Source organism: Myxine glutinosa, chromosome 11, assembly GCF_964187855.1.
Source record: "Myxine glutinosa chromosome 11, kmMyxGlut1.1, whole genome shotgun sequence".
Lineage (NCBI taxonomy): Eukaryota > Metazoa > Chordata > Myxini > Myxiniformes > Myxinidae > Myxine > Myxine glutinosa.
This window is the reverse complement of record NC_136271.1, coordinates 3,389,501-3,533,679: the sequence shown is the minus strand read 5'-3', so window position 1 is coordinate 3,533,679 and position 144,179 is coordinate 3,389,501. Positions and strand designations below refer to the sequence as shown.

The 144,179-nt window shown below is 45.1% G+C and overlaps 2 protein-coding genes across 4 annotated transcripts; one reads left to right on the top strand and one right to left on the bottom strand.

The window, feature by feature from the left end:
• Positions 1-14,052: 14,052 nt before the first annotated feature.
• Positions 14,053-15,354, bottom strand: LOC137412345 (antiviral innate immune response effector IFIT1-like). The gene has a single exon (XM_068097608.2). The coding sequence runs from the start codon at positions 15,352-15,354 to the stop codon at positions 14,053-14,055; it is 1,302 nt and encodes a 433-aa protein (XP_067953709.2).
• Positions 15,355-64,760: 49,406 nt separating this feature from the next.
• Positions 64,761-123,048, top strand: LOC137412346 (serine/threonine-protein phosphatase PP1-beta catalytic subunit). 3 transcript variants are annotated; one of them, XM_068097609.2, is made up of 9 exons: positions 64,769-64,853; positions 76,704-76,835; positions 79,908-80,138; positions 86,952-87,056; positions 94,590-94,661; positions 103,635-103,786; positions 103,900-104,034; positions 110,500-110,541; positions 121,591-121,816. In XM_068097609.2, the coding sequence occupies exons 1-9, from the start codon at positions 64,802-64,804 to the stop codon at positions 121,696-121,698; spliced, it is 1,029 nt and encodes a 342-aa protein (XP_067953710.1). In that variant the 5' UTR covers positions 64,769-64,801; the 3' UTR covers positions 121,699-121,816. The 3 variants fall into 3 exon arrangements, with proteins under 3 accessions (XP_067953711.1, XP_067953710.1, XP_067953712.1); XM_068097611.2 differs by lacking the exon at positions 64,769-64,853 and adding an exon at positions 76,150-76,270; XM_068097610.2 differs by lacking the exon at positions 110,500-110,541 and having other exon boundaries at positions 64,761-64,853; positions 121,591-123,048.
• The last annotated feature ends 21,131 nt before the right edge of the window (positions 123,049-144,179 follow it).

Below are 144,179 nucleotides of genomic sequence, written 5' to 3'. Positions count from 1 at the left end.
ACTCACTTCGAAGGCTCAAAGCACCCTCCATTCGTTCTTCTTCCATACCGCTCACCTCCTCCTCCGTCGAGAGAAGGTCGCTTTCCCGCGTGGATTTTACAACAGGAATAAAATTTAGATTTTAACTGACGCGCTGTTCGCTTCCCGCGCACCGATCGACTATTCAAATTTATCGCTTCCGACTACGAAAAAATTTCGTCCAAATTCTCCACACTCTTTACACCAGTTTTTAATAGGGTTCAAATCCCACTCCTTGACAACAGTTGTCGCGCGATCCCTTAAGGTTAACACCAGGGCTCGCGGATGACCAAACGGCTTTAATGGAAGCGACAACCAAATACGGATTTGACTATAAGAGCACGGGCGGGGGAAGTGAAGAAGAAGAAGAAGCGGAAGCGCTTACCTATAGCGAACCGACGGCAGCTCTCAATCCTGCAGGGGGATTAACTCAAAATGAACACAGGATTTTGGAATGGCAAAGAAAATAATACAAGGGTTTATTTTACAAGAGATAGCGGGACAGGAAAATACACGCCGGTAATAAAATGTTCTAAATCGGGATCCCGCACACCGACTTCCAAATACGAGACAAAGGAATGATTTAATAAAAGAACACGTTCGTCGTGGATTTGTGTAATTTGGTGCGACCTTATCTGTCTGTAGTCTGTGTGTCCGTTGTCCAACGCGGCTCCCTCAGTCCGCCTCGCTCGTGTGCGCCGCCAGGCCCCGAGCGACCCGCCCTGCTCCAATCTCCTCGTCGATTGCACACGAGGTCCATTCGCTCACCACACCAAGCCCCGCTTCCTGCACCAAAAGCACCGCGAAGGGCCGAGCACCGCTCCAAGCACCACAAAGATGATGAACCAACGACCACCAGTCAGGAACGCAGGGAAGAGCGTGAATCAACCCAAGAGTCCAACACAGAGCAGAGAGCTAGCTTCAAGCACGAGGGGGATCTCCAACACGAAGGGGTCCAGTGCGAAGAGACAAAATGTCGTCCAGCGAGCCCTTTTGTCACCTTGCGTGTGACGTCAATCCCTTCTCTCCCCCAACCAGAGCCTCGTCTCTCGACCTCTCAAATGTTCTGCCTGCACTGGTGCCCTCCCATTGGCCAAGTGCTTGCCGTCCCGTGGTGTTGCTCGCCCCTCCACCTGGCCAATCAACAGTCCTCCTGGGCATAGCTCCCAGCCTGCCACGAGGCTCGTTGCTAGCCCAGCTGGTTGTGTGGCTGGCTATGGCCCATGCGGCGGTGCCCCGATCTGGCTTCCTGCCTGTTTCCCAAAGTCGTTGTTGTAAGGGAGGGGAATTATTTAATGAATGCACTAAGGACCTATCTAAGTGTTTAAATGAGTGCGTTGCCATAAGGGACACGGGTTTGGCGACAGAGGGGACGACGAACAAAGGAATCTTATCCATAATCCCTGTACTACTTAGCACGCCCCGCTCCCTCGTGGCGGGGAAACCAATACAGCTTATACAGCTTATACACCAATACATCCCGGGCTAAACATAGAACTTATTACAAGGTAGATTCCCTATCGCGACAGACGAAGCATGATACCTATTCAGATCTACCTGTCTCTATATATCACTCTACCCCCCAGACATAACAATATGTATGTCCCTCATAGGTGTACACCAATCAGAGCTGAGGATCTGTTCACATGACAGGGGTGATGTGATTACGTCTGTGATGTCCTTTCGGCGTACATCGGCTGACTCCACACTCCGACATTTTGATTCCGATGCCGTTCAGGCCATATTGTCGAACCTGTCATATATGACAATCGCCATGCTCTACCTTTATGTTTTTAATTCAGTGTAAAACACAAACAAACCAAAATGACCATCAAATATATATATCGAAAGCATAGGTGTTACGGGTCTTCCAACGACACAGTCGTATAGGCCTTAGGCTTCATGCCTCACCTTCAGTCCACTTTCGACAATTATCCCAGTTTCTTAATACAGTAGTATCGTTTCAGTAGTATCGTTTTCATAACAATAATAATAATATAGTAAATATGACCATTGTGGCCAAAATATAGTTATGTGGGGGGGGGGGGGGGGGGGAGGTGGAGGAATATCTAGATCCAGGTAGATCTGCATAGGTAGGTACTCGACTGTCTTGATAGGGAATCTACCTGTAATATGTTCTATCTTTAGCCGTATGTCGGAATAAGTTGCATCTGTGTCCCCGCCACGAGGGGGCGGGGCATGCTAATTAGTACAGGGATTATGGGTAAAATTCCCTCATGTGTCGTTTTCTCTGTGAGCAACCCAGTGTCCCTTATGGCAACGCACTCCCGTAGACACTTAGATAGGCCCTTAGTGCACCACCTTAATTAAATCCCCTCGCAATAAAACAAACCGGAAAGACAAGCAGGAAGCGGCCGCGTACAATGCCGGCATGGGCGTCAAACCATCGTGCTAACAAGCAAGAGCCACGCCCAGGGAACATGTGATTGGTTGGAGTAAGAAGCTGTCCACCGATTGGTGAAAGGAAGTTGGAAGGAAGCGGCGCACTGATGGGCCACCGACCGTTAACACCTCGCCCAATCAGTGCGGAAGACGTGAACACTCGGCCAATCAGTGCGTAAACACTACTTAGAAGCAGGTCGCTGATTAGAGAAAAAGCACCGGTGACGTCGGAAGGCGTGAAAAGACCACCAAGAAGTGAGGGACTGATTGGGAGAGAAAGGGCTGACGTCACACCGCGGGTGACAAAACGACTCGCTATCGGGAATTTTGCTCTCTCTTCGCTCTGGGTTCTGCGCGTGCTATTGGTGCTTTCTTCCCTGAGTTCTTCGTGGTGCTCTTGGTGCTTTGTGCTTGGAGCGAGGCTTGGTGCTACGAGCGGACAGGACCTCACGTGCGACCTGCGGGCGGGCGAGCGAGGCGTGCCACCGAGTGGGTGGCTCGGGGCCTAGCAGAGCGTGAGCGAGGCGGACAGAGGCCTGCTTCGCGCGAGCGCCGGAGCCTGGGCGATTCCTGACGGACACATCCAACCAGACTGAGATAAGCTCACACCCACAAACGCACACACAACAATTTCTTTGATTTAATTCATTCCCATTTGTATTTGAAGTGAAGTGTGGGAGCGCTCCATTAGAGGGGTTTAGTGATTACCGGCACGTTATTTTCCTGTCCCACTATTTATTGTAAATAAATCCTTGTATTATTTTCTTTTCTATTCAAAATCCTGTGTTCGTGTGAGTTCATTCCCTGCAGGATCGGAGCTGCCGGTGAGATCGCGTCAGGTAAGAGCTTGCCGCTTCTTCCTCTTCCTTCTTCCTCACGTGCTAGCATAATCAAATCCGTCATTGATCGTTGCCTCCTTTAAATCCCGTTTGGTCATCCGCGAGCCCACAGTATTAACCGAGGGATTCGCACGACAATATGTAAAGTAGATATCGATGTAACCAGACCTTAGTCGTTCATTACCGTTCTGTGAATTATCGATGATTCGCGGTTATTGTGTGGGTCGGCGACTTACGTGAATTATCGGTGCACGGAGCTGATTGGTTGAACAAATGTTTTCCGGGTTTGTTTTTTTTCCTTTTGAGATGACCGTGATAAGTAAAATACTTATAATGTAGTTATAGCAAAAACTGTTATAAACTCCCACTCAGTTCCAGAAACTTATTGCATGCACATCTGACTCGAGCAACCATCACCGAGTCTGATCCACCTTCTCCATTCAGCATGTCTCCTCGGTAGCAAAATGTTTTCACACCTTCCAGCTTCACGCTGTCTCCAAGATCCAACTCAACATTTCCTCCATCTGCAGCTCCCGCTGTGCACACCTTACACTTGAATGTCGGTGCCACACTGGTTAATGACCCTCTCAGACCACTACATTTTTGATGAACCCACTCAGCGTGCATTGTACATTGAATGGAATTCACTCCGACACCCTTCCTGCACACAGCACACGGCCACTTCCCAGTTCTTTCCACCTCACCACATGCTTTACTACTTGCCATCACCTTCGTCTTTCCGATATTCACCTTCAGACCTTTTTCCTCCATACATTCCTTCCACTTGTTCATCTTCTCCTTCAGTCCATCCATTCTCTCCACAATCAACACCAGATCATCTGCATACTCCATACATCTGCATTTGGGTCACTTCCGTTTCCGGTCCCTGGAGCAAGGAAGCGTCTTCGACCTCTGGAAAAAATACTATAACTTTTGCTGCCGTGCATTTGTGTCTTCGTCAATTTCTACTCGTTTTTTATTGTGCATGTGTTGCAGTGTGTTTTGCAGTTGGTGTTGATTTGCAATTCTTGCAAACCTTTGTATAATTTAATCGTTTTCTGTTCCCACCGCATGTGCGGCCTGGTTTCTCTCGGCTTCCCTACCCCCATAGGTGTTCTGTGAATTTAAGTTATTTCCTTCGCTGTATTGCTTATTTCTTAGATTTTCTCTTCTCCCCCTAACTTCCCCGAACATCAACTACTTGTCTAACATTTTAAATACCGTCTGGCAAATACCGAAATTAATCGTGTTCTGCTCCTCGTGTGCGGCCTTGTACCCCCGTCGTAGTTTGCTAACTTAAGTCCCCTACTTCGTGTTTTTCTCGGCTCTTAGATTTTTCCCTTCTACCCCGAACATAATACTCTTTTTCTGACGTTTTAAATCCCCACCCCCAACCCCCCCCCCCCTAAAAATAACCAAAAAGATTTATTTTTCCTTTCTCCACGTGTGCTGTTGTCTCATCCTGTACTTCTGTCCAGGTGTGCTGTTCGCCCCGCCCCCATTATCTCCTTGCCATCCACCTTTTGCTCTGTTCACGTGACTCGTGGTGGTCCCTCTCGGCCCTCCCACCGTCGGAATTTTGTGCATTTAAGATTGTTCACGGTTCTGTTTAAATATTATTTAAATATGTTTAAACTTTCCCCTTCAGTGTTTTATTCAGTGGTATATTACAACACGCTGTTTTTCTTCATATTTAAAAGGCTTCTTTCAATTTCCTCTCCAACTCATTCCACTTCAAAAAAAATAAATTCAATCCCTTATAACTCTAAATCACTGCATGCTCTAATTCACATTCTTTCCATCCTTCCTCCATCGTTCTTAATCGGATTGCTAACTTGAAAATCACAAAAAACCCAATTTGTTATCAATGTTCGTCTTTCATTAATCATCCACTTTCTAAACTCCCCTCTTGCCCCTCCCCTCCAAATCCCCCCCTTGCCCCTACACTCCTAAACTCCCCCCTTCCCCCTCCACTCCCCCCTTAAACTCCCCCCTTGCCCCTCCCCTCATAAACTCCCCCCTCACTCCTCCCCTTCAAAACTCCCCCCCATTCAAATCTCCTCCCATACCATTCCTCTCCAATTCTCCCTCCCCCCTCCTCCTCCTCAAAGCTGCCTCCTCCCCACTTTGTCTCCCATCTATCTCATACCTCCACCTCCCCCAACCTTCTACTTTCCTCTGCCCCCCCCTCAAACAACCCCTCACTGTGCCTCATCCCTTCACAATCAAACCTTTCGTTCTCCTCATCCTTCCTTTTCTTGTAACTCTTCTGTAATCTCTGACACACTATCAACTGCTCTCCCTACCTCCCCCTCTCATCCTTCATCTTACCCGACATATCCCCTCCCCTGTCCTGTACCCAATGGTCCCCCTCTCTATTCATTAACGGTATGGACCTCAAACATCCGGGGCCTTCGCTCAAACCTGACTGATCTCTCCATACAGGTTGCTTCTGACAATCCAGACTTGATCTGCTCAACAGAAACTTTCCTCCTTCAAGATGTCTCTGATTTCTTAATATATCTTCCTGGTTACTCCCTCCTACGGTATGATAGGCCTGAGCCTCGTCCTGGTGGTGGGGTGGCTATCTTTATCAAAAACTCTCTTCCTCACTCTCCTTGCACTGCCCTCTCTCCACCTCACCCCCAGGAGTACCTCTGGCTACGGCTTCCTCTCCGCTCCCACCTTTTGTTCATATGTGTTCTGTACCGCAAGACCTCACCACAAGGGTGAGGCAGTTGCCCTGAAACAACTTGCCTTTGCCTCTTGGAAGGCTAATCCAACTGAAGGCAATCTCAGTTCCTTCCACCAAGCTCGGAACAAGTGTGTGTCTACCCTCAGGAGTGCCAGGAAGCACTATCTCTCCACACTCAAGAATAAACTCTCAAACCTGTCTCCTTCCTCCAAATCCTGGTGGCATCTGGTCAAATCCGTTTCTGGTGTTTGTTCCCCCTCCATCCCCTCCCTTACCTCAAATGGCTACACAGTTGACACCGCACGTGACAAAGCCGAATGCCTCAACTCTGTGTTTGTCTCAAAATCTTGTGTCCCAAACCCATCTCTCTCTGTTCCCACCTTACCCAGTCGAACCCAACTGCTCCTGCACTCTGTGTCCTTCTCTCCTGACAAGGTGGAGGAGTTTTTGTCAAACCTCGACTCTGATTCTGCAACTGGACCAGATGGCATCAGCCCATGGGTCCTAAAATCCTGCTCTGCCACTCTATCTCACCCTCTCTCTGTTCTTTTCACCCTCTCTTTTGCTCAAGGTCATCTGCCAGCATCCTGGAAATCAGCAAACATTACCGCTTTACAGAAAAAAGGTGCAAAACAGATCCTTGCAACTACAGACCAATCAGCCTGCTCCCAATTATCAGCAAAGTCATGGAAGCCATCATTGCTTCGGATATCAAATCCTTCCTCTTCTCCAATGGCTTGATCTCTGATCATCAATTTGGATTCAGACCACGTCATTCTACTCTGGACATGCTGCTTCTGCTGTCTCAACAATGGATGGAGGTCCTCAATGCAAAACAGGAAATCAGAGCCGTCTCCCTTGACATATCACGTGCCTTCGATACGGTCTGGCACCCAGCTCTGCTCACCAAACTCTCCTCCTATGGTATCCATGGAAATCTCCATGCATGGCTTGCGGACTTCCTCTCTGGTCGTAGACAATGTGTGGCCCTGAATGGATTTCTCTCATCTCTCCTTCCTGTTCAGGCTGGAGTTCCCCAAGGCAGTGTTCTGGGCCCTGTGCTTTTTCTGGTCTTCAACAATGATCTTTCCAACTCTCTGGAAAATTCTCTCTATCTTTTCCTTTGCTGATGGAAAAGTTTCCTTTCCTTTCCTCTCCTGGACACAAAGTCCAGTTTCCTTTCCTCTCTATCCTTTGCTGATGACTCCACTCTCTGCCACTCCATTCCTCTTCCCTCAGATCGGCAGTCTGCAGCCTCCTCACTCTCTGAAGACCTGGACAAAAATCACAGACTGGTCAAACAAGTGGAACATGTCTTTCAATCCTGACAAATCTCACACTCTTACTATGTCTCTCCGAAAAGATCGACTGGACAACCCTCCCATCTACTTTCTCAACAATCCTCTCCAAGAAGTTGTCGCTCAAGCTTTTGGGTCTCACTATCTGCCATGATCTTTCTTGGGAAAACCACATTCCCAAGCTGGCCTCCAAAGCCAGTCGCCGACTGGGCATCCTCCGTCGTGCGAAGTCCTTCCTCGGCACACCTGAGCTCCTCACCACATACAAGGCTTTCATCCGCAGCTCAATGGAATACTGTTCTCCCCTATGGGCCGGTGCTCCTGCCTCACACCGAGCTCGGCTTCACGCTGTTGAAACCAAAGCTTTCAGAATCATTGGAATCTCCCGTGATGAAGCTATCTCCGAGGGCCTTTCACTCACTCACCGCAGACAGGTAGGTGGTCTTTCTGTCTTCTACCGACTCCTCTCCGGCCTTGCTCCCCCAGCTCTCTCTGTGCTTTGTCCCCCAAATATTCCTACAGATCGCACAAGATCTGCCTGCAACCCTCTGATGGTTAAACTGCCAAAATATTGGCTCTCTGTTCACCTTCACTCTTTCATTCCTCTTTTCTCCCGCCTCTGGAACAAACTCCCACACTCCGTTCAATCCCACTCCTCCCTCCAGGTCTTTAAAACAGCTGTTCACCACCATCTCTCATCTTTCCCCATCCAAAACCTTGATCTGTTCTACCCCCACTAATTCACCCCAGATCCACCTTGTTTGAAATTCCAACTTCTTTCCTGGAAGTCCCGGCAGTGTCCATATGTTTTATACCTCTCCCACCCCCCATTCCCGTGCCTCCCCCCCCCCCCCCCTCCAAAGCCCTCTCCCTCCCACAGATCTCTTGATGTCCCTGCTCTCAGATGTTGTGTTTGTGTTCCTCCCCCTCTCACCCCATCTTGTCTACCGCTCCCCATGTTATATGTTTTATGTGTCGGTTTGTCTTTCTGTGTGATTAATGTTAGCTCTTTCACGAGCCTCAATCTTGTATACAAAAAATATATATATATATATACAGCTCCCACGGTAAACACTCCTTTACATTCCGAGCCAGCACCTCCATCACAGCTACAAATAGTCGTGGACTTAGTACCGACCCCTGATGCACTCCCACCTTCACCTCAAACTCACCACAGTTCCTGTCCTTCGTCTTTACAGCCGTGCATGCTCTCTCGTCCATTGTTTGATATATGATGTATTCAAATCGCCGTTTTTTGGGGGGTGGGGCCAATCGACCATAAGGGGATACCAAAAAACATAACTATCTACCTTCCAAGATAGTCATGTTCATGGGCTCTCGAGGCTCCACCCCCTTCCAGGGGACAATCATAGCTCCGCCCTTTCTCCTCCCTCTTTGCCTGGCAGAATCCCATAGCTTTCTGCTTTGTTATTTTGGGCTGGTGTAAACTCTTTAAGACAGAGATGTCACTGGCACACCCGGTGGATGTTTATATGCGGTTTAACACACATTTCCTTAACTCTAATCCCTCTCTATCTTATCACCAATACAACCTTCATATCGTGCACATGCAAACACAATCCTTAAGAAAACAGGTCCCTACATCCTTACATCGAGATTTGCTTCCCACTCTGTACACAGACCATACCATTCTATCTCTTCTCAGGTAATCTCTAATCCACTTCCCCATAAACGTAACAATTTATTCAAGAAAAGATCTACGATTAAGTGTTAAGTGAAGCCACATCTATTAATTTAACCAAACATGAGTTCCTGAGTCTGTGGACCTTTGAGGTATGGATCCAGATCCGGCCTATTACAAAACAAATTACAAAACGTAAACTGTTCCAGCTGGCGGAGGTGTGCTCTCTACAGAGTGCTGTTGTCGTTATCCCATCGCCACTCAGCGGAACGTGGAATTTTGCAACCACTTGTGTGTGTGTGTCTGTGCCGTAACTTTTTTTCCCCCCATTTGACCTTTTGTCATCAAATTTTCAACATTATTATTATTATGAGATTATGGAGAAAGCAAAGTAATAATTTGGTCAAAAGGTCAGCATCACATAAAATCATCAATTTTCATCCAATTGACATGAAACAAGCGTTATGCCTAGGTCCCCCATCGGTGAAGTGATGAGTTGACAAAGTGGAAGACGCAAGGCGGCCATCTTGGATTTTGACGTGGCGACCCAATTTCCAATCGCGTTCTCCCTTATGCGTAGATACACCCACATACCAGATTAGAAGTTAGTAGTTCGTTTATTTTTCAAGATATTTCGCTCACAAGGTTCAGACATATATATATGATGGTGGCCATCTTGGATTTTGATGTGGCGACCCAATTTTCAATAGCGTTCTTCCTTATGCCTAGATACACCCACACACCAAGTTGGTACTTTGCTTATTTTTCAAGATATTTCGCTCACAAGATTCAGACATATATATGGTTGTGGCCATCTTGGATTTTGACATGGGTTGCACCCACACACCAAATTAGAATTCGGTCCTTCGCTTACGCACGCACGGACGGACGCACACATGGACGGAGGGGAAAACAATAGTCCCCCTTTCGCTGTGACGGGGGACAATCGTGTGACGGGGGACAATAAAAAAATGCATATTGGGTGAAAGATCATATCCAATCAAATATTGATCAAAATGTCAAAGGTTGTATAAAATTGTCATTTTTAATGATTGACTTTAAATGAGTCCGCCTGCGATCACATCAACGAAGCCAGAGAGGGAAATGCTGGGACTCAGTCCTTTTGTTCCCAGGTCTCGAACGTCATCCGATGACGTACGCGCGTGCTCCAATCAAAGAGTTCGTCTCATCGCTCCATCGCCCGGACCAATCATCACCTTTCAGGGCAGGGCCTCACAGCCCTGCTATGCCCTTGTGATGACTCGGCTGGTGGGGTCAGTGGTATTTGAATGTCCTGGTTCCGGTTACTTCGTTTTGTGTTATTAATTACGTGCCGATCGCTTGGCTGGTAATGTGTGCAGTGTGGTGTCACAAGGAACAAGGGAAAAATCACAGCGGCAATTGCAGACAGGGAATGTACCTTTAACCCCTACCTAATTAGCATAGCCCCACCCCTTGCTATGGAGACAATTATACACTTATGCAACATCCGGTCTAACGGATTCCCTACTTAGTGACATGGGTGTTTCTTCTTCTTCATGAGTCAGAGCACACTACATATACAATCCTACCTGGCCGAAGGTATTCCATTACCTACCCCCCATAAATGTAACAGTACTTTAATCATTACAGTTCATTGCTTCTTGAAAATTCCTTCCCCCATGCTTGCTTCAAATACATGTATAAAAAGGACTTGGTCTCTGGGTGGATCCTGTTTGTCATGATGGTTTGAGTTGGTGGCTCCATACACCCTGTTAAAGGGAAACTGGTCAGAGACGCTCGAGTCACGTGGTCAGGGTTCGACCGGCAAATCCGAGTCCTTACATCAAGAATCCAATTTCAGGGGGGAAAGGAGTCTGCAAGCCAAGCAATTTTATTTCTTTAATCAATACATATCGTTTCATGATGTGACTATAAATCACAATCAGATGAAATGACGAACAAACGGAAATAACCACCACGAGAGGAAATAACGCGCACCACGAGTGGAAATAACGCTCAACACGAGCGGAAACAACAGGTAACACGAGCGGAAACAACAAGTAACATGAGCGGAAATAACGGGCACCACGAGCGGAAATAACGGGCACCACGAGCGGAAATAACGCGCACCACGAGCGGAAATATCGATCACTACGAGCGGAAACAACAGGTAACACAAGTGGAAATATCGCGCACCACAAGCGGAAATAACGCGCAACACGAGCGGAAATACCGGGCACCACGAGCGGAAAGCGGAAATAACGTGCACGAGTGGAAATAACGGGCAACACGAGCAGAAATACGGGCAACACGAGCGGGATTAACGGGCAACATGAGCGGAAATAACAGGCAACAAACGGAAATAACAGGTATCAAGAGTATAAATAACGGGCAACACGAGCGGGATTAATGGGCAACATGAGCGGGATTAACGGGCAACATGAGCGGAAATAACGGTCAACACGAGCGGAAATAACGCGCACCACGAGCGGAAATAACGGGCAACACGAGCGGAAATAACGTGCACTACGAGCGAAAATAACGCGCTCCACGAGCGGAAATAACAGGTAACACGAGCGGAAACGAGCACCACGAGCGGAAATAACGGGCACCACGAGCGGAAATAACGGGCACCATGAGCGGAAATAACGGGCACCACAAGTAGAAATAACGCGCAACACGAGCGGAAATAACGGGCACCACGAGCGGAAATAACAGGTAACACGGGTGGAAATAACGCGCACCACAAGCGGAAATAACGCGCACGAGTGGAAATAACGCGCACCACAAGCGGAAATAACGTGCACCACAAGTGGAAATAACGCGCAACACGAGCGGAAATAACGGGCACCACGAGCGGAAATAACGCGCACCACGAGGGGAAATAACGCGCACCACGAGCGGAAATAATGCTCACCACGAGCGGAAATAACGCACACCACGAGCGGAAACAACAGGTAACATGAGCGGAAACAACAAGTAACATGAGCGGCAATAACGGGCACCACGAGCGGAAATAACGGGCACCACGAGCGGAAATAACGTGCACCACGAGCGGAAAGCGGAAATAACGTGCACCACGAGCGGAAATAACGGGCAACACGAGCGCAAATAACGGGCAACATGAGCGGAAATGATGGGCAACACGAGCGGAAATAACGGTCAACACAAGCAGAAATAACGGGCAACACGAGCGGAAATAACGCGTACCACGAGCGGAAATAACGGGCACCACGAGCGGAAATAACGGGCACCACGAGCGGAAAGCGGAACTAACGTGCACGAGTGGAAATAACGGGCAACACGAGCAGAAATACGGGCAACACGAGCGGAAATAACAGGCAACAAACAGAAATAACAGGTATCAAGAGTATAAATAACGGGCAACACGAGCGGGATTAACGGGCAACATGAGCGGAAATAACAGGCAACAAACGGAAATAACAGGTATCAAGAGTATAAATAACGGGCAACACGAGCGAGATTAACGGACAACACGAGCAGAAATAACAGGCAACAAACGGAAATAACAGGTATCAAGAGTATAAATAACGGGCAACATGAGTGGGATTAACGGGCACCACGAGCGGAAATAACGCGCACCACGAGCGGAAATACCGATCACTACGAGCGGAAACAACAGGTAACACGAGTGGAAATATCGCGCACCACGAGCGGAAATAAAGCGCAACACGAGCGGAAATACCGGGCAACACGAGCTGAAATAACGTGCACCACGAGCGGAAAGCGGAAATAACGTGCACCACGAGCGGAAATAACAGGCAACACAAGCGCAAATAACGGGCAACATGAGCGGAAATGATGGGCACCACGAGCGGAAATAACGGTCAACACGAGCGGAAATAACGCGTACCACGAGCGGAAATAACGGGCACCACGAGCGGAAAGCGGAAATAAAGTGCACGAGTGGAAATAACGGGCAACACGAGCAGAAATACGGGCAACACGAGCGGAAATAACAGGCAACAAACGGAAATAACAGGTATCAAGAGTATAAATAACGGGCAACACGAGCGGGATTAACGGGCAACATGAGCGGAAATAACAGGCAACAAACGGAAATAACAGGTATCAAGAGTATAAATAACGGGCAACACGAGCGAGATTAACGGGCAACACGAGCAGAAATAACAGGCAACAAACGGAAATAACAGGTATCAAGAGTATAAATAACGGGCAGCACGAGCGGGATTAACGGGCAACATGAGCGGGATTAACGGGCAACATGAGCGGAAATAACGGTCAACACGAGCGGAAATAACGCGCACCACGAGCGGAAATAACGGGCAACACGAGCGGAAATAACGCGCACCACGAGCGAAAATAACGCGCTCCACGAGCGGAAATAACGGGCACCACGAGCGGAAATAATGCGCACCACGAGCGGAAACAAGGCGCACCACGAGCGGAAATAACAGGTAACACGAGCGGAAACAACGAGCACCACGAGCGGAAATAACGGGCACCACGAGCGGAAATAACAGGCACCACGAGCGGAAATAATGCGCACCACGAGCGGAAACAAGGCGCACCACGAGCGAAAATAACAGGTAACACGAGCGGAAATAACGCGCACCACGAGCGGAAGCAACAGGTAACACAAGCGGAAAACGCAAATAACGAGCACCATGAGCGGAAATAACGCGCACCACGAGTGGAAATAACAGGTAACACGAGTGGAAATAACAATTGGAAATAAAAAGAAGCAACAAGCAAAATGTAATACCCAAATAATGACGAAAGAAGCCAAATCAGAGCAGAAACTGCAATGTGTATGAAAGCAACTTGAAAAAGCCAATCAATAATGAACAGACACACACGCAGCTCGGGCAAGCAACGTGGAAACAATCAAACCTGGAAGGCTTTGTTTAACACCTAACCCCGAGGAAACCCCCACACCTCGCAGGCTTTGTTTGGTTTTCTGTAACAACAACAATTTGGTTGCTTGAAACTTGTATGGAGATCGACTTGTGGAAATAATGGAAGAAGTCGTGGAAGATCATTATGCTGACAGGGGAGAGGGTGAATTGTTGGACAGAGAACAGATCAGGACAAATATCCCTTGTATAAAGGTGTAGATGGCCAAAAGGGACAGAACAATAATAGAAATTATCATGGATGGCAGAGGAGACAACAGGAAATTCGAGATTTCCATCAACTGAGAAACAGCGGAAGCAACTTCTCTAGTGCATTTTTGCATATGTTTGCAGCATTTGGATTCTCATTCATATGAAGGCCCAAACTAAAATGCTTCTTTGCTTCTTCTACATTATTTTGTGACTCAAGGAACAATCCAAATTGAGCATGCAAAATCTGAACATTTTCTGAACACGTCAGACGTTCTTGGTCAGCGAAAAGATCATTGTAGAGACTACGTGCCCGATCTATCATCCCAACCTCAGCATAGGTTCTTGCAACATCACACATTGGTTTTACAAATGTCTTTTCAGACACAGCATATGATTTCTGGTTAAAGTAAATGGATTTGTTCAATAAACATTTAATTTGACCTTGTTTGGTCTTTGGTTCCATTCTCTCCCTTTTCAAAAGTTTCGCTTTCTGATAGTAAACCTTTCCTACAGTGTACAAAAGTGTTGGGTTGTTGGGGTTGGTATTCAAAGCATCTTGAATGATTCTTATTACTTCATCCAAACTTTCTGGAGAACCTTCACGTTCAAAAAATAGGTCACAGTACTTCTGGATGGTAGGATGGTTTGAGGCCTTGTGCAAGGCTTCCACCAAGTGTAAATGTGCCTCTTCCATTTGATGTTTAACTTGACAACGGATTGCCAGATGTATCGACGCCATACTGTTTTCTGGGTCAAGTTCAAGGGTCCGCCTGAGAAGATTCTCTCCTTCCAAAGGTTTTATCCTGCAACAATCATATCGATTATATTTCCACTCCCAACGCCACAATGCAATGGCACATGCCAAAGTCCACTGGACATGATCTGGTCGACTTTTCAATGCTTCTTTCAAACATATTGCAGCGTTGTTGTAATGATCACACCCACAATGAAACAAGGTCCAGCCTTTCTCAGCCAGCACTTCTGGATTCACCGGTGAGGTACAATCTCCAACCTTGGTTTCACCGCTTATCTTCTGCACTTTTTTGAGATAACAATTGGCTTCTTGCTGGTTGTTCATTTGGAAATGGACCCAGGCATAATTGCTGTACAAGACCAAATTGTGTTCGCTCATTTCTTGATGGGATGTCTTCCGGGAAGCTTCTTCAGCTGCAGCGAGGTGCTGCAGAGCACAAGGCCAACTATTCTTCATTGCAGCAATGAAAGCGAGGAAGTTGTGTGCTGCGGGATTCCAAACTTCAGAGTTATATTTCATCTGGAATTCAATTGCTTCTTCGAACCATGACACTTCTCGAACAGAAGCTTCCAGGTTCCAGGTGAAGTGGCATTCCAGTTGTTTCAGCTCTGCTTCAAGACTTTGATCAACCATATCTGCTCCTGAAAAACATTCAGTACAAATGGAACGATGTACGAAATGAAAGGTCATTGATTGCAAATGAAATATCGACAGTAAATGGTCTGGCTGTAAATATTGTTGCGGATATGGCATTTGGCCTCCATATCCGCTTGTAAATATTCCCCTATTTCCCCAATACTCCCCAACTATCCCCAATCCCCCATTCCCTAGTCCCATTGTCTGTAAATAACACTCTGTAGAACCGACCTTCCCCTTTTTCCCCCATTAAATGTCGTGCCCAGGTCCACCGCATCTCACGTAGACAACTTTCGGACATCTTGCTAGTTATTCTTAGTCTATGTCAGTTAAGGACTCGTTTCCATTAATTCTTACTCTTCGTTGCACCAGAATGTGATTGTATGGCACCAGTAGTGAGTTTAGGACCTCCCCTTACCTCCTCCCATCTTCCCCATGCAACAACAACTACAACAACAACAACAACAACTACAACAACAGAGGAAATGGGGGCGGCGCGGCGCGGGGAGTGTGCGTCCTCACTCCGGCTCGGTTAGCCGCCATTACCCATGTGCGCCGACGGGGTTACCACGAAGGGGCTGCCTGTTGGCCCCTCGTCAAGGGCGGAGCCGGTAACCCCCGCACCCAATGAGAAGCAACGGGCCGATTCCATCTGGGCCGGAGCTAACGAGCCGAGGGCATGTCACTCCCCGCCGGATATACGCAGCGACTTACCGGACGTGACGTCAGATGCGCCCCCAGCTTGGAGAAAGAAAGTCACCTTCGAGCGCTGAGTGAGACCTCCCGCATCTCTGGACAGGAGCGGGTCGATTCTGTCCTTGAGCCAAGAGTGCACCTTGAGCCATCAACTACCCGCTTTCCTTGCCATCAATCCCCGTGTGAGTCAGTTTTGTCCCGTTTATCTGTCGTCTGTCGGGGCTAATATAAGAGTGTGTCTAAGTGCCTGCCTTTCTATGCTGTCCCTCTCATTCCTGTAATCTGACCTTCCGCAATATTATAACCTCCTCCGGAGGTCTTGAGAACTGAACCCTTGGTGTCGTGTCATTTTAATCCCAGCCGTTGTGTCCTTTTCCTTCATTGATCTAGCGTAGTGCGACTCGGCCAAGGTTCGAGTATAATCGGGTAAACGTGCAGACGCGGTCATACCAAACCGCTCGGTGAACCAACATCCACAACCGCGTCTGTAACATTTGGTGTCAGGAGTGTCGGATTCGGACCTGGGACTAAATTTATTAGGCCCAAATTTTAGAACACCAATTGTACCACTAGGGTAACAATTGGTGTTGGGAGGTAGAATTCGATCCGGAGCGCGTTTTACGCGCTCGAAATTATAACGGCGAAATTTGATTTTGTTTTACGGAAATAAAAACCCGAATTTTGAAAGTCGCGCTATGGCGGATCAAGACAGCTGGGTTCCGGTAGAGAAGAGTGAGGCAGGGTCGGTCCAGGACCAAATTGAGGGACGTGAGGAGAGCGAAGCAGCGAGGGTAGCAGACGCACAAAATAGCGTCGTTGCGCCCGACGTTGCGGGGGCGCAAAATGGCGCCTCGCTGGTCACCGCGCCCGCGACCGTGGCAGCGCCCCTGGTGGATTCGAACCTTTTCCTCCTGCAAATGAAGGCCCTTATGGAACGAATGGGAGACCAAATTGTGGGAATAAGGGCTGATAGTGAGCGATTAGAAAACCAAATGGGGGTAATGAGGGACGAAGCGAGGGGTACCGGTGAGGGGTTAGACAATAATTTTAAGGGATTAGACAAGAAATTTGGGAAGTTGGACAATAATTTTGAGGAGTTAGACAAGAAAATTGGGAAGTTAGACAATAATTTTGAGGAGTTAGACAAGAAAATTGGGAAGTTAGACAATAATTTTGAGGGGTTAGACAACGGGATAAAAGAGGTGAGAAATGGGTTAATGGGGGTAGAAAACAGAATGGCCGCTCAAGAGAATCAAATGGTAGGGATGCAAAAGGGGTTAGAGGGGTTAGAAAACAGGATGGAAAGCAATTTGAGGGACATGAGGGACCAAGCGGAAAGGGAAGTTAACCAAATGGGGCAGCAGATAGAGGGGGTTAGAATGGGGGTAGAAACCAAACTGGATGCTCACAGGGAGGAAATGGAGCAGATGAGGGTGGCATCTGGGCAGGAGATGCAAGTGATGGGAGAGGAGATCAGAAGAGGGGTGAGTGAGGAGGTCGGAGGAGTGCGCGAGGAGGTGAGGCACTGTGAGGAGCACATGGAGAAGGAGGTGAGAAAGGGGACTGTAAAGTTACAAGGGGGCATAGAGGAGCTGACGCAGGAGGTGGAGCAGCTGACGGAGGGACAAAAAGGACTAACGGAGCAGGTTCAAAGGAACACTGCGGTATTAGGAGGGTTAAAAGCGACACAGAAAGAACTAAAAGATGACTTGGTAGCGACGAAGAGGGAATGTCAGATGGTACGTGAGGGACTGACAACGAGGTTGGACGAGGTGATAGAGGTAATGGAGACGACGGACCGGCAGGTGAGGACGCACATGGAAACGGTCAAGGTAGCCTTGGAGGACGAACTTGAAGAGACGTACCGGGGAATAAAAGAGGTGAAGCAGAAATTAGAAGAAGTGGAAGAAGGGGTGAGCGAAATTAAGAAGCGACGGAGAGGGGATAAGAAAGAGATAAAAGAGGAGATAAAATAATTGGTCCAAAGTCTGTGTTTGGATCGTGATGATGTGCTCATTAACCGGATGAGGGATTCGCAGGTGATGGAGGAGAAGCGAAGAGGAAGAGGACCCGGTGTAAGTGGTGACCAATATGGTCGTGCGTATGATGCGCCAGGGGATTTAATAAGCTTGGGGGTCGAGATGGACCCGGGTGTTCGTGAGAGGCCGTTGGTGAAGTGTGCGACAGGTCTGGTGTGCGAAAAAGGAGGTGTGCAAGAAAGTCCGACTCTGGGGTGTGTGAGGAAAAAGTGCGTGCCAAGGAGTGAGGGTGCTGGCGAGAGTGAGTCAGTCGTAGCGCGTGTGCGAGGGAGCACATGGAAGCGCGGTGTGGTAAGTGTTACAGAGGGTGTGACGGGAGAGTGTGCGCGAGAAAGGTGTGTGACGGACAGGTGCATGAGGAAAGAGTGCGCTGTCGGGAGTAAGGGTGAGTGCGTTGTCAAGAGTGGTGGTGAGAGGAGTGAGAGTGCCAAGGAGAGTGAGTTGGTTGTGACAGGTGAGCGAGGATGTACACCTGGGATGGAAGGATGCACACCTGGAATGGTAGAGCGTGAGTGGGAATGCACGCTGGAGTTGGTGGTGAGGCACGTGGTTGGGTGTGCGAATGAGAGCACACCTGTGATTGTCACAGAGGAGGTGACAGAGGAGGGGGCGCGAAGAGGTGTGTTGGTGAGGTGTGCGACCAACGAATGTGTGCCAAAGTGTTCAGTGGTCAGGTGTGTGACCAAGGCTGTGAGTGGAATGAGGGTACCTGGGTGTGTAAGGAAAGGTACGAGGAGCATGGGCACGGCTGGATGTGTGAGCAAGGAACGGGCTGCGGGGTGTAAGCGTCCAGGTGAAGCATCGACGGGTTTAGAGGTTAGAGCGACTGTTAGCTGAATCGGGCCCTCGGTGCGTGCTGGGCCTCGCTTTGAACGGCCACGTCCGTGCTCCACTAGGCGGAGCGGGCAGCCCGATAGAAAGGGTCGTCATGGCGACCACTTTTTGTTGAGGCGGTCCGGCAGGTCGAGATCGGGACATTGGATGGCTCCACGCCGAGATGGTGCGTGGGATCTCGGCCCGGGTAAGCCCCCGTCCCTGCACCGAGTGCCGGACGCATCCAGCCGCTGGCACAGAACAACCCGCATTCATGGCTTGGCTTTACGAAGCCGGGCTTTGGACAGGAATTGGCGCACCGAGAGGCATTAGTGAGCAGACTGGGTGATGAGGATAGTGTTTTGGCCCCAAAATTAGAGAAAAACAAAATTTGATGATTGGCAAAGGAGTGGCAGTAGTGATTGGCAGATGATGGGCAGTGATTGGCAAATTTTTGATTAGTTGAAATTTGATGTGCAAAATTGGTAGTGAGCGATGGGCCCGGTGGGTAAGGGTGGCATCCCTGCCACCCTTCCCATGGTGGGGCAAATGCGCAATAGTTTATGGGGAGTATGGCAGTGAAAACTAGCCCGGGTGGGTTAGGTTATATTGATAGGGCCCTAGAAGATGACATTAGGTGACGTTAAGTTTAGTTAAGTGACTGATACCTGTAGTGGGGACGCAGGTAGATTAGTGTGGATGATAATGACGTGGGAGCGCAATAGTTTAAAGGGACGACTGGGAAGCGCAAGTTTCAGAAGGGAGTAGTTAGCTGAGATGATGCCGTGTGTGTGAGAATTGAACAGGTGTGATTGAACAGGTGTGATTGAACAGGCATGATTGCACAGGTGTGCAACTGGACAGGTGTGTGGAGCAGTGTGTGAGTAATGAGTGTTGTGGATCAGCGCGAATGCGCTTGGGGAGAGAAGGGTGCAGGTGGCACCAAGTGTGACAGCACAGGTGTGCAGGTACAGGTGTGTGGAGAGAGTTGGAGTAAGTGGTACGGAGTGGTGTGCATGGTGCGAAGGTGTGGATGGGGGAAGAGTGGACCCCTTTCACGGATACCCGGGGCGGGTAGTGTAAGTGTTAGGTAGAGGGTATAGGTAAATTGTGGTTGGATATTGGCATTTGTGGTGCGGTTGCAGAATGGTATTGTGGATGGGTGCATTAGTGTTGTGGAAATGGCTGGGCGTGTAGCCTGTTAGTGTGTGTAGTTGGTTGGACACTCCACCACTGTGAGGATGTCGGCCAGGTGAGGCCACAGGTGGGCTCTGGGAGCCGGTAGTTGTGAGTGGGTGCCTGAGGATCCCGGGTGTGGATCGGGCAGCCCAGTGCCAGAGAGGGCACCGAGTGGGGAGAGCGCCAGAGGGCCTTCCCCAGGTAGTTAGGTTAGGGTAAGGAGCAGGTAAGCTCGGAGGCAACTGCAGTGGTGGAGGTGTGCAGGTGGGTAGACCCGCTGGGAGAGGTACACGCCACAGCCCAGAAATTGTGCGAGGGCACCGGGAGATGAATCGGGGGAGTGAGACCCCAAATTGAAAAGCACCACAGTTTGGTCAATGGGCATTGGTTTTTAGAACCCATAGTGTAAGAGGGCCAATGGTTTGGCAGGAGAAAGACCCCGGGTAGTGTAAAGTTGTTAAAGTCATTTAGGAAATAGTTAGGATTGATGAACCTGTCGCACCATACGCAGCCACTTACCTGTGGTGATGATGACTCCACACCTGTGTTTTCTTTGTTTTGTTGCAGGAAATGAGATTGCTGTGGATTGGTGAGACGCATCACGACGTGGATGAGACATTGGGGTGATTCCATCTCTCCCTCCTTAGGAGGGACTGATGATGAATTGGTAATGGCAAATTTTGATGTTCAGTTGGAGATGGCAAATTTTGATGAAAGTTGAAAATGGCAAATTTGATTGGTTAGGAGGGAGAGAAGACGAATTTGGTATATGGGAGGAACGGGGAAGACAGTAGGGATGTTTGTTGATTTGTAAAGTAGATGTTTATGGGTAGTGTTGTGTTTTGTGGATCCAGTAAGGGGTAAGGGAGGGGCCATGTAGGTTACCTGGTGGGGGGGGGGGCGTACGGTAGGAACGTACCTGTCTCACCTGGTTCCCATGTGCCCCCAGTGTGCATTACCTTGCAATGCATGCACTTTTGCGCCCTTACCACCTTACTCACTTGTCTGCTTCTTTTGTCTCCCACCTCCGAGGATCTGGCTTTGGGGCAGAGAGAGAGGAGAGAGAGAGGTGCTGGCTACGCAGTTGTGGGCCTGCACTTTCGCTGCTTGCTGCCTGGATCGATACACCATATGGACCGCAATTTTGGTGGCCACCCACAATGGACCGCAGTTCTTTTGCGGCCAAGCACCACCCGTGGATGGACCTATGGGTCAACGTGGCACCTATGCCATACAAGGTGAACCACTAACAGTTGGCCCCCTGACGGCCACAATAGAGAAATGGCCGCGGTTGGCGCCTTTCTTTATTTTTGAAAGAAGTAAGAAGGCCAAGTGCACCACATGAAGGCAAGACCAGCGGCAGAACATCGGCCGGCTGCGACACCACCGGTGATTTATAAACACTTTATTGGTGCACCGGATGGTGCTGACTGTGTGATGGGGTGGTGCTTTTGGTGCTGGGAAGGGGTGCTCTGCACATTATTAAAGGCCGTAAGGCCACAGAGCACTCGTGGGTTGGTGTATCGATGCTGGCATGCGTGCTCTCTCTATGCATAACATCTGCATGTGTTCCTCCAAAAACAGGTCCTGGATCGTAGTGTAAATATCAGCGTAGTCTTGTAAATAATGCTCCCTACCGGCTGTATGTTTAGTTTGCGAATTCTTTCCGCAATTCGGTTATCCTGTGGGCGTGTTTCTGTGAGGAGAAGGGTGCAGCGTCGCAGGGGGACATATTTACTCATTTGTGAATATCTGTAAAACTGTCGCACTCAGGGTAGAGTTAATAGTAGAGGGAACTACATCTGAGTGCCACACTAAAATAGGTAAAAATTTATCGGGTCGGGACGCCCCGAGGGTAGAGAAGGGTGCAATGTTGCGGATATGGCATTTGGCCTCCATATCCGCTTGTAAATATTCCCCTATTTCCCCAATACTCCCCAACTATCCCCAATCCCCCATTCCCTCGTCCCATTGTCTGTAAATAACACTCTGTAGAACCGACCTTCCCCTTTTTCCCCCATTAAATGTCGTGCCCAGGTCCACCGCATCTCACGTAGACAACTTTCGGACATCTTGCTAGTTATTCTTAGTCTATGTCAGTTAAGGACTCGTTTCCATTAATTCTGACTCTTCGTTGCACCACAATGTGATTGTATGGCACCAGTAGTGAGTTTAGGACCTCCCCTTACCTCCTCCCATCTTCCCCATGCAACAACAACTACAACAACAACAACAACAACAACAACAACTACAACTACAACAACAGAGGAAATGGGGGCGGCGCGGCGTGGGGAGTGTGCGTCCTCACTCCGGCTCGGTTAGCCGCCATTACCCATGTGCGCCGACGGGGTTACCACGAAGGGGCTGCCTGTCGGCCCCTCGTCAAGGGCGGAGCCGGTAACCCCCGCACCCAATGAGAAGCAACGGGCCGATTCCATCTGGGGCGGAGCTAACGAGCCGAGGGCGTGTCACTCCCCGCCGGATATACGCAGCGACTTACCGGACGTGACGTCAGATGCGCCCCCAGCTTGGAGAAAGAAAGTCACCTTCGAGCGCTGAGTGAGACCTCCCGCATCTCTGGACCGGAGCGGTTCGATTCTGTCCTTGAGCCAAGAGTGCACCTTGAGCCATCGACTACCCGCTTTCCTTGCCATCAATCCCCGTGTGAGTCAGTTTTGTCCCGTTTATCTGTCGTCTGTCGGGGCTAATATAAGAGTGTGTCTAAGTGCCTGCCTTTCTATGCTGTCCCTCTCATTCCTGTAATCTGACCTTCCGCAATATTATAACCTCCTCCGGAGGTCTTGAGAACTGAACCCTTGGTGTCGTGTCATTTTAATCCCAGCCGTTGTGTCCTTTTCCTTCATTGATCTAGCGTAGCGTGACTCGGCCAAGGTTCGAGTATAATCGGGTAAACGTGCAGACGCGGTCATACCAAACCGCTCGGTGAACCAACATCCACAACCGCGTCTGTAACAATATGAAAGCAGGTCAAAGTTCTGCAAAGGTAAAATGGTCTGAAGGTGTAATGGTCGAAATATTTAAAGGTCAAAAGGTATAACTTGGTCGAAAGGGTCTTAAAAGGTAGAAGGGATCTTAAGACTTCTAAAAAAGGTATAAAGGTCAAAGGGGTATAAATGGCATTAAAATGTCTGAAAGGTGTGAAGATCTAAAAGGGAAGACAGGAGTCTTCGGGATCCAAAGGATATATTGGGTTATAAAAGGGTCAAACAAGATCTAAAGGATCTTTGGGGTCCAATGTTTCTAAAGGGTGTGACGGTACTCCAGAGTCCGAAAGGGTTTTTGGGTTCCAAAGGGTTTTGGGGTCTTAAATGAGCTTGGGGTCTTATAGGGTATTAGGTCTTGAAGGTTCTTAGGCATCTTAAAAGGTTTTTGGGGTCTAAAGGTTTTTATAGTTATTACTGGGTTTTAGGGGTCAAGAGGGCCTTAGTGTTCAAAATGGTCTTAGGAGTCTTAAAATGTCGTTGGGATGTTGATGGTCTGGTGTGGCAGGCAAGGGAAGGTCTTTCACCAAATCCATTCACGAACAAGCTGGCCAGGCATACCGTTCCAACTTGAGCAGGAATTTGTCATTTATTCAGGATGCCGGCGATAACTCCCTTACTCATCATGAAACAGAACGATGGATCTTTAACCTCTATCAACTAATGTGAGGAGGCAGGACACCCAGCTTAGAATTCATCCAATGGATCGTGCACTTTGTAATACACCGAGCTGCCACTACTCACAGTTTATGGTTGAGTCGGGATTCGAACCCAGTCGGGATACCTGCAATCTATATCAACATTCATACCTTAGACAATCCTTTCTTTAAGCCACCATCCTACCAATGTACACATCATGTCTGTACCGACCCAAGTCCTGCCATATTTGTGTAAAAAGATAACCTTTACCTTAGGATGCTTGTTTATGGGTATGAACATCTACACAACTCGGCACTAACCTTGTTGGCACCAAAAGGTAGTTTTCACCGTTTGTCCTGAAAAAAAAGAAAAAAAAAGTTTTGACGACATTCTCATCAGACCTCACCAGCAATCATTGATTTTAATAAAGGTGTTTATCTGGGTGTTCAGATTATCCAGAAATAGATAACAGGCACAAAACATACTTTTTATTACATCCTGAACAAGCTAACGATGACGAATTTCACATTCACATGTAGCTCACTCACCTGCAATCCATTCACATGTAGCTCACTCACCTGCAATCCATTCACATGTAGCTCACTCATCTGCAATCCATTCACATGTAGCTCACTCAGCTGCAATCCATTCACATGTAGCTCACTCATCTGCAATCCATTCACATGTAGCTCAATCACCTGCAATCCATTCACATGTAGCTCACTCACCTGCAATCCATTCACATGTAGCTCACTCACCTGCAATCCATTCACATGTAGCTCACTCACCTGCAATCCATTCACATGTAGCTCACTCACCTGCAATCCATTCACATGTAGCTCACTCACCTGCAATCCATTCACATGTAGCTCACTCACCTGCAGTTTGATGGAGCTTGATGGAGTAATGCTTACCTCCTCTGTGTTGGATCTTCTGCCTCACACCTTGCTTAGGTTGCTTCCGTGGAAACAAAGACCCTCAAGATAAATGGAATCTCCCGTGTTAAAGCTGTGTCCGTGGGCCTATCACTTTTCCATCACAGACAGGTCGGTGGTCTCTCTATCTTCTACCCCTCCTCTCTGGTCTTGCACTCTCTGCTCATTCTGTGCTCAGTCCCAAGGTTTCTACAGGGCGCACGCAATCCACCATCCACCCGCGTCTGGGAAAACTTCCAAAATCCAGAATCACTGCTCACCTCCACTCTTTCGTTCCTCTTTTTTCCCACCTATGAATCAACTTCTTTCTCCATTCTCTTCAATCTCATTCCTCCCTCTGCGTCTTCAAGACAGCTGTTCACCATCTCAGATCATTCCCCATCTTTAGGGAGTAGGTTGTCGACAGCTAACTTCAACTTCGTCTCCGAGTTCGGCAATTAAACTCTGTTGTCATGCCAAAAACCAACTGGCCAGGATACATGAAACGCTACAATGAGAAATGTGAGCGCGAGTCCTTGCTTTTCCGTGTTCCTGGAGACGACACTAAAGCTGGCTGCTGTTACTGAAACTCAACCATTCGTGCTCATCATACTGATGTTGTGAAGCATACCACACGCGACACTCACAGGTCGTACACCGAAGGGAGATAGAGTAATGAAGCTCGATTTCTTGCTGAGCATGCAAAGCCTGTCCAACGTTCACCGAACGACCAGAAGGGGATGGACCTCAAGATCTCTCTTTATGTGGCCTGTCACACCTCCATCAATGCTGTGGATCATCTTGGGGAAGTTGCATCTAGCTGTGCTGAGAACTCTACATGCGGGAAGAACATTTTGGCTCATTTACAACTCCACCGTACGAAGTGCAAGAACCTCATCAAGGACGTCCTTGGCCCCGACTTCAACAAGCAGCTGATCGCCGATATAGGTAATTTTCACTTGAACAAGTTTGAGATATTTGTAACCTTATCATGCATTGTAGACTAATTCATAATAATTATGTATTCTATTTCGGTTATCAGTAATTTCACGATTTTCCCTATATTTTGTATTTACCTTTAAAACATAACTTGTCTTTGTGTTAATATGTATTTGTTTGTAACTTGTTTTTTCCCCCAAGTATTTGTTGAACTTCAATCTAAGTTCATCACCATATTCCCTGATGATCGAGTCAACAGACATCACCACATTCAAACAGCTATGCCTTGTCGTGAGATATTACAGCAAGGAGAAAAAGAAGATGATGCCCACATTCCTGGGGATGATCCTTATCGAAGAAGTGTCAGAAAATGCACAGGTGCTATATAGACATCATGTTTTTAAAAAATCTGTTTTACAAGTTTGAACTATTAATGAAACTAGTAAGGTACCCGTGCTACGCACGGGTGGAAGGCCAGAAGCAAACAGACAATGCAGAAACGGCGAATGCTAAAGCATGAAACCAATAAATTCCACATTCCTATAGCACCTTCAGTCGCACGTCAGACATGGACAGCAAGTTCGTGAAGGACTTCCATGAAAAACGTACCCGTTCGCAAACAAACAGGTACGTGTGTTCCATTCCCAGTCAATGGCGAATCTGCATATGGCGATCCGCGAATTTTACGTTTAGAACGTAAAACCATCATGGCATTTCGTCATTCACTTCAACTCGATATCTCTTTTTTCATTCCAAACAGCATAACTCCAATCAGAAATTAAATAACATTAATATAAGAAATAAACTTTTAACAACATTCGTGACATAAACAAATATTTAAATCCTGAAGTGAAGTTCCGTACGGTTGGGTGAATACAATTACGAATTCAAAATCGTAATTGTATTCACTCAATTCCAATCATCAATTGATACTTTAACAAAACGATTAACACGATTAACGTTTAACGATTAAACATTACGATTGAATGACGGTTGTATTGGGATATTATCAAACCTGCGCATTGCGTAATCTGTGCACTTCCACACTTCCACATGTGCAGGTTCATAATTCTCATCAAAATCTAAACAGTATTTGTAGAATTTCAATAAAAGCCACATCAATGTTCATATCGGTAAATATTATTCCATCGTGTTTGGAAAAACTGGAAAATTTGGGAAAAATTGGAAAAACAATATGGCCTATTTTACTCTAAGGGACTGGAAAATTTGGGAAAAATTGGAAAAACAATATGGCCTATTTTACTCGAAGGGGTCCCGTCCCAGGAATACCCACCCAAAATATCATTGCGATCAGTTCAGCCGTTTTTGCCGTACCTTCGAACCGACAGACGGACATTTGGTGAATTATAGAAAGATAACTATTGTCCTTGTGGAGATATTATATTTGCAAATACATATACAGTAATACCCCGGCCTACGTCATTAATTGGTTCCATAAGCCGTGACGTAACTCGGTTTTTGACGTAAACTGGGCGTAATGCCTTTTAGCTCTTTCACGAGCCTCGATGTTGTATACAAAAAAAAAAAAAAAGCCTTAAAATGAAGACAAACACCGTAAAACTAGAGTAAATAACTCGCGAAAGTATATAACTATCGCTAAACCTTAAAGAACACGAAAAACACATTTTAGTCATATTTTTTAATGAGTAGTGAACACAATTGGACGATCTCGCGAGATCACGGCGAGGTCACATCTTTTCGAAGCTGTTCCATGCGCTCACGCTTTCGAAGCTAAGTGATCTTTCACAATTGTGTTTTTGTCGAGACTGTATCTATCTTTCGGTGTATGTGTTTATAGCGTATCTTTTGGAAAATTTTCGGTGCTAATTTTTCGTACATGTATACACAATCGTCGGTGAATGCGTATCGAGTATTCTGAGGCCTAGTACTCGTAGGCTTAGGTTACCGTACCATCTCCGACCTTGTGGTTTTGTTTTTCTCTCAGCGATTCGTCGAATGCGCTGCAATTATTTTCGTTGTCTGTTTCGTCCCAGTCGTTCACCCCATACCTCCTTGTTTAATATCTCTCAAAAAAAAAACCCAAAAATATTTCCTTCTCAGGGTTTATTCGTTTATTTGTTCGTTCGTTCTTCGTTCACGTTGTTCGCGATCACGTGGTTAGAAATGTATAATCTCTCCCCTGAACAACTATTTTCTCTCATATATTATAACACCGTTTTCTTCTTCTCCTACAAAAGGATGCATTCGTCTCGCTCACCAAATCTATTCATTCCAAAAAATATATATAATACCATCTCTTACAGTTCCTCCTTTCTACATTCCCTAAACTATCCAGAACTCCACCCCTCCTTCAGCATCCTCAAACGTATTTTTGACTCGAAGGTCTCAAACCCATTTTGCAAAAAATGTTAGTTTCCCATGAATCGTACACTTTTCAAAATCCAATCTCACCCCTCCCCTCCAAATCTTCCCCACCCCCCCTTCCCTCCTAAACTCCCTCCACACCTCTCCCCTCCGAGACTCTCCCTCGCTCCTCCCCTCCTAGACTCCCCTCTCACCCCTCCTCCTCAAAGCATCCTCCCTGCTTCTTCCCCCTTCCAACTTTCACCTTCATCTCCCCCAACCTTCTGCCTCGCTCTTCCCCCTCCTCAAATAACATCTCACTGTGCCTCACCCAATCTCCATCAAACCTTTTGTCCGCCCCATTCTTCCCTTTCTCCAAGCTATTCTGAAATCTCTGAAATCTCTGACACACCTTCAACAGCTCTCCCTACCTCTTCCTCCTCTTCCACATCTTACCCTATCCCTCCCCCCCCTGTTCTGTACCCGAGGCTCCCCCTTCCTCTTCATTAACGGTATGGACCTCAAACATCCGGGGCCTTTGCTCAAACTTGACTGATCTCTCCATACAGGTTGCTTCTGACAAACCAGATGTGATCTGCTTAACAGAAACTTTCCTCCTTCATGATGTCTCTGATGCCTTGGTATCTCTCCCAGGTTCCTCCCTCCTCCGGTATGATAGACCTGAGCCTCGTCCTGGAGGTGGGGTTGCTATCTTTATAAAAAACTCTCTTCCTCACTCGCCCTCCACCTCACCCCCAGGAATACCTTTGGCTACGGCGTCCCCTTCGCTCCCACCTTTTGTTCATATGTGTGTTGTACCGTCCACCAAACAGTGATGATTCCATCTACATCTCGCTGTCTGATAATATGGACCAACTTCTATCTACCCATCCCAACTCTCTCTTCCTCATATGTGGTGATTTCAATTGTCACCATGCCAGTTGGCTGGGTGTGGGTACCTCTCTCACCAGCCATGGCTCTTCAGCAAAGGACTTCTGCGACTCACTGGGACTGACACAATCTGTCAATTTCCCGACCCGGATCTCAGTCAACGGAGCATCTTCTCTTCTGGATTTGGTTATGACTAACTTCCCTGAAAATGTCTGCTGCTCTTCTTCTGCTCCAATCGGCTCATCTGATCATGTGCTTGTAAAAGTGGACATCTCTCTGACCATTCTCAGAGAGCCTCCTCAGCGTCGACGAGTCTGGCATTTCACTCAGGCCAACTGGCACGGTCTTCAAGCAGCCATCAATCATCTGGACTGGTCTCCCATCTCTACCGCCTCTGACATCAACTAATCCTGGGAATTCTTTCAAAGTAAATTGCTCTCTCTCATGCACAGATTTATCCCATCTCGTCTTCAGTTGTCATACCCTTCCTCCCGTCCATGGTACACGGAATCTTGTGGTGAGGCTGTTGCCCTGAAACAACTTGCTTTCGTCTCCTGGAAAGGAAATCCAACGGAAGGAAATCTCATTTCCTTTCACAAAGCCCGAAACAAGTATGTGTTCACCCTCAGGAGAGCCAGGAAACAATATCTCACCGTTCTCAAGCCCGAACTCTCTTATCTGTCTCCCTCTTCCAAATCCTGGTGGCGTCTGGTCAAATCTGTTTCTGGTGTTTGTTCCCCCTCCATCCCCTCCCTCACCTCAAATGGCTTAATGGCTGACTCCGCACGTGAAAAAGCTGAATGCCTCAACTCTGTGTTTGCCTCTAAATCTTGTGTCCCAAACCCATCCCTCTCTGTACCCACCGTACCCAGTCGTACCCAGCTGCTCCTGGACTCTGTGTCCTTTCCTCCTGACAAGGTGGAAAAGTTTCTGTCAACCCTCGACTCTGATTCTGCAACTGGTCCTGACGGCATCAGCCCACGGGTCCTAAAATCATGTTCTTCCGCTCTTTCACTCCTTCTTTCTGTTCTCTTCACCCTCTCTTTTGCTCAAGGTCATCTGCCATCTGCTTGGAAATCAGCCAACATCACCGCTTTGCACAAAAAAGGTGCAAAAACAGATCCTAGCAACTACAGACCAATCAGCCTTCTCCCAATAATCAGCAAAGTCATGGAATCCATCATTGCTTCAGATATGAAATCTTTCCTCTTCTCCAATGGCTTGATCTCTGATCATCAATTTGGTTTCAGACCTGGTCACTCTACTCTGGACATGCTGCTTCTGCTTTCTCAACAATGGATGGAGGTCCTCAACGCCAAACAGGAAATTAGAGCTGTCTCCCTTGACATTTCACGTGCCTTCGATACGGTCTGGCACCCCGCTCTGCTCACCAAACTCTCCTCCTTTGGTGTCCATGGAAATCTCCACGCATGGCTGGCGGACTTCCTCTCTGGTCGTAGTCAACGTGTGGCCCTGAATGGGTTTCTCTCATCTCCTCCTCCTGTTCAGGCTGGAGTTCCCCAAGGTCGTGTTCTGGGCCCTGTGCTTTTTCTGGTCTTCATCAATGATCTCTCTGACTCTCTTGAAAATCCTCTCTATCTCTTTGCTGACGACTCTACTCTCTGTCGCTCCATTCCTCATCCCTCAGATCGGCAGTCTGCAGCCTCCTCACTCTCTGCAGACCTGGACAAAATCACAGACTGGGCAAACAAATGGAACATGTCTTTCAATCCTGATAAATCTCACACTCTTACGATGTCTCTCCGAAAAGACCGACTGGAAAACCCTCCCATCCACTTTCTGAATAATCCTCTCCAAGAAGTTCTGTCACTCAAGCTTTTGGGTCTCACTATTTGCCATGATCTTCCCTGGGAAAACCACATTTCAAATCTGGCCTCCAAAGCCAGTCGCCGACTGGGCATCCTCCGTCGTGCGAAGTCCTTCCTTGGCACACCTGAGCTCCTCACCACATACAAGGCTTTCATCGGCAGCTCTATGGAATACTGCTCTCCCCTCTGGTCTAGTGCTCCTGCCTCACACCTAGCTCGTCTTCACGCTGTTGAAACCAAAGCGTTCAGAATCATTGGAATCTCCCGCGATGAAGCTAACTCCAAGGGCCTTTCACTCACTCACCGCAGGCAGGTTGGTGGTCTTTCCGTCTTCTACCGACTCCTCTCTGGCCTTGCCCCCCCAGCTCTCTCTGGGCTCTGTTCCCCAAATATTCCTACAGGTCGCACAAGATCTGCCTGCAACCCTCTTATGGTTAAACTGCCAAAATCAAGACTTTCTGCTCACCTTCACTCCTTCATTCCTCTTTTCTCCCACCTCTGGAACAAACTCCCTCACTCTCTTCAATCCCACTCCACCCTCCAGGTCTTTAAAACAGCTGTTCACCACCATCTCTTATCCTCCCCCATCCAAAACCTTGATCTTTTCTACCCCCGCTAATTTCGGTCCCCTTGTGTTTTATACATCTTCCCCCCCCCCCCTTCCCACGCCTCCTGCCCCCAAGCCCTCTCCCTCCCACACTTCTCCCTGCTCTCAAATGTTGTGTTTGTGTGCTTCCCCTTCTCTCCCCATCTTGTCTTCCGCTCCCTCTTTTTGTATATTTTGTTTATCTGGTTGATTTGTTTGTGAAATCAATGTTAGCTCTTTCACGAGCCTCGATTCAGTATACAAAAAAAAAAAAAAAAAAAAAAAAATTAATAAATGAATTTGTAAAGAATAATAAATAAAATTAATAAGATTATGTTATTCACCTTAAACATGGCGTCTCTTCTGAACACAAACACACATTTTAGCAGTCTTAGCCGGCGGCGCTTTTTCAGTGACGTATGCGAGAATACGTTCCCTATCATGAATGATGGTCGATACCGTCGACCGTGGCAGCCCTAAGGCATAGACCTTATCGCGAATCGGTAAATATCAACATAGGGCGCTCCACCGCAAAGCATGATGGGATCGAAAAGGGGGCAATGGTAAACACGAACCCAGAAGAGGAAGCGTCTGTCTACGATCGACGCTGTGTTTACGGAAAGGAAGATGGCTAATGTGAAAGAAATTCTGCGTTTTTTGGCATTAAAATCCAGCGATTTAAATAAATATTTGAGGGAAAGGGGTGTTCCCATTGGAGAAGAGAAACAACCTGCTTATGCAGGAACAGTTCCTGAATGTTGAAACCTCGATCGGCCATACAAATATCACCGGGCTGGAACTTGTCTACAATGTTCGTCATCTTTACAATTTTTTTGACCGACGTGTTTCCTCCTGTAGGTTTGGAAATGTATGAAATTGTTCCGCTAGGTGTAATACCAACAAGGCACTTGAGAGTAGGTCTTGACTTATATTGGCTGTACACTTGCGAACAAAACTTGGGAGACGGTGCTTTGTCCTAATCCAAAGCGAAATACTATTGCCCCTTTCCGATCCCATGATGCATTGTGGTTCCGATTCGTGATAAGGTCTATGCGCTATCACCGACACTTTTTCACCTTTTTCATACCTTTTAATCAGATTTAACTTATCTTCCATCGTAACCACATTACGCTTGGAAACACTAGCATTATCCTTCTTAGGACCCATGGCTAACACACGTGTGGCTAACACACATTTATTTCACACACACAGTAAAGGAATACTGTATGTCGCCTCTGTTTTGAATGAGACCCAGCAGCTGCGCGTACGTACAGTATACTGTACGTACATTTATATATTTTTTAATGTGCTTTTTATTGTATTTTAAATTGTTTTTTTAGCTTCTTTTATTGTTAATTTATGTACTATTTTATTTATTTTAAATATATTTTTAAGGGAAATTTTTTTTTCCCACGTCCGTAGGAGTGACGTAAAGTCGCACATAATGACGTTCGCTGAACTGAAATTTACTCTCAAAGAGTGGCGTAAAGTCGGATTTGATGTAGGTCGAAATGGCGTAAAACGGGGTATGACTGTATTATTGTTATTGTATATATACAGACTTGGCATTTAATATGGAATCTTTTTTTTGTGGGGGTGAACTTACTTTTCAAGATGTCTTAGAACCAAAAGTTCATTGGAATTATGTTGAAATTACTCTAGATTTTGTTAATGTGACCTTTAAAAGAAACAAAAACCACATTTGACATTTCGAAACAAATAAATTGATCCTTGAAAGTGATGTAAACTGATATCGAACTCAATTCATGGACAGTACTGTGTTAAACTTCTGTACATTTTCCAGAAGTATCTCATTATTTTGCACATTAGCCAAATTTTTTTTTAACAAAAACAAAAATTAAATTACGACTGGGATTACGGACAGTAAAATTACAGTTCAGTACTTCGTGTAACCACCACGAACATTCAGGAGAGCACGTACACGTTGAGGCATGCTGTTCACGAGATGTGCCAAGGTTTGGACAGGAATCGCTTGCCATGCAGTGACAATAGCCTTATGCAATTCACGCACAGAGGTCGGCTGTTGGTCCAAGTGGTCGACTTTACGCGTTAATTCTGCCCACAAGTTCTCTATCGGATTCATATCCAGGAACATGGCAGGCCACTCCATATGCTCTACACCACGGTCAGCAGGGAAAGTGTTGGATCATGTGAGCACGATGAGGCCGTGCATTGTCATCTTGGAAGACAAAGTTTCCTCGAAAGGCTGCACGAGCAAATGGAAGCAATGTTTCTTCCAGAATGGCCCTGTACTTGAACTGGTTCAGGTTTACATTCAGAACAACCAGGTCAGTTTTGCACCCTCCATGAAAAGCAGCCCAAACGGTCACCCCACCACCTCCAGCTTGGACCCTTGGCACTATACAATCTTTGTTGTAGGCTTCATGCACTTGTCTGCGCACTCGGACGCGGCCATCTTGACGATAGACCAGAAATCTAGACTTGTCACTGAAGATCACGTGATTCCAGTGTCCTGGCTGCCATTGACGGTGCTCTCTGGCCCACTGCAATCGGTGCTGGCGGTGTTGTCTGGTCAGGCATGGCTTTCTCAGGGGACGCCTGGCACAATAGCCTGCTTGAACCAGTCGTTGGTTGACGCCTTCTGGATACAGGCACATTTGTCAGTTGCTGCCACTCAGCCCTAAGCCGATTAGCTGACTTGGTACGGCCATTGCGGACTAACCGGTGCAGCTGGCGATCATCCCTCCTTGTGGTTCTGCGGGGATGTCATGGCCTCGGTATTGGAGTAGGGACACCCCTCTGAGCATTTCGTTTCAGGATCTTTGACACCTGACCTTGAGTGATGCCATACTGCCGAGCAATGGCACGCTGTTTCATGCCGTAATTTCGTAAAGCCACCACTCCATGACAAACGGCATTGTCGAGTTGACGGACCATCTCCAGAGGAAGCGGCAATAACTTTTGGAGCCGTGCAGCAGTTGTTTTCCACTAATACAGAACGCAACAACCCTTGCATACCCGACTGTGAAGCCAATCATCAAATGCACCTGTCTGTACATTTTGCCACGCCACCTGTGATATAATCCTGTTGTTGACTTCTTGCTGAGACAGACAATCAGTGACATGGTTCTTTTAACAAATAAATCACCAAAGTGTAAAAGAAACTCACCAGATTGATATACTGAGTTAAGAAAGTAAACCCGTCAAGAAAAAATATATATTCCATATTAAATGCCAAGTCTGTATATTGTTACGGATTCGTCACTTCCGTCGTTGTGGTTTTCATCCACAGTAAGCATTTTTGGCTCCATGTACTATTATTGTTATCGTTTAAGTGAAATGGAGATAACTGTTTTCAAAAGGTAAAAAATTAGTGTTTCAAAAGAAACCGGAAACCGGATCAGGAGGAACCGGACGAAGAGGAAGAGGAAGCGAAAAAAAGCGGAGCAAGTGAGTCGGGAAGAAAAGCCGAGCTGCTTTGAGGTCTCGAGGAGACGCTGGCGAACGGGGGTCACGAGCTAACTTTGGGTTTCCTGGGAAATTGGTCTTTCCCTCGCGGTCCCCATGTACTGTCTTTCCCTCACGGTCCCCATGTACTGTCTTTGTCTTTCCCTCGCGGTCCCCATGTACTGTCTTTGTCTTTCCCTCGCTGTCCCTATGTGCTGTCTTTGTCTTTCCCTCGCGGTCCCCATGTGCTGTTTTTGTCTTTCCCTCGCGGTCCCCATGTGCTGTTTTTGTCTTTCCCTCGCGGTCCCCATGTACTGTCTTTCCCTCGCGGTCCCCATGTGCTGTTTTTGTCTTTCCCTCGCGGTCCCCATGTACTGTCTTTGTCTTTCCCTCGCGGTCCCCATGTGCTGTTTTTGTCTTTCCCTCGCGGTCCCCATGTGCTGTTTTTGTCTTTCCCTCGCGGTCCCCATGTACTGTCTTTGTCTTTCCCTCGCGGTTGTCAGCTCTTTCACGAGCCTCGATTCAGTATAGAAAAAAAAAAAAAAAAAAAAAAGGGATTCCTGTGACAGAGTGGTTATTGCTGTGACAGATAAACCTGCATGTCGGGTTTTGCGGTCGATTCCGAAGAGAATCGTTGGAGAGCAGGTACGCCTCCAGTACGGGCCCGTTGGCCATTTTACCTCGCTCCCGCCATTATTTTGCATCGCTCCAGCCTTTTCACCGCGCTCCAGCCATTTCACCGCACCCAGCCGTTAGCCTGGTTTGCGTGTGTAACGTGGATTTCGATTGGGAATTTGTGGTTCTCCGTTTGGGAGCCGTTGAACGTTCATGCCCGAAGGTGTGATTTCCCAGTCACCTTTTGGGTGCACCTTTGCGCCTCTTGGCAGCGTTGACTGTCAGCCGAACTGGATTCTGGTCTCGATACGACATTGTTCTTGTGATCACCGGAGCATGGATCGACTTTGGCTTGGTGCCAGGACAGAGACTTTGGGAATGTTATTTTCGCTCACTTGGAGCACAGTGAGTTATATTGTAAGAAACTGATGGTACCATCATAGGAATGATATAATATTTGTTGTACAATTGATTCATATTGTTATTGTGCTGTTATTCTTGTGTGACCTTAATACAATACTTGTTTTTTGGTAACAATTGGTGTGGTTTCACCATTGGTCATTGACACACAGAATAACACATCTTGCTTCAACACACAGACATCATGTGATACGCAACAGGGTGAGGTGCATCACGTGATATGAATCGGGGTGAGCTTCGCTCACTGTCCTGCACGCGTTTGTCTTTGCATTAGTTCAGTTCATTGTGAATTAGACACCCTAATATGACGGAGGATATCGTGAGACAGAAAATTCGTGCTGTACGCTTGTATTCTGTATCTGGAAATTCGGCTGAAGTTCACAGACAACTTGTCAAAGAATGTGGCGCCGATGCAATTGACAGAAGAACAGAAGAACCATCAGCAGAATAAACAAGCAGTTTGCTGAAACCGGCAGCATTCCTCCAAAACAGTCACCAGGTAGGCCTCGTACTGTTATAACTGAGGAAAGCAGAGCGGTCATTGAAGAACAACTTGACAGTAACACACCATTATCAACTCGTCGTTTATCAAACGTCACCAACATAAGCCGATCATCAATTCAAAGAATACTAAAAGACCTTAATGCAAAACCATACATACCCAGAATAATCCACCAACTATCTGAGGATGATTTTGACAGCCATGTTGAGCCATGTCAGACATTGCTTGGGTTAATGGATATGGACAATGATTTGCAGAACAGGATCTTGTGGTCAGATGAATCCAAGTTTACTTTATCTGGTTTTGCGACTCTTCATAACAGCGTGATATGGGCAGTAGTCAACCCACGATTTACTGTTGAGCACAACGTCCAGTATCAAGCTCGTGTGTCCGTCTGTACAGGCATTTCTTCTGGAGGCATTGTTGGACCAATATTTTTTGAAGAAAATGTGAATGCTGCCAATTACCTTCTAATGTTGGAGCAGCATGTATTTCCACTCAATGATGGCCAAATGTGGTTCATGCATGGTGCACCTGCTCATTATGCTGCCAGTGTACGCCAGGCCCTTGATTTGAACTTTATAGACAAATGGATTGGCCGTCGTGGTCCGGTTGAATGGCCGCCACGGTCCTGTGATTTAACAACACCCTGTGATTTCTTCCTTTGGGGTTTCCTCAAACACAAAGTGTATGTGAGGAATCCTACAACCCTTAGAGACTTGAAACAATTAATCCGTAATGAGACTGATGCCTTAACGACTGAAACATGCAGAACTGTGTGTCAGAGTGTTTCGTCACGGCTACAACTGTGCATAGACAATGAAGGAAAGCAGTTTGAACATTTGAACTGATCTGTTTCATGTACATTAGACCGATTAGACTGTTTAACGAGTAATCATGTTTTGTTTTGCACCAAAGAACAATAATAAACACATTTGTTTGTTGCAGGTGTCATTCTTCAAAATGTGCCCAGGGTTTCTGGCTGTGTGTGTGTGTGTGTGTGTGTGTGTGTGTGTGTGTGTGCGCGCGTAACCTATTTGTAGCAGCCATATTTAACGACAACTCAGCCTACTTAACTATTATGTGGGGTTTTTCCTGAACATTTTGCTTTCTCACATTGCAGGTAATCACCGATGCCATTATAAAGTTCATAGCTGACATTGGCCTAAACATCAAGAAGATGATGGGGTTGGGAACCGATGAAGCGAGTGTGTTGTATGGGTGTAATAACTCGGTGCTCACCAGGCTTAATCCATCCATGGTCGTTATGAGGTAAGATTGAATAATTATACGAATTATATATCCTTGAATGAACATGTTTGCCAGAGTTCTTTCTCTCTTTTCACCATTTAGATATTGCAACTTCGACATTTGTGATGTTATGTTTTCATTCACCTAACCTGACTTTGTTTTCCTCTCCTTCCCTCCCTTTTTGTACTTCCACATGCGTTTGTCACAGCATACAACTGGCCGCAAGCAAAGCTGTGGAGTGGAGATGATGCCCACGAATGTCGACTTCCTCCTGCACCAAACGTACAGCTGGTTTGCTTTTTCACCTACAAGACAGACGGTGTACAAGGTTTTTGCAACCATCAATGATGGCATGACCCCCGCTGGCTCTCGATGTACCAATGTGAGAGTCTTGAACCAGTGGGATGAACTCCGCCTGCACTTCCGGCTTGCCAGGAACCAGGCGTGGTGTTATACGGTGGAGATCCTTTTCTGGATGTATGACGTTGAACAAGTTATACCTGCAGTACCTCCACGCAATCCTTGCAGAGTTCAACAAGATTAACAAGTCGTTTCAACACGAGCCGATTTCCTGTCTGAAACTGTTTCACAATTTAGATTTTTATTTTTCAGCTATCTTGTCACTCGTATAGTCATGAAGGCCATCATACAGCAAATCGATGACATCACCGACATTAACTTCAAGTCAGACGCAGTTTTCCTCAAGCCAAAAGATGTGGACCTGGGGGGATGTCTTCAGGTTGAGAATGGGGCAAGTCAAAATCAGCAGCCAGGAGAAGGTGGAAGTCCGTCACCGATGTTCGGAGTTCCCGACAAGTGGTGAAGCGTGTACCAAACAACCTGAGAATGCTGAAAGTGATGTCAACCTTTTCACCTGCAGTTGCAACCTGTGCGGGCAAGCCACCATTGACAGAGCTACCATTCATCACGACCCATTTTGATGGAAATCCGGGACTTCTGGAAACGGAATGGTGACAGGTTTGTTTGACGTTTTGTTGAATGCACTTTTTAAAAATCTTTTTCTTTACCTGTGCTATCTTTTTCCCTCCTGATTGAAGCATTAATTTACTCGATTTGGAATTGAAATATGGCATTGTGGGTAAATGTGTCCGTCATGGTTATGATCAGTTAACGCCTACCCTTACAATATTTAACTAATACACCTTAATTAATAATTAATATATCATATTTGCCGTGGTAATCGCTTTGTTTATGAAATGTACTGTCTGTGTTGTTTTATTTCCTTCTCAAATATAGATCAATCTTGTTAACTGCGGTGATGCCGTGCATAAAGATCCCGTTGAATTTTGGGCTTCCGTGAGCGACCACATAGATGCAGACGGCAAACACACTTTCAGGAACCTGTTGTCCTTTGCCTTCCGCATCATGAGCCTACCACGCTGAGATTGTATTCCCAGGTGAACTTGATCAAGACCAATCTGCGTAACAAGAAGAGTCGGCCAGTATTAGTAGCCATTCTCTACATACGAAGGGCCATGCATTGCTAGGCCGGTGACGATGAGCAGAAGAAGCGCCACTGCCCAGACTCCAAACCAATCAAGCAGATGCTGCAGGGTCTCACGGATTTTCACTGATCGTTCTACGACCGCAAGTGAAGGCTGTGCTTCCAAGACCACCAAAACCCAACAGTACTTCAAGGGCTATATTTGACAATAATTTAAAAATTGATTGTTGTGTTAATAAAAACAAATATTGTGGTCCGGTCTGGGGAGGACGCTGGCGTTACTTGTTCGCCGCTTCTCCGACTGGGTCATTGTACATAGTCTGCTTTTCTGGTGGTCGTGGCAGCTTTTTGGCCATTGGGTCTGCCCTCTGCTCAGTCCCGGCTCTGCTCCTGGCTTCGCCTGCCCGGCTCTTCCACTGTTTCCTCAGGCCCGCTCCCGTTGTTTGTGGCCGTTGTTTGCGGCTGTGGCTGTTTGCCGCTGCGGTCTTGGTTTGCGGCTGCGGCTGTTTGCTGCTGCGGCCTTTGCTGTCTTGATTAGCGGCTGCGGTCGTTTGCCACTGCGGCAAGGCCTACTCGTCCTCCTCGACCTTGGCCTCTTACTCGTCCCTTCGCTCCTGCCTGGCATGGCTCTAAGGTACTCCGCTGCAAGGCTTCTTCTTAGTCTACTTGCCAAGCCTATAGAGCCCTCTTGTGAACCCGGTAATGTTGAGTACACCAACGTTTTAAGTTAGAAATGTACAGAATGGGTCCCCAGCACTTAGAAACTGCCGGATGCTAACTTGCATATGTTGGGCAATTAGCAAAATTAGCATTAATAGCATTAACCCTATCAAACATAGGCCTGGGACACTGAAATTTCTGTTTCGCTCTATTGCGCCGTTTGAATGCTACAGGAAAACTCCCATCCACTCACCATAGAGACCGCGACCCTCCACCATATCATAAATGGCCAGGTGGCAGATGAAAAGGTGAATGTGCAAGATGCATTGAAGATCGGACAGGACATGAGCACACTGTTCTCTTCATCACTTCCTGAGAGATTTCATGCGCCCATCTCAAATAAGGTGGTGACAATGACATTCACCAAAAAAAGAGTGAAGGTCAATGTGAAGATCATATGTGACCTTGAGGCGTTGTTTGCTCGGCTGCTGGTGGTGGGGAGCAAAAGAAGAATGGAGCTCTCTGCCCTCTTTGACTACGAGCTCGGCCCGGTCCCTGCATCCATCATCGATGAGTATGGATGCCTCAGGAAGGGTAACAAGTCTGTGATCGTCCAGCGTCTTGGAATCCTTGCCCCCAATCCCCACCCACCACATGTTGTACTCGTTGATGCATCGCAGCTCATCTACCACGTGGTGTGGCCATCGTCAGGCACTGTGGCTGACCTCGCAGCCAGCATGGGGCGCCGGCTTAATCGCTACATCACCGAAACATTTGTCATCTTTGACGGGTATGAGCAAGTCTCTGCCAAAGACCACGAGAGGCAGAGAAGAGCTGGGGAGAGCTCAACAGAGTACCGACTCTCACTGACAACCCCTCTACCTAGCCGCGACAAAGTGATGAAGAACAAGACAAACAAGCGGAGACTGGGTGAGCTCCTGTGCACACACAGCATAGGAGATCACATCAAGATGGTCAGCAAAGCAGACAGTATTGTCACTCATGACGAGGCTGATGTCTCCCTCATCTCATACATGTTGGATGCAGCCAGTGGCGGAGCTGAAACTGTCCGCATTCTCAGCGACGACACTGATGTTTTCGTACTCATGGTCTATTGGTGCTGGAAGGTGGGTATCACATGTAACCTGCAGATGGAGAGATGGGATGGCACTATTCTCAACATCAATTCGACAGTAGAGAATCTCGGTGAGCAGTGTCACTCAATCCTGGCTATGCATGCTCTCTCCGGATGTGACACCACCTCCTATCCCGCGGAGAAAGGGAAGGTGTCCGCACTCAAGGCCATGAGAGTAGTACCTGGTGACCTGCTTCACTTCATCGGAGAGGAGGGAGCTACTGATCTACAGAGGCAGTGAGTGGTTTCTTCCTGGCTCTGTACAATGAGAGGGAGTCGGCATCTCTGAACGTCGCCAGATATGACATCTACCGAAAGCGCAAAACCCCCCCCCCCAGCACTGAAGACACTGCCTCCTACAGAGCGCAACGCTCTCCTCCATTGACGGCGTGCCCATCTACAGGTGCTGCTTTGGAAAGCAGCAGACTGCCCTGACCCACCAGCTGTGGACAAAACAGAGTTTGGATGGAATAAGAAGGAAGGCGAGAAGGGAGAGGAAGTCATCATGCCCATCCTGGATGCAAGCCCCGTTGCTCCTCCTGCCATGTTGGAAATGATCAGCTGTAGCTGCAAAGCTGGGTTAAAGCCCTGTTTAACAGCAAAGTGCAGCTGCGTAGCTGTAGGCCTGGCCTGTACCAGCTACTGCTTCTGCAAAGGCTCTGATAGTACATGTTGCAACACACTCACAGCAAGAAGAGCAATATGACAGGAATGTAGAGTCAGGAGAAGAAGATGAAGACGATGAGGATGAGGATGAGTTTTATGATGAGGATATGCTTTATAACAGTGCAGAGTAGTAGAAGTGCAAGACGCTCTTTCTTGATGGAAGTTTTATGTTGTGTAACTAGTGCACATATTTTTCAGCTCTGATAATTTTGGGTATACTTGTGTTTTAATTTTGAGGATATTATTTACCCATAGTCATATTATTCTAGTTTGGTATGGTACTTGCCTTTGTTACCTCTAATACCTGTGAGTAAAAGTGGAGCAATAGAGCGAAACAGAAATTTCAGTGTCCCGGGCCTATGTTTGATAGGGTTAATGCTACTAATGCTAATTTTGCTAATTGCCCAACATATGCAAGTTAGCATCCGGCATTTTCTAAGTGCTGGGGACCCATACTGTACATTTCTAACTTAAAACTTTGGGGTACTCAACATTTCCGGGTTCACATTGCTGGCAAGTAGACTATCTGCTCAATACTCACTCCACCCCATCATGCATCTCTGCAATCAAATACCACGGACTCCTGCGACGACCCAGATACATTCATAGAGGGTCCGGTCGTAAGTTTGGTTACTTACAAACAGGTCACTCCATTCCCGTACTCTGGTCGGCTCAGCGCACTCCCACTCATCGTCCCAGCGCACCTGGTCACAGCAACGCACACGATCGCACCTCCTGTCTGCAAACCCTGGCTAAATCACCTGAGTTCATCCCCACCGTGCAAAGCAACATCAAGCTCACCCTGTTCAATACCCGGTCCCTCAACAACAAAAGACTCATCCTGAACGACTACATTCTGGAAAATAAACTGGAATTTATCTCTCACTGAAACCTGGCAACAACCACTGGACTACTTCTCACTCAACCTCACTACACCCAATGGATATTCATACATCAATAAACCACGCTCGGAGGGCCGAGGTGGTGGAATTGCCGTAATTCACCGACAGGACATCAAGACCAGCCTCATCTCCATCTCATCTGCTCCATCATTTGAACACCTGGCTTTTAAACTCTCTGGTCACACACAGTCAGTCATGGCTGTCGTCTACCGCCCTCCCAAACCACACCCATCATTCCTGTCTGACTTCTCTTACTTTTTGACCCAGCTCTGTTCCCTCTCCCCCTCAATCCTCCTCCTCGGTGATTTCAATATCCACATGGACTCCACTGACTCCACAATAACCACTGACTTCACTGATTTACTCACCTGCTTTAACCTCACTCAACATGTCAACTTTCCTACCCATAACCGTGGTCACATTCTGGACCTTGTCTGCTCTACTGGATTAATTTTGCACCATCTCTATGGCTCCGACCTCACCCTCTCTGACCACTTAGCCATCACTATGACCATCAACATCCCCACCCCAGCACCAATGCATTATCGCACTATCAACTTCCATAAGCTAAACGCTCTTTCACCTACCTCATTCTCATCCACCCTATCTGAAAAAATGTCCACTTCTCCCGTCGTTGACCTCCACACCCCTTCTGACCTCACTGCCTCGACCAGCTTGCGCCTATAAAAACCAAAACAGTTTCTTTCACCCATTCTGCTCCCTGGTTTACCCCTGAACTCCGCCTGATGAAAACTCGTGCTCGCCAACTTGAAAGACTTCGCAATAAAACAGGTCTCACACTTCACTCCCAAGCCTACAAGGACCACCTACAGCACTACAAAGATGCCCTCTCCCGCGCCCGCTCCGCCTACTACTCTCAAATTATCCACTATGGCTCTGGAAACCCAAAAGCACTCTTCTCTACAATAAACAAACTCCTCAACCCCCTGAACACCACCACCCAGTCATTCACAGTAGAAAACTGCATCTCCTTCCTTTCATTCTTCCAAAGCAAAATTGACAACATCTACAGCAGCTTAACCACCACCGCACCTGCTCCCCCTCAAACCACCTGCCCCCCCCTTATCCTGCCAACCCCTGTCTCAGTTCTCCCCAGTCTCCCCTACTGACCTCTCTGAACTCCTCATAGGAATGAAAACTGCCACCTGCACTCTTGACCCCATCCCCTCCAGCTTTGTCAAGGCCTCCCTTCCTGCTCCCTCTCCACTTATCACTGCAACAATAAACTCCTGCCTGTCTACAGGCATCGTCCCACCATCCCTCAAAATTGCTGCTGTTACCCCCATTCTGTAAAAACCTGGACTCAACCCTGACAGCCTAAACAACTTCAGACCCATCCCCAACCTACCCTTTCTGTCAAATGTTTTGGAACGCGCTGTAGCCACTCAACTCAAACATCACCTCTCTGCCAATAACCTGAATGAAACATTCCAATCCAGATTCCGCTCCAACCACAGAACTGAAACTGCTCTCCTCAAAATCACCAACGACCTTCTCCTCTCCTCTGACGCTGGCAACCTCAACATTCTCATCCTCCTCGACCTCAGTGCCACCTTTGACACCATTAATCACACCATCCTCCTCACCCGACTTGAAACCACCTTTAACATTACCGGCACTGCCCTCTCTTGGATCAAATCATACCTGTCTGACAGACGCCAGTTCATCTCCATCAATAACTGCAAATCCCCCACTGCTCCCCTCCCCCAAGGTGTCCCCCAAGGTTCAGTTCCTGGCCCCCTCCTCTTCATCCTGTACCTGTCCCCCCTTGGTCACTTAATCCGCCGTCATTGTCTCCAATTCCACTGCTTCGCCGATGACATCCAGCTTTTCATCTCCACCGCCACCCACTCTATCCTGACAAACTGCATCACTGAAATAAAATCCTGGCTTCAAATCAACTTCCTCAAACTTAACTATGATAAATCTGAAATAATCATCATTGGCCCAAAAACACTCACCAAATCCACCCATAACTTTGCCCTCAACATCGACGGTTTCCCAGTATCCACCTCCCCGCACATCCGGAATCTTGGCATCATCTTTGACCAAACCCCCTCCTTCGACAAATACACCAAACAGATCACAAAGACGGCCTTCTTTCACCTGAAAAACATCGCCCGTCTCCATCCATCCCTCTCCTCCACGGCTGCAGAAACCCTCATCCACGCCTTCATCACCTCCCGTCTGGACTACTGCAACAGCCTCCTCTTTGTTTCACCCTCAATAATCTATATATATAAAACACAGTTTGTGTGTGTGTGTAATGTTACCGATAGACTCCTAAACAGAGAGGCTCACGTACTTGATATTTGGCACAGACATGGCCATTGAGCCTGGGAAGAACATGGCCGCCATAAAAATTTATTTCATAATATTTTTTTACCATATTTTTACCTCAGCGCATTTCAGCGAGGAATATTATGCCCGGAATGGCAGAGCAGCACGCTGATTCGCTCAGAGCGATCACGTGATGTTCCTTGCCGCCATTAACTCAGTTACGCGTTCGCACGTATTTCAGAGCGAAAAGCGATTGCGTTTTTTCACATTTCAGCGAGGAACATTGCCATTCACACCACATCGGTTTTTTTTTTCTTTCATCTTTAGATCCATATTTTTTGCCATAACGTAGCGCATTATGGCTCTCTCGAGCTCGAGTTAGCCAATCACCTGGGAGCATGAGGCCACGTTGGCCTGAGCGTTAGCCAATCACCTGAGAGTTGCAATCGATCGCTCAGAGCGATCAAGTGATGTTCCTTGCCGCGCGATTGCGTTTTTTCACATTTCAGCGATGAACATTGCCATTCACACCACATAGGTTTTTTTTCCTTTCATCTTTAGATCCATATTTTTTTTCAGCGAGGAATATTATACACGGAATCTGAATTGAGCAGATTCAGCAGCGCGCAGATTCGACGATTCGCGTGCCCTCCCCTCTCCCCCCCTCCCCTCCTCTCCCATCCCTCCCCCTCCCCCCTCTCCTCTCCTCCCGGGAGGGTGGGGTTGGGGGATGGGAGGGTGGGGTTGGGGGACGGGAGTATGGGGTTGGGGGACGGGAGGGTGGTGTTGGGGGACGGGAGGGTGGTGTTGGCAGAGAGGAGGGTGGGGTTGGGGGACGGGAGGGTGGTGTTGGCGGAGAGGGTGGTGTTGGCGGAGAGGGTGGTGTTGGCGGAGAGGGTGGGGTGGGGTTGGGGGATGGGAGGGTGGTGTTGGGGGACGGGAGGGTGGGGTTGAGGGACGGGAGTATGGGGTTGGGGGACGGGAGTATGGGGTTGGGGGACAGGAGGGTGGTGTTGGCGGAGAGGAGGGTGGGGGTGGGGGGTGGGGTTGGGGGATGGGAGGGTGGGGTTGGGGGATGGGAGGGTGGGGTTGGCGGAGGGGAGGGTGGGGTTGGGGGATAGAGGATGCGGTTGGTGGAGGTGAGGTGGGATTGGGGGACGGGAGGGTGGGGTTGGGGGATAGGAGGGTGGGGTTGGGGGATAGGAGGGTGGGGTTGGTGGACGTGAGGTGGGATTGGGGGATAGGAGGGTGGGGTTGGGGGATAGGAGGGTGGGGTTGGTGGACGTGAGGTGGGATTGGAGGACGGGAGGGTGGAGTTGGCAGTGAGGAGGGTGGGGTTGGGGGACAGGAGGATGGGGTTGGTGGAGGTGAGGTGGGATTGGAGGACGGGAGGGTGGGATTGGCGGAGAAGAGGGTGGGGTTGGGGGCCAGGAGGGTGCGGTTGGTGGAGGGGAGGTGGGGTTGGGGGATAGGAGGGTGGGGTTGGGGAATAGGAGGGTGTGGTTGGTGGAGGTGAGATGGGATTGGGGGATAGGAGGGTGGGGTTCAGGGAGGGAAGGGTAGGGTTGGGGGAGGGTGGGCTTGGAGGAGAGGCGAGGAGGTTGGGGAGGGGAGGGTTTTTTCCCGTCCCTTCCTACACTATTCTCTTCCCGGACCGATTGTGTTGTTGTTGTTGTTATTATTGTGAAAGTAATATGTTGAGCGGGAGTTTCGTTTGTTGTAAAATGGCGATATTTACTACTCCAAACAATCAGAGATTTTTCATGAATGATATTTGGTGATGGGAATTATTTATTTTTAAATCTCGCTTTATTGGTGGAGCGTGATGACAACACTCATGTCGTCGACCTTGTATGCATATGTTGGGAGCAGTCTCAGGTGTTTTTCTCGGGAATGGTTGATCCACGTGTTGCAGATGGAATACAATAGTATGTACTCACCTGAGACCAATATTAGGCGTACATGAGCGTGTATTTGCAGTTAACCTGGAGATAAAGGTGATTTGTGAGACGTACGATATGACAGCAATGTCATCTACAGGGAGATGTTGCAAACTGATTTGAAGTACAGTACTCCAAATGGAGTTATTTTAAGAAACACTGGAGGAAAGAGAAAGTTACAAGTATTTCGAGGGCCGATCATCTGAAGACTGAAAGGAGAGACAGACACACACACACACACACACACACATACATAGACACACACACACACATATATATATAGACACACACACATAGACACACACATACATAGACACACACACACACACACACATATATATAGACACACACACATAGACACACACACATATATAGACACACACACACATACATATATAGACATACACACATACACACACACACATAGAAACACACATATAGATACACACATTATAGACACACACACACACAAATATAGATACACACAGACACATATAGATACACATGCATACACACACACATAGATACACACGCACACAGACACACACAAACACACACATATAGATACACATGCACACAGACACAGACACAGACACACACACACACACATACACAGACACACACACACATATATAGATACACATGCACACAGACACACACACACACACACACACACACACACACACACACACACACACACACACACACACACAGATACACATGCACACAGACACACACACACAAACACACATATATAGATACACACACATACAAACACACACACATATCCATACATTAACGTATGACTACCTTGTCTATTTTTGTAAAACCCCAAAATTATGTTTTTAAAATGAAAAGCGCCCTCAGGCCATTTTGAACAATTAAAACAACTGGCGCCTTTTGGTCCATTTGCCGTGAAATTGTAGTTGTTAACCCTGGGGAAAGGTTCCTACCCAAACGTCTTCACCACTCGACGCCATCCCCGTGTCCCGTGATGTCTGCCATGCCACGGACATCTTTACCACCCGGCCAGAACCCCAACCACGTGTCCCGTGCCGTCCGCCATGCCACTGACAACTTTACCACCCGGCCCGAACCCCAACCACGTGTCCCGTGCCGTCCGCCATGCCACTGACAACTTTACCACCCGGCCCGAACCCCAACCACGTGTCCCGTGCCGTCCGCCATGCCACGGACAACTTTACCACCCGGCCCGAACCCCAACCACGTGTCCCGTGCCGTCCGCCATTCCACGGACAACTTTACCACCCGGCCCGAACCCCAACCACGTGTCCCGTGCCGTCCGCCATGCCACGGACAACTTTACCACTCGACCCGAACCCCAACCACGTGTCCCGTGCCGTCCGCCATGCCACGGACAACTTTACCACTCGACCCGAACCCCAACCACGTGTCCCGTGCCGTCCGCCATGCTACGGACAACTTTACCACTCGACCCGAACCCCAACCACGTGTCCCGTGCCGTCCGCCATGTCACGGACATCTGCCATCTTGTGCATCGTTTCCCGCGTGACCCTTCTTCTTCTTCTTCATTTTGGGTTCATGGTGCTTTCAGGTGCTCAAGCAGTCAATGCTCGATTCTGTATACACAACGCACCATTTTGCACGATCCGGTGCTTAACTAGACTGACAATTTCCGATGGGCCCAGGCAAAAGACACCGAGTAGGGAGGTACACACTGATATACACACACCACGATGAAAGAACTAAAAAGACCAATCGGACATTGCAGACCCTCACCAGGACGCGTTTTTAATGGTTCTCAAGGCTTTTGTGTTCGTTAAAGCAAATATGGCGGTCGAAACAGGTAACCGATGACATCGTTTTTTTTTTCTCCCCCATTTTATCCCGAGATAATAATAACTTTTAATGTCGAATTATGATGTCAAACAAACACAGACAAACAGACACAAACGGATGCAAATGCAATACCTTCTCCTCAGGCGAGGTTAATAAAACAATAGAGGCAAACGTAACAATGGCGCCAAAATAAATATGTGCAGTACCAGTGCAGTAGTCGCACAATGGCGAATGAGCGACGTTTGTGGCGAGAAACGAACTGTTGGTTGCACAGGGCGGGACGATGGATATGACGAGAGAGAAAGTGATGATGTCTCTGCACTCCAACGGTCAAACGGACACAACCGCCAATGGTCAAACCGTCAAAGGTCAAACCCGCCAGTGGACAAATGTACAACAGTCCAACTTCACATGTGACGCGCTCTGTCAAATCACAGCCTTCGTAAACTTTTGAGACCGCCTTCATCCACGGTGGGTCCCTGTCATTGGCTAACAGTGGCTGTGGGTGTGTCATTTTCTGTTTCTGTGGGCCTCGAGGTGTCCACAATAAAACTAAAAGGTATTTCGAGGTTACGCTCCTTCTACAAGGCCACGCCCCCTATCCATGGTAGGTGTCCACAATAAAACTAAAAGGTATTTCGAGGTTATGCTCCTACAAGGCTACACCCCCTATCCAAGGTAGCTGTCCCTAATAAAACTAAAAGGTATTTCGAGGTTACGCTCCTCCTACAAGGCTCCGCCCCCTATCCATGGTAGGTGTCCACAATAAAACTAAAAGGTATTACGAGGTTACGCTCCTCCTACAAGGCTACGCCCCCTATCCAAGGTAGTTGTCCACAATAAAACTAAAAGGTATTTCGAGGTTACGCTCCTTCTACAAGGCTACGCCCCCTATCCATGGTAGGTGTCCACAATAAAACTAAAAGGTATTACGAGGTTATGCTCCTCCTACAAGGCTACACCCCCTATCCAAGGTAGTTGTCCACAATAAAACTAAAAGGTATTACGAGGTTACGCTCCTCCTACAAGGCTACGCCCCCTATCCAAGGTAGGTGTCCACAATAAAACTAAAAGGTATTACGAGGTTACACTCCTCCTACAAGGCCACGCCCCGTATCCAAGGTAGTTGTCCACAATAAAACTAAAAGGTATTACGAGGTTACGCTCCTCCTACAAGGCTAAGCCCCCTATCCAAGGTAGCTGTCCACAATAAAACTAAAAGGTATTATGAGGTTACGCTCCTCCTACAAGGCCACGCCCCCTATCCATGGTAGGTGTCCACAATAAAACTAAAAGGTATTACGAGGTTACGCTCCTCCTACAAGGCTACGTCCCCTATCCAGGGTAGTTGTCCACAATAAAACTAAAAGGTATTACGAGGTTACGCTCCTCCTACAAGGCCACGCCCCCTATCCAAGGTCACGCAAAAACTACTTTCGGTTCCAGAAAATGATTCATCACCGAAACTGACGTCACTGCAAACTATTTGTCGTCGTGATAATAACCTGACTTCCCTTTCAAGAACTTCGACGCGGCAGGAGCCCATTAGACCTATTAAGCCAGCGCTATTAATACGAGTACCCGACTGCAAAGCCGCAATGAGCCGGCGAAGCCAAAGCCTCTTGCCACTATAACTATTTTACCCATCACTATGGCATCAGTAGGTTAGGTAGTTGGTAGTAGGTAGGTGTAGTAATCAGTAGGTTAGGTAGTTGGTAGTAGGTAGGTGTAGTAGGTACCATACCTGGTAAGACTTGGTAAAAGAGAAGAGCAGACAGTCCTCCCCAATACCTACATACAATAAATGTCACAAGAAGCTTAAGGAAGTAACTATACGATGTGCTAGCTTAGGGCCTATTTTAAGAAATTTTAACTGTGTGGAGCTCTGCTCGCACGATAAAGCCGAACAAAATGGACTACACCAGGAACGAAGTTTCACTGAGCTATTTATTCTAACTCAACTCGAAAGACCTCAAAAGCACTGAAAAGCCCGTTAACACGGGCGGCAATTTATATCAAAAGTTCACACAAAAGCCACGCCTCTCAGGCGGGGCGTGGTATGCAAATAAGTCAGCCACGCCTCTCAACGGGGCGTGGTATGCAAATCGAGAGTCCGCCTGGGCAAGGCAAGTCCGGACACGTCCGGGCGAGTCCGGGCAAGTAACCGCCCGCGGGTTATGTCATCGGCTGGTGCAAGGTGATTGTGTCATGCTTCCGGTAACCGCTACATGCGCCCCCCCAGAATTAACTTGCACCGGGAGGGTCAATTTGAGGGGGGTCTTGATGACCCGGCCGAAACGACCCCTGGCAATTCGTGTGGGGGTGGTAGGTGGCATGGTGGTGGATGGTCGGGCGGGGGGCTTGGTTGACGGGGGACGGCCCCATCATGGAGGAAGGGCCAACCGTGGAGGTTGGTCGAGGTCCAAATGGGCCGGCTTGAGGCGGTCCACGTAGATGCTGTCCGGTTTGCCGCCGATATCAATGATGAACGACTTGTCGTCCCTCTTCAGGACCCGGAAAGGTCCATCGTACGGCGGCTGGAGCGGTCCCCGGTGTGCGTCGTTCCGTATAAAAACGTACTCCGCAGTGCGAAGTGCTGGGGGAACGTGGGGTTGGGGGCAGCTGTGGTGGGACGTGGGCAAGGGGGCAAATCTCCTGGCGGCCTCCTGGAGGACCGAGCGTTGGAGAGCCGCGGACCAGGGGCCGGTGGCATCAGGGATGAACTCGCCTGGCACGCGCAGTGGCTGGCCGTAGAGCAGCTCGGCGGTGGAAGCCTGGAGGTCCTCTTTAAGGGCCGTTCGGAGGCCCAATAGGACCCACGGGAGCCTGTCGGCCCAACCGTCGTCCTGGAGGCTGGCCCTGAGAGCGGCCATCATCGAGCGGTTGAACCGCTCGCACAAGCCGTTGGCTTGGGGGTGGTAGGCCGTGGTGCGGTGTATCTTGACCCCCAAGGCCTGGGCGACCGCGCCCCAAAGCTCGGAGGTGAATTGTGGGCCTCTGTCAGAGGAGATGTCCGAGGGGGCGCCGAAACGGGCAATCCAGGTGCCAATGAAGGCCTGCGCCACGTCGGCGGATGTTGTTGATGCCAGCGGCACGGCCTCCGGCCACCTGGTGGTCCTGTCCACCATCGTGAGGAGGTGGGTGAAGCCCCGCGAGGAGGGAAGGGGTCCCACCAGGTCCACATTGACGTGGTCGAAGCACCGCGCGGGCACGTCAAATGGTGCCAACGGGGCCTGGGTGTGCCGGTGGACCTTCGCGCGCTGGCAGGCGACACAGGCGTTGGCCCAGTCGCGGACGTCCTTACGGAGCCCGTGCCAGACGAACTTTGCTGCCACGAGCTTCTGCGACGCTTTCCGGCCAGGGTGGGAAAGGCCGTGGAGGGCGTCAAAAATGTGCCGCTGCCATCCGGTGGGCACGATGGGGCGAGGTTGGCCCAGGGAAACGTAGCACAGGAGAACTGTGCCTGTGTCCTCGAAGGGGACGTCGGCCAACCGCAGGCCTGTGTCCACTATCCGGAGGGCTGGCACCATAGGATCGGCGGTCTGGTCGGCCGCTATGCGGGCGAAGTCCACACCGAGGTGGACGGCGTTCGCGCTGGACCGGGAGAGGCAATCGGCCACAGCGTTGTCCTTGCCCGCGACGTGCCGGATGTCCGTCATAAATTCGGACACGGCGGAGAGGTGGCGCTGCTGGCGGGCCGACCACGGCTCTGTAACCTTGGCCATGGCGAAGACCAGGGGTTTGTGGTCCACAAACGCCGTGAATGGGCGGCCCTCTAAAAGATGGCGGAAGTGGCAAACGGCCAGGTAAAGGCCGAGGAGCTCGCGGTCGAAAGCGCTATACTTGCGCTCGTTCGGGCGAAGCTGCCGGCTGAAGAAGGCCAGCGGTTGCCAAGCCCCGTTCACCCACTGTTCATGCACGGCGCCCACCGCGTAGTCGGAAGCGTCCATGGTGAGGGCGATGGGTGCGTCGAGCGCCGGGTGCGCCAGCATGGTTGCGTTGGCGAGGGCCAGCTTAGAGCCCGTAAACGCCGCATCCATCTCTTTGGTCCAGGCGACGTCGTGCTTGGCCGGCTTGCCCCGGAGGGCTTCGTACAGGGGGTGCATGAGTTGGGCGGCGCGAGGCACGAACCGGTGGTAGAAATTTACCATCCCCAAAAATTCCTGTAGGGCCTTGATGGAGCGGGGGCGCGGGAAACTTGTGACTGCCTCCACCTTGTTAGGCAGCAGGATGGCCCCGCGCTTCGTGATGCGGTGCCCCAGGAAGTCGACGGCCGTTACGCCAAACTGGCATTTCGCCGGGTTGATGATGAGGCCGTGCTGGCCGAGGCGCTCAAAAAGCGTGCGCAGGTGGATGAGGTGCTCTGCCCGGGAAGTGCTGGCACCGAGAATGTCGTCCAAGTAGACGAAAAGGAAGGTGAGGTCGCGCAGCACGCTGTGCATCAGCCGCTGAAAGGCCTGGGCCGCGTTCTTAAGGCCGAACGGCATGCGAAGGAACTCGAAGAGGCTAAAGGTGTAATTACCGCCGTCTTCCGCACGTCGGCCGGCCGGACTGGTACCTGGTGGTAGCCCCGAATGAGGTCGACCTTGGAAAAGATCACCCGCCCCGCCAAACGGGCGGAAAAGTCCTGTATGTGTGGTATCGGGTACCTGTCAGGGGTGGTGGCGTCGTTGAGGCGGCGGTAATCGCCGCATGGTCGCCATCCGCCACCCGGTTTGGGCACGATGTGCAGGGGCGAGGCCCACGCGCTATTCGAGCGCCGCACAATGCCCAATCGCTCCAGCGCGTCGAATTCCGCCTTCGCCACGGCGAGTTTGGGAGGGTCAAGGCGACGAGCCCTGGCGTAGACCAGTGGATCTGCGGTCGGGATGTGGTGTTCGACGCCGTGTTTCACGGCGACAGCTGAAAACGTCGGCTGCGTGAGGGCGGGAAACTCGGCGAGCAGGCGGGTGAAATCGTCCATGGCCAGGAGCGCGCAGGCTAGCTTGGTTGGTGCAGAGCCGCTCAATGAGCAAGCGAGCGAGCTGAAGGTCTCCGCGTTGATGAGCCGACGCCATTTGACGTCCACCAAAAGCCCATGCGCGCACAGAAAATCTGCACCCAGCAAGGCCATGGGCACGTTCGCCGTGATGAAGTCCCACCTGAAGCGCTGGCCCCCGAAGCAGAATGCGACGCTGCGCGAACCAAAGGTGCGGATGGAGGAGCCTTTTGCGGTGACCAAGGCGGGGCCGCAAAGCGCGGCCTGTTTGTCCTGCACCGAGGCGGGTATCACGCTCAGCTGAGCGCCGGTGTCACACAAAAAACGCCGCCGGACGCTGTGTCCGTAATAAACAGAAGGCTGCCTGAATGGCTGACGCTCATGGCAGGCAGCGAGCGCCGGCCTGGTCGTTTCCCGACCTGCCGAAAGTGCACGGTGGGTGGCACGTTCTGGCCTTCTGCCCGAACCTGACGTGGTAGTAGCACATGGTCCACTCTGGTGGAGGCTCCGGCAGTCGCGTCGGGTTCGGTCGACGGGGCGTCGCGGCGGCCGCCGCCGCCAGTGGCGCTAACTCGGCCGGTGGTGGCGCCGGTCGTGGCGCTGGCATTGCCTTGGTCGGCCCAGGGTTCCAGGCGGCCGCTCCGATGTGTCGCCTGGCCGAGAAAAATTTATCGGCCTCCTTGGCCAGGGCACGAGGGTCCGTGATGGGCGAATTAGCCAAAGCTAATCGTACCTGCCCGGGTAGCTGCCGGAGGAACAGCTCGCGGAAGAGGAAATCTGGGCTGTGGTCACCGAGTAGAGCAAGCATGTGGTCCATGCGTTCGGATGGACGGGCCTCACCCAGCTCCGGGAGGTCGAGCAGTTGTCGTGCGCGTTCGGTCTCCGTGAGTCCAAATGCACCGAGGTGTAGGCCTTTGAGCACGCCGTATTTGTCGGCGTTCGGCGGGTTCTGTAGGAAGCTCAGGACCCGGGCAGCGGTGGAGGCGTTGAGCACGGAGACCACATGGTGGTAGTGCGTCGTGTCCTCTGTAATGTTCTGCAGGGCGAATTGAGAATCCGCTTGGGCGAACCAGACAGCTGTGTGCGATTCCCAAAAGCCAGGGAGCTTCAAAGCTACAGATGACTCCATCGCCATGTTCTTGAAAAGGGGTCACCAATTGTGGAGCTATGCTCGCACGATAAAGCCGGACAAAATGGACGACACCAGGAACGAAGTTTCACTGAGCTATTTATTCTAGCTCAACTCGAAAGAACTCAAAAGCATTGAATAGCCCGTTAACACGGGCGGCAATTTATATCAAAAGTTCACCACACAAAAGCCACGCCTCTCAGGCAGGGCGTGGTATGCAAATAAGTCAGCCACGCCTCTCAACGGGGCGTGGTATGCAAATCGAGAGTCCGCCCGGCAAGGAAAGTCCGGACACGTCCGGGTGAGTCCGGGCAAGTAACCGCCCGCCGGTTACGTCATCGGCCGGTGCAAGGTGATTGTGTCATGCTTCCGGTAACCACTACAACTGGGCTTAATATACGTTTTCACAGTATGTGTGTCGTCTTCTAACTTCAGTCGCTGTCAGGACTGGTTCTCTCCAGGCACTGCGGCTTCCTCCACCAGAAGAAGTTAGCTTGCAGTAAGATCAGTGCCGACAGATCAGACGATAGCGCCGTTTCAACGGCAATGTGTGACTGTGGTTAATCAAACCGTGTCGATGACGCTGATTGGCTGACCTAAGCTGATCGCTGATTGGTCAGCTCACAAAATTTCGCAAATTCAGACCTAAAATGACACCATTTGCATTCTGGATGAGATTAAAATTGATAAAATTTACTTCTTGATTAATTCGGTGAATTCCATCTCAACTTTGGATATTTCCGGCCGTGAAAAACTATCCCCTACGGCCGCAAGATTTCTAAAAAATAATTATTCGTCAATTTTAGAATATTTGATGCCGTTTTCACCCTCCGAAACACATAATAAGCTTTTTTGAAATATTTTTGCAAATGCTCGAATCTCATTGGTTCCGGTGTTTGGTGACGATTTTCGTTGAAGATAACGAGGTTGGTCTTAAAGTATTTTAATTACAAATTAGAGGTGCATAAGATTGTGAATCAAACAAAGACGGGTGAAACAAACTCCTATTGAACTTTTTCGCAATTTTTTTATGCATACTTCCGCATCCGGAAGATGGCGGCCTCCATTGAGTGATTTGGTTTTTGAAATATTTTTTCAAATGCTCGAATCTCATTGGTTCCAGTGTTTGGTGACGATTTTCGTTGAAGATAACCAGGCCCGTGCGGGCCGAGGTTGGTCTTAAAGTATTTTAATTACAAATTAGGGGTACATAAGATTGTGAATCAAACAAAGACGGGTGAAACAAACTCCTATTGAACTTTTTTCAATTTGTTATGCATACACGAAAACTCGTGCTCGCCAAAAAAAAAAAAAAAAAACTTCCGGGTTCGGTTGCGAGAGGACGCTGGCGTTGCATATTCGCCGCTTCTCCGACTGGATGGATGTACAGGGTCTGCTTCTACCTTTCTGACCTGACATCTCACACCTGTCCTGCCTTTTCACACCCGCACGTGCCGCGTGTTCTCCGGCTGGATAACGGAATCTGCTTTTGATGGTACGGAATACGGAATTCGAAAGGCCCGCTCCCGTTGATTGTGGCCGTGGCCTTGTTTGCCGGTGGCCTTGTGGCCTTGTTTGCCGCTGTGGTCTTGATTAGCGGCTGCAGTCGTTTGCCGCTGCGTTTGCCGCTGCGTTTGCCGCTGCGTTTGCCGCTTTGCCTCCTCGACCTTGGCCTCGTACTCGTCCCTTCGCTCCTGCCTGGCATGGCTCTGAAGTACTCCGCCGCAAGGCTTCTTCTGCTCAATACCCGCTCCACCCCATCATGCATCTCTGCCATCAAATCAAATGGACTCCTCCGACGACCCAGGTACATTCACCGTGGCTCCGGTCGCAAGTTTGTTTATTTGCAATCAGGTCACTCCATCCCCGTCCTCTGGTCGGCTCAGCGCACTCTCACTCTTCGTCCCAGCGCACCTGGTCACAGCAACCCACACGATCGCACCTCTTGCCTACGAACCCTGGCTAAATCACCTGAATTCATCCCTGCTGTTCAAAACAACATCAAGCTCACCCTGTTCAACACCCGGTCCCTCAACAATAAATGCCTCATCCTGAACGAATACATCCTGGATAACAAACTGGACTTTCTCTGTCTCACCGAAACCTGGCAACAACCTCTGGACTACTACACACTCAACCTCACCACACCCAATGGATATTCCTACGTCAATAAACCACGCTCGGAGGGCCGAGGTGGTGGAATTGCCGTTATCCACCGTCAAGACATCAAGACCAACCTCATCTCCATCTCATCTGCTCCATCATTTGAACACCTGGCTTTAAAACTCTCTGGTCACACGCAGTCAGTCATGGCTGTCGTCTACCGCCCTCCCAAACCACACCCATCATTCCTGTCTGACTTCTCCTACTTTCTGACCCAGCTATGTTCCCTCTCCCCCTCAATCCTCCTCCTTGGTGATTTCAATATCCACATGGACTCCACTGACTCCACAATAACCACTGACTTCACTGATTTACTCACCTGCTTTAACCTCACTCAACATGTCGACTTTCCTACCCATATCCGTGGTCACATTTTGGACCTTGTCTGCTCCACTGGATTAAATTTGCACCATCTCTATGGCTCCGACCTCACCCTCTCTGACCACTTAGCCATCACTCTGACCATCAACATCCCCGCCCCAACACCAAGGCATTATCGCACAATCAACTTCCGTAAGCTAAACGCTCTTTCACCTACCTCATTCTCATCCACCCTCTCTGAAAAAATGTCCACTTCTCCCTTCATTGACCTCCACACCCCTTCCGACCTCACTGACTACTACAACCACACTCTCTCCTCCTGCCTTGACCAGCTTGCGCCTGTAAAAACCAAAACAGTTTCTTTCACCCATTCTGCTACCTGGTTTACCCCTGAACTCCACCTGATGAAAACTCGTGCTCGCCAACTTGAAAGACTCCGCAATAAAACGGGTCTCACAGTTCACTCCCAAGCCTACAAGGACCACATACAACACTACAAAGATGCCCTCTCCCGCGCCCGCTCTGCCTACTACTCTCAAATTATCCACTCTGGCTCCGGAAACCCAAAAGCACTCTTCTCGACAATAAACAAACTCCTCCGCCCCCTGAACACCACCACCCAGTCATTCACAGTAGACAACTGCATCTCCTTCCTCTCTTTCTTCCAACGCAAAATTGACAACATCTACAACAGCTTGACCACCGCCGCACCCGCTCCCCCTCCAACCACCTGCCCCCCCTTGTCCTGCCATCCCCTGTCTCGGTTCTCCCCAATCTCTCCTACTGACCTCTCTGAACTCCTCATAGGAATGAAAACTGCCACCTGCACTCTTGACCCCATCCCCTCCAGCTTTGTCAAAGCCTCCCTCCCTGCTCTCTCTCCACTTATCATTGCAACAATAAACTCCTCCCTGTCTACAGGCATCGTCCCACCTTCCCTCAAAATTGCTGCTGTTACCCCCATTCTAAAAAAACCTGGTCTAAACCCTGACACCCTAAACAACTTCAGACCCATCTCCAACCTACCCTTTCTGTCAAAAGTTTTGGAACGCGCTGTAGCCACTCAACTCAAACATCATCTCTCTGCCAATAACTTGTATGAAACATTCCAATCCGGATTCCGCTCCAACCACAGTACTGAAACTGCTCTCCTCAAAATCACCAACGACCTTCTCCTCTCCTCTGACGCTGGCAACCTCAACATTCTCGTCCTCCTCGACCTCAGCGCTGCCTTTGACACCATCGATCACACTATCCTCCTCACCCGACTTGAATCCACCTTTAACGTCACCGGCACTGCCCTCTCTTGGATTAAATCATACCTCTCTGACAGATGCCAGTTCATCTCCATCAATAACTGCAAATCCCCCACTGCTCCCCTCCCCCAAGGTGTCCCCCAAGGTTCAGTTCTTGGCCCCCTCCTCTTCATCCTTTACCTGTCCCCGCTCGGTCACTTAATCCGCCGTCATGGTCTCCAATTCCACTGCTTCGCCGATGACATCCAGCTTTTCATCTCCACCAAGTCCGTCTCCACCGACACCCACTCTATCCTGACAAACTGCATCACTGAAATAAAATCCTGGCTTCAAATCAACTTCCTCAAGCTTAACTGTGATAAATCTGAAATAATCATCATTGGCCCAAAAACGCTCACAAAATCCACCCATAACTTTGCCCTCAACATCGACGGTATCCCAGTATCCACCTCCCCTCACATCCGGAATCTTGGCGTCATCTTTGACCAAACCCTTTCCTTCGACAAATACACTAAACAGATCACAAAGTCAGCCTTCTTTCACCTGAAAAACATTGCCCGTCTCCGCTCATCCCTCTCCTCCACGGCTGCAGAAACCCTCATCCACGCCTTCATCACCTCCCGTCTGGACTACTGCAATAGCCTCCTCTATGGTTCACCCTCAAAAATCACCAATAAACTCCAATACATTCAGAACTCCGCTGCCCGTCTACTCACTCATTCCCGGACCCGTGACCATATCACCCCCGTCCTTTACAAGCTTCACTGGCTCCCCATCCCCCAGAGAATCCAGTACAAAATCCTCCTCTTGACATACAAAGCCCTCCATAACCTGGCCCCATCCTACCTGGCTGACCTCCTCTCCAGACACACTCCCACCCGCAACCTCCGCTCTGCTGGTACCAACCTCCTGACCCCCTCCATCCGGACCAAATTCAGATCCTGGGGGGACAGGGCCTTCTCCATCGCTGCTCCCACCCTCTGGAACTCACTACCTCACACCATCAGAGACTCCTCCTCACTCACCACATTCAAAACATCACTAAAGACCCACCTGTTCAACGCTGCATTCAACATTCAACCCACAGCATTTAACCCCTGACTATCTCTTCTCCTTCTCCCTCCTTTTGCTTTAAATATTTCCCTATTGATTCTTGTCTTGTCTTTTTGATTCTTGTCTTATATATATGCCGTATATCGCTGCTGTTTGTTTTCTTGATTCTTGTCTTTTTGCAATTGTTGTTTTCATGTATTGTTATGCATTATGTTTTCCACTCTGTCAAAGCGCCTTTGGGCTTCTGGAAAAGCGCTATACAAAATAAATGAATTATTATTATTATACTTCCGCATCCGCAAGATGGCGGCCTCCATTGAGCGATTTGGTGCGTCAAAACTTCGAAATTCTCAAGCCAAGGGATCCAGCATAATCTGGTTTTTCAACATAATACGTACGCGTTCATTCACAACACCGGCTTCGCTGGCTATTATTTTACAGTTTTCCTCGATTGTTTACACATATTTCCCCCATGGAGGACCCCTTTAAAAACTTTAAAATAGAAAAAAAGAAAAAAAGAAAGCTTTAAAAGGCTTGCCCCCCCAAATAGATATTTGCTTTATTCACAGAAACTACACATGCAATTCTGATGAAACTTGACCACCACCTTAATCACCCGTGTTGTACCAAAGTATAAATCGGGTGCTCGAGGGGTCTAGGGGGTGGGGGGAGGGAAGGTGGGGAGGAGTTCTCCCCCAAAATAGGTATTTTTTTGTTTGTTTGTTTAAAGTATTATGATTATGTTAGTATGATTCTACACGCTGCCCTGTCTTCTAGCAAACATTGAAATTGGTTTAAAATACCGTGATACTGTTTAACATGCCTTTAGTCAGTGTAGTATACTGCTTTATTCTACCAGGTGAGCGCCCTGGGGTATTGCCCATATTTTTACTTCCCTATTCTCATTTTCGAATGTCCGGACGACAGAGGCAACAGTGAATCGGCTCAGTTTTGCCTGAACTCTGGGCCCGGCCTCCCTCAGCCTCAGGGTCAAACCATGGTTGACCACACGGTCAACCAAAGTCACTCAGATGTCGTCTGAGATATTTGCCTTCCTTGCTGTTCCTCCTCCACCTCCTCGCATTCTCCCTTCCCTTCCTCACACTTCCCTTCCTCTCGCTCTTGCTACAATAATGTCAGCTATTGTTCTCTATCACAAGAGAGCTCACCTGTAGCCCTTTTGTTTATGCTAATGCTCTGAATGCTGATTGAATAATTAAAGGAACTTGAGCTGTTATATTGCTACCCAGTGCCACCTGATAGATGGGTACAGAAGATTTGCACATTGAATTAACCTAATCCCAAGCTATTTATTACAACCCACACTCCGTACGATGCACATTCAAATAAACAATCCTTAAGCTGACATGTCCCAACTTATTACATCGAGATTGGCTTCCTACTCATACACAGACCATACTATTCTATAGAGTTCTATCTGTTATGAGGTAATCTCTAAGCCCCACCCCATACACATAACAATATTATAGGGAAACATAATGGCTCCTTAGATATCGTGTTTAAGTTTCGTTGGATGGCGTAAATAAAGTTGTGCACCTTGTGTCTCTGAAACGCCATTAAACTCCAAATAAGAAGAAGTTCCTTGTTTATTACTGTCAAGAAATGAGATGGTATTCATAGAATACTTACCATGCGAAGTCAACTTGGTGCGAGCCGACTCTTCTGCTTTTGAAGGGTTTTTTCTTTGATCCAATATGATTGCCAGACCACATGAGTGATGACATCATAAGTTTATATTCTCCAAAATAATTGTTGTGTAGATCACGCTCAATAAATTTCAAACTGATCACGCTAAGTGTTGTCCCTGTCGAATTATGACGTCATAATTAAGGCACCAATTACATCATCGTTAACAACACTTATTCCTCATATGGAGTCCTTCTACAAGGCCACGCCCCCTATCCAAGGTCACAAACTGCAAACTATCTTAACACTTATTCTTATTAACAACACTTATTCCCCATATGGAGTTCTTTACAATGAGCCACGTTTCATTTTTTTTTTCCATGGAGCGGTTTCAGAGATATAGAGGTGCGAACTATTTCCAAGATGGCGCCCGTACCACGTGACATATGACATCATAAGTATCACAAAAATTCTACAGGCTACGGTGCTCCTAAGGTGAAAATTTCATGTCAATCGGACAAACAATTGCAGAGAAAAGAAAATTCATACTGATCGGATGAAGCGTTATAGTTGTCGAATTATGACGTCATCATGAAGGCACTATGACATCTCATAAACATATTGTTGTGAAAATTAGGGGTAGAGGAATATCTAGATCCAGGTAGATCTGCATCTGTAGGTGTCTGGCTGTCGTGATAGGGAACCTCACCTGTAATAAGTTCTGTGTAGCCCGTATGTTGGAATAAGCTTGTATCTTTGTCCCTGTTACAAGGGGGCGGGGAATGCTAATTAGTACAGGGATTATGGGTAAAATTCCCTTGTGTGTCGTTCCCCCTGTGAGCATCCCAGTGTCCCTTATGGCAATACATCCCACAGACATTAGATAGGCCCATTAGCGCACCACACATTAAATAATTCCCCCACTGCCACAATGACTTTGGAAGAGCCAACAGTCAGCAGCCACGCAGTACGCCACCATGGGCGACAAACATCGTGCCAGGCAGGCTGGGAGCCACAGGAGAATGTGTGATTTTTCGGGGAAGGGACATAAAGCTTCCCCGTGATTGGGGGGTAAGAAAGGTAAAGAAGCGGCACACTGATTGGCCACTGACCGTTTACACCTCGGCTAATCAGTGCGGAAGGCACGAATATTTGGCCAATCAGTGTGGAAGGCACAACACGACTACTTAGAAGCAGGTCACTGATTGAAGGACAAGCGCCAGTGACGTCAGAAGGCGCGAAAGACCACCAAGAAACGAGGCACTGGTTGGGAGAGAGGAGGGCTGATGTCACACCGCGAGTGACAAAATGACTCGCTCACCGGCATTTTCTCTCTTCCCTCTCTTCTCTTCTCTTGGGCTCTTGCTCCTAACTGTCCCTTCGCCATGTTTCAATTTTTTCCATGGAACAGTTTCAGAGATATAAAGGTGTGAAGTTTTTCCAAGGTGGAGGCGGTACCAGTGACCTGTGACATCATAATTATCATTCAAAGTCTACAGGCGGAGGCATTCCTATGGTAAATATTTCGTGTCACTCGGACCAAGAATTGCAGAGAAAGAAAATTCATTCTGATCAAGCATAAAGAAAATCAAGAAAATCAAGATCAAGAAAATCAAGCATTGCACTTGTTGAATTATAACGTCACGTTTAAGGTACCGATGACATTATCATTAACATATCTTATTCCCCATGTGGAGTACTTGGCAACGCACCAATTTTTTTCCATGGTGCGGTTTCGGAGATATAGAGGTGCAACATTTTTCGATTTTTCCAAGATGGCGCCTGTACTATGACGTCATAATTATCATTAAAAAATTATACAGGAGGAGGCGCTCCTATGATACAAATTTTGTGTCCATCGGTACAACAGTTGCAGAGAAAAAAAATTCATACTCATCGGATCAACTTGTCGAATTATTACGTCATAGTGAAGGCACTGAGGACATAATCATTAACATATCTTTTTCCCCATGGGGAGTACTTCACAATGAGCAATGTTTCAACTTTTCCCATTGAGCGGTTTCGGATATACAGAGGTGTAACGTTTTTCCAGATGGCGTCCGTACCACGTGACCTATGACATCATAACTATGAAGAAAAAATCCACAGGCGGAGGCGCTCGTGTGGTAAAACTTCGTGTCAATCGGACCAATGTTTGCCGAGAAAATTAATTTTAAAAATGCAGACATACATGTACACGCCACACGTACGCACCCGAATGCTGATCCGTGTTTTGTCGAGCGCAGGGTAATTACAAGAGTAATAAATAGCACCGCAAAGCAGGCATAACCCCTCAGCCCATGCATGGTGGAAACCAATTTCAAGATGGCTGCCGTGGCGGCCATATTGAATATCGCAGGGCGCCCATTTTCGAAAGGAACCTTCCTCGACTCAACCCCAACACACACTGCAAAAATGGATTTAACCGGACAAGCCGTTCTGCTCGAAATTGACGGAAACCAATTTCAAGATGGCTGCCGTGGCGGCCACATTGAAAATCGCAGCGTGTCCATTTTCGAAAGGCACCTTCCTCGACTCAACCCCAACACACACTGCAAACATGGATTTAATCGGACAAGCCGTTCTGCTCGAAATTGACGGAAACCAATTTCAAGACGCCTGCCGTGGCGGCCAAATTGAAAATCGCAGCGCGCCCATTTTCGAAAGGAACCTTCCTCTATCCAACCGCAACACACACTGCAAAAATGAATTTAATCGGACACGCCATTCTGCTCGAAATTGACAGAAACCAATTTCAAGATGGCTGCCGTGGCGGCCATATTGAAAATCGCAGCGCGCCCATTTTCGAAACGAACCATCCTCGACTCAACCCCGACACACACTGCAAAAATGGATTTAATCGGACACGCCGTTCTGCTCGAAATTGACGGAAACCAAAAGTTGACGGACGCCCGGACGACGCCCGTGACGACAATACCCCTGAGCCCAAATTGGGCTGAGGAGTAAAAACGAATTGCAAAAGAAAGATTCCAACATTTTATTTAGTAGATTGTTTTCTGAGCCTTTTATTAGTCCTCTACCGGTGTACACCGGAGGGGACTATAGGTTTGCACGCCGTCCCACCGTCTGTCAGTCCGTCAGTCCGTCACGCAAAGAACAGTTGTCCGGACTTTTTTTCTAAACGCTTAATGCTAATGATTTCAAACTTGGCACATGGTTTACTCATGATAAGTTACAGATCAAGTTCGAACTTCACGACGTTTCGATCATCTTTGACAAAGTTATGGCACTTTGAACTTTGGGAATTTCCCCAACAGTTTTCCGGACTATAATTTGGAGTGCGGTGAGTCATAATACTAATACCGTCTTCTATGACAGTGCGACCCAATGCCGGTAGGGGACATGTATTGCTGCGCAATACTCAGAAATCTTGTTTTGATTAACAATCTTTATTCTTTCGGTTTGACGTTTTCTGGAATACCGGTACCTCAAAGTTAAGATCGGAATAGGATGTTGTACATTTCATTTTGAACAACTTTGTTGCTGCCTTTGGCAATGCCTGGTGGTCGCTAGCAATGACCTTTGACCCAGGGAGCCACAAACCCTCACTGGGATACTCGATATGTGTTCTTGCTGTTTTTAAACTGAAATCAAACTTGTATAAAATGGTGTGCACCATAATGCGGCACCATCCATCCATATCACTACGTGATGACGAAACCTCGCACGGTGGGTGGGGCTAAGGGGGCGAAATCGCAACTTCGGCTCTCTTGTAATAATGAGCACAATTTTGAGAGCTGAACGAAAACCAAAGGTCTATCGGACATAATTTCCAAATGACGAAGTGTGCGCGATACGTCGCGAAACGCTCGGCTCCCGCGTTACGTCACGCGTCGCACAGCCGACGCGGCACGTCACGCGATGCTGACCGGTGCGCATTACGTCATGCTAAGTGCCGGTGCGGAGGTGGAGCGAGCATGGCGGATCCTGAGCTGATCGTGGAGAACCTGATCTCGCGGCTCCTTGAAGGTAACGAATTCGGACTCACCATCCGATTCCGCGCGATTTACCGGATACCTGGCCGCGATCATTCCTTAAATATGGTTTTCAGTCAGCACCTTTACTTTAGTTTAGACATTCGGATGATTACAAACATAATTCGCCTCAAGAGATGGAATTTCCGAAGGTCCAAAATAGTTTCTTGGTCATGATGGACGACGGTGACGAATAGACGAGATTTCGCGGTTCATGTTCTTGTGAACGTCATTCTTTGCTTCCCGAAATATCGCTTTGGGGTTTCTTGTTGTTCTGATCATGTGGGAAATCATTCGAGTACGAAGAGCCGTCTTTGCTGACCCTTGGAGTGACGGGGGAGGTGACGGGATGGGTTCGAGTGTGACCGCTCACGTTCCTCCACACTCTACAAACCTAGGTTAAAGATGTGACGGGATGGGTTGGAGTGTGACCGCTCACGTTCCTCCACACTCTACAAACCTAGGTTAAAGATGTGACGGGATGGGTTAGAGTGTGACCGCTCACGTTCCTCCACGCTCTACAACCCTAGGTTAAAGATGTGATGGGATGTGACCGAGCATGTTCCTCCACACTCTACAAACCCAGGTTAAAGATGTGACGGGATGGGGTTAGAGTGTGACCGCTCACGTTCCTCCACACTCTACAAACCTAGGTTAAAGATGTGACGGGATGGGTTAGAGTGTGACCGCTCATGTTCCTCCACACTCTACAAACCCAGGTTAAAGATGTGACGGGATGGGTTAGAGTGTGACCGCTCACGTTCCTCCACACTCTACAAACCTAGGTTAAAGATGTGACGGGATGGGGTTAGAGTGTGACCGAGCATGTTCCTCCACACTCTACAAACCCAGGTTAAAGATGTGATGGGATGGGTTGGAGTGTGACCGCTCATGTTCCTCCACACTCTACAAACCTAGGTTAAAGATGTGCTGGGATGGGTTAAAGTGTGACCGCTCACGTTCCTCCACACTCTACAAACCTAGGTTAAAGATGTGATGGGATGGGGTTAGAGTGTGACCGAGCATGTTCCTCCACACTCTACAAACCCAGGTTAAAGATGTGATGGGATGGGTTAGAGTGTGACCGCTCATGTTCCTCCACACTCTACAAACCCAGGTTAAAGATGTGACGGGATGGGTTAGAGTGTGACCGAGCATGTTCCTCCACACTCTACAAACCTAGGTTAAAGATGTGACGGGATGGGTTAGAGTGTGACCGCTCACGTTCCTCCACACTCTACAAACCTAGGTTAAAGATGTGACGGGATGGGTTAGAGTGTGACCGCTCACGTTCCTCCACACTCTACAAACCTAGGTTAAAGATGTGACGGGATGGGGTTAGAGTGTGACCGAGCATGTTCCTCCACACTCAACAAACCCAGGTTAAAGATGTGATGGGATGGGTTGGAGTGTGACCGCTCATGTTCCTCCACACTCTACAAACCTAGGTTAAAGATGTGATGGGATGGGTTAGAGTGTGACCGCTCACGTTCCTCCACACTCTACAAACCTAGGTTAAAGATGTGATGGGATGGGGTTAGAGTGTGACCGAGCATGTTCCTCCACACTCTACAAACCTAGGTTAAAGATGTGACGGGATGGGTTAGAGTGTGACCGCTCACGTTCCTCCACACTCTACAAACCTAGGTAAAAGATGTGACGGGATGGGTTAGAGTGTGACCGCTCACGTTCCTCCACACTACAAACCTAGGTAAAAGATGCGACGGGATGGGTTAGAGTGTGACCGCTCACGTTCCTCCACACTCTACAAACCTAGGTAAAAGATGTGACGGGATGGGTTAGAGTGTGACCGCTCACGTTTCTCCACACTACAAACCTAGGTAAAAGATGTGACGGGATGGGTTAGAGTGTGACCGCTCACGTTCCTCCACACTCTACAAACCTAGGTTAAAGATGTGATGGGATGTGACCGAGCATGTTCCTCCACACTCTACAAACCCAGGTTAAAGATGTGACGGGATGGGGTCAGAGTGTGACCGAGCATGTTCCGCCACACTTTACAGACCAAGGTTAAAGATGTGATGGGATGGGTTAGAGTGTGACCGAGCATGTTCCTCCACACTCTACAAACCTAGGTAAAAGATGTGACGGGATGGGTTAGAGTGTGACCGCTCACGTTCCTCCACACTACAAACCTAGGTAAAAGATGTGACGGGATGGGTTAGAGTGTGACCGCTCACGGTCCTCCACACTACAAACCTAGGTTAAAGATGTGACGGGATGGGTTAGAGTATGACCGCTCACGTTCCTCCACACTCTACAAACCTAGGTTAAAGATGTGACGGGATGGGTTGGAGTGTGACCGCTCACGTTCCTCCACACTCTACAAACCTAGGTTAAAGATGTGATGGGATGGGTTAGAGTGTGACCGCTCACGTTCCTCCACACTCTACAAACCTAGGTTAAAGATGTGACGGGATGGGTTAGAGTGTGACCTCTCACGTTCCTCCACACTCTACAAACCTAGGTTAAAGATGTGATGGGATGGGTTAGAGTGTGACCGCTCACGTTCCTCCACACTCTACAAACCTAGGTTAAAGATGTGACGGGATGGGTTGGAGTGTGACCGCTCACGTTCCTCCACACTCTACAAACCTAGGTAAAAGATGTGACGGGATGGGTTAGAGTGTGACCGCTCACGTTCCTCCACACTCTACAAACCTAGGTTAAAGATGTGACGGGATGGGTTAGAGTGTGACCGCTCACGTTCCTCCACACTCTACAAACCTAGGTTAAAGATGTGATGGGATGTGACCGAGCATGTTCCTCCACACTCTACAAACCCAGGTTAAAGATGTGACGGGATGGGGTCAGAGTGTGACCGAGCATGTTCCGCCACACTTTACAGACCAAGGTTAAAGATGTGATGGGATGGGTTAGAGTGTGACCGAGCATGTTCCTCCACACTCTACAAACCCAGGTTAAAGATGTGATGGGATGGGTTAGAGTGTGACCGCTCATGTTCCTCCACACTCTACAAACCTAGGTTAAAGATGTGACGGGATGAGTTAGAGTGTGACCGAGCATGTTCCTCCACACTCTACAAACCTAGGTTAAAGATGTGACGGGATGGGTTAGAGTGTGACCGCTCACGTTCCTCCACACTCTACAAACCTAGGTTAAAGATGTGACGGGATGGGTTAGAGTGTGACCGCTCATGTTCCTCCACACTCTACAAACCCAGGTTAAAGATGTGACGGGATGGGTTAGAGTGTGACCGCTCACGTTCCTCCACACTCTACAAACCTAGGTTAAAGATGTGATGGGATGGGGTTAGAGTGTGACCGAGCATGTTCCTCCACACTCTACAAACCTAGGTTAAAGATGTGACGGGATGGTTAGAGTGTGACCGCTCATATTCCTCCACACTCTACAAACCCAGGTTAAAGATGTGATGGGATGGGTTAGAGTGTGACCGCTCACGTTCCTCCCTGCTCTACAAACCTAGGTTAAAGATGTGACGGGATGGGTTAGAGTGTGACCGCTCACGTTCCTCCACACTCTACAAACCTAGGTTAAAGATGTGATGGGATGGGTTAGAGTGCAACTGAGCACGTTCTTCCGCTCTCTATAAGCCTAGGTTGAGGATGTGATGGGATGGGTTAGACTGTGACCAAGCACGTTCCTCCGCACTCTGTAAACCTTGGTTGAGGATGTGACGGGATGGGTTAAAGTGTGACCGAGCACGTTCCTCCACACTCTACAAACGTAGGTTAAAGATGTGACGGGATGGGTTTGAGTGTGACCGAGCACGTTTCTCCACACTCTACAAACCTCAATCAAAGATGTGATGGGATGGGTTAGAGTGTGACCAGGCACGTTCCTCCACACTCCACAAACCTAGGTTAAAGATGTGATGGGATGGGTTAGAGTGTGACCGAGCACGTTCCTCCACACTCTATAAACCTCGGTTGAGGATGTGATAGGATGGGTTAGAGTGTGACCGAGCACGTTCCTCCACACGCTACAAACGTAGGTTAAAGATGTGACGGGATGGGTTTGAGTGTGACCGAGCACGTTTCTCCACACTCTACAAACCTCAATCAAAGATGTGATGGGATGGGTTAGAGTGTGACCAGGCACGTTCCTCCACACTCGACAAACCTAGGTTAAAGATGTGATGGGATGGGTTAGAGTGTGACCGAGCACGTTCTTCCGCACTCTATAAACCTCGGTTGAGGATGTGATAGGATGGGTTAGAGTGTGACCGAGCACGTTCCTCCACACTCTACAAACCTAGGTTAAAGATGTGACAGATGGGTTAGAGTGTAACTGAGCACGTCCCTCCACACTCTACATACCTAGGTTAAAGATGTGACGGGATGGGTTAGACTGCAGTGGTTCTTAACCTTTTTAAAGGCGCCGAACCCTAACGAAACCCACCGAACACTCGCGGAACCCCTCAAATTTGACCAAAAAATTAAGAAGAATTGCATCTTAATGCGTTTTCTGTTCTTCTTTTCGGGAGGCGATCTGGGAAATGCGTGGTTTTGTTTTGGCAAGGGCCACCCTCAAATCATTTTCGCATGCAAGCTTGCTCCTTTTCTTTGTTTTAATGTCCACCAGTTTCGAAAACGCATGCTCGCAGAGATACGTTGTAACGAACGGCGTAAGGATCTCAAGGGCAATTTTAGCGATGTGAGGATACCCTTCCATTTGGCGGCACCAAAACGTTGAGAGCGTTGTTGTGCTGAAGAGTTGTTGTTGAGTCGGGCTCTGCTGAAGTTCGATGAGATCGTCGAGGTATTGGTCGTTGACATCTGCTGTTGCAACGTCGAAAGTAAACGGCTGCCGCACCCATGCTGGGTATTGCTCTTGGTCGCGGAAGTAGCCGTCGAATGACTTTCCCAGCTCATCCAAGTGTGTGGCAATCGCTTGCTTCAGCTCCCCCGGTACAGCAGTGCCTCCAACTTCAGACTCATCTTCGATCCCGCTCACGCACTCGTCCAGTAGCGAAAGGTTCACGAAGTTGTCGTTCTCTGTTCGCCGCCTCCACAACGGTAACTTCTTTCGGAAAGCGCTCAGCTTTTCTTCAGATTCGATGACATTCACTCCACCACCCTGCATCTGGCAATTGAGATGATTGAGTGCGTCGAAGATGTCAGCCAATTACGCCAAGGCGAGGATGAACTCTGACTCTTGGAAGTGCATTGCATGGCAATGCTGCTGTTCTCGCAAAAACAGGGCTAATTCTACACGCAAGGCAAAAACACGGCTCACTACCTTCCCTCGTGATAACCATTGAACGTTAGAGTGGTAGAGAAGGACTTCAAATTCAGAGCCGATTTCATTGCACAGCTCTTTGAAGATGCGATGATTCAGAGCACGGCTTCGCACGTAATTCACAGTTTCAACGACGATTTTCAGAACATTGGCCAGTTTTGGAGGCAGGGTTTTTGATGCCAGCGCGTGTCTGTGCAGGACGCATTGCGTGACGATGATGTGTGGTGCATCGGCCTTCACCAGCGCTCCGAAACCGGAGTTGCATCCCAGCATGGCTGGAGCTCCATCCGAGCAAACTGCAGACACCATGTTCCACGAGAGGCCGTTGCTTCTGAAGAAGTCGTCCACAAGCTTCTTCACGTCAGCTGCCTTCGTCGTTGTGAGAGGCTTGCAGAACAGAAAGTCTTCCTTGATCTCGTCTCCTTTGACATAACGCACAAATAAGATGAGCTGGCTCAAATTCGAAACGTCGGTGGTCTCGTCGAGTTGAAGGCTGAATTTCGTCGGGCTCGCGACTGAATCTGCAACTACCTGGGCGAGGATGTCGTCGCTCGTGTCGTCGATTCTGCATCTGATGGTGTCATTTGAGAGTGGAACGAGAGACAACTTGTTTTCAGCAGCTTTTCCCAGCATGATGTTGGCCATCTTCAACGCGGCCGGTTTGATGAGTGTCTCGCCAATGGTGTGCGGTTTGCCCTGCTTTGCGATCAGGTACGCAACTTCATACGACACGGTGAGGATCGGTTTGTCAATTGGAATGAAGCCGAGAGTGGGCAAGGTAGCACTTGCGTCGAATCGGACTCTCTTCAATTTGAATTCATCCAGCGTTGCTTCTTTGTACTGCCCCTCGCCGTGCAGTTTTTTGAAATGTTCCCGTAGTTTTGCTGGTGCTAGGCTGGAGTGGCTCAACTTGACATTGTAAAGCATGCATTGAGGACGCTGACTTCCGTCCCGTTCCGTCAAACACATGAACCCGTACCGCACGTAATCCTCTGACCACTTACTTTTTTTGCTCGACATACTGCAAAAAAAATAATAATAAAGTAACAAACTGATCTTAATTGAGTTCGGGCAAATAATTAATATGACAAAAATTAAAAAAGGAACATGCTTAAATATAATCAGTACCCCTCTGAAAACTGAGAAATTTTAACGAAGAAAACTTAACTTATAGTTACGATGACGGGATTTATTATCTACTCAACTCTATGTCACCTCAAATCCCATTATAAAATTACATAGAAAACTGAAAATTATTAGTTTTGAATTGTGACCCAAAGGAGTTATATCACCTCCACCTAATTTTCTGAGTAATTCAATCATATTTTATAATAACCATCCACTTTTGACTTTAATATAACTCTGAACCCACCTACTTTTCAATTAATCAGTAACTCCAAAGTAAGGCACGACCAATGACGCACGGCACACGGCAAGCTAATCGAGGCTATTCACTGGAATTTCCGGACACCTGCAAAGTCCAAAATCCAGTAAGTAAGTAAGCAAGTAAGCACCATAAACAGAATAATTAACAAGTTGCTCATTGATTCAACTTACTACAGTCAGTGTGAAACAAGTTATCTTAAACACAGACCAGAGAAACCATGAATGGGATGGGAATACAATTACAAATAACATTTCCATTCGTTCGTAACATACATAGCAAAATAATAATAATAATATTAATAATAAGCGTAATCACACATAGATTCAAAATTGATACAAAAACAAACAAAAAAAAAAACAAATTGCAATGCGTTTCGGAGGACCTCCGCCGAACCCCTGAGACTGGCTCACTGAACCCCTGGGGTTCGGTCGAACCCAGGTTAAGAACCACGGGGTTAGAGTGTGACCGAGCACGTTCCTCCACACTCTACATACCTAGGTTAAAGATGTGACGAGATGGGTTAGAGTGTGACCGAGCACATTCCTCCACACTCTACATACTTAAGTTAAAGATGTGACAGGATGGGTTAGGGTGTGACCGAGCACGTTCCTCCGCACTCTATAAACCTTGTTAGGATGTGATGGGATGGGACCTGCTCATTTAATGTGGAAAACGTGCTTTTCTTAAATGTTAACCTACCCATTATGGTTTTTGCAGTGTAGCCCAAAGGGCAAAGCCGTCTCGAACAGTTTGTCTGTCCGTATGTTTATATGTATATCCCTCACAAACGTACACCAATCAGAGCTGAGGATCTGGTCACATGACAAGGGTAATGTGATGACATTACGGCGTATGACTTCTGACTCCACACTCCGCCATTTTGATTCCTATGCCATTCAGGCCGAACATGTCGTTGAACCTGTTATATATCACAATCACCATGCTCTACCTTTACGTTTTTCATTCAGTGTGAAACACAAACAAACCGATAGTTAAAATGACAATCAAATATCGAAAGCATCGGCGTTACGGGTCTTCCAAAGACACAGTACGTATAGGCCTTAGGCTTCATGGCTTCATGCCTCAACTTCAGGCTGCTTTGGACAAATTAGCTAATGTTTCTTAATACAGTAATATCGTTTTTGTAATAATAACATTAATAATAACAGTAATATCATAAATATAGTCGTAACACTGCAATCCTTTTGTTGTGATTAGCAAAGTCGCTGGATTGAGGTGGTGTATGGTTGATTCATTGTTGACTCAAAACATAGAATAAACCAGTGTCTCAATGCAATCTCTTCGTTTCCGTGGTGACAGACACCTTAGAGACTTAGAGTATATAAAACTAGAACAATGCGACTGTGTCGCCAATATGCCTCTGCATATTCCCACAACGGGTAGTCCCATAAGGAATTCGATTAAAACATTTTTGGCTGGCATACCACTTCACCTATGATGTCATCATTATTATGCTTTTGTTCCCCATCAGGAGTACTTGACAATGTTCCAAGTTTCAAATTTTTCCATTCAGCAGTTTCCGAGAAATTTTAATTTTAATTTTGCTTTTAATCCAAGATGGCTGCCATACCACGTGACCTATGATGTCACAATTATCATTAAAAAACATTCTGCATGGGTGTCACTCCTCCCCTGAAAGCTTCTTTTTTTTCTTTTCTTTTTTGTATACAGAATCGAGGCTTGTGTTATACCCCGTTCTCACTTGAATGATTTTCTATGCGAATGCCGTGCGACTACCAAATCGCACAGGGCGTACGGGAGTCGCACGGCGGTCTGTTGATTATTTGCACAGCTTGTAGGGGTGTCGTGCGTAATCACTGGTAATTCGGACGGGTCGCATGTCCGTGCGAGTTTTTTCAACTGTTGAAAATTTCCATACAGCTGTCGCACGTTTCGCATAGTTCGCATTGGTCGCGCGGATCGAACAGCACTTGTACGGCGGATGCACGGCGCTCTGATTGGTTGTACGGCAGTTGTACCGCATGCGCACAGGTCGCACGCGAGTTGAACAAAAATCGCACGGCGTTTGCGCGGGACTCGTCGAGGTCGCACGGCAGTCGCACGCAACTTGAAACGTTATCGGATGTTTCGGGAGGAAAAGTCGCACGAGAGTTTAACGGCAGTCGCACGGCAGTTGTACAAGTGAGAATGCGCGGATAAAAACAGGGAAATTCGTACAGAAATCGCACGGCTGTACGATTTTTTAGTCGCACCGCAACAACACAACAACAGGCATTTTAAGGCCATTTTCCCTGCAAGAGCGGGGGTCAGCCTTGCGGTCCCCATGACAATCTTCTCCATTTTGCCCTATTTTCTGCATCTCCCCTTGTTAACCCCCTTGCCCGCATTTCTTCCTCGACCATCTTTAGCCAAGTCTTTCTCAGTCTTCCCTGTCCTCTACTTCCTTCTACATTCATTTCCATCACTCTTCTCAACCAGTCACTTTCATCCTTCCTCAACACATGACCAAACCATCTCAACCTGTTTCTCTTCACAGCATCCATCACAGGCTCTATTCCCATCATCTTTCGCAATTCATCATTTGTCTTCCTCTCTCTCAACGATACTCCACACATCCACCGAATCATTAGCCTTTCCACCCTTTCCAGCCTTCATTGCTGCTCTACATTCATTACCCATGTCTCGCTCCCATAAATCATAACACTTCTCACACATGCAGCATACACCTTTCCCTTCAGCTTCAACGACACTCCCCTCCTCGTCAGCATGCCACTCAGTTCCCGAAACTTCTTCCATGCACATCTCACTCTAGTAACCGTTGCAGAGTCTGATCCACCTTCTCCATTCAGCATGTCTCCTTGGTAACAAAATGTTTTCACACCTTCCAGCTTCACCCCGTCTCCAAGATCCAACTCAACATTTCCTCCATCTGCAGCTCCCTCTGTGCACACCTTACACTTGAATGTGGCTGCCACACTGGTTAATGACCCTCTCAAACCACTACATTTTTGATGAACCCACTCAGCGCACATTGTACATTGAATGGAATTCATTCCGACACCCTTCCTGCACACAGCACATGGCCACTTTCCAGTCGCACCCCAGTTGTACAAAAAATCGTTCAAGTGAGAACTGGCCTTTAGAGCTAACACATTGAACATGAAAACATGCACAGACACATAAAACATGCAATGAAAGGAGCGGGACACAAGAGGGGGAGAGAGGGAAGCACACAAGCACAACAACAGTAGAGAACAAGGACGACAGTAGATCTGTGGGAGGGGGAGGGCTGGGGAGGAGAAAAGGGGTACATAGTATAAAGCAAATGAACACTACTAGGAATTTCACTACAAGGAATTTCAGGAAAGAAGTTGGGGATTGAAAGGCGAATTTGGGGTGTTTTAATGGGGGTCGAAAAAATCAAGGTTTTGGATGGGGGAAGACGAGAGTTGGTGGGGAACAGCTGTTTTAAAGACCTGGAGGGAGGAGTGGGATTGAAGAGAGTGTGGGAGTTTGTTCCAGAGGCGGGAGAAAAAAGGAATGAAGGAGTGAAGGTGAGCAGAGAGTCTTGATTTTGGCAGTTTTACCAGAAGAGGGTTGCAGGCAGATCTTGTGTGACCTGTAGGAATATTTGGTGGACAAAGCACAGAAAGAGCTGGGGGAGCAAGGCTGGAGAGAAGTCGGTAGAAGACAGAAAGACCACCTACCTGCCTGCGGTGAGAGAGAAAGACCCTCAGAATCGGCTTCATCGCGGGAGATTCCAATGATTCTGAAAGCTTTGGTTTCAACTGCGTGAAGCCAAGCTAGGTGTGAGGCAGAAGCAACAGTCCAGAGGGGAGAGCAGTATTCCATTGAGCTGCAGATGAAAGCTTTGTATGTGGTGAGGAGCTCAGGTGTGCCCAGAAAGGACTTCACACGACGGAGGATGCCCAGTGACTGGCTTTGGAGGCCAGCTTGGAAATGTGGTTTTCCCAGGAAAGATCATCGCAGATAGTGAGACCCAAAAGCAAGAGTGTCAGAACTTCTTGGAGAGGATTGTTGAGAAAGTAGATGGGAGGGTTGTCCAGACGGTCTTTTCAGAGAGAGAAAGTGAGAGTGTAAGATTTGTTAGGATTGAAAGACATGTTCCACTTGTTTGGCCAGTTTGTGATGTTATCCAGGTCCGCAGAGAGTGAATTTACCACAATGCAGATTCTGCAGAGACTAATCATCTCTTAAGGGCCACAAGACCCCCGTTTACCACAATTACTAACCAAAACGAGATGTCAATTTAACAAGAGCTATATATTACACGATATCAACATTAGTAATGTGCTGAGGGATTGAACATGTCACTACAACTGAAAACATTTAATTTCCTTGATGTACAGTAGTGACTCATGTGACTTATTGGTGGCAGGCTGGCAGGATAAACTAGACTAGAGGTATGCGCACTCACCGTTGAACCTCGGAGTCTGGGTTTGAATCTCGGCCCAGCTAGAAACTGTCATCCTGGTGTTTTGCAGATCGGGGGTTTCATGACAAAGTGTGTTGTCCATCTCAAAGACATCAAACCGGGCTTCCCGTCTGCCGGCATTAGTTTGAACTTTAAAGGTGCCACGTTGTCCTTCGTGAAGAGTGGTCACTGTGCTGGCATCTTGGCTAAATCACCAATTCCTTCTCTAACATACAAGGGGCATTGCATCAGTGGCACAACTGCTCCTTTCCTCCTCCCAAGACTCGATGCATACCCACAGTCACTCACTGTGAATGACTGAATAGATTTCAGGGTGGCCATATTTTCCACTGCACATTCAAAGGTAAGAGTAAGACACTAATTCAAGACCGTGTAGAGATTTGTTCACAATCTGGCTAGTGGAAGAAGTGGAAAAGTAAGTGGGGGACGGGGGTTTGGTGCGACAGTTATATGTTTCATCCCCTGTATTGCCCACCACTAATCTATGAGACAGCATTGCGTGAGTTCAAACCAATAAGTTGTAGGCGTGGATATAATGTCCTGTTGAAGGAATGTAATATAATTTGCCAAAAAGTAGTGACCAAAGTATCACCGATGGTGTTCCGTCTTCAAGCAGGACACTTTTGCAAGCGTTAAAACCTTTTATTTTTTCTTCAGCAATAATTAAAATTTCACACCAATTTTATCAATGTGGATGAACGACCATACTTGGTGCAGGTTTGTGTGCTGTGTTTCCTGAATGTGTGTGCACCTGTGCGTGTGCGTGTGCACGACAGTGCGGGGATGCCGCCCAGGTAAAACGGTGCACATGACCGAAGCTGAAGTTCGAGGCCTTTGCATCAAGTCTAGAGAGATATTCCTCAGCCAGCCCATTCTACTCGAACTGGAAGCTCCATTGAAGATCTGTGGTAAGCCTTATGGAGGAGAGGAATTTGACGGAGTTGCGGATGAGGGAGTTATCAATGCCACCAATTTGGTACTTGAGTGTTATGTCGATGGCGTCGGAGCAATCAGCTTAGCGTTAGCATGCCTTTGTGGCATTGCTCTCCCTTCGAGCTTTTCTGATTCCACTATTTGTGTTGAGAACGAGGATATCAGTAACACCAATTACCGCACACATGATCGTAACACTAATTACCGCACACGCAAAGCAAAAAGTGGGATTAAGCAATGGATCATGCTCTGCACATTGCCCCATAGTTTGGGTGTTTGTACAGTGTAGATACAGATACAGATGTCTGTCCATTCATCTGTCTACAAATGTCAGTTGATGATCGAGGAACAACTTAATTAATTTGAATGTTATATTTTGAACACGAATAGGAACACAAGCTTGCTGTTTTACCGTACTTTGGATCTGAATTCATCCCGATCGCGAATGCTCAGTTTTACCATACTTTGGATCTGAATTCATCCCGATCGCGCATGCTCAGTTTTACCATACTTTGGATCTGAATTCATCCCGATCGCGCATGCTCAGTTTTACCATACTTTGGATCTGAATTCATCCCGATCGCGCATGCTCAGTTTTACCACACTTTGGATCTGAATTCATCCTGATCGCGCATGCTCAGTTTTACCATACTTTGGATCTGAATTCATCCCGATCGCGCATGCTCAGTTTTACCATACTTTGGATCTGAATTCATCCCGATCGCGCATGCCCAGTTTTACCACACTTTGGATCTGAATTCATCCTGATCGCACATGCTCAGTTTTACCATACTTTGGATCTGAATTTGTTCTGATCGAACATGCACAGAGAGGAGTGAGATGATTTTCTTACTCTGCCTGCCTGGCGGTGAAACAAAATTGAAATTTATTCCAAACAGGAAACATACTGTTTTTAGCGATGTCATAAAGGACACAAATACCAGGCACTAATAACAACAACAACAGTGGTAAATTTCGGAATTTGTTTTTTATATACGACTTTCACATTTTATCATCTTTATTTCATTTTAAGTTGAATTACACACTTGGACACTGACTATGGGATAAAATGGCCTTAATTACTTTTAAAAACCCTTTCGTTTAACAGTAATTGGGCATGTTAAATAAGGTGGTGTACAAGGGTGATGTAGAAGATTGCTTCAGTCACACAAAACCTCAGTTGTTTTTTTTAAACGATCTTTAAAATCGTTAGTTTATTTATTTTGAAGTATATACCGAAACACTGCATAGGGTAATGTGTTCTATGAACTCTAGTTCAAGCTCCTGTTTCTGGCATTCCGTAGCAAGCAGGAGTTTTCTCATTTCCTTTAAATTTTCCACATAATTATCTATGGCTCCTGGAGGAACCTACCTACACCTCTGGATGTCACGTCGGAGACGAGGATATTTGGATGCAAGGACGTACTTTTGCCTGAATGAGAAGAACGTTTGTGGACAACGAACAAATCAACATTGTGATGGGAGAATGTATTTATTTGTTTGTTCTCAGCTGCGATCGCAGCATGATTAGATATGTGCTCAGATGGGAATGCCAAACAAAGCGACCCTTTAATCCCTTAAAATTAGGGATTGCTGCGTGGGATTAATCCAGCAGCCTGGAAATGTTTTTCCCCTTTGCAGACCAATGTCTTGTGATATGTTTGCTTTGTACTCGTAGTTTAGTCACACGCACTAGCCGAAACCCGTGGAACATCCACGGAAGGGAGGATGTGGTGTATGGATAGAGTGTACCATTATGGATGGCATAGGGGATTTGCTTGTCCGAGTAAGAGTTAGGAAGAAAGATGAGAATGAAGAGTGCGTATATGAACAACGATCGCCGACACCGGCACAAATGCATGCTCTGGATTGTCCACTCAGTGGACGGCTTGCTTTTGCCTTTGCCTGTCCAATCAGCGGACGGCTTGCTTCGCCTTCGCCCAGCAGACGCCAATACGATGGCGTCGTAAGATGGCGTCGTATCGGCAGTTAATCGGATGCTTTTGGGCCCCAACGTCGGCTAATTCAGATTTTTCGAGTATGTCTGTACGTGATAAACAAAGAGCGCGGTTCGTAGATCGTAAATCCATTAGTGCCGTGGGCATCGGGTCACTGGGTGCGGCGTAAAAGGGATAACAAAGTCGAGTCCTTACGCTATTATTATATAGATGCTTGTATTTGAAGTGTAAAGCCGAAGGCTGCATTGCATGCCACAACAAAAATTGCCTTGGCCAACGCGCTAATCTTCCTAATCTCCAGGGACCTCTAAAAACGTCTTAGCTCGTCACTCCATGAGATGCTTTATTTTAGTTATTTGGTATTAAACACATTATGTTTTGTTACTTTTCATCACGTTGGTTTTGCTTCCAGTTGTCATGTGCACCTGCTATGGTTGGAAAAAAGCAGACTTTGTAAGGCAGTAAGCCGGCCATGTTTGCCTGCCTTGTGACACTCAGCATAAGTATTGAACGGTTGCCATCCAGTATTCCCTCATGTGCATGGTCTGTCTTTTGAGCCATTCTTCTGGAAATATTCTCTTTTCTAGAATCACTGAATTCAGCCACATGATCAGCAATTGCAATTAACGGTTTGGGTGTTGGCATTGGGGGTTATGCACTTCAGTCATTTTGCCCCAGGTATTGTTTGGTTCCACTTTTTTTTTTTTGGTTTGGTGCTTCTTGTTTTTGGTTCCACCCCAGGTTTGCCCCAGGTATTGTTTATTTTCCTTCCTGAAAATATTAATATTTTTGTGATATTACTTTTTTTTTTTTTTTAGCCGTAACTTGTTATTATTCTCGGCACTCTAAGTTCATGCACATGTCTAGGCTCATAGAAGAGCGGATTCTGACAGCAAGTACTCTGAAACTATCGTGTCTAAAACTCCAGTCTGGTGTCGTTTATTTTTAATTCATTTTTTCATAGAAAGTACAGGGAAAAGGGGTCAATCGGATCATCACTCAGAATGACCTGTAGCAATAGAAGAGAGTAAATATCAACCTCAATGTAGTTGGTAAAAACTAATTGTATCACCTTTTCTCTCCTGACAGGTGACATTCACGGTCAGTACACAGACCTGTTACGGCTCTTTGAGTATGGCGCATTCCCTCCAGATAGTAACTATCTTTTCTTGGGGGACTACGTGGACCGGGGTAAGCAGTCTCTGGAAACTATCTGCTTACTCCTGGCCTACAAGATTAAATACCCAGAAAACTTCTTCCTACTTCGAGGCAATCATGAGTGCGCCTCCATAAATCGCATCTATGGCTTCTACGATGAATGTGAGTTTGACTCCAAAGTCGATCTGAATAGCATGATGCGATCCTCGGATGATGATGTCACAGCCCAATTTAAATGAAAATGACTTATTTTTCTTTATTATTACTTTATTTTTATTTTTCACTATTATTACATGAAAATGATTTAATCGGATGATGTTCTTCTACATTTTGCTATCACATCTGGAAGTGTTCTCTGTTGTTCATAGGTTCAGTGTGTCTCCATTTCTGGCCTTACCTGTACCCAGAGGGAGGCTATAATCAGTTTTTTTTGTATGCGGATTTATAATGACATATATCGTTAATTATAAGATCTAACTTAATCAATATACCCCAGTGTGGTTCTGCATTGTTAAATGCGCTGGCTTGTGCAATTACCGCCGTCACCGAAGATGGACGGAGGTTATGTATTCACCCTTGTTCATCTTATTTGTTTGCTTTGTTACTTGCAAAATCTAAGATTTTTCAAGTATATTGGTCGGTTGCGTTTGTTATTCTTTGTTTGCCTGTCTGTCACTCGCCAACAGGTCACAATTCCAAACCGATCGTCATGAAACTTCACCAAGTTGTAGAGGTCGTCACAATTGAGAAGCCTATTGATTTTGATGTCAAAGATCAAAGGTCACCTGGAGGTCAAATTTATAACTTTGTCATTTTTCATCCAATTGACTTGAAAATTGAACAACATTTGTATATTAAGTCACTAAATTGGTAATCCAACTATTTTTGAGGTCAAAAGGTCAAAGGTCAACTCAAGGTCGAACTTATAAAATCATCAATTTTCATCTGAAAAACCATAAATTTTCATCCAATTGACTTGAAAATAGAACATTTGAACAATTGACTCACCACATACAAGGCTTTCATCAGCAGCTCAATGGAATACTGCTCTCCCCTCTGGGCTGGTGCTCCTGCTTCACACCTGGCTCGGCTTCACGCTGTTGAAACCAAAGCTTTCAGAATCATTGGAATCTCCCACGATGAAGCTGATTGTGAGGGCCTTTCACTCACTCACCACAGGCAGGTTGGTGGACTTTCTGTCTTCTACCGACTCTTATCCGGCCTAGCTCCCCCAGCTCCATCTGTGCTCTGTCCCCTAAACATTCCTGCAGGTTGCACAAGATCTGCCAGCAGCCCTCTTATTGGTGAAATTGTCAAAATCAAGACTCTCTGCTCACCTTCACTCCTTCATTCCTCTTTACTCCTGCCTCTGGAACAAAGTCCCTCACTCTCTTCAATCCCACTTCTCCGTCCAGGTCTTTAAAACAGTTGTTCACCACCATCTGTTATTTCCCCCCATCCAAATCCATGATCTCTTCTACCCCCGTTAATTCACCCCAGATCCACCTTTTTGAAATACCAATTTATTTTTTCTCCTGGAAGTCCTAGCAGTGTCCATGTGTTTTATACCTCTCCCATCCCCCCCCCCCCCCTTCCCATGCCTCCTACCCCCAAGCCCTCTCCCTCTCACAGATCTCCCGATGTCCCTGTTATCTGCTGTTGTACTTGTGCGCTGCCCCTTCTCTCCCCATCTTGTCTCCCGCTCCCTTAATTGTATGTTTTGTGTGTCCGTTATTTATTTATTTATTTATTTTTTGGTGATCGATGTTAGCTCTTACACGAGCCTCAATCTTATATACAAAAAACAAAACAAACAAAAAAACAGCATTTGCAGATAGTCACTAAATTTGGAAACCAACTATTTTTGGGGTCAAAAGGTCAAAGGTCAACTCTAGGTCGAACTTCTAAAATCATCAATTTTCATCTGAAAAATCGTCACTTTTCATCCGATTAACCTGAAAATTAAACAGCAATTTCATAGTGCATCACTGAATTGGGAAACCAACTATTTTAAGGTCAAAAGGTCAAAGGTCAACTCAAGGTCAAACTTCTAAAATCATTTTGCATATGAAAAATCATAAATTTGCATCCAGTTGACTTGAAAATTAAACAGCATTTGCATAGTGCCTCACTGAATTGGGAAACAAACTACTTTTGAGGTCAAAAGGTCAAAGGTCATCTCAAGGTCAAATTTATAGTATCAATTTTCATTTGCAAAATCATAAATGTTAATCTGATTAACCCGAGCTTTGGTTAAGATCGTCATTTTAATCTTAATGAAATTGTCAATTTGATGTATCCATGGAAACCTTTTGGGGGGAGGGGGGGTTGGATTTTGCAAGTATTGTGCTCTGCATGACGTCTTCTTGTTTGTTTCTGTTAGTATGATATTTGGACGAAACTTGGTTGGGTACTTGACAAGGACAAATTGATTAGATTTTTGTGAAGATCTGGATCCAGATACAACAACTTTCTAAGTGATTCTTCATAATTGAGACAACAACAACAACAACAGGCATTTTAAGGCCATTTTCCCTGCTAGAGCGGGGGTTAGCCATCTATATATATAAAGTAGAGTTGGCCTCTATCTATGATCTCTAAGATCTCGAGAACCCGTGGACGGATTTGCGAGCGGAAAGTACTGTTCGACTCGGGATGGTCCCAGGAATGTCACGGAGACATAAACATTTAAAAAATTTCGGGTTTTAAAATTAGCGTTCCCCTCCCCTCCTCTTCCCCCTCCCCTCCTCCTCCCACTCCCGTGCAAAGCCGGGTACCTCTGCTAGTTCTTCATAATCCTTTGTTTTCACTGACGTCACAGTTACCCATCTGGCATTGCGTGGCGGCCATTTTGATACCCAAGCTCCGTGTGCGCTGATATTGATTTGTTGCGTTGGTTTATGGTGAATGCGGATCGCAAAAAGTCTGTTTTATAAAGTAATTTTGTTTGTTTTGTCACGTTCATGTGGAGTGTGGTGCCATCTAGTTTATATTACGTATTGCTGCCCAACAAACACAGAACATTCAGTTTAAGTTTGCCGTGGACCAGTGAACTGGTGAACACCTGGGCAGTGGGTCAACCTGCAACCAACTACCTGTAGAACAGACTTGGAGTGTACGTAAGGATACGGTAGATCCAGGCTTGAGTATGGCTAGCAGTGCGAGTGCCAACCTTGGCTACCAAGAGACGCTCCCCCCGGACGTTCTTGTTCGTTACAAAGAGAAGATTTCTGTCATTGGGTGTGACCCTTATGGTCTATCAAATGATCAATTTGAGAAGAATGTGAGCAAGTGGCCTCAGGTGACCCACATCGACGTGATCAACTACCTGTTGTTCAGCAAATCGGCCTATACCAAAGATGAGTTGAAGAAGTATAAATCCCTCGAGGCATACAGGTTGTACCAAGATGGATGGGTGCGACAAATCCTACACAAAGAACTGAATGACGTCCACTTGATTCGATCCAAGGTATTAATATATTAAACAAACATGTATTTTTTAAGCTGCTTGTGTTAATGTTATGGACCTGATTGATTAAGTGCCCTCCATTTGTTCAAAAACCACTGCAGTTTTAAGCTGTGCATGCATGTGTGCATACTTTGTAGACATGTGACGCACAGTGCGAAGTGAGTGCCGCCATGTGTGCTTTGTGCGTATGGCCATAAGTCATCACCTATATTTATCATGTAAGCAACGAATACATAGCACGTTCTTCACATGATAAAATCGAGATTCATTTTGACCGAGTTGATAAGAGTACATAACTTTAGAAAGTTTATTGGACAGTTTCAAATTCAATACTTTTATGTTCCAGGTTTCGCATTCCATGAAACATGTTCTTACTTACTGTTAACAAAATGCTCGGAGCAGACAGGTGTGCGATCCCACTGTGATTCTGTTTGGATGTCACTGCGATTGATGGCAGCCTTCCACAAACGCCGCCTCTCTTCACTTAAATTTCTTGTTTCCTCACCCTGATTCAGTAGAAGTTTGGGCGTTTTGTAAAACTTAACTCCTGGCCTAACGCCTGGCCTGTTTGAACAACGAAATACGCCGCAAATTGGCATGACTGGTCGTGAACAAAAACTATTTAATGTGAATCCGCTGACGACGTTGTTCGAGAGGGTATCAAAATGGCCGAGGTGTCCCAGGGTGCCCTGCGCGCGTGCTCCGATGACGTCACAAGAAAACAAGCAATTGAGAGAAAGGGCCAAAAATGATATATAGCATGATCTTTTAAAAACTTGAATTGATTATGACAAAACTTGGTTGGATGAGTTTGGTAGATGACAAGAACAAGCCATTTAGATTTGGATTCAGCTTCAGCTTCAGATCCAGAACTTGGCCTATCAGTGGGATGAATGAATGTTCGTTTTTAAGGCCATTTTTCCCGCTAGAGCGGGGGTTAGCCTTGCGGGCCCCATGACAATCATGGTTCCCTGTTTGAGGCAATGTTTTTATGGCCGGATGCCCTTCCTGATGCCAACCCTTAGTCGCCTCTTATGATGCGCAGGGATACGGTGTACCTATTCTAAACCGGGGTACACATCGGGATGTAACGTAAATTGTTGACAAAACGTAAATTGTTCAGCCTGGCGGATGTACCCGTTCTACTGAGCGCCGTACTTGTTACCCTCGCTAGAGGAGAGGGTATTGCATTTCAGTCCGTTTGTCTGTCTGTCTGTCTGTCTGTCTGTCTGTTTGTCTGTCTGTCTGTTTGTCTGTCTGTTTGTCTGTCTGTTTGTCCACACAGAATAAATATGCTTTTCTCTGCAACCATTGGTTTGATTGACAGGAAATTTTCACTATAGGTGCGCCTCCACCTGTTGAATTTTTGAATGATAACTATTACGTCATAGGTCACGTGGTATGGGCACCATCTTGGAAAAAACCGAAAAACTTGCTGAATGGGTGAAACACCATCTAAAATGGTTCTCTGCATGGATCAAAAAAACACTGCTTTTGAGTTAATGAAATTTCCACTCTTGACCTCGAGTTCATATTTGCTAGTCCATTTTTGGGGTGTGGGCTATACATATAAACATTTTTCTGAGATTTCTCTGAGAATTTTATCTGAAGTGCCCTGTGGGTTATTATGGCTTTTTCTTTTTTGGGGAGTAGCATGGAAGAAGAGTTTTGGTTTGATGTTTCATTGCTTCTAAGCAAGCGTTGTTACCATTGTGCGTGTGCCTGACAGATTAATAGCATATTGCAAAAAAAAATTTGTGGCCACTTATTCCCCTTCCCTGCACTCTACCCTCCTTCTCCCTACTTCCCCACCTCTCTACAACCCCATTCCCTTACCATTAATTGATCAATCAAATTGTTTGCTCTGCATTGATTTGTCGTGGGCGAACATAACATTAAAGCACCTCACATTGAGAGTGAAACGTTTCTGGGATTGCAGATGTGCCACAAAAAACTAGAACAGCACTGGTAGAGTCCATACCTCCGCCGGAAAAAGTTTACCTTCTGTATCGTACTGATAGGCCGGATCTGTATCTGGACCTTATTAGCCAAAATCTAATCGGCTTGTTCTTCACATACCCTACTCATCCACCAAGTTTTGTCAGAATCAGTTTACAACTTTTTGAGATATTGTGTTTTATCTCGTTTTTGGCCACATCTCTCGATGGTGAATAATCATTGAAATAAAATCACAGATCTGGATCTTCAGAAAAATCTAATCATTTCATTCTTGTCGCACACCCAACGTGTCCACCAAGTTTCGTCCGAATCCGTCCATAATGTTTTCAGATATCGTGCTCACAGACTCAGACCAAACAAACAAACACGTAAGGATACCAAAGGTTTGCAAAAGTACAAAGGCTGGCCAGAAACCACAGGTCTGCTTTTTGCCAATACTTGGTGACAATTTTGGCGAACTATTTGAGGTGCATGCAAAATGTCTGTTTATCTCATGGACTTAATCGTCCGGTGAAGTTGTGCAAACATGGTGAAGTTGGACATGTGCTTCTGGAAGTGCAATTTATTTTATCAAAACTTTCTTTTGACAAAGCCTGATTTGTATTTTGAAACAGTTGGTTCAGGTAAGGCAACATTGATTTGGTTTATTAAACATATTGGTTGCAGATGAGTACTAATTTTAACCCTTTGAGTACGGGATTTTTTGGGGGTTAAAAATACCCCCGGTGCGGGATTAATTTGGCATTTTGGTACGGGAATGCAACCAGGTACTGACGGATCTATTTATAGGTATAGTCGATGACGTGTAGTAACGTCATCCGTACACAAAACTTTTTCGCGGGTTGCGGCACTGGACGTCATCCGTACTCAAAGGGTTCATGTTTTTGATATTTGACCAAACTCCTGGGGGTTATTTGTTTTTATTTTGATGTTTTTACAAACTCCTTGAAAAGTTCTACATGTTGTCTCATAATAATTGTATGGCCTTTGACAAATATTTTGCTAGTCATTCATACGAGTATATTGCACAAACATGTTTTTGTCATTTATTTTTATGCCTCCGGCAACTTCCATTATGTTTTTGGGATGTCCGTGATAAGTTTTCATTACCGTGATAACTTGAGAATGGCTGAAGGGATATTAGTCAAACTTGGTGCAGGTATGTATGATGAGGAAAATATGAACTGATTAGATTTTGGGGTCACGAGGTCAAAGGTCATGTTAGGAAAAATCCTGTTACCACAATAACTTGCGAACCAGTGATGGGATTCTGATCAAAGTTGGTACAAGTATGTATTATGATGTAAAGATGAACTGACTAGATTTTGGCATCAAAGGTGAGGAGTGAGAGGTGATTGTGATGTGGTGAGGTCAGAGGTCATGTCAGGTAAAAATGTGATGCTTCAGAACAGCTGAATGGATTTAAATCAAACTTGGTACAAGTGTGTATAATGATGTAATAATGTGGGAGGAGGCATTTCCGGTTGACGTCGTGACGTCGGTCGAAGAGTGTCGTTCTAGTTTGTTTTCTTTCCCTCCATTTGCAGGCAAGCGGCGGTTTAACATCAAGATGTGGAAAACTTTTACAGACTGCTTCAACTGTCTCCCCATTGCCGCTATCGTCGATGAAAAGATTTTCTGCTGTCATGGAGGTAAATGGAAAATGGCATTGTTTTTTTAAATTATTATTTGTTTGTTTTTAACGACGAAACAACACTCGCTTTTCCTCGTTGCCTTATGAACGTGCTTTTTAATCTTTGCACAGTTTCCATTGTCCCAATGAAATGTGCTTCTTTCCTTCATTTTATTGCCTCTGCCACGGAAGGTGGATGGAGCATATGGTTTCCACCAGTATAGTCAGGTTCACTATGTCAATAAGTTATATTTCGTTCAAAATCATGGTAGATTAGCAAACCTATACATTTTTGGAAAGGTTATAGCATAAGGAAACTAAAAATCAATGTTTACATTTGGAGAGATACCTGTATGGCGGCCATTTTGGATTTTCAAAATGGCCACTGTAAAATACATATTTTGTTCTATTTCTGCCTCTAATTACCCTAAAAACTTTTTAAAATATAATAAACCTATATTTTCAGGGACAAGGAATCCAATGAAAGTATCAAATTAGTGCTATGGGGAATGGTAAGACACGAATCAAAGGTTTTGAATTGCAAAATACTGTCTTTATATTCGCGATAAGTTGCATAATGAAATACATGTTATCATTTTGTACAGGCAGTTAATAACATCAAAATGTGTCACAATAATTCATATCACCAAACATACACAGGCAGTCAGCAAAATCATATATACACATGCAGTCGGTATAACTTCACATCTACACGGGCAGTCAATGACAAAATATACACAGGCAGTCAATGGCATCAAACATACACGATTACAGAATATGCCATTCAGAGTTCGTCATCACTGTCCTGTGTGTCGTATCCGACAATATAGTCCACATCGTTTTCACAGTCCGTTCCACACAAGCAAAGGTCGGTCAAATTGATTGGCAAATCGAATTGGTCGAATGGTCGATCGAAGCGATTGGTCGAATGGTCGAATTGGTCGAATGGAATTGGTCGATTGGTCGAATTGGTCGAATCGAATTGGTCGGAATTGGCAAATGTAAACATTGATTTTCAGATTTTCCATGTAATAACGTTTCCAAAAATGTATAGGTTTGCTAATCTACCATGATTTTGAACGAAAAAACATAGTGAACCCGACTAGTATTTATCTGTCTGTTTGTTTGTTTGTCTGTGAGCAGACTATCTCAAAAAGTTATGGCGGATTTGGATGAAACCTGGTGGACAGGTTGGGTGTGTGACAAGGACGAATTGATTCAAATGTTGTGAAGATGCGAATCCAGATCCCAGACTTTTAAAATCTTTATAGTGATTCTTCACCATTGAGAGATCAGGCCAAAAACGATTTATAGCATGATATTTGAAAAAGTTGTGGATGAGTTGTGATAAAACTGGGTGGATGACTTTGTTAGGTGACAAGAACAAGCAGATTAGATTTTGGCTAAGGTCCGAATCCAGATCCAGCCTATCAGTGGATACAAAACATAAACAGTTCAGCCTAACTAAACAGTTTATGTTTTGATTTGGATTATAACATTGATTTGTATTACAGTATTGATTTGGATTACAGCATTGATTTGGATTACAGCATTGATTTGGATTACACTATTGATTTGGATTACAGCATTGATTTGGAGTACAGCATTGATTTGGATTACACTTTGATTTGGATTACACTATTGATTTGGATTACAACATTGATTTGGAGTACAGCATTGATTTGGATTACAGTATTGATTTGGAATACAGTATTGATTTGGATTACAGCATTGATTTGGATTACAGTATTGATTTGGATACCAGCATTGATTTGGATTACAGTATTGATTTGGATTCCAGCATTGATTTGGAATACAGTAATGATTTGGATTACAGCATTGATTTGGATTATAAGCATTGATTTGGAGTATAGCATTGATTTGGATTACAGTATTGATTTGGATTACAGCATTGATTTGGATTACAGCATTGATTTGGATTACAGCATTGATTTGGAGTACAGCATTGATTTGGATTACAGTATTGATTTGGAATACAGTATTGATTTGGATTACAGCATTGATTTGGATTACAGTATTGATTTGGATTACAGCATTGATTTGGAATACAGTAATGATTTGGATTACAGCATTGATTTGGATTATAGCATTGATTTGGAGTACAGCATTGATTTGGATTACAGTATTGATTTGGATTACAGTATTGATTTGGATTACAGCATTGATTTGGATTACAGCATTGATTTGGAATACAGCATTGATTTGGATTACAGCATTGATTTGGATTACAGCATTGATTTTGATTACAGTATTGATTTGGAGTACAGCATTGATTTGGATTACAGTATTGATTTGGATTACAGCATTGATTTGGATTACAGCATTGATTTGGAATACAGCATTGATTTGGATTACAGCATTGATTTGGAATACAGCATTGATTTGGATTACAGCATTGATTTGGAATACAGCATTGATTTGGATTACAGCATTGATTTGGATTACAGCATTGATTTGGAGTACAGCATTGATTTGGATTACAGTATTGATTTGGAATACAGTATTGATTTGGAGTACAGCATTGATTTGGAATACAGCATTGATTTGGATTACAGTATTGATTTGGATTATAGCATTGATTTGGAGTACAGCATTGATTTGGATTACAGTATTGATTTGGATTACAGTATTGATTTGGATTACAGCATTGATTTGGATTACAGCATTGATTTGGAGTACAGCATTGATTTGGATTACAGTATTGATTTGGAATACAGTATTTATTTGGATTACAGCATTGATTTGGATTACAGTATTGATTTGAAATACAGTAATGATTTGGATTACAGCATTGATTTGGATTACAGCATTGATTTGGAATACAGTAATGATTTGGATTACAGCATTGATTTGGATTACAGCATTGATTTGGAGTACAGCATTGATTTGGATTACAGCATTGATTTGGATTACAGCATTGATTTGGAGTACAGCATTGATTTGGATTACAGTATTGATTTGGAATACAGTATTTATTTGGATTACAGCATTGATTTGGAATACAGTAATGATTTGGATTACAGCATTGATTTGGAATACAGTATTGATTTGGATTACAGCATTGATTTGGATTACAGCATTGATTTGGAGTACAGCATTGATTTGGATTACAGTATTGATTTGGAATACAGTATTTATTTGGATTACAGCATTGATTTGGATTACAGCATTGATTTGGATTATAGCATTGATTTGGATTACAGTATTGATTTGGATTATAGCATTGATTTGGATTACAGCATTGATTTGGATTATAGCATTGATTTGGAGTACAGCATTGATTTGGATTACAGTATTGATTTGGAATACAGTATTTATTTGGATTACAGCATTGATTTGGATTAAAGTATTGATTTGGATTATAGCATTGATTTGGAGTACAGCATTGATTTGGATTCCAGTATTGATTTGGAATACAGTAATGATTTGGATTACAGCATTGATTTGGATTACAGCATTGATTTGGAGTACAGCATTGATTTGGATTACAGTATTGATTTGGATTACAGTATTGATTTGGATTACAGTATTGATTTGGATTACAGTATTGATTTGGAGTACAGCATTGATTTGGAATACAGCATTGATTTGGATTACAGCATTGATTTGGATTACAGCATTGATTTGGAGTACAGCATTGATTTGGATTACAGTATTGATTTGGATTACAGTATTGATTTGGATTACAGCATTGATTTGGATTACAGCATTGATTTGGAATACAGCATTGATTTGGATTACAGCATTGATTTGGATTACAGCATTGATTTGGAATACAGCATTGATTTGGATTACAGCATTGATTTGGATTACAGCATTGATTTGGAGTACAGCATTGATTTGGATTACAGTATTGATTTGGAATACAGTATTGATTTGGAGTACAGCATTGATTTGGAATACAGCATTGATTTGGATTACAGTATTGATTTGGATTACAGCATTGATTTGGAATACAGTAATGATTTGGAATACAGCATTGATTTGGATTACAGCATTGATTTGGAGTACAGCATTGATTTGGATTGCAGTATTGATTTGGAATACAGTATTGATTTTGAATACAGTATTGATTTGGAGTACAGCATTGATTTGGATTACAGTATTGATTTGGATTACAGCATTGATTTGGATTACAGCATTGATTTGGATTACAGTATTGATTTGGAATACAGTATTGATTTGGAGTACAGCATTGATTTGGATTGCAGTATTGATTTGGATTACAGCATTGATTTGGAATACAGTAATGATTTGGATTATAGCATTGATTTGGATTATAGCATTGATTTGGAGTACAGCATTGATTTGGATTACAGTATTGATTTGGATTACAGCATTGATTTGAATTACAGCATTGATTTGGAATACAGCATTGATTTGGATTACAGCATTGATTTGGATTACAGCATTGGTTTTGATTACAGCATTGATTTGGAGTACAGCATTGATTTGGATTACATTATTGACCAGACCAGAACCATTGATGCAAAACTATTGGCTATACAGGTTGGCAATTATCTGAATCATCCACTCCTTTGATTTGGAAGCCACTTACCCTCTTGCATTTATCATTTATCGCATTATAGCATTAGCTTATTCACCATGGTGTGATAGGGCCAAAAATGATATACAGTCGTGGACAAAAATATTGGCACCCTTGCACTTTTTTCAAATAACTCACAATTTTCACTAAAAAAAAGTTGAAATTGACAAAAGTATTTTGTCTCCACAATTCTTCATTTCACTGTTAATATAACAGAACCTTTGTTTTTGATTCAGAACTTAATATATCCCATTAAATCAGAAAATAAAAAAAAATGGCATTGACAAAATTATTGACACCCGAGACTTAATATTTTGTAGCACAGACTTTGGACAAAATAACTGCAGTCAAGCGCTTCCTATGGCCATGAATGAGCTTCCTGCACCTCTCTACTGGCAGTTTGGCCCACTCTTCTTGTGTATACTGCTCCAGTTCTCCCAGATTTGAAGGGTGCCTTCTCCCAACTGCTGTTTTCTGATCTCCCCACAGGTGTTCAATGGGATTTAGATCTGGACTCGTTGATGGCCACTTCAGAACAGTCCAGTGTTTTGTCTTGAACCATTCCTGGGTGCTTTTTGAAGTGTGTTTGGGGTCTTTGTCCTGCTGCAAGACCCATGACCTTCGACGGAGACCCAGCTTTCTGACACTGGGTTGAACACTGCGCTCCAAAATGCCTTGGTAATCTCCTGATTTAATGATGCCATGCACACATTCAAGGTACCCAGTGCAGCACAGCAACCCCAAAACATCACTGAACCTCCTCCATGTTTGACTGTAGGGAAGGTGTTCTTTTCATTGAAGGCTTCATTTTGTTTTCTGTAAACATAGAGATGATGTGCTTTGCTAAAAACCTCTAATTTGGTCTCATCTGTCCACAGGACATTCTCTCAGAAGGATTTTGGCTTGTTCTGGTGTGTTTTGGAAAACTCCAGTCGGGCGTTCTTATGTCTCTCTCTCCTCAGCAGTGGGGTCCTCCTGGGTCTCCTACCATAGAACCCCCTTTCATTGAGTTTGCAATGGATGGTGCGAGTTGAAACTGTCGTACCTTGTGTCTGAAATCGGCTTGAATCTGTTTGGTAGTTGATCGAGGTGCTTTCTCCACCATTCAAACAATCCTTCGCTGCAATCTTCGATCAAGTTTTCTCTTGCTTTTCAATGGAGGTTGGCTACAGTACCATGGGCTTTAAACTTCCGATAACATTTCGTATGGTGGGCAAAGGAACATCAAGGTCTCTGGAGATGGACATATGGTCTTGAGATTGTCCATGCTTGGCTACAATCTGTTGTCTGACCTCCTCAGACAATTCTCTGGTTTTCTTTCTTTTCTCCATGCTCATTGTGGTACACACAGCGACACAAAGCAGCAGAATGACTCCTCTCTTTTCAAACTGGTTGAATGAGTGATTTTTATATTGCAGGCACCTGCAACTCAACATAGCTTAGTTCAATTCCAAAGTAAAGGAGAATCACCTGCTTGAAAACTAATTATTTCTAACAACTTCTAAAAGGTGGCAATAATATTGTCTGGGCCATTTTTGGATTTCTGTGTGGAATAAGCCAAGATTTAGTAATTTTTTCAGCTTTTTTTTGTTTTGTTCCACTGCAAACCAAAGAAATACACATGTGGATACCAAAAGATTTTTTAATTTCAACAATTTTCTGGAAGAAATGGTGAATTATTTTTAAGAAGTGCAAGGGTGCCAATATTTTTGGCCACGACTGTATAGCACGATATATCAAAATGTTGTGGACGAGTTATGACAAAACGTGGTGGATTAGGTGGGTGGGTCACAAGGACAAGGTGATTAGATTATGGTTCAGGTCAGGGTCCAGACCCGGCCTATCAATGGGATACAAAACGTACTGTTCAACCTGGTGGAGGTATGCGCTCTACCGAGTGCCGTTCCAGTTTAATCCTGCAATAACAGGTTGTGGTGGCTTTTTTGTAGCCTACACTGACGAGGCTCATGGAAGAGCTACAGCATATAATGGATCAGGTGGCCAAGATAGAGGGCACTCGGGAGAATAATGAACGAGGGGAAGAATGAGGGCAAGGGGAAGACACTGGGGGGGGGGGGGGGGGGGGATGAACAAGAGTGACAAACTCTCAGTAAAAGGAAACTTCACAAACATTTTTCCTCACAAGTAAAAGGAAAAACTGCAAATACAAATTAATGGCGTAAGAAAGTTAATGTAGGTGGAAAGGTTCATGGGGTAGAAAAGATTATGGTTGTGGATAGAGGATGACCTGATATGGTGGTGGTGAAGAGCTGTCTAGAAGCCCTGGAGGAAAGTATGAGATTGAAGAGACAGAGGACGTTTCTTCACTGGTGGGGAGAAGAAATGAAAATGAATGGACGGAAGTGAACCTTGATCCTGGATATAGGTAGATTCACCAGAAAGGAGTTGATGGACCACGTGCACTCACTGCAGAACCCTGGAGGACAGTATCATAGACAAAGAAGAGGTGGGAGTGGATAGGAAGTCACAGCCAAAGGTAATCCTGAGGTCAGGGTGGGCATGGTGAGGGGGAAGATGGGAGGAGTGGGAGGGGGCATGGTGAGGGGGAAGATGGGAGGAGTGGTGTAGGGAGGGTGGGGAGGGGGAGGGGACGAGTGGGGGATTGCATTTCAAAAAATAAATGAATGGTTGTTGAAGGCATGGACGAAAGTTGTGCCATAGGTACCGTGGAAAGGTTGAAGGGACCGAGCGTTTGTGATTTTGACAGGTTTGGGAAAGAAACCTTTTGAAGAAGAAGAACATTACGGATCTTGGCCGGTAGAACTTAGCTTTGATGAACTGTAAGGAGGAACGGCACGAGTTAATATGCGATGTGCTCAGACCCGGAAGTGTTTGTGGGGCAGTTTACTTTGTTAAAGATCTTTATACCAAAACATGGATGTTTATTTGGTTCATTTGTTATTACAGAGGATAAATAAACTACCGAATAAATTTAAATAATCTGGTACATTTGTTTTCTAACAGGGCTTTCCCCGGATCTTCAAAACATGGAGCAGATTCGACGGATTATGCGTCCTACAGATGTTCCCGATACAGGTTGGTTTTTTTCTCTCTCTCTCTTTACATTCATCTCATCTATCTACTTTTCCTCAAACTTGTCGTCCTCCCTCCCATCTCCCTCTTCTCTTCCTCATAAACTGGCGTTATCACCATTTGGCAGATTTACTTTCATTTTCAAAATCGATTCAAATTTTTTTCATCCAAAAAACAGGTAAAGTTAAATTGTGGGAAAACAGGTTTTCAATCTTTTAAGGAAACATGGACTGATGAGGATGTCACGGCCCATGAGGATGTCACGGCCCATGAGGATGTCACGGCCCATGAGGATGTCACGGCCCATGAGGATGTCACGGCCCATGAGGATGTCATGGCCCATGAGGAGGCCAGGAGTAGCTCATCATGCCTGTACTTGACCTCCACTCCACTAATTTAATATATAAATTTATCTTCTATATCCTCACCCTCTTTTTACTATTAACTTGATTTTTGTTTATTTGATGAATAATAAATCAGGTGTATTTATCATTTTCTAAGCCTGGTTAGGATGCTGGCTTAGGATTCTAGGGTGCTGAGTTCAAATCCTGGTCGGTCGATGAATTAACACCAGGTGGGTTGACTCAGCCTGTCATCCTTCCGAGATCGTCAAAATGAGTACCAGCTTGCTGGGATGAATGAGCCATTCGAGTATCCTGCGTCGAAGTAATGCCCCGACCAGGATTGGGCCCAATAGTGCAGAAACTGCTTCGGCAGCCATATGCATCTGATGATGCAGGAGTGGACATCATCATCATCATCATCATCATCATCATCATCATCATCTTCATCGTCGTCGTCGTCGTCGTCGTCATCATCAATCATTTATCATTTTCTTGTTTTGTATTATTCGTGGAGGAAAAGTAAATTTATACATTTCAATCAAACCTACTTGGCAATATTCGCAGGAGTTCTCTGAACTCTTAGTCGTTTTTATTTACCACAAAGGCATTTGGCAACGAGAAATTCTGTCTTGTGGTCTGAGTAATAGGTTTCATCTGACTTCCTCCCTCCGATAACCATTCTATCATTGCATTTTAACGTGAAGGTGATGATGTTGATTCATTAGAAGTACGGATGGTGTTAGGCATGCAACCCATGATCTCTGAGGCATTTTTTAAACAACAACAACAACAGGCATTTTAAGGCCATTTTCCCTGCTAGAGCGGGGGTTAGCCTTGTGGTCCCCATAACAATCTTCTCCATTTTGCCCTATTTTCTGCATCTCTACTTGTTAACCCCCTTGCCCGCATTTCTTCTTCCACCATCTTTAGCCAAGTCTTTCTCGGTCTTCGCCGTCCTCTACCTCCTTCCACATTCATTTCCATCACTCTTCTCAACCAGTCACTTTCATCCTTCCTCAACACATGACCAAACCATCTCAACCTGTTCCTCTTCACAGCATCAATCACAGGCTCTATTCCCATCATTTTTCGCAATTCATCATTTGTCTTCTTCTCTCTCAACGATACTCCGCACATCCATCGAACCATTCACATTTCCACCCTTTCCAACCTTCGTTGCTGCTCAACATTCATTACCCATGTCTCGCTCCCATAAATCATAACACTTCTCACACATGCAGCATACACCTTTCCCTTCAGCTTCAACGACACTCGCCTCCTCATCAGCACGCCACTCAGTTCCCGAAACTCTTCCATGCACATCTCACTCTAGCAACCGTTGCCGAGTCTGATCCACCTTCTCCATTCAGCATGTCTCCGAGGTAGCAAAATGTTTTCACACCTTCCAGCTTCACGCCGTCTCCAAGATCCAACTCAACATTTCCTCCATCTGCAGCTCCCTCTGTGCACACCTTACATTTGAATGTAGCTGCCACACTGGTTAATGACCCTCTCAGACCACTACATTTTTGATGAACCCACTCAGCGCACATTGTACATTGAATGGAGTTCACTCCGACACCCTTCCTGCACACAGCACAGGGCCACTTCCCAGTTCTTTCCACTTCACCACATGCTTTACCACTTGCCATCACCTTCGTCCTTCCGATATTCACCTTCAGACCTTTTGTCTCCATACATTCCTTCCACTTGTTCATCTTTTCCTTCAGTCCATCCATACTTTCCGCAATCAACACCAGATCATCTGCATACAACAACTCCCACGGTAAACCCTCCTTTACTCTCTGAGCCAGCACCTCCATCACAGCTACAAATAGTAGTGGACTTAGTACCGACCCCTGATGCACTCCCACCTTCACCTCAAACTCACCACTGTTCCCGTCCTTCGTCCTTACAGCTGTGCGCACTCTTTTGTACATTGCCATCACCACTCTGATCAAGCATTCCTCCACTCCTAACTTCCTCATTGCCCATGTCAATACTTTGCGTGGAACCCGATCGAATGCTTTCTCCAGATCAACAAACCCAAGAAACAACTTCTTCCTCTTCTCCATGTACTTCTCCTGCAACTCCCTCACAATAAAAAGTGCGTCTGTCGTTCCTCTTCCTGGCATAAATCCAAACTGCATTTCGTCGATCTTCACTTTCTTCCTTATCCTCCTCTCCAACACCCTTCCCAATACCTTCATTCCATGCTTCAATAACTTTATCGCTCGGTACGAGCCACACTCTAGAGGGTCACCTTTGCCCTTGTATAAAGGGACGAGGGTACTCAGTTCCCAATCCACTGGAATGCAGCCTTCTTTCACCGCCAGATTACAGATCTGTCATTCTCTTCACACCCCAACTTCCTGCTGCCTTCAACATATCTCCCACAACTCCCGTCGGCCCTCCCGCTTTTCTACTCTTCATTGCTTTTATCGCTTCCTCAACTTCCTTCTCAGTTATCTTCTCTGCCGGTCCTAAAACTGGGTTACTCTCTCTATGTTGCCATCCCATTCATTCTCTGTATTCAACAGTATTTCCATATATCTTTTCCATCTTCCTTTAATTCCATCTGGGTCCACAACGATTTGTCCCACTTCATCCTTCAAGCAACTCACCCCCATCACATCACACCTCTCTTTCGCTATGTGCTTCGCAATCCTGAATACCGCTCTCTGACCCTCTTCCAAATCCAAGCGTTCTCCAAACATTTTGCTACATGCCTCCTGCGCCTTTGCTACCTCTTTCTTTGCAGCCTTCTTGGCTGCCTTATAACTTTCATGCTCTGCTGTTTCTGCTCCCGTACCCTTCACGTTCTGCCACTCCTTGAACTTCTTCCTCTTCTTGTCAGTCCTCTTTCCAACTTCATCATCCCACCACCATGTTTCCGAGTGCCTCGGTGGTCCTTTTGTCCATCCACATACCTCACCAACGGCTCCCAACAGACTATCTTTCATTGACATCCAACCACGTTCAAGCTCAACCACATCATCCTCTACCCTACTCAGCCTCTCTTTTAATGCCTCCCTCACTGTCACCTCTTTCAACCTCCACACCTTCATTCTCAGTTGGTACTTCACCCGCCGAGCTCTCCTCACACCTTTCACCATTATGTCGCAGACAACCAAGTGGTGCTGTGAAACAGCCTCCTCCCCCGGGATCACCTTTGTGTCCCGGAGGTGCCCCCTATCTTGCCTACGCACCATCAGGTAGTCAACGGTTGTCGTCGACCCACCTGACGTGTATGTAACAAGCTTATTATCCTCTTTCTGGAACTGAGTATTACAAATCAACAAATCAGCTCCATCAGCAAACTCCAAAATCCTTTCACCTTCTCCATTTCTCACACCATATCCGCAACCCCCATGAACTCCCTCAAAACCGTCCATACTCCTTCCCACATGTCCATTTAGGTCTCCTCCCACCACAACAACTTCCTCATCTTTCACGTTTTCCATCAGCTTCTCTATCGCACACCAGAACTTGTCCTTCTCTTCATCGCTCCGACCAACCTGCGGAGCATATCCCGAGATGACATTCCCAAAAGAACCATGACAATTACATTTTTTTAACGTTTAAAAAAATTTGTTTTGTCAATTCATCTTCGCCAACATCTTGCATTGCACCACACAGGTGTGCCGTCCCTTAGTCGAATGTATCCCGTCTACTGGCATTAGCAGGTGTATATTAAAAATCCCGCAATGCCTTGCGTGGTGTATGCAAATTATAGCCAGAACCCTGGACAAATTCCAAATTCATGCCATAACCAGCTACAATGAAAAGTCAGCCCTGGTCAGCTGGTTTGTGAAAAAACTTGGACCAAAAACTTGATACTACCCCATCAGGACTGATGATCTGAACAGATATGCAGACTGTTATTGAATATTCACTAATACACCTTTGAAAGGTGACCAGAAAAAGTAATAAAATTAATGCTGTAATCCCACATGACTCCACAAGTAGGTGGGATTAATTGGGGCCTTTGAAGTAGTGGTGGATCTTAGCCAGCATCTTGATAAAGTTGAGGATTCTGCTCTCATGTCTAACACTTTTGGTGATTGCTTTTGGCAATCCACTTCCTGATCTGTTATTTGTAAAACTAGAATCTGTACTTAGCCTGCCAACTCACACTCTCACTTTGTCTCGACATAAAGACCGTCTCGACAACCCTCCTATCTACTTTCTCAACAATCCTCTCGAAGTTCTGTCACTCAAGCTTTTGGGCCTCGCTATCAGCTGTGATCTTTTCTGGGAAAACCACATTTCCAAGGTGGCCTCCAAAGCCAGTCGCCGATAAATGGCCCAGTCAAAGTCCAGACTTGAACCCAATTGAACATTTATGGCGAGACTTAAAGATTGCCGTTCATCGTCGATCCCCATCAAACTTGGCAGAACTAGAGCAATTTTCACGTGAAGAATGGGCAAAGATTTCACCATCTCGCTGTGCAAACCTGGTAGAGACCTAGACCCACCCAAAAAGACTCATAGCTTCCATCCAAAATGTGCTTCCACCAGGTACTGACCCAACAATTTACTCATACTTTTATAACCCGTGAATTTTGATTCGTACATGTTTTTTTAAGGTATTCCTGACATGTGACCTCCTTCAACTATAACAGTGTTTAGTTTGATCCCTTCAGTTATGAATAAAAAAGTTCATTTGGAAAAACTGTTTCTACTTAATTCGTAATTCATCTAATTGTGGTATTATTGGGAGGGGGTGAATACTTCTGCAGGCCAAAAATGAAGTAAACCTTTAAATATCGTGGTAGTTACGTTCCTGGAAAAGGCCACAATAGTTAAAACCACATTAGTTAAAACCAATGTCCTATTGGAAAAGGGGGCTCAGTTCCTGGGCTTTGGGAAAATATACAGGAAGGTGGGCGGCATCCAAAAATAAACACGTCATAATTAAAATAAACATGTAAATTAAATAAATCTAGTATAAAATTAACAAAAACACGAGACTTTTACCTTTTTTAAATTTAATCTAAAACAACGAGGTGATTTTTTTTTTACAAAATAGTGAAGTGAGTGAAGGTAAAAATATCACATACTGTACTCTGCTGTAAATAGAAAGCACAAGATTTAGCTCGGAATGATGCTGATGCTGTTGGAGCGGGGAGCGGGATTCGTCGATCGGAAGAGCTGCATTGGTTTTACGATGAAGTCGCTTGCTGCATTGCCACATATGAGATGGGTAAGACAATCCTACGCCACCTTGAACCCCAGAGCAGATCTTTCCTGCTAAGACAGGAAGGTATGAGATGGCATCCTCTTCCAGAATAATCCTGTCTCGTTGGCATTAAAGACCTGCTCCGGCATAAATCCTTCCGCCTCGATTGGGTTTCATGACCTTACCGTGGGTAGTTCGCAGAGTCATGGTCTGCCGATGCTGCTTCGCCCACTAATTTGACATTATGGAGGTCGGATCTCCTTATGAAGTTTTCAAACCAGCCCTTGCTGGCGTTCAACTTGTGGGTGGCAGTGATGCATGAACTGAAGTCTTCGGCCCCTGGGGCCTTGTGGAAATGTTTGTAAATTCTCAATGATTTCTCCCCCGGATCACTGGTCTACTCAAAGGCACCTTTTCTGTGTTTGGTCCTTGATCCAAAAATTAAGGGCTTTTCCATCCTTTCAATATGAGGATGATGGGATTGGAATAACACCTTTTGCTTTGCGGAGTGCTAGCATAAAACTTGCACTGATATTTGACTCACTTTTACGGATATACTGCACAATCGATTCATTGATCCCGTAATGGCGGCCCACAGATGCCATACTCTCTCTCACCTCCAGCCAACCTAACGACTTGATTTTTTGCCCAACATCATAACATTCCCTGCCTTTTGGAATAATTAATTTTGTCCATCGTTTTACATTTGCGCAGCATTATTAACGGTGCGCAACAAACAAGAAAGGCTTGTAATGCGAGATAATCATCGACACGGACGCAAACGATGACTCGTCTCAGCTCAAAAACCACAATTGGTCGAAATGAAGTTCTGCGATAACGAAATCGGAACGCACTAGGTTGCCTGCGATTGGTCAAAATCCACGATATTTCAAAATAGTGGTATTAAAGGGTTTACTGTACTGTAACGAGCTACTTCTGCCACTATTTTGTGATGTGATCTAGACCCGTCCACCTTTTGTAACAGGTATGTTGTCGGTCAGGCTTAGGCCTCACGATGGGACAAACAGTCTGATTATCCAAATTTGAAGCCCTGTGATGGGAACCTCATGCCTAACGGGCTTTGCTACCCTCGACGCACTTCCCTCCAAAATGAAAGTGCAAAATGCGACACCCACTTCACTTAAGAAGGAATTGAATAATCTTCTATATTTATGTAATAAAGTTTTTGTCTGTTTGTCTGCACGCGCTAATCTCCTGAACGGTGAAAGATAGGAGGAAACCTCTGAAACAAAAAATGTTGGGACGGGCCCCAGGAAGGTTTTAGGCTAGGTGGCGAGGCCGGTCGAGGCCGCTTCGGCCGGGCTGGGCCCATTTCGCAATTAAAAGCTGAGCTGAATTATAGTAGTCAATCTTCTACGGCCGCGAATAAAAGCTGAATTATAGTAGTAAATTCATTCAAAAAGTACTAAAAATGTCGGGACGGGCCCCGGAAAGGTTATAGGCTAGGTGGCGAGGCCGGTCGAGGCCCACCTCGGCCGGGCTGGGCCCATTTCGCAATTAAAAGCTGAGCTGAATTATAGTAGTCAATCTTCTACGGCCGCGAGTAAAAACTGAATTATAGTAGTAAATTCATTCAAAAAGAGCTAAAAATGTCGGGACGTGCCCCGGAAAGGTTATAGGCTAGTGGCGAGGCCGGTCGAGGCCCACCTCGGCCGGCTGGGCCCATTTCGCAATTAAAAGCTGAGCTGAATTCTAGTAGTCATTCTTCTACGGCCGTGAGTAAAAGCTGAATTATAGTAGTAAATTCATTCAAAAAGAACTAAAAATGTCGGGACGTGCCCCGGAAAGGTTATAGGCTAGGTGGCGAGGCTGGTCGAGGCCCACCTCGGCCGGCTGGGCCCATTTCGCAATTAAAAGCTGAGCTGAATTCTCGTAGTCATTCTTCTACGGCCGTGAGTAAAAGCTGAATTATAGTTGTAAATTCATTCAAAAAGAACCCGGGCAATGCCGCGTGCTTTCGGCTAGTAATTAAATAAATGCAAAACAGTGGTTTCAATCAACATGCAGGTGTCAGGAAGTTTGGTAAATACATTTTCCACAAAGACCGCGGGCACATATTTGCAATGGAGCCCAATGGAAGGCTACATATAACAACTCTTAGCACAAACCATGGCCACGGGAAACATGCTTAGGGCAGAATAAAAAAAAGCAATAAAGCAGTAGCAGGTACGTCCCTTTCTTTGTGGTGTGGAAGATTGTGGCTGTTTGGTGTTGTGTGCTCAGGGTAGGCCTTGGCCGCACAAGTCAGGCGGGAAGTGAGAGCCGGCGTGTGCCGGGGGAACCCGTGCTGTCTTTTCAGAATAAAAGCTCGGCCTGGGGGATATTGATTTTTAAAAAAATATATATATTTGATATTGATGGTTTTTGCTGGTTGATTATTGTCTCTCCAAATATCTATGATATAGCGATATATCGACATTGCACAATGACTTATGCTAACTTAGCGTGACCATCCGGCGGTGATAGCTGGTGCTTGTGAGTTCCATACTGTTGTGGTTTATATAACCCTGTTGATGACCCTGTGTACAATATCTTGAAGATCGAGCTGATAATCACCATTTAATCTGTCCTGAAATTGATGTAAAGATGTTGGTGTGCTCTCATTGAAAGCTGTGTTTGTGTCATTGTCAAACACATCGTCATATTAACAGTTATTTTCGAACATGAATTGCACTTTTACAGAGCCTCTGTGGTCCGATATCGGACTTCATCGATCTATGCTGTATAATCTAAACTAATACTATGATAGTACGATTACTGCTATAATAAAAATATTATAATAATGACCAAACGCACTACACAGCTTGCTCCATGCTCACCATCCTCTCGGTCCTTCCCTCCCCGGGACTGCTTGCGCCCCACCTTTCTATGCTCGAGCCGGAGAGCCTGAGAGAAACATTGTCCAGGCCTCGGTGTTCCGTGGCATGCAGGAGTGTTCAGCAATTGCAGGGGAGGGGTGGGAGAAAGTGAGCAAAGAGTGGGGACAAAATCGGAAACCCACGGGATATGTGGCCCGCTGCACTTTTATCTTTCAATTGTTGTCTTGCACACAAAATGTACATGTGGGCTATACACGAAAGACGTGCGCAGTATGGTCGCTTACATGGGGATTACAAAACAAAAAGAGGGTTCATACTCCCCCCCCCTCACCCCTTGTGCACATTTCAGTACATTTCTACAGTTGCTGAAGCCTACAACCTGCTCATGCACTTACCTTTCACAGAGGAAAGCAATGGCTCGAACTTGTTTTGTTTTTACTTGCAAAGATTAGGATGCAGGTGTTGTTATTGCCCGAGTTTGCAAATTACTCCCCTGGCATATTGTCTTTCTGTATACACTGTGCTTGGAAGTTTTCTATCGAGTGCAGTTCGGATGGTGGTAACATTTTCCAAATCCATCTTGCTCGTTTCTTCTTCCTCTTTGTCGCAGGTTTGTTGTGTGACCTCCTGTGGTCAGATCCTGACAAGGACGTCCAGGGATGGGGTGAAAACGATCGTGGTGTCTCTTTCACTTTTGGTGCTGATGTCGTCAACAAGTTCCTAAACCGCCATGATCTGGACCTCATCTGCCGTGCTCACCAGGTTCGTTCTCAAAATCCGCTGCAACGCACCACGCTGGCTTTTGACTTCACATTGTCCTGTAATTGTAAGATTATATGATCCGTTTTGTAAACTTTTGGTGGGTGTACCAACAGGTTGTCGAGGATGGTTACGAGTTTTTTGCCAAGCGACAGCTGGTGACGCTCTTCTCTGCACCAAACTATTGTGGAGAATTTGATAATGCTGGTGCCATGATGAGCGTAGATGAAACGTTAATGTGTTCCTTTCAGGTATGTGCCTGACTTAGGAGAAGTGAGATGACAATATTGAGAGTACAGTATCGTTATGTTGGTTAATGAACATCTGTGATAGTAAGGAACATTAAATAGTTAAAAGCATGTTGGGTAAATGTTCTCATCTGCTGTACTGGGGATCTTCACACCATTTTATCTTGGAGGTACTTCATCGGACTTCCTGTTAAATCGAGCCGACGTGCTTTTGTGTTCCTGCTTTCCAGGTTGATGGTGCAACGTCTTTGGTGTTTTACCTTTTAATGGTCCAGTTGGTATAATTCTTGGCACGTTGAGAAAAAGGACGTGTTGTATTTTCGATCGAGAACACTTTGTTCTATCGATAATGAATGTGGAGTTGTTTTTTGGTGAGCTGTCCTGCTTCATTGAACAACATCAATGTGCCTTATGGACTGAGAATTTGGTTGCCAAGGAAGCAGTTGACTCTGAAATGCATGGATTCTGCATCTTAGAGACGGAATTGGGAGGGAACGGTGTCCAATAATTAATTGATTTATTGCGTATTGAAAGACATCTTCGAAACGTGTTCAGATTCTAAAGTAGAATGAAGAATTAGTCTTGCTCTTTTGAAGGTTACTGTCCATTTGTGTCAGTGGATAGGTAGAATGGTAGATGGAATCAACAAAACGCTGATCAAGGTATGCTTTCCGCCATGGGAAGCTGATCTTTCGAGCATTCCTGAAGACCCTTTGTTGGAGCCCCCCAAAAATCCCGTTCTCTAACCATCCCAGAAATATGATCCTCGAGTTATATCTAAAGTGTCACTGTGTGTGGGTGTTAAAACAACAATTTCACCTATGTTGCTATGCAGTGCATTCACAAAGTATTCAGACCCCTTCACTTTTTTCACATTTTGTTATGTTGCAGCCTTATGCTGAAATCGTTTAAATTCATTTTTCCCTCATCAATCTACACTGAATACCCCAGAATGACAAAGAGAAAACAGGATTTTAGAAAGTTTTGCAGATTTATTAAAAATAAAAAACTGAAATATCACATTGACATAAGTATTCAGACCCTTAACTCAGTACTTAGTTGAAGCACCTTTGGCAGCGATTACAGCCTCGAGTCTTCTTGGGTATGACACGGCAAGCTTTTGCACACCTGTATTTCGGGATTTTCTGCCATTCTTCTCTGCAGAACCTCTCAAGCTCTGTCAGGTTGGATGGGGACCGTCGGTGGACAGCCATTTTCAGGTCTCTCCAGAGATGTTCGATTGGGTTCAAGTCAGGGCTCTTGCTGGGCCACTCAAGGACCTTCACAGAGTTGTCCCGAAGCCACTCCTGTGTTGTCTTGGCTGTGTGCTTGGGGTCATTGTCCTGTTGGAAGGTGAACCGTTGGCCCAGTCTGAGGTCCTGAGCGCTCTGTTTCAGGTTTTCATTAAGATTATATCTGTACTTTGCTCCGTTCATTGCTCCCTCAACCCTGACCAGTCCCCCAGTTCCTGCTGCTGAAAAACACCCCCATAGCATGATGCTGCCACCACCATGCTTCACCGTTGAGATGGTATTGGGCAGGTGATGAGCGGTGCCTGGTTTCCTCCAGACATGACGCTTAGAATTTAGGCCAAACAGTTCAATCTTGGTTTCATCAGACCACAGAATCTTGTTTCTCACAGTCTGAGAGTCTTTCAGGTGCTTTTTTGCAAACTCCAAGCGGGCTTTCATGTGTCGTTCACTGAGGAGAGGCTTCCATTTGGCCACTGTGCCATAAAGCCCAGATCGGTGGAGTGTTGCAGTGATGGTTGCCCATCTGGAAGTTTCTCCCATCTCCACACAGGATCTTTGGAGTTCAGCCAGAGTGACCATCGGGTTCTTGGTCACCTCTCTTACCAAGGCTCTTCTCCCCCGATTGCTCAGTTTGGCCGGGCGGCCAGCTCTAGGAAGAGTCCTGGTTGTTCCAGCACTTCTTCCATTTAAGAATTATGGAGGCCACTGTGCTCTTTGGAACCTTCAATGCAGCAGAGATTTTTTTGTGGGCTTCCCCAGATCTGTGCCTCGACACAATCCTGTCTCTGAGCTCTGCAGGCAGTTCCTTCGACCTCATGGCTTGGTTTTTGCTCTGATATGCATTGTCAGCTGTGATACCTTATATAGACAGGTGTGTACCTTTCCAAAGCATGTCCAATCAATTGAATTTACCACAGGTGGAATCCAATCAAGGGGTAGAAACGTCTCAAAGATGATCAAGAGAAATGGGAGGCACCTGAGCTAAATTTCAAGTGTCATAGCAAAGGGTCTGAATACTTATGTCAATGTGATATTTCAGTTTTTTCTTTTTAATAAATTTGCAAAACGTTCTAAAATCCTGTTTTCTCTTTGTCATTCTGGGGTATCGAGTGTGGATTGATGAGGGAAAAAATGAATTTAAACGATTTCAGCATAAGGCTGCAACATAACAAAATGGGAATAAAGTGAAGGGGTCTGAATACTTTCTGAATGCACTGTATGTATTCCCTTAAAATATTTCAAAAAAGTCGAGCTACATTCAAAATACACCGCCCCCATGCCAAATAAATAAATAACGTATCCTCCAGCGCTCGACATTGCCAGGGTGCCTCGGGCGCCCGGTGATGCCGCCTTGCTTGCAGCACATAGAGACGGAATTGGGAGGGAGAGGTGTACAATAATTAATTGATTTATTGCATAATTAAAATAAATAAATAGTAATCGTAAAATAATTATTTTAAAATACAAGAAAACAAACACGACATAATAAAAATAACTGAAGGTGTTGACTTGACCGCTGTCAATGGTATTTCTGCAAATGGTGAGTCCCCGGTGTTGGTGGAACCCCATTCCCCCTCCCTCCAAGGTATTGATGCTGGTGAGTCATCGCTAACAACTCCACTCCAGCCAATCGGAGCCAGGGATAGTGGTGACTGAGTCAACCAATGGGTGTTCAGAGTACCAATTACGTCATGACTGATGAACCATTTGGTGTCACTCTTACATAGACATGCTTTAAAATGCATGATCTCTCACCTTTTCCGTTCTCTTGCTGTGAAATACCTTGAGGAGTACAGCACGAAAAGCTTCAGTTATTCTTATTATGGTGTGCTTGTTTTCTTGTATATTAAAATTCTGTGGTACCAAACATCTGTTTAAATAATTATTTCTTAATCAATTGGCGAATAGCATACCTAAACCACCCCGTTTCATCCGAATATGTAAGTTTTTGAAAATTCATTAATCATTTAATCAAAAAATTAAACAATTAATGGATTAATTAATTAATTAATTAATCAAAAATACCCTTTGCAGCCAAATCACTTGGTCATTGTCGTGTCCAAATAGCAGCTTCCTTGCTCAAAAGGTGCCTGAGATAATTCCCAGATAAGAAAGAAAATAAATAAGTACTTCATAAATCGATAATAATTAAGTAATTAATTGATTAATCAAAATTAAAAACATTTTTGCCAAAGCACATGCTCACTATTGTGCTGAAAATTCAGCTTCCTAGCTCAAAGGATGGCTGAGATATCGCCCGGATAAACAAACAAGAAAACAAGAAATATGTCATGCATAGCATGATACTTGTGAGATCCAAAGAATAAGTTGTTGACCTTTGGCCTATGTAAACCTTTGGCCTATGTAGACCACAAAAATAATTGGTGGTTGAATGCAGTGGCCTAATATGAAAATCTTGTTCAAATTTCAAGTCAATTGGATGAAAATTGACTATTTTAGAAATTTGGCTTATGTTGACCTTATGGCCAATGTTGCCCTTTTCACCTAAGATGACGTAAAAATAATTGGTGGTTTCATTAATTGACCGGATATGCAAATCCTCTTCAAATTTCAAGTAAATCAGATGAAAATTGACAATTTTAGAAATCTGGCCTATGTTGACCTTTTGGCCCATGTTAATCTCAGAAAAAATTGGTGGTTTAATTCAATGACCAGATATGCAAATCCTCTTCAAATTTCTAGTTAATTGGATGAAAATTTAGGATTTTAGAAATTTGACAAAGTTGTTGACCTTTGGCCTATGTTGATCTTTTGACCTCAAAATCAATATTCTTCTTCCTTATGACCAACCCCACTGTTTGGTGAAGTTTTGTAAAGATTGGTTTAAAATTGTGACCCGTAGGCGTTTGACATACAGAGTGACAGACAAATAGACAGAATAACCCACAAAAAAAGTAATATACAGTGGTGGCCAAAAATATTGGCACCCTTGCACTTTTTTCAAATAACTCACAATGTTCTCTAAAAATAAGTTGAAATTGACAAAAGTATTTGGTCTCCACAATTCTTTATTTCACTGTTAATATGACAGAACCTTTGTGTTTGATTCAGAACTTAATATATCCTTTTAAATCAGAAAATAAAAGGAAATTGTATTGACAAAATTATTGACACCCTCGACTTAATATTTGGTAGCACAGACTTTGGACAAAATAACTGCAGTGAAGCGCTTCCTATATCCATGAATGAGCTTCCTACACCTCTCTACTGGCAGTTTGGCCCACTCCTCTTGTGCAAACTGCTCCAGATATCCCAGATTTGAAGGATGCCTTCTCCCAACTGCTGTTTTCAGATCTCCCCACAGGTGTTCAATGGGATTTAGAACTGGACTCATTGCTGGCCACTTTAGAACAGTCCAGCGTTTTGTCTTGAACCATTTCCTAACTCAAGGTGCCTGAGATATTGCCCAGATGAGAAAGAAAATAAATAAGTACTTAATAAATTGATAACAATTGAGTAATTAATCAATTAATTGATTAATCAAAAAAACAAAAAATACAGTTTTTTTTCCAAAGGACATGCTCACTATTGTGCCGACATTTCAGCTTCCTCGCTCAAAGGAAGGCTGAGATATCGCCCGGACAAACAAACAAGAAAACAAGCAAACAAGAAACAAAACAAATGGAGTGAAAACTGAGTACGCCCTTTCGGCGTGCATCATCGCCGTGCCCCCTTAGGTGCCCGGTGATGATGTCGTGCAGCACCTGGAAATGTAAGAGGGAGGGAGTTCTGAGATGCTTTCACTTGTGTACAACAGGGTGCTTCACTTCAACTTTTTGGGTTAATCAGACAATGGAGAAGGTTCAGTCATAGTTTGACATTCATAAACACGTCAGCCACCATTGATTGTTGTAAATTGCTGGCACATGCTCATACCTTGATGTCCTGAAGACGATGATCATCAAGTTATGACAACCTGCCTTGTTGTTTGCAAAGGGTAACAATCCCTTATTTCCTGGCAAATCAATGACAGTGAACAATAGAAATGCAGCCTTTGAGTACTAAGGATAGTTTTTGCTTTTTCAGCCACCCTCTTGATGGTTGTTTTTAGTGATGGTAAGATTGAAGCGAACAGAGAATATTTTGGATGCAAAATTGAACAGCTGTTGAAGACTTATTATTTGCTTTCATACATGGTCTTTGACGGGCAGTCTCTTGACCTTTCCACTAAAATCATTGCAGGGTTCCTTAACATGACGTGTTGCAAAGTTCCATTCTGCCACAATTCTGAAGCATTCTTGATCTTGCAGTTTTTGTACAGCTATGCAAAGCCATTGAAGTACACGGTTATCCCTTACACTGCACTGACTGTTCACAAAGAAATGTGATGAGACACTCTCTGGAATAGGTGCACTTTCATGGTGTTACAGGTATTGCAGTCCGAAACTAGAATTGCACTCGGTCGGAGCGCATACTTCCGCCAGGCTGAACAGTTTACATTTTGTATCCCACCGATAGGATCTGTACGCGGACCTCAAACAAAATCTAATGGGCTTATTATTTTGTCACCTACCCACTCGTCCACTAAATTTGTCATAGCCCATCCACAACGTTTTGAGATATCATGCAATACCATATACAGATATCATGCCCTATCTCTGGATTTGGATCATCACCAAAATCTAATCGATTCGTTCTTGTCACGCACTCAAGTTTCGTCCGATTCTGTCCATAACGTTTTGAGATATCCTGGTCATAGACAAACAGACAAATAGGTGAAAACATAACTTTCATCCACCTTTGGTGGCGGTGGTAATAAGGACCTGGCTTGCACAAGAGCTTTGCTTCTCACGATAGTTCATGATGCACCCCATTTTGGGTACAATGTTTTGCCTGCAAGTTGCAATGAGGGTAATGTTTCATCTCACAACTCGAACGAATAATTATGTGTGAAGTCCCCAAAACAACAGAAACTGTCTGCACTCCAGCAACTGCCGAACGTCTGCAAACTGTCGTCGTATAGATGAAATATGTAAACTGTCGTCGTATATATGAAATATGTAAACTGTCGTCGTATATTTTAAATATGTAAACTGTCGTCGTATATGTGAAATATGTAAACTGTCGTCGTATATCTGAAATATGTAAACTGTCGTCATATATTTGAAATATGTAAACTGTCGTATATATGAAATATGTAAACTGTGGTCGTATCTTACTATAATTCACCAAATGTCTGTCTGTCTGTTCGAAGGTACCGCCAAAAATGGCTGAACCGATCGCAACGATATTTTGGGTGGGTATTCCTGGGACCCCTGGGAGTAAAATAGGATATATTGTTTTTCCAAGTTTTGCAATTTTCCAATTTTTCAGTTTTTCCAAACACGATGGAATAATATTTACCTATATGAACAGTGATGTGGGTTTTGCTGAAATTCTACAAATACGGTACTGCATTCTACGTACCAGGAGAGAGTAGATCGAATCCTGACGAACTCTTCCTGTATAAATGTGCGGCTCCGAAATAACACGGCAGCGTGTGCAAAGCGACTGAGAAACAGGTGTAGCGGCCGCTTCTGTGTTACAGATTCGGCGCGCACTCTTCACACATAAACGTGCGACTGAGAAAGACATTTAGCGGCCACTTCCGTTTTGCAGAATTCAATCTTTTTTCAAAATGGGCGCCATGTACTGTTTAGATTTTGATGATTTGCGTGTGACATGATTCAACGGATGTTTATATGAATCGTTTAAAATAAAAAAGCCTTCAATTTGTGATATTTTGCCTTTTCATTTGGGCTTTCCAATTGAAGCCCCGCCCATAGGGCGGGTACCGCTGCTAGTATGTGAAATATGTAAACTGTAGTCGTATATATGAAATATGTAAACTGTCGTCGTATATGTGAAATATGTAAACTGTCATCGTATAGATGAAATATGTAAGCTATCGTCGTATATATGAAATATGTAAACTGTCATTGTATATATGAAATATGTAAACTGTCGTCGTATATATGAAATATGTAAACTCTCGTATATATGAAATATGTAAACTGTCGTTTTATATGAAATATGTAAACTGTCGTCTCATTGTTGGGAAAATTTATGATTGCTGCAGAATTGGTCTAGGAAGAATTGAGAAATGCTGAAAACAGTGAAGAGCAATCAGTTGATGCCGATTTGTTAATCATGTGCTGCTCAAATCTCTCCTGAATTCTTATTTCTCATCTTGAGAAAACCTCCAAACTCACTATTCCGACCAGGAAGTTTGTGCTCAAGTTGGCATTGGGCAAGGCAGTAGTACACTTGTTTGAAAGGGATGCTGTCTTTTGTGCACCTCTCCCGCTTTGCACCAATTATAATCAATTTGAATGCTTCTTTTTTTGTAGTTGCATAGAATGAGAAGTTTTTCCTTTTACCATCCAGAACAGACTCCATTGTGCTGATCTCGCTCAGGTAGAATCGTTTATTTTTTTGGTCCAATTCAACATTTGTTGTTGGGTGTTTTCCTGAATTGGGATTTACAGTACATTCAGAAAGTATTCAGACCCCTTCACTTTTTTCACATTTTGTTATGTTGCAGCCTTTTGCTGAAATCGTTTAAATTCATTTTTTCCCTCATCAATCTACACTCAATACCCCATAATGACAAAGAGAAAACAGGATTTTAGAAAGTTTTGCAAATTTATTAAAAAGAAAAAACTGAAATATCACATTTACATAAGTATTCAGACCCTTTGCTATGACATTTTAAATTTAGCTCAGGTGCCTCCCATTTATCTTGATCATCTTTGAGACGTTTCTACACCTTGATTGGAGTCCACCTGTGGTAAATTCAATTGATTGGACATGATTTGGAAAGGCACACACCTGTCTATATGAGGTCTCACAGCTGACAATGCATATCAGAGCAAAAACCAAGCCATGAGGTCGAAGAAACTGCCTGCAAAGCTCAGAGACAGGATTGTGTCGAGGCACAGATCTGGGGAAGCCCACAAAAAAAATATTCTGCTGCATTGAAGGTTCCCAAGAGCACAGTGGCCTCCATAATTCTTAAATGGAAGAACTTTGGAACAACCAGGACTCTTCCGAGAGCTGGCCACCCGTCCAAACAGCAATCGGGGGAGAAGGGCCTTGGTAAGAGAGGTGACCAAGAACCCGATGGACACTCTGGCTGAGCTCCAGAGATCCTGTGTAGATGGGAGAAGACAGTGAAAGACACATGAAAGCCCGCTTGGAGTTTGTAAAAAAGCACCTAAAGGACTCTCAGACTGTGAGAAACAAGATTCTGTGGTCTGATGAAACCAAGATTTAACTGTTTGGCTTCCGTCTGGCCACTCTGCCATGAAGCCCAGATCGGTGGAGTGTTGCAGCGATGGTTGTCCTTCTGGAAGTTTCTCCCATCTCCACACAGGATCTCTGGAGCTCAGCCAGAATGACCATCGGGTTCTTGGTCACCTCTATTACCAAGGCCCTCTCCCCCGATTGCTCAGTTTGGCCGGGCGACCAGCTCCAGGAAGAGTCCTGGTTGTTCCAAACTTCTTCCATTTAAGAATTATGGAGGCCACTGTGCTCTTGGGAACCTTCAATGCAGCAGAAATTTTTTTGTAGGCTTCCCCAGATCTGTGCCTCGACACAATCCTGTCTCTGAGCTCTGCAGGCAGTTCCTTCGACCTCATGGCTTGGTTTTTGCTCTGATATGAATTGTCAGCTGTGACACCTCATATAGACAGGTGTGTGCCTTTCCAAATCATGTCCAATCAATTGAATTTACCACAGGTGGACTCCAATCAAGGTGTAGAAACGTCTCAAAGATGATCAAGAGAAATGGGAGGCACCTGAGCTAAATTTCAAGTGTCATAGCAAAGGGTCTGAATACTTCTGTAAATGTGATATTTCAGTTTTTTCTTTTTAATAAATTTGCAAAACTTTCTAAAATCCTGTTTTCTCTTTGTCATTTTGGGGTATTGAGTGCAGATTGATGAGGGAAAAAATGAATTTAAACGATTTCAGCAAAAGGCTGCAACATAACAAAATGGGAATAAAGTGAAGGGGTCTGAATACTTTCTGAATGTACTGTAAATCTGACAGAATTCCCTAGTCTTCATCTTCGTGTTGCTGTCCTTGCCATGAATTAGGTTGTGCCAAACGCCAGCCATTTTGTTAAAGATCGTCCTTCAATTGGGAACAACTGTCAGCACTTTGACTTTTTGTTACTTTTGTCCATGTTGTTGGGCTTGTCTTTCAGCTGTGATGTTTTTATCTGGAAGTCTTTCTCACTAATAGGTGCGCACTCGATTTCCAGTTTCTTATCTGACGCAAGTAATTGCAGCTTCTTCTTCAATGTGGACTCTTTTTCTCACTTCGATGGCAGGATGCGTTCCTTGGCAAAGTTTCCACTTCTTGAGTATATATTCCCTGATACTTGATTGGTACTTGATTAGTGACTCGTTCAATGTCCAAAGTTCATGATTTTTTAAAAACAAAAACACCACTGTCATCACTTGCGGTACCTGGCCCTGGCTTTGGAGAATTGCAGGTTGACTAAGATGTTTATTCAATGATTTTGATGGTGGCAGCAGGAAATGATTTGGGAGCTGGCGTGGACAGCTTGTTTCGTGGTTCAGTACCAACTTTAATTATTTGTAGCAAATGCTTGATTTGCTTGTTAGTTCCTTGTGGTATTTATTACTATTATTATTATTGTTTGTTTGATTATATATATATATACAGTATATATAATATATATATATATATATATATTATATTTTAATTTATTTATTTATTTATTTTGCTGGGATGACTTTTAGGGGTCTGCACACACTACCTATGTTCAAGTCACTAAAGCTATTAGACATGCTAACATTCAGTCAATCTGAACTGAAGTGAACAGATTAAAGTTTTGTTGCATCTGACCGTTATAGGCTTTCTTGACTTTTCCAGGCTCCAATCATTGGGGCTGGTGTGCTGCAGCCAATATGGAGTGGGGTCTGGTGGCTTCACCCTCCAATATCATTTGCAAAGACTCATTGCTGCTATGAATTTTAAAAGCATATATCAAGGATTCATAACTACCAGCAACACGGGTAGTATAAATATCTGAATAACTCATTAACTATTAACAGCAGTGCCGAGCTGGAGTGTTTGTTTTGTGTTTCACACCAATATGTGTTATTAGTTAGTTCTCATGAATGTCAAGGTGTGACCAACATGGTTATCTGGATATGTTTCAGTTATCTCAGGTGCATGACACTCATGAAGTTTAATTTCATCATATTGTCACGTTTGAAACTCCCGTTAAAACAGGAACCTCAGCACCGAGTTAGACTCAGGAGATGGCCGAATGATCTTTTATCATTTAGTTTCCTGCGTTTATTTAATTAATTCTGACACTTTACTGTTTTTTTTTGTTTTTTTTTGTTTTTTTTGGTATACAAGATTGAGGCTTCTGAACTTTACTGTTTACCAAGGAACTTCAATTGGGCCGAATTAATGGTGGGAAACGGACAAGGAAACAGATAGCTGAAACACGTTATCTTACCTTTTAAGGGTTTATTTATAAGTAAACGGGGAAAAGGGTAACACGACACTATAAACAAACATAGGGGCAATACCCCTGGCACTCACTTGGTAGAATAAACAGTATACTACACTGACTAAAGGTATTTTAAACCAATTTCAATGCTTGCTAGGAGACAGGGCAGCATGTAGAATCATATTAACATAAACATAAGACTTTAAATAAACAAACAAAAAATTCCTATTTGGGGGGGGGGCAACCCCTCTCCCTAACGCACCTCCACTTAGACTTCGATTTTCTCGGTGCCGTAAACATACTTGGGTACATCAGTCAAGTTTCATTGAAATAGTGTTTGTAGTTTCAGATGAAAAAGGAAATTCCCCTCTTTCTTTTTTCCTCCTACAGAGGAAAAAGGAAAAACCTACACCTACTTTGACCCCCGGTAGACCCCTTAGACCTTTTTTTTTTTTCTTTTTTTTTTCATGCCGTGAACAAATTTTAGTCACAACATAACAAATATAATTTGTGCCAAATTTAGTCACAATCCCATCAGTGGTTTCCGAAAAGAAGTTGCAAGTGTTTACGGACTCCTCTACCAGGCCTCGTGGGCCCCTCTATCCTTCAAGCAATGCTGGCTTACACGCAAGGCGTTTGTGCTCTACCTCAACAATGAGGCCTCTTTATCTTATCCACATTTCTCTCGCTATCCTCCTTCCGCACACCAGGTCTCTCATTGTCCCTCTCCCTCACACAAGCCAGGTCTCTTTTGACCTCCTCCCCCTGGGCAGAGTCCCCTTCTCTGGCCGTCACGCCAATGGGGGCGGCGCCTATAAAAAGATATGTAGATGGCACTTCCATCTCCACGGCACATTACGTCACCATGGCTAGCACACCCTGGCCAGACAGATTGCGATGGCCAGGCAAATGAGAAGTTCTTGAAGTCTCTCATGAGAAGTTCCCGCCTACTAGTCCCACCTACCATGAGGTTTTTACGCCCTCATATTATGATCTAACCTGTTTATAAATTACATACGCTGCCTCATCAGCATCACATGTAACAAACAACTTAACCTGACAGGTCCCTATTACATGCCACTCCAACCACTACTTAAAACACATGGACCATACTACACTTACCACGGTCTAGCTATGGATCTCCGCCTCCTCTCCCCCCCACCCCCCCTCCCCCCCACAATCCTTCCACATAACAATATGAAGCATCATGGTCAAATTGCGTTAACAAATGACAGACCCACCACACTGACGAGAGAGGGTGGCACCGCCAACGTAAGGGTGGGGATCAATTGCGCATGCTGCGATGTGACCCCACCCTGGGGGAGAGAAAAGGAACTGGCTTAAGCGTCTCCTGAGCCACACTTCTGATCCCCGGTGAGACATACGGATGACAAGCGCCCCCACTCCTGCCTCACCCCCCCCTCTCTCCCTCTCCTCAAGGGGGGAGCACCATGACAGAGAAATGAACGCTAAAAGCAGGCCGCCGCGCAGGGCGCTCAACATGGGTACGACACGAGGCAGAGCTCCGATTGGCTCTCCAACCCGGACAGCGGAAGCGACCCCACTTAATTTTATTAGGTTTTGGGATAATTTCTGCTTGATTCTTACCTCAACTGCAGTGCAGTACCATATTCATAGTGCTAGTACCATACAAATAGTAAATGGATATTGTTTTTGACAGCTATTTTGGTATATTTTCCCCATGGTAAAAAACACACTTCCATTTCACTTAGTTTTGTTACGTTTCATTTATCTAGCCTTAACATTATCGGATGTTTGTAACCCGCGTGCGTGAAGTGAAAGGCGGGGTTTAGCAATTGGTTCACTTTGTTTATCGCTCTGTCTGCCCTTATGTCTACAAACATCAGTTTATGATCGAGGAACACCTTAATTTCAATTGAATGTTGTATTTTGAACACGGATCGGAACATGAATCAGAAAATAAACCAGTAGTTTTGCAATACTTTGGATCTGAATTCGTCCTGATTGTGCAGAGGGGAATGAGATTTTTTTTTTTGAGTATATCTGCCTGGCAATCAAACAAAATTGAAAATCATTCCAAACAGGAAACTTTCTGTTTTTAGCGACGTTTAACGGACATAAACAACAAGAAACAAGAGAAAAATGACCACAGTGTGGTCACCAGCTGTGACGTGTAGAATCATGAGGATATCCGTTGCAATATACGCTACCAAATTTATTCTGGTTTCTTCAAACAAATCGCGATTTTAGTCTGCGATGTTCTTACCTTATACCAACGCACGTCCGAGTGTATGCGCATGCGCTATTCAAAAAGGCACCCCAACAACAAGAACAACAACGCGGTCCTCTCATAGAGCTGCTCGTCGCAGCTAAAAAGAACTAATGTAACGTGTTAGATAGGGTGGTGTAAAAGACACTGCATCAACGGCCGCAAAATTCCCAAAAATAAATTCTGCAGTCTTAAAATCTCTACTTTATCTCAATTGAATTATATACTTGATACTAGAACACAAATCTCCTTCTTGGCACTTTGAAAACCCTCTCGTTTATCAGTACGGACATTGAAAAAATATTACATTGAAAAAATATTACGGCATTTTACATCATCTCCCCCCATACCATTCCTCTCCAATTCTCCCTCCTCCCCCCTCCTCCTCAAAGCTGCCTCCTCCCCACTTCGTCTCCCTTCTATCTCATACCTCCAATCCCCCCCCCCCCCAAACTTCTACTTTCCTCTGCCCCCCCTCAACAACCCCTCACTGTGCCTCATCCCTTCACCATCAAACCTTTCATCCTCCTCATCCTTCCCTTTCTTGGAACTCTTCTGTAATCTCTGACACACTATCAACTGCTCTCCCTACCTCCCCCTCTCATCCTTCATCTTACCCTACTCCTCCCCTCCCCTGTCCTGTATCCGATGCTCCCCCTCTCTCTTCATTAACGGTATGGACCTCAAACATCCGGGGCCTTCGCTCAAACCTGACTGATCTCTCCATACAGGTTGCTTCTGACAATCCAGACTTGATCTGCTAAACAGAGACTTTCCTCCTTCAAGATGTCTCTGATTCCTTAATATCTCTTCCTGGTTACTCCCTCCTCCGGTATGATAGACCTGAGCCTCGTCCTGGTGGTGGGGTGTCTATCTTTATCAAAAACTCTCTTCCTCACTCTCCTTGCACTGCCCTCTCTCCTCCTCACCCCCAGGAGTACCTCTGGCTACGGCTTCCTCTCCGCTCCCACCTTTTGTTCATATGTGTTCTGTACCGTCCTCCAAACAGTGATGACTCCATTTACATTTCACTGTCTGACAACATGGACCAACTTCTATCCACTCATCCCAACTCTCTCTTCCTCATATGTGGTGACTTCAACTGTCATCATGCCAGCTGGTTGGGTGTGGGTTCCTCTCTCACCAGTCATGGCACCTCAGCAAAGGACTTCTGTGACTCACTGGGATTGACACAATCTGTCAATTTCCCGACCCGGATCTCAGCCAATGGAGTATCTTCTCTTCTAGACTTGGTTATGACAAACTTCCCTGCTAATGTCTGCTGCTCTTCTTCTGCTCCAATCGGTTCTTCTGATCATGTGCTTGTCAAAGTGGACATCTCTCTGGCCATTCTCAGAGAGCCTCCTCAGCGTCGACGAGTCTGGCATTTCACTCAGGCCGACTGGGACGGTCTTCAAGCAGCCATCAATCGTCTGGATTGGTCTCCCATCTCCACTGCCTCTGACATCAATTCTTCCTGGGAATTCTTCCAAAGCAAACTGCTCTCTCTCATGCACAGATTTATCCCATCTCGTCTTCAGTTGTCTTACCCTTCCTCCCGTCCATGGTACACTGAATCTTGTGGTGAGGCAGTTGCCCTGAAACAACTTGCCTTTGCCTCTTGGAAGGCAAATCCAACTGAAGGCAATCTCAGTTCCTTCCACCAAGCTCGGAACAAGTGTGTGTCTACCCTCAGGAGTGCCAGGAAGCACCATCTCTCCACACTCAAGAATGAACTCTCAAACCTGGCTCCTTCCTCCAAATCCTGGTGGCATCTGGTCAACTCCGTTTCTGGTGTTTGTTCCCCCTCCATCCCCTCCCTTACCTCAAATGGCCACACAGTTGACATCGCACGTGACAAAGCCGAATGCCTCAACTCTGTGTTTGCCTCAAAATCTTGTGTCCCAAACCCATCTCTCTCTGTCCCCACCCTTCCCAGTCGAACCCAACTGCTCCTGGACTCTGTGTCCTTCTCTCCTGACAAGGTGGAGGAGTTTTTGTCTAACCTCGACTCTGATTCTGCAACTGGACCAGACGGCATCAGCCCACGGGTCCTAAAATCCTGCTCTGCTGCTCTATCTCACCCTCTCTCTGTCCTTTTCGCCCTCTCTTTTGCTCAAGGTCATCTGCCAGCATCCTGGAAATCAGCAAACATTACCGCTTTACACAAAAAAGGTGCAAAAACAGATCCTTGCAACTACAGACCAATCAGCCTGCTCCCAATTATCAGCAAAGTCATGGAATCCATCATTGCTTCGGATATGAAATCTTTCCTCTTCTCCAACGGCTTGATCTCTGATCATCAATTTGTTTCAGACCAGGTCACTCTACTCTGGACATGCTGCTTCTGCTGTCTCAACAATGGATGGAGGTCCTCAATGCCAAACAGGAAATCAGAGCTGTCTCCCTCGACATATCACGTGCCTTCGATACGGTCTGGCACCCAGCTCTGCTCACCAAACTCTCCTCCTATGGTATCCATGGAAATCTCCATGCATGGCTTGCGGACTTCCTCTCTGGTCGTAGTCAACGTGTGGCCCTGAATGGATTTCTCTCAACTCCCCTTCCTGTTCAGGCTGGAGTTCCCCAAGGCAGTGTTCTGGGCCCTGCGCTTTTTCTGGTCTTTATCAATGATCTCTCCGACTCTCTGGAAAATCCTCTCTATCTCTTTGCTGATGACTCCACTCTCTGCCGCTCCATTCCTCTGCCCTCAGATCGGCAGTCTGCAGCCTCCTCACTCTCTGAAGACTTGGACAAAATCACAGACTGGTCAAACAAGTGGAACATGTCTTTCAATCCTGACAAATCTCACACTCTTACTATGTCTCTCCGAAAAGATCGACTGGACAACCCTCCCATCTACTTTCTCAACAATCCTCTCCAAGAAGTTCTGTCGCTCAAGCTTTTGGGTCTCACTATCTGCCATGATCTTTCTTGGGAAAACCACATTTCCAAGCTGGCCTCCAAAGCCAGTCGCCGACTGGGCATCCTCCGTCGTGCGAAGTCCTTCCTCGGCACACCTGAGCTCCTCACCACATACAAGGCTTTCATCCGCAGCTCAATGGAATACTGTTCTCCCCTATGGGCCAGTGCTCCTGCCTCACACCTAGCTCGGCTTCACGCTGTCGAAACCAAAGCTTTCAGAATTATTGGAATCTCCTGCGATGAAGCTATCTCTGAGGGCCTTTCACTCACTCACCGCAGGCAGGTAGGTGGTCTTTCTGTCTTCTATCGACTCCTCTCCGGCCTTGCACCCCCAGCTCTCTCTGTGCTCTGTCCCCCAAATATTCCTACAGGTCGCACAAGATCTGCCAGCAACCCTCTGATGGTTAAACTGCCGAAATCTCGGCTCTCTGCTCACCTTCACTCTTTCATTCCTCTTTTCTCCCGCCTCTGGAACAAACTCCCACACTCCCTTCAATCCCACTCCTCCCTCCAGGTCTTTAAAACAGCTGTCCACCACCATCTCTTATCTTCCCCCATCCAAAACCTTGATCTTTTCTACCCCCGCTAATTCACCCCAGATCCACCTTGTTTGAAATTCCAACTTCTTTCCTGGAAGTCCTGGCAGTGTCCATATGTTTTATACCTCTCCCACCCCCCCCCCCCTTCCCATGCCCCTCCCCCCCCCCCCCAATGCCCTCTCCCTCTCACAGATCTCTCGATGTCTCCATGTCTCTCGGTCCCTGCTCTCAAAATAATGTTGTGTTTGTGTCCTTCCTCCTCTCTCCCCATCTTGTCTACCGCTCCCGATGTTATATGTTTTATGTGTCGGTTTGTCTTTCTGTGTGATTAATGTTCGCTCTTTCACGAGCCTCGATCTTGTATACAAAAAAAAAAAAAAAAAAAATCTCAACCAACAAATTTGCCTCTTTCAGACCTCTCCCATGTCCTTTTTCTGAAGACAGCACGGGCTTGGATTCCTTTTTCGACCATCTGTTGAATATGTTGGGGGGTTCATTTGATCCAAACGTCGATTTTGTGAAGTTTTTTTGTCCGCTTTGTTTTCTTGAGTGACATTTTATGTCTAGGAGTCCGATACATCGGCTTTCGGGAAAAGGAGGTTTGGTCTTTTTTTGTGTAACCTGAGTGCACAATCATCCAGGTTAAAGTGTCTTTGAGTGCTGCACAGATGATGTACGGAGAGAGCGTGAACATGAGGATGTAAATAAGAATGCTGGTGTTTGTTGCTCTCGAATGCTTTTCCATCTCTACGTCGCTACCAATGATTCACTCTTAGTGTGTACTAAATGAATACCGAAGTTTATAAGTGCAGCATACCCATACCCTATGAATTTACTTATTAATTACTTTGGTTTTGTGCTTGTCTTTCTGAGAGATTGAATGAATTGGGCATTTCTCCAAATTGAATTGGGTTTTTTTGCTTGTCTTGTCTTTCTTAGATTTTATGGAATGCTTTCAGCCTGAAGAGCGTTTGCCTTTGGCTGGTTTTAGGCATTGCACCATTTTTCTTGCTTCTTAAGATTGGCACCTGTTTAAATATTTACAGTAAACCTTTTACCGATTGAGCACATTCCATGCTTCTCAAACGTTTGCAGATTTTAAAGCCAGCAGAAAAGAAACCAAAATATCAGTACGGTGGCCTCAACTCGGGGCGACCAGTCGTGCTTCCACGCAACGCTGCTCAGCAACCCAAGAAGAGATGAAGAAGAATGCGCGACGGCTAATGGTGCATTTGGGACGTTGGGACGCATGCCTGTTTGCTCGAACCAATTTGACAGTTTCGTGTGCAAGAACCTTATTTCCTTATTTGTTATCACATGTGGATGCTTGATCTGTTCTTTTTTGTCTTTTTATATACTATAATTTAAGTTAAAGATATTGTACTTAGCTAAATGTCTGATTTCCAAGCATCCTTCAGATTGCGTTTTCCTGGAGATTTAGCATTTGTTTGTTTTTTAACATTCAAGTGAGATGTTATGGTATTCTGGAAGAGGCTGTTTGTCATCGACAAGTTATTGTTGGTTTTTGTCAGTGCGAGAGGGCTTGGGTGAGATACTAATGTGTATGTTGAGGTAACTCCCTCCTATTCCAATGTTTATCACCTCACCCTTTTGGTCCCGTTTTTACTTTTTTAAATTGTTTTTTTCTGTTGTGTGGCGTGCTGACGAGGAGGGGAGTGTCATTGAAGCTGAAGGGAAAGGTGTATGCTGCATGTGTGAGAAGTGTTATGATTTATGGGAGCGAGACATGGGTAATGAACGTAGAGCAGCAACGAAGGCTGGAAAGGGTGGAAATGCGAATGGTTCGGTGGATGTGCGGAGTATCGTTGAGAGAGAGGAAGACAAATGATGAATTGCGAAAGATGATGGGAATATTGCCTGTGATTGATGCTGTGAAGAGGAACAGGTTGAGATGGTTTGGTCATGTGTTGAGGAAGGATGAAAGTGACTGGTTGAGAAGAGTGATGGAAATTAATGTAGAAGGAAGTAGAGGACGGGGAAGACCGAAAAAGACTTGGCTAAAGGTGGTGAAAGAAGAAATGCGGGCAAGGGGGTTAACAAGGAGAGATGCAGAAAATAGGGCAAAATGGAGAAGATTGTCATGGGGACCGCAAGGCTAACCCCCGCTCTAGCAGGGAAAATGGCCTTAAAATGCCTGTTGTTGTTGTTGTTGCAGATTATCTCATGCCAAAGATTTGTGATCAATAATTGATTCTGTGCAAGTTTTTAGAAACAAGTCCTATTTGAGAGATTAATTTAAAGGGTATTCTGTAGTTCAGAGGTGGTACTAGCTCGATTTGATTTCCTTGTCCTGTAAGTCAATATTGTTATAGCGTTGCATCAAGTTTTTATTTTTATTTTTTACCATTGTCTGATGAGAACAAAACGCCAATTATTCCTAATTGAACATCCTTCACAAAGAAAACTTCCAATGCAGCTCAGACTTTAATGGTGTCACTTTGGGAATTAGGGATATCCGTTTCAGGGATTACTGCTATTAATGGTTTATTATCAATAAGTGGGTAACTTACAAATAAAAATCAGTCACTGTCACTTTTTTAGGATCTGCCACAAATTTACACAAGGGGAACATGGGGATGAATGGATAACTTGATATGGATAAATTACTGGCCGCATCGCTTCATCCAATCAATTTCATTAATTGCATCCCAAGCTTCCGCCGGCATACTAGGCCGCAGCTGGGTTTTCAAGATTACGAATACAAGGAAAGTTGAATACAGGAGGGGGGCATTTCACCCATCATGCCTGTCCTAGCTACTTCCCAGCGCTCCAATTTCCTGCACCTTGTGTTAAATGTACTAACCCGAAAGCAGGGCACTAACAGCAATTCTCGCACAAACCAAATTAATACATGGATCGCCAGCTCTGTCCACATCTGGAAATATGTGTTCTAGTATAGTAGATAGGTGCAGGAATTGTGCCTTGGATGATACAAGCATGACATTTGGCACACAGTCAGAGTATGCCCTAAGAAAGATATTTGGCTATAGGGCCATCGCAGATTTGTCCTTTAAAAAAATGGCCGCCATTGTTGTCACAGGACAAATCTGCGATGGCCCTATAGCCAAATGTCTTCCTTAGGGCATACTCTAACTGTGTGCCAACTCTCGTGCTTGTATCATCAGTCACAATTCTCCCAAATATTTCACCTATCTGCCGTACTAAAAATTGGGCGCCATTTTTATTGGACACATCTGTGATGACCCTAATAGTCAATATTTAACTGTGTACCAAATACCATGCTTGTATGATTCAAACAACAGTTTATACAAATTAATATACCATATACCAAAAAGACCCTGGTGTTGGGCTAGCGGCTAGGGTGCCAGCTTAGGATCCAAGGATCCTGGGTTCGAATCCCGGTCGATCGCTGAATTAACGCCAGGGGGGTTGACTCAGACTGTCATCCTTCCGAGGTCGGCAAATTGAGTACCAGTACACTGGTAATTCCGTTTATCGTAAAAAAAAAAAGGCGACAAACAGGGTTGGCGGCAGGAAGGGCATCCGGCCGTAAAACATTGCTTCAAAAAGGGGACCAAAAAAAAAAAAAACAACAACAACCACGGTCCCCAAAAAGGCCAACCCCCGCTTTGCGGGGAAAAATGGCCTCTAAACGGTGGGTTTTTTTTTTTTATACCATAAACCTGGTGTTGGGCTAGCGGCTAGGTTGCCAGCTTAGGATCCTGGGTTCGAATCCCGGTCAATCGCTGAATTAATGCCAGGGGGGTTGACTCAGCCTGTCATCCTTCCGAGGTCGGCTAATTGAGTACCAGTTCACTGGTAATTCCCTGTTTGTCGTAAAAGGCGACAAAAAGGGTTGGCGGCAGGAAGGGCATCCGGCCGTAAAACATTGCTTCAAAAAGGGGACCAACAAAAACAACAACAACCACGGTGCCCGAAAAAGGCTAACCTCCGCTTTGCGGGGAAAAATGGCCTCTAAAGGTGGGGTTTTTTTAATACCATATACCATAATATACCATATAAATGGCGGCCATTTTAAAAACATTGTTGTCACAGGACAAATATATGATAACCCTAGAGTTAGGGGTCTTTAATTATGTGCCAAATGTCAAGCTTGTATGACCACAACAACAGTTTATACAAATTAATATACCATATACCATAATATACCATATAAATGGCGGCCATTTTAAAAACATTGTTGTCACAGGACAAATATATGATAACCCTAGAGTTAGGGGTCTTTAATTATGTGCCAAATGTCAAGCTTGTATGACCACAACAACAGTTTATACACAGTAATGTACCAAATATATGTAAAATAACAAGCAATGGAGGCCATTTTGAAAAATTGGCCTTCATTGAGCATTGTTCATTTTGAAAAATGGCCGCCATTGTTGTCACAGGACAAATCTGCGATGGCCCTACAGCCAAATATCTTCCTTCGGGCATACTCTAACTGTGTGCCAACTCTTGTGCTTGTATCATCAAAGGTACAATTCTTCCAAATAGTTCACCTATCTGCCGTACTATTCTGAGATGCAGCTATTCTTGTTTGTACTCTCAATACGGCAGCTTGGATAAAATTATTGCTCGGAAGGAAGGAAGCTTGGAAGTCTGACCCTGTTAAATATTGAACCTAGATCTGATAACTGGGATGGACGCCATTCTGTGGCCAATAACATCCATTGCCTGCAGTAAAGGTGTCAGTTTTTGACTTGAGTTAGAGATATTTTTATACGATAAATGTCAGACTTACCGAGTATACACTCATTTATCATGAACAAAATATTTCCAACCTTTGTTCCAACCTCTTGGCTCAGATTATACATTTCAATATTTCAGTTTTGTTTCAGATTGTTTTTGTTTTACTCTACAATATTGAGCTTCATCAACGAGCAAGGTGACTGATGATATGGACAGGTAGTAGAGCAGGGGGGCAACATCTGTTGGATATGCTGTTTATTATTATTATTATTATTATTATTATTATTATTATTATGCTGCATACTTATCTGCCGTGTAGCATCGAAGCACATTTGGAAGATTGAATACCTTACTTACCTTGATAGAGGGTCGTGCATCAGGAACGAGGTATGGTTGTCTCCTCCCTCGTTCTATCTCTTGATGGATAATAAAGACTGAAATTGACAGCACAGATGCCCATATCTGAATTGTTGAACGTTTCCTTTTTAATATTATTTATTCTGCTCTGCACCGATTGGATATAAACATCGTACCCTCATTTGTCCTGGGATTGGTATTTATGATGGTTTAATCTCCATGTTGGCCGGTATTTTATATCTGCGCCATTTGCACTTTGACTGAAACGACTGCTTTTCAACAGATGCTGCTTTATCCAAGTCTTTGACACTCTTCATTGAGCATTCTCCAATGTGCTTTATCCACATTCTTCATTGAGCATTGTCCATTGTGCTTTATCCACACTCTTCATTGAGCATTGTCCATTGTGCTTTATCCACACTCTTCATTGAGCATTCTCCAATGTGCTTTATCCACACTCTTCATTGAGCATTCTCCATTTTGCTTTATCCACACTCTTCATTGAGCATTCTCCAATGTGCTTTATCCACACTCTTCATTGAGCATTGTCCATTGTGCTTTATCCAAGTCTTCATTGAGCATTGTCCATTGTGCTTTATCCACACTCTTCATTGAGCATTGTCCATTGTGCTTTATCCAAGTCTTCATTGAGCGTTTTCCATTGTGCTTTATCCACACTCTTCATTGAGCATTGTCCATTGTGCTTTATCCACACTCTTCATTGAGCATTGTCCATTATGCTTTATCCGCACTCTTCATGGAGCATTGTCCACTGTGCTTTATCCACACTCTTCATTGAGCATTCTCCAATGTGCTTTATCCACACTCTTCATTGAGCATTCTCCATTTTGCTTTATCCACACTCTTCATTGAGCATTCTCCAATGTGCTTTATCCACACTCTTCATTGAGCATTGTCCATTGTGCTTTATCCACACTCTTCATTGAGCATTCTCCATTGTGCTTGATCCACACTCTTCATTGAGCATTGTCCATTGTGCTTTATCCACACTCTTCATTGAGCATTGTCCATTGTGCTTTATCCAAGTCTTCATTGAGCGTTTTCCATTGTGCTTTATCCACACTCTTCATTGAGCATTGTCCATTGTGCTTTATCCAGACTCTTCATTGAGCATTGTCCATTGTGCTTTATCCGCACTCTTCATGGAGCATTCTCCATTGTCCTTTATCCACAGTCTTCATTGAGCATTCTCCAATGTGCTTTATCCACACACTTCATTGAGCATTCACCATTGTCCTTTATCCACACTCTTCATTGAGCATTCTCCAATGTGCTTTATCCACACACTTCATTGAGCATTCTCCATTGTGCTTTATCCACACTCTTCATTGAGCATTGTCCATTGTGCTTTATCCGCACTCTTCATGGAGCATTCTCCATTGTCCTTTATCCACACTCTTCATTGAGCATTCTCCAATGTGCTTTATCCACACACTTCATTGAGCATTCTCCATTGTGCTTTATCCACACTTCATTGAGCATTGTCCTTTGTGCTTTATCCACACTCTTCATTGAGCATTGTCCATTGTGCTTTATCCAGACTCTTCATTGAACATTGTCCATTGTGCTTCATCCACACTCTTCATTGAGCATTGTCCTTTGTGCTTTATCCACACTCTTCATTGAGCATTGTCCATTGTGCTTTATCCAAGTCTTCATGGAGCATTGTCCATTGTGCTTTATCCACACTTCATTGAGCATTGTCCAATGTGCTTTATCCACACTCTTCATTGAGCATTGTCCATTGTGCTTTATCCGCACTCTTCATGGAGCATTCTCCATTGTGCTTTATCCACACTCTTCATTGAGCATTCTCCAATGTGCTTTATCCACACTCTTCATTGAGCATTCTCCATTGTGCTTTATCCACACTCTTCATTGAGCATTGTCCATTGTGCTTTATCCACACTCTTCATTGAGCATTCTCCATTGTGCTTTATCCACACTCTTCATTGAGCATTCTCCATTGTGCTTTATCCACACTCTTCATTGAGCATTGTCCATTGTGCTTAATCCACACTCTTCATTGAGCATTGTCCATTGTGCTTTATCCACACTCTTCATTGAGCATTGTCCATTGTGCTTTATCCACATTCTTCCTTGAGCATTCTCCATTGTGCTTTATCCACACTCTTCATTGAGCATTGTCCATTATGCTTTATCCACACTCTTCATTGAGCATTGTGCTTTGTCCACACTTCATTGTGCATTGTCCATTGTGCTTTATCCACACTCTTCATTGAGCATTGTCCATTGTGCTTTATCCACACTCTTCATTGAGCATTGTCCATTGTGCTTTATCGAAGTCTTCATTGAGCATTCTCCATTGTGCTTTATCCACACTCTTCATTGAGCATTGTCCATTGTGCTTTATCCACACTCTTCATTGAGCATTGTCCATTGTGCTTTATCCACACTCTTCATTGAGCATTGTCCATTGTGCTTTATCCACACTCTTCATTGAGCATTGTCCATTGTGCTTTATCCACACTCTTCATTGAGCATTGTCCATTTTGCTTTATCCACACTCTTCATTGAGCATTCTCCATTGTGCTTTATCCACACTCTCCATTGAGCATTGTCCATTGTGCTTTATCCACACTCTTCATTGAGCATTGTTCATTGTGCTTTATCCAAGTCTTCATTGAGCGTTTTCCATTGTGCTTTATCCACACTCTTCATTGAGCATTGTCCATTGTGCTTTATCCACACTCTTCATTGAGCATTGTCCATTATGCTTTATCCAGACTCTTCATTGAGCATTGTCCATTGTGCTTTATCCGCACTCTTCATGGAGCATTCTCCATTGTGCTTTATCCACACTCTTCATTGAGCATTCTCCATTGTGCTTTATCCACACTCTTCATTGAGCATTCTCCATTGTGCTTTATCCACACTCTTCATTGAGCATTGTCCTTTGTGCTTTATCCACACTCTTCATTGAGCATTCTCCATTGTGCTTTATCCACACTCTTCATTGAGCGTTTTCCATGAGCAGTGTTTCTGTTAAAGCTCCTCCTGACATGTTTATCAGACTTGGCGAGATGTTTGTTTGTTTGTTTCTGTTTTTATTTTTGTATGGAAAGTAAAAGGATATCTTGTATTTCTAGACTGTTGATTTTTCTCAATAAAGGCTTGATGTTTTCTTTTTAACCTACGGTATTTCTATTTTAGTAACTGTGACATACTTTATAGTATTTGTTTGCCTCAATATTGGACCTTATCAAAGCTCGCAATTTGGGAACAACAATCGGAATATAACGCAAAATGTACGCTGATCAATAACATTGTGCAACTCTTACTTTTTTTTCTTGAATTGCAATTTTACGTGGAAAAGCATCCGGTTAGTAAATAATGTGTCGTGGTGTAGTGAGTGAAACCAGTGTTCTGCGAGATGAGAGTAGGACTCGGCCTTGACCCCGCTCTTGTTTGTTGTCATCTGTTGATGAGTGCCGAGGTTTGCGGGTTGAATTATTTGTGTACGACCTTGTGAATGTAGCTCACTGTGGAGGTGAGGTGACAGGTAAGTGTGCGAGACGGTTTAGGATAAATGTTGTGATTGGTAGTGGAAGGGAAGAGTTGAACAAAGATGTCGGAGGTAGGGCCAAACATGTTTTTGTTATTGTTTTCCCCAAGCACCTCCCCCCAAGTTTTGAGCTTTATGTTTGAAGGTTAAAGTCAGGATTAAATGTGGCAAATGTGTTAAGGTAGAAAATGAAATGTGACAACAATGTTTGACCTGTAATGTTTGGGAATGAAACAGGAACAGTGAAGAAGGAGGAAAAGTTGGAAAGAACAGGTGAGTGCTAATATGGCCGGCTGGTTCTTCATTGTGAGAAAAAAAAAAAAAAATGTAGATATTGGGAGTCAGGTGTGAGTACAAGGTAATGTGTAGATAAAACTGGTTTAGGAGGTTTGGACATTAAATGACGGAGGATGGAAATACAATGTCATTGGTCAACCAATGCAAAGGAAGTAGAGTCGAGGCAGGTAACAAGATGCGATCTTGTGATGTGGTAAAGGACAGTATTTTTCACCTGCAAGCATGATTAAGGTGAAGAAGTAGTATTCTGAGTAATTCATGTCACAACATTGTTCTGCGTAAGTACTTAATAGTATGGCCTGTAGGTCAATGATCATACGCTCTACGTCGAGCATGATATGACGCATTCGTCATATATGTCTTGAAGGTCAAATGGTCTTGGAGAAAATTAACAGCTCAAACTCCTCCTCCTCCTCTTCCCCCTTTTCACAACCCCTCTTCACTCTGGGAACTACTTCTTGGTGTTCCCAAATGCCAACACCTGCACGTACTCGGGTGCAATGCACTGGTTTTATCACCAAGTCATTCGTCTGAGGATACCTTTCCCGTCCCAGCTGGGACCCAAGTTCTGGACCTGGGGGTTCCATTTGCCGCCTCGCTGAACTCATTGGCTCAATGTGATGAGATTGTACAAAAGGCCTGGCGGATGTAATTTATCATTTTAACGTGTCTTATTTCCGGTCTAACAGCACAAGTTATGGAAACCTCCAAAGGGATCCGATATGGAGGTGTTTAAGATTGTAGGTAGTTATGGAAACCTCCAAAGGGATCCTATATGGAGGTGTTTAAGATTGTAGGTAGTTATGGAAACCTCCAAAGGGATCCTACATGGAGGTGTTTAAGATTATAGGTAGTTATGAAAACCTCCAAAGGGATCCTATATGGAGGTGTTTAAGATTGTAGGTAGTTATGAAAACCTCCAAAGGGATCCCATATGGAGGTGTTTAAGATCGTAGGTAGTTATGAAAACCTCCAAAGGGATCCTACATGGAGGTGTTTAAGATTGTAGGTAGTTATGGAAACTTCCAAAGGGATCCCATATTGAGGTGTTTAAGATTGTAGGTAGTTATGGAAACCTCCAAAGGGATCCTATTTGGAGGTGTTTAAGATTGTAGGTAGTTATGAAAACCTCCAAAGGGATCCCATATGGAGGTGTTTAGGATCGTAGGTGGTTATGAAAACCTCCAAAGGGATCCGACATGGAGGTGTTTAAGATTGTAGGTAATTATGGAAACCTCCAAAGGGATCCCATATTGAGGTGTTTAAGATTGTAGGTGGTTATGAAAACCTCCAAAGGGATCCTATATGGAGGTGTTTAAGATTGTAGGTAGTTATGAAAACCTCCAAAGGGATCCTATATGGAGGTGTTTAAGATTGTAGGTAGTTGTGAAAACCTCCAAAGGGATCCTATTTGGAGGTGTTTAAGATTGTAGGTAGTTATGAAAACCTCCAAAGGGATCCCATATGGAGGTGTTTAAGATTGTAGGTAGTTGTGAAAACCTCCAAAGGGATCCTATATGGAGGTGTTTAAGATTGTAGGTAGTTGTGAAAACCTCCAAAGGGATCCTATTTGGAGGTGTTTAAGATTGTAGGTAGTTATGAAAACCTCCAAAGGGATCCCATATGGAGGTGTTTAAGATTGTAGGTAGTTGTGAAAACCTCCAAAGGGATCCTATATGGAGGTGTTTAAGATTGTAGGTAGTTATGAAAACCTCCAAATGGATCCTACATGGAGGTGTTTAAGATTGCAGGTAGTTATGAAAACCTCCAAAGGGATCCTATATGGAGGTGTTTAAGATTGTAGGTAGTTATGAAAACCTCCAAAGGGATCCTATATGGAGGTGTTTAAGATTATAGGTAGTTATGAAAACCTCAAAAAGGGATCCTATATGGAGGTGTTTAAGATTATAGGTAGTTATGAAAACCTCAAAAAGGGATCCTATATGGAGGTGTTTAAGATTGTAGGTAGTTATGAAAACCTCCAAAGGGATCCTATATGGAGGTGTTTAAGATTATAGGTAGTTATGAAAACCTCAAAAAGGGATCCTATATGGAGGTGTTTAAGATTGAAGGTAGTTATGAAAAACTCCAAAGGGATCCTATATGGAGGTGTTTAAGATTGTAGGTAGTTATGAAAACCTCCAAAGGGATCCTATATGGAGGTGTTTAAGATTGCACGTAGTTGTGAAAACCTCCAAAGGGATCCTATATGGAGGTGTTTAAGATTGTAGGTAGTTATGAAAACCTCCAAAGGGATCCTATATGGAGGTGTTTAAGATTGTAGGTAGTTATGAAAACCTCCAAAGGGATCCTATATGGAGGTGTTTAAGATTGTAAGTAGTTATGGAAACCTCCAAAGAGATCCTATATGGAGGTGTTTAAGATTGTAGGTAGTTATGAAAACCTCCAAAGGGATCCCATATGGAAGTGTTTAAGATTGCAGGTAGTTATGGAAACCTCCAAAGGGATCCTATATGGAGGTGTTTAAGATTGCAGGTAGTTATGAAAACCTCCAAAGGGATCCTATATGGAGGTGTTTAAGATTGTAGGTAGTTATGAAAACCTCCAAAGGGATCCCATATGGAGGTGTTTAAGATTGCAGGTTGTTATGAAAACCTCCAAAGGGATCCTATATGGAGGCGTTTAATATTGTAGGTAGTTATGAAAACTTCCAAAGGGATCCTATATGGAGGTGTTTAAGATTGCAGGTAGTTATGAAAACCTCCAAAGGGATCTTATATGGAGCTGTTTAAGATTGTAGGTAGTTATGAAAACCTCCAAAGGGATCCTATATGGAGGTGTTTAAGATTGTCGGTAGTTATGAAGACCTCCAAAGGGATCCTATATGGAGGTGTTTAAGATTGTAGGTTGTTATGAAAACCTCCAAAGGGATCCTATATGGAGGTGTCTAAGATTGTAGGTAGTTATGAAAACCTCCAAAGGGATCCTATATGGAGGTATTTAAGATTGTAGGTAGTTATGAAGACCTCCAAAGGGATCCTATATGGAGGTGTTTAAGATATTGTAGGTAGTTATGGAAACCTCCAAAGGGATCCTATATGGAGGTGTTTCGGATTGTAGGTAGTTATGGAAACCTCCAAAAGGATCCGATATGGAGGTGTTTAAGATTGTAGGTAGTTATGAAAAACTCCAAAAGGATCCTATATGGAGTTGTTTAAGATTGTAGGTAGTTATGGAAACCTCCAAAGGGATCCTATATTGAGGTGTTTAAGATTGTAAGTAGTTATGAAAACCTCCAAAGGGATCCTATATGGAGGGGTTTAAGATTGTAGGTCGTCATGAAAACCTCCAAAGGGATCCTATAAGGAGGTGTTTAAGATTGTAGGTAGTTATGAAAACCTCCAAAGGGATCCTACATTTAGGTGTTTAAGATTGTAGGTAGTTATGAAAACCTCCAAAGGGATCCTATATGGAGCTGTTTAAGATTGTAGTTAGTCATGAAAACCTCCAAAGGGATCCCATATGGAGGTGTTTAATGTTGTGTGTAGTTATGAAAACCTCCAAAGGGATCCTATATGGAGGTGTTTAAGATTGTAGGTAGTCATGAAAACCTCCAAAGGGATCCTATATGGAGGTGTTTAAGATTGTATGTAGTTATGAAAACCTCCAAAGGGATCCTATATGGAGGTGTTTAAGATTGTAGGTAGTCATGAAAACCTCCAAAGGGATCCTATATGGAGGTGTTTAATATTGTGTGTAATTATGAAAACCTCCAAAGGGATCCCATATGGAGGTGTTTAAGATTGTAGGTAGTTATGAAAACCTCCAAAGGCATCCTATGTGGAGGTGTTTAAGATTGTAGGTAGTTATGAAAACCTCCAAAGGGATCCCATATGGAGGTGTTTAAGATTGTAGGTAGTTATGAAAACCTCCAAAGGATCCCATATGGAGGTGTTTAAGATTGTAGGTAGTTATGAAAACCTCCAAAGGGATCCTATATGGAGGTGTTTAAGATTGGAGGTAGTTATGAAAACCTCCAAAGGGATCCCATATGGAGGTGTTTATGATTGAAGGTATTTATGAAAACCTCCAAAGGGATCCCCTATGGAGGTGTTTAAGATTGTCGGTAGTTATGAAAACCTCCAAAGGGATCCTATATGGAGGTGTTTAAGATTGCAGGTAGTTATGAAAACCTCCAAAGGGATCCCATATGGAGGTGTTTATGATTGTAGGTAGTTATGAAAACCTCCAAAGGGATCCCATATGGAGGTGTTTAAGATTGTAGGTAGTTATGAAACCCTCCAAAGGGATCCGATATGGAGGTGTTTCAGATTGCAGGTAGTTATGAAAACCTCCAAAGGGATCCCATATGGAGGTGTTTAAGATTGTAGGTAGTTATGAAAACCTCCGAAGGGATCCCATATGGAGGTATTTAAGATTGTAGGTAGTTATGAAAACCTCCAAAGGGATCCTATATGGAGGTGTTTAAGATTGTAGGTAGTTGTGAAAACCTCCAAAGGGATCCCATATGGAGGTGTTTGAGATTGTAGGTAGTTATGAAAACCTCCAAAGGGATCCTATATGGAGGTGTTTAAGATTGTAGGTAGTTATGAAGACCTCCAAAGGGATCCTATATGGAGGTGTTTAAGATTGTAGGTAGTTGTGAAAACCTCCAAAGGGATCCTATATGGAGGTGTTTAAGATTGTAGGTCGTTGTGAAAACCTCCAAAGGGATCCTGTATGGAGGTGTTTAAGATTGTAGGTAGTTATGAAAACCTCCAAAGGGATCCTATATGGAGGTGTTTAAGATCGTAGGTAGTTATGAAAACCTCCAAAGGGATCCCATATGGAGGTGTTTAAGATTGTAGGTAGTTATGAAAACCTCCAAAGGGATCCTATAAGGAGGTGATTAAGATTGCAGTTAGTTATGAAAACCTCCAAAGGGATCCTATATGGAGGTGTTTAAGATTGTAGGTAGTTGTGAAAACCTCCAAAGGGATCCTATATGGAGGTGTTTAAGATTGTAGGTAGTTGTGAAAACCTCCAAAGGGATCCTATATGGAGGTGTTTAAGATTATAGGTAGTTATGAAAACCTCAAAAAGGGATCCTATATGGAGGTGTTTAAGATTATAGGTAGTTATGAAAACCTCCAAAGGGATCCTATATGGAGGTGTTTAAGATTATAGGTAGTTATGAAAACCTCAAAAAGGGATCCTATATGGAGGTGTTTAAGATTGTAGGTAGTTGTGAAAACCTCCAAAGGGATCCTATATGGAGGTGTTTAAGATTATAGGTAGTTATGAAAACCTCAAAAAGGGATCCTATATGGAGGTGTTTAAGATTGTAGGTAGTTGTGAAAACCTCCAAAGGGATCCTATATGGAGGTGTTTAAGATTGTAGGTAGTTATGAAAACCTCCAAAGGGATCCTATATGGAGGTGTTTAAGATTATAGGTAGTTATGAAAACCTCAAAAAGGGATCCTATATGGAGGTGTTTAAGATTATAGGTAGTTATGAAAACCTCAAAAAGGGATCCTATATGGAGGTGTTTAAGATTGTAGGTAGTTATGAAAACCTCCAAAGGGATCCTATATGGAGGTGTTTAAGATTATAGGTAGTTATGAAAACCTCAAAAAGGGATCCTATATGGAGGTGTTTAAGATTGAAGGTAGTTATGAAAAACTCCAAAGGGATCCTATATGGAGGTGTTTAAGATTGTAGGTAGTTATGAAAACCTCCAAAGGGATCCTATATGGAGGTGTTTAAGATTGCACGTAGTTGTGAAAACCTCCAAAGGGATCCTATATGGAGATATTTAAGATTGTAGGTAGTTATGAAAACCTCCAAAGGGATCCTATATGGAGGTGTTTAAGATTGTAGGTAGTTATGAAAACCTCCAAAGGGATCCTATATGGAGGTGTTTAAGATTGTAAGTAGTTATGGAAACCTCCAAAGAGATCCTATATGGAGGTGTTTAAGATTGTAGGTAGTTATGAAAACCTCCAAAGGGATCCCATATGGAAGTGTTTAAGATTGCAGGTAGTTATGGAAACCTCCAAAGGGATCCTATATGGAGGTGTTTAAGATTGCAGGTAGTTATGAAAACCTCCAAAGGGATCCTATATGGAGGTGTTTAAGATTGTAGGTAGTTATGAAAACCTCCAAAGGGATCCCATATGGAGGTGTTTAAGATTGCAGGTTGTTATGAAAACCTCCAAAGGGATCCTATATGGAGGCGTTTAATATTGTAGGTAGTTATGAAAACTTCCAAAGGGATCCTATATGGAGGTGTTTAAGATTGCAGGTAGTTATGAAAACCTCCAAAGGGATCTTATATGGAGCTGTTTAAGATTGTAGGTAGTTATGAAAACCTCCAAAGGGATCCTATATGGAGGTGTTTAAGATTGTCGGTAGTTATGAAGACCTCCAAAGGGATCCTATATGGAGGTGTTTAAGATTGTAGGTTGTTATGAAAACCTCCAAAGGGATCCTATATGGAGGTGTCTAAGATTGTAGGTAGTTATGAAAACCTCCAAAGGGATCCTATATGGAGGTATTTAAGATTGTAGGTAGTTATGAAGACCTCCAAAGGGATCCTATATGGAGGTGTTTAAGATATTGTAGGTAGTTATGGAAACCTCCAAAGGGATCCTATATGGAGGTGTTTCGGATTGTAGGTAGTTATGGAAACCTCCAAAGGATCCTATATGGAGGGGTTTAAGATTGTAGGTCGTCATGAAAACCTCCAAAGGGATCCTATAAGGAGGTGTTTAAGATTGTAGGTAGTTATGAAAACCTCCAAAGGGATCCTACATTTAGGTGTTTAAGATTGTAGGTAGTTATGAAAACCTCCAAAGGGATCCTATATGGAGCTGTTTAAGATTGTAGTTAGTCATGAAAACCTCCAAAGGGATCCCATATGGAGGTGTTTAATGTTGTGTGTAGTTATGAAAACCTCCAAAGGGATCCTATATGGAGGTGTTTAAGATTGTAGGTAGTCATGAAAACCTCCAAAGGGATCCTATATGGAGGTGTTTAAGATTGTATGTAGTTATGAAAACCTCCAAAGGGATCCTATATGGAGGTGTTTAAGATTGTAGGTAGTCATGAAAACCTCCAAAGGGATCCTATATGGAGGTGTTTAATATTGTGTGTAATTATGAAAACCTCCAAAGGGATCCCATATGGAGGTGTTTAAGATTGTAGGTAGTTATGAAAACCTCCAAAGGCATCCTACGTGGAGGTGTTTAAGATTGTAGGTAGTTATGAAAACCTCCAAAGGGATCCCATATGGAGGTGTTTAAGATTGTAGGTAGTTATGAAAACCTCCAAAGGATCCCATATGGAGGTGTTTAAGATTGTAGGTAGTTATGAAAACCTCCAAAGGGATCCTATATGGAGGTGTTTAAGATTGGAGGTAGTTATGAAAACCTCCAAAGGGATCCCATATGGAGGTGTTTATGATTGAAGGTATTTATGAAAACCTCCAAAGGGATCCCCTATGGAGGTGTTTAAGATTGTCGGTAGTTATGAAAACCTCCAAAGGGATCCTATATGGAGGTGTTTAAGATTGCAGGTAGTTATGAAAACCTCCAAAGGGATCCCATATGGAGGTGTTTATGATTGTAGGTAGTTATGAAAACCTCCAAAGGGATCCCATATGGAGGTGTTTAAGATTGAAGGTAGTTATGAAACCCTCCAAAGGGATCCGATATGGAGGTGTTTCAGATTGCAGGTAGTTATGAAAACCTCCAAAGGGATCCCATATGGAGGTGTTTAAGATTGTAGGTAGTTATGAAAACCTCCGAAGGGATCCCATATGGAGGTATTTAAGATTGTAGGTAGTTATGAAAACCTCCAAAGGGATCCTATATGGAGGTGTTTAAGATTGTAGGTAGTTGTGAAAACCTCCAAAGGGATCCCATATGGAGGTGTTTGAGATTGTAGGTAGTTATGAAAACCTCCAAAGGGATCCTATATGGAGGTGTTTAAGATTGTAGGTAGTTATGAAGACCTCCAAAGCGATCCTATATGGAGGTGTTTAAGATTGTAGGTAGTTGTGAAAACCTCCAAAGGGATCCTATATGGAGGTGTTTAAGATTGTAGGTAGTTGTGAAAACCTCCAAAGGGATCCTGTATGGAGGTGTTTAAGATTGTAGGTAGTTATGAAAACCTCCAAAGGGATCCTATATGGAGGTGTTTAAGATCGTAGGTAGTTATGAAAACCTCCAAAGGGATCCCATATGGAGGTGTTTAAGATTGTAGGTAGTTATGAAAACCTCCAAAGGGATCCTATAAGGAGGTGATTAAGATTGCAGTTAGTTATGAAAACCTCCAAAGGGATCCTATATGGAGGTGTTTAAGATTGTAGGTAGTTGTGAAAACCTCCAAAGGGATCCTATATGGAGGTGTTTAAGATTGTAGGTAGTTATGAAAACCTCCAAAGGGATCCTATATGGAGGTGTTTAAGATTGTAGGTAGTTATGAAAACCTCCAAAGGGATCCTATATGGAGGTGTTTAAGATTGTAGGTAGTTATGAAAACCTCCAAAGGGATCCTATATGGGGGTGTTTAAGATTGTAGGTAGTTATGAAAACCTCCAAAGGGATCCTATATGGAGGTGTTTAAGATTGTAGGTAGTTATGAAAACCTCCAAAGGGATCCTATATGGAGGTGTTTAAGATTGTAGGTAGTTTTGAAAACCTCCAAAGGGATCCTATATGGAGGTGTTTAAGATTGTAGGTAGTTATGAAAACCTCCAAAGGGATCCTATATGGAGGTGTTTAAGATTGTAGGTAGTGATGAAAACCTCCAAAGGGATCCTATATGGAGGTGTTTAAGATTGTAGGTAGTTATGAAAACCTCCAAAGGGATCCTATATGAAGGTGCTTAAGATTGTAGGTAGTTATGAAAACCTCCAAAGGGATCCTATATGGAGGTGTTTAAGATTGGAGGTAGTTATGAAAACCTCCAAAGGGATCCTATATTGAGGTGTTTAAGATTGCAGGTAGTTATGAAAACCTCCAAAGGGATCCTATATGGAGGTGTTTAAGATTGTAGGTAGTTATGAAAACCTCCAAAGGGATCCTATATGGAGGTGTTTAACATCGTAGGTAGTTATGAAAACCTCCAAAGGGATCCCATATGGAGGTGTTTAAGATTGTAGGTAGTTATGAAAACCTCCAAAGGGATCCCATATGGAGGTGTTTAAGATTGCAGGTAGTTATGAAAACCTCCAAAGGGATCCTATATGGAGGTGTTTAAGATTGCAGGTAGTTATGAAAACCTCCAAATGGATCCTATATGGAGGTGTTTAAGATTGCAGGTAGTTATGAAAACCTCCAAAGGGATCCTATATGGAGGTGTTTAAGATTGCAGGTAGTTATGAAAACCTCCAAAGGGATCCCATATGGAGGTGTTTAAGATTGCAGGTAGTTATGAAAACCTCCAAAGGGATCCTATATGGAGATGTTTAAGATTTTAGGTAGTTATGAAAACCTCCAAAGGGATCCCATATGGAGGTGTTTAAGATTGTAGGTAGTTATGAAAACCTCCAAAGGGATCCCATATGGAGGTGTTTAAGATTGTAGGTAGTTATGAAAACCTCCAAAGGGATCCTATATGGAGGTGTTTAAGATTGTAGGTAGTTATGAAAACTTCCAAAGGGATCCTATATGGAGGTGTTTAAGATTGTAGGTAGTTATGAAAACCTCCAAAGGGATCCTATATGGAGGTGTTTAAGATTGTAGGTGGTTGTGAAAACCTCCAAAGGGATCCTATATGGAGGTGTTTAAGATTGTAGGTAGTTATGAAAATCTCCAAAGGGATCCTATATGGAGGTGTTTAAGATTGTAGGTAGTTGTGAAAACCTCCAAAGGGATCCTGTATGGAGGTGTTTAAGATTGTAGGTAGTTATGAAAACCTCCAAAGGGATCCTATATGGAGGTGTTTAAGATCGTAGGTAGTTATGAAAACCTCCAAAGGGATCCCATATGGAGGTGTTTAAGATTGTAGGTAGTTATGAAAACCTCCAAAGGGATCCCATATGGAGGTGTTTAAGATTGCAGCTAGTTATGAAAACCTCCAAAGGGATCCTATATGGAGGTGTTTAAGATTGCAGGTAGTTATGAAAACCTCCAAAGGGATCCTATATGGAGGTGTTTAAGATTGCAGGTAGTTATGAATACCTCCAAAGGGATCCCATATGGAGGTGTTTAAGATTGCAGGTAGTTATGAAAACCTCCAAAGGGATCCTATATGGAGGTGTTTAAGATTTTAGGTAGTTATGAAAACCTCCAAAGGGATCCCATATGGAGGTGTTTAAGATTGCAGGTAGTTATGAAAACCTCCAAAGGGATCCGATATGGAGGTGTTTAAGATTGTAGATAGTTTTGAAAACCTCCAAAGGGATCCTATATGGAGGTGTTTAAGATTGTAGGTAGTTATGAAAACCTCCAAAGGGATCCGAAATGGAGGTGTTTAAGATTGTAGGTAGTTATGAAAACTTCGACCAAAATCTGTTTTTCATGAAAACCTTGGGTGCCATGTGGCCCTAGCTCGGCCCAGACATCTTTTACCTTTGTCAATAAAACACGATCTATTTCATGTTTGGCTTTTTCTGTCCTTTTAAATTAATTTTATACTGTCCTTTGGCAACGCAAATCCGAATATTGGTCTGCATCTTGTCGATTTTAAAATCGGCACAATACCGCATGATGTGAAATGTATCCATGAAAATGATCATCATGTGACCAACGGCCCGACAAAGATCAATACCAATGATGAAAACGATGATTACCATTGAACCTCCATTCATATTACCCCCGTACGTGAAGCAAACAGCCGGGTTGAGCAATTGGTTCAATTGGTCTGTCTGTCCAGAAACTTCCGTTTATGATCGAGGAACAACTTAATGCCAATGGAATGTTACATTTTGAACATGAATCGGAAAAAGAACCTGTAGTTGAACAGTATTTGGCTCTCAATTCTTCCCGATTGTGCATGTGCAGAAAGGAGTGAGATAATCTTTTTACTCTGTCTGCCTTTGTGGCAATCAAACAAAATGGAAAATCATTCCAAACAGGAAGCTTCCTGTCTGTAAGGGCGTTATAAAAGACACAAACAACAGCAATGCAAAACTAAGGTAATTTGTTAGTTCGGGTGTTTGATTTTGAATTTGGAATTTTATTGACTTCGACCCCTTTTCAGGACAGGGGAGCAAATAAAACACAACACAAACATCCAAAAATGAGTGACTTCTGGATGCGGATGATCAGATATCGTGTGTTTTTAAGTAAAACTCAGCATACAAAATTCCTCCATAACAGCAATGAAATTAACAAGTTATTAGAACCTGGATAATATGCTAACAATAAAGTCCACCACATTAACAAGCTCAGCATCATTACCTCCATCAATAGCTCATTCATTTTATACACCGAGGGATTTTCCAATAATGACGTTTCATGCACTTACGAGTTTCATTGAATGCTGGACAAACAAGAAGATCGTGCAATTCGTCACCAGTAGCAATAGCTTCACATAATGGACATAACTCGTGCAATGGGCATGCGCAAGATTGGAGGTCACGTTCGTTCGAAGCTGTCCATGCGCTCATGCTTTCGAAGTTGAGTAATTTTTTCACAATTGTGTTTTTGTCGAAACTGTATCTATCTCTCGGTGTGTGTACCTATAGTGTGTCTTTAGTAAAATTCTCGGTGTTAATTTTTCATACATGTATACAAAATCGTCGGTTAATTCGTGTCACGTATTCTGAGGCCTAGTAGGCTACCGTGTCCGACCTTGAGGCTTTGTTTTTCTCTCAGCGGTTCGTCGATTGCGCTGCAATTACTTTCGTTCTCTGTTTTTTGTCCCAGTCCTTCACCCCATACTTCTTTGTTTAAAATCTCAACTCAAAAAAAAAACAACCCCCAAAAGAACATTTCCTTCTCTGCTCTTATTCGTTTATTCGTTGTTCTTATTTGTTCGTTCGTTCTTCGACCACGTTGTTCATGATCACGTGATCACGTTGTTAAAAATGTTTAAACGTTCCCCTGAAGAACTGTATTCTGTCGTATATTATAACACCTTTTTCTTTTTTTTCTATAAAATGATGCTTTCGACTTGCTCACCAAATCTATTCATTCCAAAAAAATATTCCATCTCTTACAGTTCCTTTTTTCTACATTCCCGAAACTTTCCTGCACTCCACCACTCCTTCAGTGTCCTCAAACGAATTTTTGACTCGAAGGTCTCAAGAAACTCATTTTGCAATAAATTTTCGTTTCCCATTAATCGTACACTTTTCGAAATCCAATCTCACCCCTCCCCTCCGAATCTTCCCCATCACCCCTTCCCTCCAAAACTTCCCCATCACCGCTCCCCTCCAAAACTTCCCTATCACCCCTCCCCTCCAAATCTACCCCCTTGCCCCTCCCCTCCAAATCTTCCCCATCACCCATCTCTTTCAAATCTTCCCCCTTGCCCCTCCCCTGCAAATCTTCCCCATCACCCATCCCTTTCAAATCTTCCCCCTTGCCCCTCCCCTCCAAATCTTCCCCATCACCCCTTCCCTCCAAAACTTCCCCATCACCCCTCCCCTCCAAAACTTCCCCATCACCCCTCCCCTCCAAATCTATCCCCTTGCCCCTCCCCTCCAAATTTTCCCCATCACCCATCTCTTTCAAATATTCCCCCTTGCCCCTCCCCTCCAAATCTTCCCCATCACCCATCCCTTTCAAATCTTGCCCCTCCCCTCCAAATCTTCCCCATCACCCCTTCCCTCCAAAACTTCCGCATCACCCCTCCCCTCCAAAACTTCCCCATCACCTCTCCCCTCCAAATCTACCCCCACACCCCCCCCCCCCCTCCGAGACTCTCCCTCGCTCCTCCCCTCCTAGACTCCCCTCTCACCCCTCCTCCTCAAAGCGTCCTCCCCGCTTCTTCCCCCTTCCAACTCTCACCTCCATCTCCCTCAACCTTCTGCCTCACTCTTCCCCCTCCTCAAATAACACCTCACTGTGCCTCACCCAATCTCCATCAAACCTTTTGTCCGCCCCATTCTTCCCTTTCTCCTATCTCTTCTGCAATCTCCGACATACTATGAAAAGCTCTCCCTACCTCCTCTTCCTCTTCCACATCTTACCCTACCCCTCCCCTCCCCTGTCCTGTATCCGATGCCCCCCACCCCTTCCTCTTCATTAACGGTATGGACCTCAAACATCTGGGGCCTTCACTCAAACTTGACTGATCTCTCCATACAGGTTGCTTCTGACAAACCAGACGTGATCTGCTTAACAGAAACTTTCCTCCTTCATGATGTCTCTGATTCCTTGGTATCTCTCCCAGGTTACTCCCTCCTCCGGTATGATAGACCTGAGCCTCGTCCTGGAGGTGGGGTTGCTATCTTTATAAAAAAAACTCTCTTTCTCACTCGCCCTGCACTGCCCTCTCTCCACTTCACCCCCAGGAATAACTTTGGCTACGGCTTCCCCTTCGCTCCCACCTTTTGTTCATATGTGTGTTGTACCGTCCACCAAACAGTGATGACTCCATCTACATCTCGCTGTCTGATAATATGGACCAACTTCTATCTACCCATCCCAACTCTCTCTTCCTCATATGTGGTGATTTCAATTGTCACCATGCCAGTTGGCTGGGTGTGGGCACCTCTCTCACCAGCCATGGCTCTTCAGCAAAGGACTTCTGCGACTCACTGGGACTGACACAATCTGTCAATTTCCCGACCCGGATCTCAGTCAACGGAGCATCTTTTCTTCTGGACTTGGTTATGACTAACTTCCCTGAAAATGTCTGCTGCTCTTCTTCTGCTCCAATCGGCTCATCCGATCATGTGCTTGTTAAAGTGGACATCTCTCTGACCATTCTCAGAGAGCCTCCTCAGCATCGACGAGTCTGGCATTTCACTCAGGCCAACTGGCACGGTCTTCAAGCAGCCATCAATCATCTGGACTGATCTCCCATCTCTACCGCCTCTGACATCAACTCATCCTGGGAATTCTTCCAAAGTAAATTGCTCTCGCTCATGCACAGATTTATCCCATCTCGTCTTCAGTTGTCATACCCTTCCTCCAGTCCATGGTACACGGAATCTTGTGGTGAGGCTGTTGCCCAGAAACAACTTGCTTTTGTCTCCTGGAAAGCAAATCCAATGGAAGGAAATCTCATTTCCTTTCACAAAGCCCGAAACAAGTGTGTGTCCACCCTCAGGAGAGCCAGGAAACAATATCTCTCCGTTCTCAAGACTGAACTCTCTTATCTGTCTCCCCCTTCCAAATCCTGGTGGCGTCTGGTCAAATCTGTTTCTGGTGTTTGTTCCCCCTCCATCCCCTCCCTCACCTCAAACGGCTACACGGCTGACTCCGCACGTGAAAAAGCTGAATGCCTCAACTCTGTGTTTGCCTCTAGATCTTGTGTCCCAAACCAATCCCTCTCTGTACCCACCATACCCAGTCGTACCCAGCTGCTCCTGGACTCTGTGTCCTTTCCTCCTGACAAGGTGGAAAAGTTTGTGTCAACCCTCGACTCTGATTCCGCAACTGGGCCTGACGGCATCAGCCCACGGGTCCTAAAATCCTGTTCTTCCGCTCTTTCACTCCCTCTCGCTGTTCTCTTCAGCCTCTCTTTTGCTCAAGGTCATCTGCCATCTGCTTGGAAATCAGTCAGCATCACCGCTTCTGCACAATAAAGGTGCAAAAACAGATCCTAGCAACTACAGACCAATCAGCCTTCTCCCAATTATCAGCAAAGTCATGGAATCCATCATTGCTTCAGATATGAAATCTTTCCTCTTCTCCAATGGCTTGATCTCTG

What these genes read in the sequence shown, in the direction of transcription:
- LOC137412345 (XM_068097608.2), bottom strand. Translation starts at nt 15,354, where the DNA reads ATGGTTGATCAAAGTCTTGAAGCAGAGCTGAAACAACTGGAATGCCAC.
- LOC137412346 (XM_068097609.2), top strand. Translation starts at nt 64,802, where the DNA reads ATGGCGGATCCTGAGCTGATCGTGGAGAACCTGATCTCGCGGCTCCTT. An exon ending in GATCTCGCGGCTCCTTGAAG is followed by an intron (nt 64,854 to 76,703) that starts GTAACGAATTCG and finishes TGTGCACGACAG; the next exon opens with TGCGGGGATGCCGCCCAGGT. An exon ending in CGATCGCAACGATATTTTGG is followed by an intron (nt 110,542 to 121,590) that starts GTGGGTATTCCT and finishes AAACGTTTGCAG; the next exon opens with ATTTTAAAGCCAGCAGAAAA.